This window comes from Ranitomeya imitator, chromosome 8 (genome assembly GCF_032444005.1).
Source record: "Ranitomeya imitator isolate aRanImi1 chromosome 8, aRanImi1.pri, whole genome shotgun sequence".
NCBI classification, from domain to species: domain Eukaryota; kingdom Metazoa; phylum Chordata; class Amphibia; order Anura; family Dendrobatidae; genus Ranitomeya; species Ranitomeya imitator.
The window spans coordinates 145412328-145556506 of NC_091289.1; the positions used below are offsets into that span (position 1 = coordinate 145412328).

General features: G+C 43.9%; 2 protein-coding genes across 4 annotated transcripts in view; one reads left to right on the forward strand and one right to left on the reverse strand.

The window, feature by feature from the left end:
* Positions 1-23858: 23858 nt before the first annotated feature.
* On the forward strand, positions 23859-88462 carry SH3GLB1 (SH3 domain containing GRB2 like, endophilin B1). 3 transcript variants are annotated; one of them, XM_069737515.1, is made up of 11 exons: positions 23859-24017; positions 37650-37791; positions 42619-42747; positions 57218-57351; positions 60793-60885; positions 64106-64195; positions 69497-69520; positions 74069-74158; positions 74937-75037; positions 82147-82372; positions 84795-88462. In XM_069737515.1, the coding sequence occupies exons 1-11, from the start codon at positions 23955-23957 to the stop codon at positions 84900-84902; spliced, it is 1200 nt and encodes a 399-aa protein (XP_069593616.1). In that variant the 5' UTR covers positions 23859-23954; the 3' UTR covers positions 84903-88462. The 3 variants fall into 3 exon arrangements, with proteins under 3 accessions (XP_069593616.1, XP_069593617.1, XP_069593618.1); XM_069737516.1 differs by having other exon boundaries at positions 64106-64147; XM_069737517.1 differs by lacking the exons at positions 64106-64195; positions 69497-69520 and having other exon boundaries at positions 23861-24017.
* A 40626-nt stretch (positions 88463-129088) lies between these two features.
* Positions 129089-144179, reverse strand: part of SELENOF (selenoprotein F) — a 27800-nt gene continuing 12709 nt past the window's right edge. The window contains exons 3-5 of the mRNA XM_069737519.1: positions 134629-134692; positions 131500-131549; positions 129089-131229 (exon numbers count right to left, since the gene is read on the reverse strand). Coding sequence (XP_069593620.1) covers positions 131098-131229; positions 131500-131549; positions 134629-134692 — 246 coding nt within the window. The 3' untranslated portion in view covers positions 129089-131097. The remainder of the gene's footprint in view (positions 131230-131499; positions 131550-134628; positions 134693-144179) is intronic.

Here is a 144179-nt window from a genome sequence, read left to right on the forward strand (position 1 = left end):
TAGAGCAGGAAGATAAGACTCTGCCTACAGTCCCACCATGGAGCACGGGCATCTCATTAGCTGAAATCTTCTACCACTGATTACACAAGAACCACAAGACGGATTTGTTCACCTCAGGTATCAGTTTAATCAGTGTAACAGTGCCAACCTAACAGTGTCTGTAGTTCACTTAGCAAAATCTTGTGGACAGGTTCGCTTTAATAGCTGTCTACAAATAACTGAAGTGATGTTACAGTGTAGAGGGATCATCTCATTTGAGACCTAGAGGGATTGTTCTCATTTGCACATGGAAACACGAGAAGCAATGGAATGAAACTGAAAGGGAGAAGATACAGATTAGATATTACAACAAAAATTTGACAGTGAAGGTGATCAATGAGTGCAACAGGCTGCCACAAGAGGTGGTGAGTTCTCCTTCAATGGAGGTCTTCAAATAGAGGCTGGACAGACATCTGTCTGAGGTGGTTTAGTGAATCCTGCATTGGCTTGCCACTACGAACTGGTTGAACTCCCAAATATTTGTAATTTTCAACCTGCTCCACTTCCGGACCAGCAATAGTGACAGGTAGACCTTCTATATTTCTTCTGCTACAGTTCACCACCAGCTCTATAGGTTTCTTTATGGTTAGTTGTATATAGTTAGACTGACACCGATCCACAAAATCCGACACCACCCTCCTACATTCCTCATTACCCCGGCCGCCCTAACGCACCCAACTACCATGGAGTCATCCAAGAATTATTAGAAGTGGCAAAAATCAGATATATAGTGAAAATCTGCTGTATAAAATGTGAAAAGGGTGACAGCAACGCTCCCAGGTCACCCACTCAGCTCCGCCCACTTCCGCATGCGGCCTGCGTACCTATCTTTAACATTAGGTACGCAGGTCGTGCGGATGTATGCGGATGCCTTCACATGCGTCGTTTTGACGCTGCAGAGAAAAAAAATAAATTTCAACCAGCTTCGTTTTACGCGGGTCGTTGCATCGTCAAAACGACGCATGCAGAGGCATCCGCATACATCCGCACCACCTGCGTACCTAAAGTTAGAAATAGGAACCAGGCCGCATGCGGACGTGGGCGGAGCTGAGCGGCCATGGGCGGGGCTTCACAGAGGAAGTCCGCAGCCCTCCGCAGCTCAGCAAAACGCTAGTGTGAAACTAGCCTAAAACAGACATAACGGCATCGGCCATCCCCAATCTATGCTGGTAAGAAAACTGTAGGGGGTCAACAAAAATCCTCACCCCCGGACTCAAATAAGCAAGAACTAAGCATTAAAAGAGCTTCATAGAATAAGGCCAAAGGATGATAGTCGCTTAGGGATGCTGGGAAAGTAGCCTTCAGAACCGGAACCAGGCAGGAAGTCTTCCATAGTACTGGTACCCTCTGTGATTGTAGGCTCCAGTTAAAGAGGTACTGACAGGCAGCACACAGCTGGTGGACACATGGACTCAGACCGTCTGGCCTGCTGCATTACCTAGGCTTAGTTTCATAAACTGTCTCCTCAAATCACTTTGGGAGACTCTGAAATCAGTCAGTTCAATATATATATATACATATATATATATATATATATATATATATATATATAGTGAAAAAATTGGAACAGCATCAAATTACTACCTTACAAGGCATGCAGAGCTCTTCCGACCAGCAATCCAATGGTCAAAAAGTATTAAAATCAAAAAAAGGAAATGCAGCACAAAATAATTGAAAAAAAGTGGACTTTGAATGCCTGAACGGCGTGGCAATGTTTCGGATGCGTTATCCTTTGTCCTTTATTTTGTGCTGCTTTTCCTTTTTTTGTTTATATATATATATATATATATATATATATATATATATATATACACTGCTCAAAAAATAAAGGGAACACTAAAATCTCACATCCTAGATATCTCTGAATGAAATATTTCAGTTCTAAATCTTTATTCATTACATAGTGGAATGTGTTGAGAACAATAAAACCTAAACATGATCAGCATAAAGCACAACTAATATCCCACAGAGGTCTGGAGTTGGAATGATGCTCAAAATGAAAGTGGAAAATGAAGTTACAGGCTGATCCAACTTTAGTGGAAAAGCCTCAAGACAAGGAAATGATGCTCAGTAGTGTGTGTGGCCTCCACGTGCCTGTATGACTTCCCTACGACTGGGCATGCTCCTGATGAGGCGGCGGATTGTCTCCTGAGGGATCTCCTCCCAGACCTGGATTAAAGCATCCGCCAACTCCTGGACAGTCTGTGGTGCAACGTGACGTTTGTGGATGGAGCGAGACATGATGTCCCAGATGCGCTCAATCAGATTCAGGTCTGGGGAATGGGCGGGCCAGTCCATAGCTTCAATGCCTTCATCTTGCAGGAACTGCTGACACACTCCAGCCACATGAGGTCTGGCATTGCCCTGCATTAGGAGGAATCCAGGGCCAACCGCACCAGCATATGGTCTCACAAGGGGTCTGAGGATCTCATCTCGGTACCTAATGGCAGTCAGGCTACTTCTGGCGAGCACATGGAGGGCTGTGCGGCCAAAAGTTAGTTTACTGAGTCGATTTTTGTGCCTGCGCAGGTAACTATGTGTTTACTTATATAGCAGCTATTGCTGATGGTGTACTTTGGCTAAAAAACTTTTTCTCTTCATCTGAGATTAGTATTCCTGCCATGGCGATTTTTAGGATTCCTTCTTTGGAACCTAGTCATTATTTAGCTCTATTTTGTATGGTCCACATGCCTGTACCCCTGGCTGTTTCATGTTGGCCTTCTTTGAATACCCTGTTTTATGTGTATCTAATAAAGTATTATATTTTTATTATACAGCGCTTGGGTGTTTGATCGTTTGTTTTCTATGGTTGTGTATGAGTAGTTGATGTGGTAGGCTTGTCTGAAGAGATGGGTTTTTAAAGCACGCTTGAATAGGTCAGGGCTAGGTATCAGTCTGATCGTCTGGAGAAGTGTATTCCATTACAGACCCACTGCCAGACTGGTCATGCTGAAGGATGTTGCAGGAAGCAGATCGCTCTCCACGGCGTCTCCAGACTCTGTCACGTCTGTCACATGTGCTCCGTGTGAACCTGCTTTCATCTGTGAAGAGCACAGGGCGCCAGTGGCAAATTTGCCAATCCTGGTGTTCTGTGGCAAATGCCTAGCGTCCTGCACGGTGTTGGGCTGTGAGCACAACCCCCATCTGTGGACGTCGGGCACTCAGACCATCCTCATGGAGTCGGTTTCTAACCGTTTGTGCAGACACATGCACATTTGTGGCCTGCTGGAGGTAATTTTGCAGGGCTCTGGCAGTGCTCCTCTTGGTCCTCCTTGCACAAAGGAGGAAGTAGCGGTCCTGCTGCTGGGTTGTTGCCTTCCTACGGCCCCCTCCACATCTCCTGGTGTACTGGCCTGTCTCCTGGTAGCGCCTCCAGCATCTGGACAATAAGCTGACAGACACAGCAAAGCTTCTTGCCACAGCTCGCATTGATGTGCCATCCTGGATGAGCTGCACTACCTGAGCCACTTGTGTGGGTTGTAGAGTCTGTCTCATGCTACCACCAGTGTGAAAGCAAAACCAACATTCAAAAGTGACCAAAATGTCAGCCAAAAAGCATTGGTACTGAGATGTGGTCTGTGGTCCCCACCTGTAGAACCACTCCTTTATTGACGGTGTCTTGATAATTGCCAAAAATTTCCATCTGTTGTGTGTTTCATTTGCACAACAACATGTGAAATTGATTGTCAAACAGTGTTGCTTCCTAAGTGGATAGCTTGATTTCACAGAAGCTTTATTTACTTGGAGTTATAGTCTGCTGTTTGTGTTCCCTTTTATTTTTTTGAGCAGTGTACATATATATACTGTGTGTGTATATATATATATATATATATATATATATATATATATATATATACAAATTCAAAAAAGAAGGTAGCACTCCATATCCTTGGTGAAAAAACGTTTTGGCTCTGGATGAGCCTTCCTCAGGCCAGGCCTGAGAGCCGAAACATCACCCAGTCATGTGGGTTGAATGAATCCTGCAAGTTTTTCATCAAGGATATGGAGTGCTGCCTTCCTTTTTGAATTTGTATGCATTTGGGACAATTATTTGGACAGGTTGCCTGTGGGCCTTGCACCCGAAGATAAGTAGTTGTGCTGGTCCTATTTTTTACTATATATACAGTTAGGTCCATATATATTTGGACAGAGACAATATTTTTCTAATTTTGGTTATAGAAAATACCACAATGAATTTTAAACAAAACAATTCAGATGCAGTTGAAGTTCAGACTTTCAGCTTTCATTTGAGGGTATCCACAATAAAATTGGATGAAGGGTTTAGGAGTTTCAGCTCCTTAACATGTGCCACCCTGTTTTTAAAGGGACCAAAAGTAATTGGACAGAATCAATAATTTTAAATAAAATGTTAATTTTTAGTACTTGGTTGAAAACCCTTTGTTGGCAATGACTGCCTGAAGTCTTGAACTCATGGACATCACCAGACAATGTGTTTCCTCCTTTTTGATGCTCGGCCAGGCCTTCACTGCGGTGGTTTTCAGTTGCTGTTTGTTTGTGGGCCTTTCTGTCTGAAGTTTAGTCTTTAACAAGTGAAATGCATGCTCAATTGGGTTGAGATGAGATGACTGACTTGGCCATTCAAGAATTTTCCACTTCTTTGCTTTAATAAACTCCTGAGTTGCTTTGGCTTTATGTTTTGGGTCATTGTCCATCTGTAGTATGAAATGACGACCAATCAGTTTGGCTGCATTTGGCTTGGATCTGAGCACACAGTATGGCTCTGAATACCTCAGAATTCATTCGGCTGCTTCGGTCCTGTGTCACATCATCAATAAACACTAGTGACCCAGTGCCACTAGCAGCCAGGCATGCCCAAGCCATCACACTGCCTCCGCCGTGTTTACAGATGATGTGGTATGCTTTGGATCATGAGCTGTACTGCGCCTTCGCCATACTTTTCTCTTTCCATCATTCTGGTAGAGGTTGATCTTGGTTTCATCTGTCCAAAGAATGTTCTTCCAGAACTGTGCTGGCTTTTTTAGATGTTTTTTTTAAGCAAAGTCCAGTCTAGCTTTTTTATTCTTGATGCTTATGAGTGGCTTGCACCATGCAGTGAACCCTCTGGATTTACTTTCACGCAGTCTTCTCTGTATGGTAGATTTCGATATTGATACGCCTACCTCCTGGAGAGTGTTGGTCACTTGGTTGGCTGTTGTGAAGGGGTTTCTCTTCACCATGGAGATTATTCTGCGATCATCCACCACTGTTGTCTTCCGTGGGCTCCCAGGTTTTTTTGCATTGATGAGTTCACCAGTGCTTTCTTTCTTTCTCAGGATGTACCAAACTGTAGATTTTGCCACTCCTAATATTGTCGCAATTTCTCGGATTGGTTTTTTTCTGTTTTCGCAGCTTAAGGATGGCTTGCTTCACCTGCATGGAGAGCTCCTTTGACCGCATGTTTACTTCACAGCAAAACCTTCCAAATGCAAGCACCACACCTCAAATCAACTCCAGGCCTTTTATCTGCTTAATTGAGAATGACATAACGAAGGGATTGCCCACACCTGTCTATGAAATAGCTTTAGAGTCAATTGTCCAATTACTTTTGGTCACTTTAAAAACAATGTGGCACATGCTAAGGAGCTGAAACTCCTAAACCCTTCATCCAATTTTAATGTGGATACCCTCAAATGAAGGCTGAAAGTCTGAACTTCAACTGCATCTGAATTGTTTTGTTTGAAATTCATTGTGGTAATGTCTATAACCAAAATTAGAAAAATGTTGTCTCTGTCCAAATATATATGGACCTAACTGTATATATATATATATATATATATATATATATATATATATATATATATATATATATATATATATATATATATATACTATAAGACTCATGCTGGTGTGGTAGTTGGAGGCAGGTATATCTCGCCCAGGTGTTTGTCCTATGTGAATTAGGCCACTCAGTATCTTCAGGGTGCTAATGGGTTAATGATTGCAGGAATAAAAGATGACCAGCTGGGGGTTTCCAGCGTCTGCCTGGGGCACACAGATTGCCTGCCTGTGTGAGACAAACGTGAGTGAAGAGCTGTGCTCAAGATCTGTGTGATGTTAGCTGGGTGGGAGAAGCCCCCCAGTTGTTGAGATAGCAACGTATTTGTTTAGTTAGTGCCGGACAGGCTAGGATTTATTTTTATGTTTTGTTTTGTTCATGTTGCTTTCACGTTAATAAATCTGACCTGAGGTCAGCCTGCTCAGAAACCTGCTGTACGCCTCAGATTCAATGCACAAACCACGTGACCTTTGACCCCAGCAAAGGCGATCCCAGAGTGTTTTGTCACAATACATATATATATATATATATACTGTATATATATATCTATAATTGTCTAAAGGGTACTTCCGTCTGTTGCGGGAATCCCGGGTCGCTGATGTGTCGCGGTCGGCTGGCCGCGACCAATCAGCGACAGGCACAGTCCGGCCGCGAATTGGCCCCTCCCTACTCCCCTCCAGTCAGTGCCCCCTCCATACTACCACCCAGTCAGCGGCCACATAGCGTTTTAGCAGTCCATTAAACGGACTGCGTTACACCGTGGCATAACGCAGTTCGTTAACCCTGTGTGACCAAGTTTTTACTATTGATGCTGCCTATGCAGCATCAATAGTAAAAACATGTTAAAAATAATTAAAAAAAAAATCATTATATTCTCACCTTCCGGTGTCCACGACAGCCTGTCCCGCTCCTCGCGATGCTCCGGTCCCAAGAGTGCATTGCGGCTATGACCGGAGATGACGTAGCGGTCTCGCGAGACCGCTACATCATCACGGGTTATTGCCGCAAGGCATTACTGGGAACGGAGCATCGCTAAAGGTCTAGGCTGGATCCGGGGCTGCCGGAAGGTGAGTATATAACTTATTTTTGTTTTAATTGTTTTTTTTAACAGGGATATGGTGCCCACATTGCTATATACTGCGTGGGCTGTTATATACTGCGTGGGTTGTTATATAGTACTTGGGCTGTGCTATATAGTACATGGGCTGTGCAATATACTACGTGGCTGTTATATACTACATGGGCGGTGCTATATACTACGTGGGCTGTGTTATATACTGCGTGGGCTGTCTTATATATTGAGTGGGCTGTGCTATATACTATGTGGGCTGTGTTATACAGTACGTGGCTGTGCAATATACTACATGGCTGTTATATACTACATGGGTGGTTATATACTATGTGGACTGTGCTATATACTGCGTGGGCTCTTATATACTGCGTGGACTGTGCTATATACATTGGCTGTGCTATAAACTACGTGGGCTGTGCAATATACTACGTGGCTGTTATATACTACGTGGGTGGTGCTATACACTACGTGGGCTGTTATATACTGCGTGCCCACGCAGTATATAACAGCCCACATAGTGTATAGCACTGTTATATAGCGCTGTTATATACAATGTGGGCTGTTATATACTGCGTGGGCTGTTTTATATACTACGTGGGCTGTGCTATATACTACGTGGGCTGTGCTATATATAAGTGGCTGTGCAATATACTACGTGGCTGTGGTATATACTACGTGGCTGTGCAATATACTACGTGGCTGTGCTATATACTACGTGGCTGTGCTATATACTACGTGACTGTGCAATATACTACGTAGCTGCGCAATATACTACGAGGGCTGTTATATACTACGTGGCTGTGCTATATACGTGGGCTGTGCAATATACTACGTGGGTGGGCAATATACTATGTGGCTGTGCTATATACTACGTGGGCTATAATATACTGCGTGGGCTGTCTTACAGTATATACTACGTGGGCTGTGCTATATACGTGGCTGAGCAATATACTACGTGGCTGTGCAATATACTACGTGGGCTGTGCTATATATAAGTGGCTGTGCAATATACTACGTGGCTGTGCAATATACTACGTGGCTGGGCAATATACTACGTGGCAGCGAAATATACTACGTGGGCTGTTATATACTACATGGCTGTGCTATATACGTGGGCTGTGCAATATACTACGTGGCTGTGCTATATACTACGTGGCTGGGCAATATACTATGTGGCTGTGCTATATACTGCGTGGCTGTTATATACTACGCAGCTGTGCTATATACTACGTGTAAATCTTCATAAATAAACTACATACATATTCTAGAATACCCGATGCGTTAGAATCGGGCCACCATCTAGTATGTATATGTGTATATATATATATATATATACTATACTAATATATACATATAAAGGGGTTGGACAAAATAATGGAAACACCTAGAAACATCAACAAAAGTTAGTTTAATCTGGTGTAGGTCCACCTTCTGCAGCGATTACAGCCTCAGTACTCCGAGGTATGGATTCATACAAGGTGTGAATTGTTTTCAAAGGAATTTTAGCCCATTCTGCAGTTAAAACACCCTCCAGTTCTTTGAGCGACGATGACGGCGGAAATCAACGTCTAACTTGAATCTGTAAAATCAACCATAAATGCTCAATAATGTTGAGGTCTGGGGATTGTGGGGGCCAGATGAGATGCTCAACTTCATTAGAATGTTCCTCCTGCCATGCTTTAACGAGTCTAGCTGTATGAATTGGTGCACTGTCCTGAAAGATGACGTTCCCCTCCGGGAACAGTGCTTGAACCATTGGATGCACTTGGTCACCCAAAATGCCTAAATCATCTTGGCTGTTAATTCTTCCATGAAGGTATATCAATGGCCCGGTGGATCTCCACGAAATAGCTCCCCAGATCATCACAGAACCTCCGCCATGTTTTACGGTTGGGAGAAGGCAGTCTGGATGGAATGCTTCTTTCTGCCGTCTCCAAACATACACTTGGCCGGACATAGGGTAAACGATGATTCGTCTTAGAATATCACGTTTCCACTGCTCGAGGGACCAATTCTGAAGGTTTCTACACCACTCTAAATGCTTGGAAACATTTGTCATTGAGAGCAGCGGTTTTCTAATTGCAGCTCTTCCGTGGAATCCAAATTTGTGCAGCTCCCGACGAACAGTTTTCGTGGAAACTGGGTTCTGTAGGTGTTCATTGAGCTCCGCAGTGATTTTCGGAGCCGTGGTCTTGCGATCCTCTTTCACAATTCGCTTTAGAGTCCGATGGTCTCAGTCAACTCTGACTTTCGGCCGGACCTGGGCTTTGCTTTGGACGTTTTTCCTTCTCTTTCAAACGCAGTCATTACTTTGGAGACAGTACCTCTTGACACGCCAAGCATTCGGGCACTTTCTGTTACACTAGCGCCTGCCATACGAGCACCAACAATTTGGCCTCTTTGAAAATCTGAGAGGTCTGCCATTGGTATCAGGTTCTCATGAATGTTCTTACAATTATGCAAAACAGTTAAAGGGAACCTGTCACCCCGTTTTTTCAGATTGAGATAAAAATACTGTTAAATAGGGCCTGTGCTGTGCGTTACAATAGTGTATGTAGTGTACCCTGATTCCCCACCTATGCTGCGAAATACATTACCAAAGTCGCCGTTTTCGCCTGTCAATCAGGCTGGTCAGGTCGGGTAGGCGTGGTGACATCGCTGTTTCTTCCCCAGCTTTCCGTTGGTGGCGTAGTGGTGTGCGCATGTCCAAGTGCCGAATCCACTGCGCGCACGTGAAGAAACAGCGCGCGATCTGCGCTATTACCCTTGTCATCGGTGGGGGCGGCCATCTTCCTGGGGCCGCGCATGCGCAGATAGAGTGCTCTGCTGCACGGGGCTTCAGGAAAATGGCCGCGGGATGCCGCGCGTGCGCAGATGGAGATCGCGGCGGCCATTTTCCTGAAGCCGAGATGCAAACTGGGGAAGAAAAGAGCGATGTCACCACACCCACCTGACCTGACCAGCCTGATTGACAGGCGAAAACGGCGACTTTGGTAATGTATTTCGCAGCATAGGTGGGGAATCAGGGTACACTACATACACTATTGTAACGCACAGCGCAGGCCCTATTTAACAGTATTTTTATCTCAATCTGAAAAAACGGGGTGACAGGTTCCCTTTAATTTATATACACAACACAAATAATCAACTACAAAACATTACCATATGTCATGATTTGCATGTTTATCACATGTTCGAAGATTATGATGCCAAAACGTTAGGCGTTTCAATAATTTTGTCCAACCCCTGTATGTATGTATGTATGTATGTGTATATATATATATATATATATATATATATATATATACTAGCTGAAGAGCCCGGCGTTGCCTGGGCATAGTAAATATCTGTGGTTAGTTATAGCACCTCACTTCTCTTATTTTCCCATCACGCCTCTCATTTTCCCCCTCACATCTCTCATTTTCTCCCTCACTCCTCTCATTCCCCCCTAACACTTGTCATTTCAACCTCACATCTGTCATTTTCTGATCACTCCACTATTTTTCCTCACTCCTCTCATTTTGCACTCACACCTTTTTATTTTCACCTCACACCTCTCATTTTCACCTCATTACCTCAGTATATACATGTTTGTCATCTCCCTTATATATAGTATACATCTGTATGTCATCTCCTGTATATAGTATATACCTGTATGTCATCTCCCCTGTATATAGTATATACCTGCTGTGTGTCATCTCCCCTATATATAGTATATACCTGTGTGTCATCTCCCCTATATATAGTATATACCTGAATGTCATCTCCTTCTATATATCGTATATACCTGTATGTCATCTCCTCCTGTATATAGTATATATGTGTGTCATCTCCTCCTGTATATAGTATATACCTGCATGTCATCTTCTATATATAGCATATACCTGTATGTCATCTCCTGCTGTATATAGTATATACCTGTATGTCATCTCCTCCTGTATATATATGTACCTGTATGTCATCTCCTCCTATATATAGTATATACCTGTTTGTCATCTCCCCTGTATATAGTATATATGTGTGTCATCTCCTCCAGTATATAGTATATACCTGCATGTCATCTTCTATATATAGCATATACCTGTATGTCATCTCCTGCTGTATATAGTATATACCTGTATGTCATCTCCTCCTGTATATATATGTACCTGTGTCATCTCCTCCTATATATAGGAACACATGGGCTACTTGCACAGTGAACAAGTCTGTATGATCATGTTCACACACCACCAAGAAACCTGAAGACACAAAAGAGAACAGCAAAACCAAAAACACTCAGTTTGAAAAAATGTTGCAGCAATCCGCAAGTGCTAGTAAAAGATGTAAAATACAGGGTATTTGGTTGATACGTTTTTTGCAAAAAATGTATACCAAGCTGCTCTACCAATCTTCACGGTATACCCTTATCAGAGCAGTCCTAACTAATGTATGCAATCCCTATCTGATGTATTTAAAAACCTGATCATCTGTATATAACCTGTGTGAACAGGGTTCAGAGAGGAAAAATCCATGTGTGCATACAGGGTAGAACAGCTTTTGTGCAGATAGCCCAAGAGGAGTGGTGGAACTCCCCAGTCTTGTAGACACAAGAGAACAATTATGGAAACAGGAACACATGGGCTACTTGCACAGTGAACAAGTCTGTATGATCATGTTCACACACCACCAAGAAACCTGAAGACACAAAAGAGAACAGCAAAACCAAAAACACTCAGTTTGAAAAAATGTTGCAGCAATCCGCAAGTGCTAGTAAAAGATGTAAAATACAGGGTATTTGGTTGATACGTTTTTTGCAAAAAATGTATACCAAGCTGCTCTACCAATCTTCACGGTATACCCTTATCAGAGCAGTCCTAACTAATGTATGCAATCCCTATCTGATGTATTTAAAAACCTGATCATCTGTATATAACCTGTGTGAACAGGGTTCAGAGAGGAAAAATCCATGTGTGCATACAGGGTAGAACAGCTTTTGTGCAGATAGCCCAAGAGGAGTGGTGGAACTCCCCAGTCTTGTAGACACAAGAGAACAATTATGGAAACAGGAACACATGGGCTACTTGCACAGTGAACAAGTCTGTATGATCATGTTCACACACCACCAAGAAACCTGAAGACACAAAAGAGAACAGCAAAACCAAAAACACTCAGTTTGAAAAAATGTTGCAGCAATCCGCAAGTGCTAGTAAAAGATGTAAAATACAGGGTATTTGGTTGATACGTTTTTTGCAAAAAATGTATACCAAGCTGCTCTACCAATCTTCACGGTATACCCTTATCAGAGCAGTCCTAACTAATGTATGCAATCCCTATCTGATGTATTTAAAAACCTGATCATCTGTATATAACCTGTGTGAACAGGGTTCAGAGAGGAAAAATCCATGTGTGCATACAGGGTAGAACAGCTTTTGTGCAGATAGCCCAAGAGGAGTGGTGGAACTCCCCAGTCTTGTAGACACAAGAGAACAATTATGGAAACAGGAACACATGGGCTACTTGCACAGTGAACAAGTCTGTATGATCATGTTCACACACCACCAAGAAACCTGAAGACACAAAAGAGAACAGCAAAACCAAAAACACTCAGTTTGAAAAAATGTTGCAGCAATCCGCAAGTGCTAGTAAAAGATGTAAAATACAGGGTATTTGGTTGATACGTTTTTTGCAAAAAATGTATACCAAGCTGCTCTACCAATCTTCACGGTATACCCTTATCAGAGCAGTCCTAACTAATGTATGCAATCCCTATCTGATGTATTTAAAAACCTGATCATCTGTATATAACCTGTGTGAACAGGGTTCAGAGAGGAAAAATCCATGTGTGCATACAGGGTAGAACAGCTTTTGTGCAGATAGCCCAAGAGGAGTGGTGGAACTCCCCAGTCTTGTAGACACAAGAGAACAATTATGGAAACAGGAACACATGGGCTACTTGCACAGTGAACAAGTCTGTATGATCATGTTCACACACCACCAAGAAACCTGAAGACACAAAAGAGAACAGCAAAACCAAAAACACTCAGTTTGAAAAAATGTTGCAGCAATCCGCAAGTGCTAGTAAAAGATGTAAAATACAGGGTATTTGGTTGATACGTTTTTTGCAAAAAATGTATACCAAGCTGCTCTACCAATCTTCACGGTATACCCTTATCAGAGCAGTCCTAACTAATGTATGCAATCCCTATCTGATGTATTTAAAAACCTGATCATCTGTATATAACCTGTGTGAACAGGGTTCAGAGAGGAAAAATCCATGTGTGCATACAGGGTAGAACAGCTTTTGTGCAGATAGCCCAAGAGGAGTGGTGGAACTCCCCAGTCTTGTAGACACAAGAGAACAATTATGGAAACAGGAACACATGGGCTACTTGCACAGTGAACAAGTCTGTATGATCATGTTCACACACCACCAAGAAACCTGAAGACACAAAAGAGAACAGCAAAACCAAAAACACTCAGTTTGAAAAAATGTTGCAGCAATCCGCAAGTGCTAGTAAAAGATGTAAAATACAGGGTATTTTGTTGATACGTTTTTTGCAAAAAATGTATACCAAGCTGCTCTACCAATCTTCACGGTATACCCTTATCAGAGCAGTCCTAACTAATGTATGCAATCCCTATCTGATGTATTTAAAAACCTGATCATCTGTATATAACCTGTGTGAACAGGGTTCAGAGAGGAAAAATCCATGTGTGCATACAGGGTAGAACAGCTTTTGTGCAGATAGCCCAAGAGGAGTGGTGGAACTCCCCAGTCTTGTAGACACAAGAGAACAATTATGGAAACAGGAACACATGGGCTACTTGCACAGTGAACAAGTCTGTATGATCATGTTCACACACCACCAAGAAACCTGAAGACACAAAAGAGAACAGCAAAACCAAAAACACTCAGTTTGAAAAAATGTTGCAGCAATCCGCAAGTGCTAGTAAAAGATGTAAAATACAGGGTATTTGGTTGATACGTTTTTTGCAAAAAATGTATACCAAGCTGCTCTACCAATCTTCACGGTATACCCTTATCAGAGCAGTCCTAACTAATGTATGCAATCCCTATCTGATGTATTTAAAAACCTGATCATCTGTATATAACCTGTGTGAACAGGGTTCAGAGAGGAAAAATCCATGTGTGCATACAGGGTAGAACAGCTTTTGTGCAGATAGCCCAAGAGGGTAGAGCAGCTTGGTATACATTTTTTGCAAAAAACGTATCAACCAAATACCCTGTATTTTACATCTTTTACTAGCACTTGCGGATTGCTGCAACATTTTTTCAAACTGAGTGTTTTTGGTTTTGCTGTTCTCTTTTGTGTTTTCCTCCTATATATAGTATATACCTGTGTGTCATCTCTCCTGTATATAGTATATATCTGTGTGTCATCTCCCCTGTATATAGTATATACCTGTGTGTCATCTCCTCCTGTATTAGACCTCGTTCACACGTTATTTGCTCAGTATTTTTACCTCAGTATTTGTAAGCTAAATTGGCAGCCTGAAAAATCCCCAGCCAACAGGAAGCCCTCCCCCTGGCAGTATATATTAGCTCACACATACACATAATAGACAGGTCATGTGACTGACAGCTGCCGTATTTCCTATATGGTACATTTGTTGTAGTTTGTCTGCTTATTAATCAGATTTTTATTTTTGAAGGATAATACCAGACTTGTGTGTGTTTTAGGGCGAGTTTCGTTTGTCAAGTTGTGTGTGTTGAGTTGCATGTGGCGACATGCATGTAGCGACTTTTGTGAGATGAGTTTTGTGTGGCAACATGCGTGAAGCAACTTTTTGTGTGTCGAGTTGCATGTGACAGGTTAGTGTAGCAAGTTGTGTGCAGCAAGTTTTGCGCATGGCGAGTTTTGCGCGTGGAGAGTTTTATGTGTGGTGCCTTTTGAGTATGTGCAAGTTTTGTGTGAGGCAACTTTTGCATGTGTTGCAACTTTTGTGCATGTGGCAATTTTTCCGCATGTGCAAGTTTTGCGTGTGGCGAGTTTTCCATGAGGTGAGTTTTGCACTTGTGGCGAGTTTTGCAAGAGCCTAGTTTTTGCATGTGGCGAGTTCTACGCGTGGCGAGTTTTGAGTGGCGACTTTTGTGTTTCAACTTTTATGTTGCGAGGTTGGTGTATTTGTGGTGAAATGTGTGCTGAGGGTAATATGTGTTCAAGCATATGGTAGTGTGTGGCGCATTTTGTGTGTGTTCATATCCCCGTGTGTGGTGAGTATCCCATGTCGGGGACCCACCTTAGCAACTGTACGGTATATACTCTTTGGTGCCATCGCTCTCATTCTTTAAGTCCCCCTTGTTCACATCTGGCAGCTGTCAATTTGCCTCCTACACTTTTCCTTTCATTTTTTCCCATTATGTAGATAGGGGCAAAATTGTTTGGTGAATTGGAAAGCGCGGGGTTAAAATTTCACCTCACAACATAGCCTATGACGCTCTCGGGGTCCAGACGTGTGACTGTGCAAAATCTTGTGGCTGTAGCTGCGACGCCTCCAACATTTTTCCTTTCACTTTTTTCCCCATTATATAGATAGGGGCAAAATTGTTTGGTGAATTGGAACGCGCGGGGTTAAAATTTCGCCTTACAACATAGCCTATGACGCTCTCGGGGTCCAGACGTGTGACTGTGCAAAATTTTGTGGCTGTAGCTGCGACGCCTCCAACATTTTTCCTTTTACTTTTTTCCCCATTATGTAGATAGGGGCAAAATTGTTTGGTGAATTGGAACGCGCGGGGTTAAAATTTCGCCTTACAATATAGCCTATGACACTCTCGGGGTCCAGACGTGTGACTGTGCAAAATTTTGTGGCTGTAGCTGCGACGCCTCCAACATTTTTCCTTTCACTTTTTTCCCCATTATGTAGATAGGGGCAAAATTGTTTGGTGAATTGGAACGCGCGGGGTTAAAATTTCGCCTTACAATATAGCCTATGACGCTCTCAGGGTCCAGACGTGTGACTGTGCAAAATTTTGTGGCTGTAGCTGCGACAGTTCAGATGCCAATCCCGGACATACACACATACAGCCTTATATATTAGACTAGCTGAAGAGCCCGGCGTTGCCTGGGCATAGTAAATATCTGTGGTTAGTTATAGCACCTCACTTCTCTTATTTTCCCATTACGCCTCTCATTTTCCCAATCACATCTTTCATTTTCCCCCTCACATCTCTCATTTTCTCCCTCACACCTCTCATTTTCTCCCTCACTCCTCTCATTCCCCCCTAACACTTGTCATTTCGACCTCACATCTGTCATTTTCCGATCACTCCACTATTTTCCCTCACTCCTCTCATTTTGCACTCACACCTTTTCATTTTCACCGCACACCTCTCATTTTCACCTCAGTATATACGTTTGTCATCTCCTTTATATATAGTATACACCTGTATGTCATTTCCTGTATATAGTATATACCTGTATGTCATCTCCCCTGTATATAGTATATACCTGCTGTGTGTCATCTCCCCTGTATATCGTATATACCTGTATGTCATCTCCTCCTCTATATAGTATATACCTGTATGTCATCTCCTTCTATATATAGTATATACCTATATGTCATCTCCTCCTGTATATAGTATATACCTGTGTGTCATCTCCCCTGTATATAGTATATATCTGTGTGTCATCTCCTCCTGTATATAGTATATACCTGTATGTTATCTCCTCTTGTATATAGTATATACCTGTAGGTCATCTGCTCCTGTATATAGTATATACCTGTGTGTCATCTCCTCCTGTATATAGTATATACCTGTATGTCATCTCCTCCTGTATATAGTATGTAACTGTATGTCATCTCCTCCTCTATATAGTATATACCTGTGTGTCATCTCTGCTGTATATAGTATATATCTGTGTGTCATCTCCCCTGTATATAGTATATACCTGTGTGTCATCTCCTCCTGTATTAGACCTCGTTCACACGTTATTTGCTCAGTATTCTTACCTCAGCATTTGTAAGCTAAATTGGCAGCCTGATAAATCCCCAGCCAACAGGAAGCCCTCCCCCTGGCAGTATATATTAGCTCACACATACACATAATAGACAGGTCATGTGACTGACAGCTGCCGTATTTCCTATATGGTACATTTGTTGCTCTTGTAGTTTGTCTGCTTATTAATCAGATTTTTATTTTTGAAGGATAATACCAGACTTGTGTGTGTTTTAGGGCGAGTTTAATGTGTCAAGTTGTGTGTGTTGAGTTGCGTGTGGCGACATGCGTGTAGCGACTTTTGTGAGATGAGTTTTGTGTGGCAACATGCGTGTAGCAACTTTTTGTGTGTCGAGTTGCATGTGACAGGTTAGTGTAGCAAGTTGTGTGCAGCAAGTTTTGCGCATGGCGAGTTCTGCGCGTGGCGGGTTTTATGTGTGGTGCCTTTTGAGTATGTGCAAGTTTTGTGTGAGGCAACTTTTGAATGTGTTGCAACTTTTGTGCATGTGGCAATTTTTCCGCGTGTGCAAGTTTTGCGTGTGGCGAGTTTTCCATGAGGTGAGTTTTGCACTTGTGGCGAGTTTTGCGTGAGCCTAGTTTTTGCATGTGGCGAGTTTTGCGCGTGGCGAGTTTTGCGCGTGGCGAGTTTTGAGCGGCGACTTTTGTCTTTCGACTTTTATGTGGCGAGGTTGCTGTATGTGTGGTGAAATGTGTGCTGAGGGTAATATGTGTTCAAGCACGTGGTAGTGTGTGGCGCATTTTGTCTGTGTGTTCATATCTCCGTGTGTGGTGAGTATCCCATGTTGTGGCCCCACCTTAGCAATTGTACGGTATATACTCTTTGGCGCCATCGCTCTCATTCTTTAAGTCCCCCTTGTTCACATCTGGCAGCTGTCAATTTGCCTCCTACACTTGTCCTTTCATTTTTTCCCATTATGTAGATAGGGGCAAAATTGTTTGGTGAATTGGAACGCGCGGGGTTAAAATTTCGCCTCACAACATAGCCTATGACGCTCTCGGGGTCCAGACGTGTGACTGTGCAAAATTTTGTGGCTGTAGCTGTGACAGTGCAGATGCCAATCCCGGACGGACACACACGGACACGCACGCACGCACACACACCTTTATATATTAGATGTATATATATACTGTCCTGTAGAGTTTTATCCACTAGAGGGCAACATTACTGTATTTTTCACACTGGCACAGTATGAGGCATGTTGGAACCAAGTAGCAAAGAAAACATTTGTAATTAACCCCTTCCCGACCTTTGACGCCACGTAGGCGTCATGAAAGTCGGTGCCATTCCGACCCATGACGCCGATGCGGCGTCATGGAAAGATCGCGTCCCTGCAGATCGGGTGAAAGGGTTAACTCCCATTTCACCCGATCTGCAGGGACAGGGGGAGTGGTAGTTTAGCCCAGGGGGGGTGGCTTCACCCCCTCGTGGCTACGATCGCTCTGATTGGCTGTTGAAAGTGAAACTGCCAATCAGAGCGATTTGTAATATTTCACCCATTATAACGGGTGAAATATTACAATCCAGCCATGGCCGATGCTGAAATATCATCGGCCATGGCTGGAAATACTAGTGTGCCCCCACCCCACCCCTCCGATCGCCCCCCCAGCCCTCCGATCTGGCCGGTACACTGCTCCGGCTCCCCTCCGTCCAGTGCTCCGCTCCCCCCCGTGCTCTTGTCCGCTCCCCCCGTGCTCCAATCACCCCCCCGTGCTCCAATCACCCCCCCTGCACTCCGATCCACCCCCCCCCGGTGCTCCGTTCCACCCCCCCGTGCTCCATTCCAGCCCCCCCGTGCTCCGTTCCACGCCCCCCGTGCTCCGTTCCACCCCTCCTGCACTCCGATTCCCCCCCCCGTGCTCCGATCCCCCCCCCCGTGGTCCCCCCCCACCCCATCATACTTACCGATCCAGCCGGGGTCCCGTCCGTCTACTCCCTGGGCGCCGCCATCTTCCAAAATGGCGGGCGCATGCGCAGTGCGCCCGCCGAATCTGCCGGCCGGCAGATTCGTTCCAAAGTGCATTTTGATCACTGAGATATAATCTATCTCAGTGATCAAAATAAAAAAAATAATAAATGACCCCCCCCCTTTGTCACCCCCATAGGTAGGGACAATAAAAAAATAAAGAAATTTTTTTTTTTCCACTAATGTTAGAATAGGGTTAGGGTTAGGGGTAGGGTTAGGGTTAGGGTTAGGGGTAGGGTTAGGGTTAGGGCTAGGGTTAGGGGTAGGGTTAGGGCTAGGGGTAGGGTTAGGGTTAGGGCTAGGGTTAGGGTTTCGGTATGTGCACACGTATTCTGGTCCTCTGCGGATTTTTCCGCTGCGGATTTGATAAATCCGCAGTGCTAAACCGCTGCGGATTTATGGCGGATTTACCGCGGTTTTTCTGCGCATTTCACTGCGGTTTTACAACTGCGATTTTCTATTTGAGCAGTTGTAAAACCGCTGCGGAATCCGCACAAAGAAGTGACATGCTGCGGAATGTAAACCGCTGCGTTTCCGTGCAGTTTTTCCACAGCATGGGCACAGCGATTTTTGTTTCCCGTAGGTTTACATTGAACTGTAAACTCATGGGAAACTGCTGCGGATCCGCAGCGTTTTCCGCAGCGTGTGCACATACCTTTAGAATTAGGCTATGTGCACACGGTGCGGATTTGGCTGCGGATTCGCAGCAGTGTTCCATCAGGTTTACAGTACCATGTAAACATATGGAAACCAAATCCGCTGTGCCCATGGTGCAGCAGAAAATACCACGCGGAAACGCTGCGTTGTATTTTCCGCAGCATGTCAATTCTTTGTGCGGATTCCGCAGCGTTTTACACCTGTTCCTCAATAGGAATCCGCAGGTGAAATCCGCACAAAAAACACTGGAAATCCGCGGAAAATCCGCAGGTAAAACGCAGTGCCTTTTACCCGCGGATTTTTCAAAAATGGTGCGAAAATATCTCACACGAATCCGCAACATGGGCACATAGCCTTAGGGTTAGGGTTGGAATTAGGGTTGTGGTTATGGTTAGTGGTGTGTTGGGGTTAGGGTTGTGTTTAGGATTATGGCTACAGTTGGGATTAGGGTTAGGGGTGTGTTGGGGTTAGTGTTGGAGGTAGAATTGAGGGGTTACCACTGTTTAGGCACATCAGGGGTCTCCAAACGCAACATGGCGCCACCATTGATTCCAGCCAATCTCGTATTCAAAAAGTCAAATGGTGCTCCCTCACTTCCGAGCCCTGACGTGTGCCCAAACAGTGGTTTACCCCCACATATGGGGTACCAGCATACTCAGGACAAACTGCGCAACAATTACTGGGGTCCAATTTCTCCTGTTACCCTTGTGAATCAAAAAAAATGCTTGCTAAAACATAATTTTTGAGGAAAGAAAAATGATTTTTTATTTTCACGGCTCTGCGTTGTAAACGTCTGTGAAGCACTTGGGGGTTCAAAGTGCTCACCACATATCTAGATAAGTTCCTTGGGGGGTCTAATTTCTAAAATGGGGTCACTTGTGGGGGTTTCTACTGTTTAGGCACACCAGAGGCTCTGCAAACGCAACGTGACACCCGCAGACCATTCCATCAAAGTCTGCATTTCAAAAGTCACTACTTCCCTTCTGAGCCCCGACGTGTGCCCAAACAGTGGTTTACCCCCACTCATGGGGTATCAGCGTACTCAGGAGAAACTGGACAACAACTTTTGGGGTCCAATTTCTCCTGTAACCCTTGGGAAAATAAAAAATTCTGGGCTAAATAATTATTTTTGAGGAAAGAAAACGTATTTATTATTTTCACGGCTCTGCATTATAAACTTCTATGAAGCACTTGGGGGTTCAAAGTGCTCACCACACATCTAGATAAGTTCCTTTCGGGGTCTAGTTTCCAAAATGGGGTCACTTGTGGGGGGTTTCTACTGTTTAGGCACATCAGGGGCTCTGCAAACGCAACGTGACGCCCGCAGAGCATTCCATCAAAGTCTGCATTTCAAAACGTCACTACTTCAATTCCAAGCCCCGGCATGTGCCCAAACAGTAGTTTACCCCCACATATGGGGTATCACCATACTCAGGAGAAACTGGACAACAAATATTGGGGTCAAATTTCTCCTGTTACCCTTGGGAAAATTAAAAAATTCTGGGCTAAATAATTATTTTTGAGGAAAGAAAACGTATTTATTATTTTCACGGCTCTGCATTATAAACTTCTATGAAGCACTTGGGGGTTCAAAGTGCTCACCACACATCTGGATAAGTTCCTTTGGGGGTCTAGTTTCCAAAATGGGGTCACTTGTGGGGGGTTTCTACTGTTAAGCCACATCAGGGGCTCTGCAAACGCAACGTGACGCCCACAGAGCATTCCATCAAAGTCTGCATTTCAAAACGTCACTACTTCACTTCCGAGCCCCGGCATGTGCCCAAACAGTGATTTACCCCCACATATGGGGTATCAGCGTACTCAGGAGAAACTGGACAACAACTTTTGGGGTCAAATTTCTCCTGTTACCCTTGGGAAAATAAAAAATTGCAGGCTAAAAGATCATTTTTGAGAAAATAATTTTTTTTTTTTTTTTCATGGCTCTGCGTTATAAACTTCTGTGAAGCACTTGGGGGTTCAAAGTCCTCACCACACATCTAGATTAGTTCCTTTGGGGGTCTAGTTTCCAAAATGGTGTCATTTCTGGGGGATCTCCAATGTTTAGGCACACAGGGGCTCTCCAAACGTGACATGGTGTCCGCTAATGATTGGAGCTAATTTTCCATTTAAAAAGCCAAATGGCGTGCCATCCCTTCCGAGCCCTGCCGTGCGCCCAAACAGTGGTTTACCCCCACATATTGGGTATCTGCGTACTCAGGACAAACAGGACAACAATATTTGGGGTCCAATTTCTCCTATTATCCTTGGCAAAATAGGAAATTCCAGGCTAAAAAATCATTTTTGAGGAAAGAAAAATTATTTTTTATTTTCATGGCTCTGCGTTATAAACTTCTGTGAAGCACCTGGGGGTTTAAAGTGCTCAATATGCATCTAGATAAGTTCCTTGGGGGGTCTAGTTTCCAAAATGGGGTCACTTGTGGGGGAGCTCCAATGTTTAGGCACACAGGGGCTCTCCAAACGCGACATGGTGTCCGCTAACAATTGGAGCTAATTTTCCATTCAAAAAGTCAAATGGCGCGCCTTCCCTTCCGAGCCCTGCCGAGTGCCCAAACAGTGGTTTACCCCCACATATGAGGTATCGACGTACTCGGGAGAAATTGATCAACAAATTTTATGATCCATTTTACCCTACTGCCCATGTGAAAATGAAAAAATTGAGGCGAAAAGAATTTTTTTGTGAAAAAAAAGTACTTTTTCATTTTTACAGATCAATTTGTGAAGCACCTGAGGGTTTAAAGTGCTCACTAGGCATCTAAATAAGTTCCTTGGGGGGTCTAGTTTCCAAAATGGGGTCACTTGTGGGGGAGCGCCAATGTTTAGGCACACAGGAGCTCTCCAAACGCGACATGGTGTCCGCTAACGATGGAAATAATTTTTCATTCAAAAAGTCAAATGGCGCTCCTTCCCTTCCGAGCCTTACCATGTGCCCAAACAGTGGTTTACCCCCACATGTGAGGTATTGGTGTACTCAGGAGAAATTGCCCAACACATTTTAGGATCCATTTTATCCTGTTGCCCATGTGAAAATGAAAAAATTGAGGCTAAAAGAATTTTTTTGTGAAAAAAAAGTACTTTTTCATTTTTACGGATTAATTTGTGAAGCACCTGGGGGTTCAAAGTGCTCACTATGCATCTAGATAAGTTCCTTGGGGCGTCTAGTTTCCAAAATGGGGTCACTTGTGGGGGAGCTCCAATTTTTAGGCACACGGGGGCTCTCCAAACGTGACATGGTGTCCGCTAAAGAGTGGAGCCAATTTTTGATTCAAAAAGTCAAATGGCGCTCCTTCCCTTCCAAGCCCTGCCGTGCGCCCAAACAGTGGTTTACCCCCACATATGAGGTATCAGCGTACTCAGGACAAATTGGACAACAACTTTCGTGGTTCAGTTTCTCCTTTTACCATTGGGAAAATAAAAAAATTGTTGCTAAAAGATAATTTTTGTGACTAAAAAGTTAAATGTTCATTTTTTCCTTCCATGTTGCTTCTGCTGCTGTGAAGCACCTGAAGGGTTAATAAACTTCTTGAATGTGGTTTTGAGTACCTTGAGGGGTGCAGTTTTTAGAATGGTGTCACTTTTGGGTATTTTCAGCCATATAGACCCCTCAAACTGACTTCAAATGTGAGGTGGTCCCTAAAAAAAATGGTTTTGTAAATTTCGTTGTAAAAATGACAAATCGCTGGTCAAATTTTAACCCTTATAACTTCCTAACAAAAAAAAATGTTGTTTCCAAAATTGTGCTGATGTAAAGTAGACGTGTGGGAAATGTTATTTATTAACTATTTTGTGTCACATAACTCTCTGGTTTAACAGAATAAAAATTCAAAATGTGAAAATTGCGAAATTTTAAAAATTTTCGCCAAATTTCCGTTTTTATCACAAATAAACGCAGAATTTATTGACCTAAATTTACCACTAACATGAAGCCCAATATGTCACGAAAAAACAATCTCAGAACCGCTAGGATCCGTTGAAGCGTTCCTGAGTTATTACCTCATAAAGGGACACTGGTCAGAATTGCAAAAAACGGCAAGGTCTTTAAGGTCAAAATAGGCTGGGTCATGAAGGGGTTAAAGTCCTTTCCGAATTATTTTGGGCGGCCGAGCTCCTGCAGGTCGGGTACACACACTGCACGGATACACACATGACGGCACAGGATAATGCAGGGACGTCAGGGAGAACCTGGGGTGGAACCGCTCAGCACCTCGGACAAACAGCATCCGGGTAACACTGACTCACAACATAAAAGCGGTGGGGGGGCCGCGCCTGCGCATTCACACACGGTACGCCCGGCATCTCTATGGTATGGCGCACCGCGTTCACTTCCGGTCACGTGCTGTGTGTGGCTGCTGGAGCCGCCCAGAGTGTGACAGCCCCGAGCTGCGGGCGGAGCCTCCTCCCTTATCTGTTCTGCCTGCAACATCAGTCCCCGGTGCCAACTTCAACATGGACTTCAACGTGAAGAAGCTCGCGGCCGATGCCGGCACCTTCCTGAGCCGGGCGGTGCAGGTACGGGAGCCGGGCATGGGGGAGGCCCGGGGGCAGTGAGCGCTGTGTGGCTGAGCAGGAGGTGGGGGTTACATGGTGATACCTGCCTGGCAGTTGGGTGTCACCTGCACGGCCGGTAGGATGGGCATACAGGACCATGGGAGCCCACAGGACACATTATGGGGGGCCCCAATGATGTCACTCTGGGCACGGCTGTATCTCTGCTGCACGGTGGGTGGTAGGACCCTGCCCTCAGGGATATCTGGGCCTCTCCTTCTGTCACACTGGGCACGGCTGTATCTCTGCTGCCCCTGTACCTTGGGTGGTAGGACCCTGCCCTCAGGGATATCTGGGCCCCAATGATGTCACTCTGGGCACGGCTGTATCTCTGCTGCCCCTGCACGGTGGGTGGTAGGACCCTGCCCTCAGGGATATCTGGGCCCCAATGATGTCACTCTGGGCATGGCTGTATCTCTGCTGCCCCTGCACGGTGGGTGGTAGGACCCTGCCCTCAGGGTTATCTGGGCCCCTCTTTCCTTCTGTCACTCTGGGCACAGCTGTATCTCTGCTGCCCCTGCACGGTGGGTGGTAGGACCCTGCCCTCAGGGTTATCTGGGCCCCTCTTTCCTTCTGTCACTCTGGGCACAGCTGTATCTCTGCTGCCCCTGCACGGTGGGTGGTAGGACCCTGCCCTCAGGGTTATCTGGGCCCCTCTTTCCTTCTGTCACTCTGGGCACAGCTGTATCTCTGCTGCCCCTGCACGGTGGGTGGTAGGACCCTGCCCTCAGGGTTATCTGGGCCCCTCTTTCCTTCTGTCACTCTGGGCACGGCTGTATCTCTGCTGCCCCTGCACGGTGGGTGGTAGGACACTGCCCTCAGGGTTATTTGGGCCTCTTTCCTTCTGTCACTCTGGGCATGGCTGTATCTCTGCTGCCCCTGCACGGTGGGTGGTAGGACACTGCCCTCAGGGTTATTTGGGCCTCTTTCCTTCTGTCACTCTGGGCATGGCTGTATCTCTGCTGCCCCTGCACGGTGGGTGGTAGGACCCTGCCCTCAGGGTTATTTGGGCCCCTCTTTTGATTTTTCGTCCTCGTCTTTCTAGACCTTCACCGTCTTTATTCTTCCTTCTGCAGCGTTGTATGGGGACTGCTTCTTATCGTCACCTTTTCGGGGTCCGTACAACTTTCTGATCTTTTTATTCTGTCGTTTTTGGAGAGGTGACACAGATTCTGCCAGATTTACAATCTCCAACTCAGCCTCCACAGTATGGGATAAATATAACGATATTTTATTAGCGCTGTACACTTGTACTGGACATTGATCTCTTCCTGTGCACATCTTTAGTATTCGTTTTATTTACGTCTTGGTAAAGCAGGGCGATGCTACCTTGTGTATTGATCCCTTTAGGGAGCCTGAACCTGCCATCACTTGTATATTCCACCAATGTAAAATGAACAACTCCAATGATCCCAGCATAGAAACCCGTATACATGCATGGCGGACACTGGCCTACTGTAGACCTCTCCATCTGCTGTCACATTGTCCTCAGCACCCCACAGTTATGGTGTGATGGGTGGGGTGTGGAGGTTGGAAGGTACGGCCTCACTTTCTCCTAGGCTTGACAACATCATCTAAGAGCCAAACAGTGGCATTTAAGAGGTTAAGCTGCATTAGTCAGAGCATATAACACAGCTGCAATCCACAGTGTGGAGCAAGCTCCACTCCCAGGCCGCCTTCATGCATACTATGCACATATCCACCCTATGTGGATGTTGCAACTTGAAACGAGGACTGAGTGGGCCGTCCAAGCCCTGGCACCTGTGGGGTCCCAAACCCAGTACTGCCTGTACCCCATTGTGTAGCAATGTGACAAGATGTTTGCCCCAGTAACCATGGTCACGTGTACCAGAAGTTAACGCTTGGTGATGTCACCCAAGTTTTAAGAAAACTAAGTGTTCTGTTTGTCTTCACTTCGTCTTGCAGATGACCCCATCCTTTTGAGTTGACTCTAAGTATTCAGACCAAATATAATGATGTCCTCAGTGGTTGATGTCTTCTAATGGCTAACTGAAAAGATGGTAACAGCGTTTTTTGAGACTTCCTTGGTCTCGTCATCTGGCTTAGTGTAACACAAAATCTGAAGAGTCACATGAGACTTGAAGAAAGAAACGTTAAGCAGAACTATCAATGTGGGTCAATGTGACAATAGCTGTTGGTGCGATCATAGATAAGGAGAGTGAGGTCTGGTCCAGAATTGTGATTCCCTCAAAAGGTCTGAGGAGAACATCCATTAACTCATAGATTGTAAGCTTGCAAGCAGGGCCCTCATTCCTCCTGGTATCTGTTTTGATCTATGTGTTTATTGTTATGCTGTAGGGTCTATTGTCTGTACAAGTCCCCTCTATAATGCAAAGTACTGCAGATTACGCTGGCGCTATATAAATAAAAATTGATTATAATTAACATAAGAATACAGACTCTTCTCTTTGATGTGAAGTTACCCTTCAATACCAGCAAGTTAACGTCCATGACGCTGTAATCAGGGCCTCAAAATACGTTTGGCCACAGGTAGATCCCCCCCCCCCTTTTTTTTTTTTTTTTTTTTTTCCCGTGTGACATTGAGGATTCATCCTTGTTTTAAGTTTTTGTTCCCCTTCCAATATTGATAGTTTTGCTTCACGTCACTTCTTATTTCCTGCAGTATTTTATGTCCCATTGTGTATAAATGAGACTCTTCACATTTGTTTACTCTATGCCTGATGAAGAGACCGGAGTAGTCTGGAAAGCTTGCAATTTGTTACCATCTTTTCAGTTGGCCATTAAAAGGTATCAACCACTGAGGACTCTCAAGTGTTTATCTTTTTCTATCTATTGGCTAACATGGCGCAAAGATATATTTTTCCTATAGTGATATCATAACCCTACAACATGGCAGCCCCTCTGATCAGGTGTTGCTGGTATAATTATAGAATGAAACTGTCAAAGGGATTTGTCAGAGCATCCCTAGGACTATAACATGTGATAATTTGTGATCTTCATATAGGTAATATCAGATTGGTGGGGGTCCGACAACTGGCATCACTAATCATTTGATTGAAGGGCTAATGGCACATCAGTCTTGGCACATGACTGAGCATTATATTGTGGCCTTGAATGATGCTGCAGCCTTCTCCAGGGCTTCGTGGGAGTCAGATCACAGCTGACCTGAAAGATAAATAGGTCAGAAATATTCAAGTACCAGAAATCACACTTTAAAAAGTTTGTCCAAATCTGAAATAAGTCTTCTCATCCTACTGATCCCCCTCTGCACCTTTTCCAATGCTTTCCGGTGGTCTACATACTTGATTTCCGGCTATGCAGGGCGTGTGACCTTTGTGGTGGTGACCAACAAATGGCAGTCTGACACTGTATTGCAAATTGCACGTCGCGTCAAACACTCCCAGTGTATGCTGTAAAAGAATAGTGCTCCATTCATCTACGTCCATGGGTGGGATATGCATCGGTTGGGTATATAAAGTGATATGTTAAGTCTCTCCTCACTTATTCCCCCTTCACTGATTACACATCCTTGGATGTTAATATCCCTGTAAGGCCACGTTCAGTATTTCGTCAGTATTTTACATCAGCATTTGTAGCCAAAATCAGGAGTGGAACAATCAGTGGAAAAGTATAATAGAAACATATGCACCACTTCTGTATTTATCACCCACTCCTGGTTTTGGAGTAAGATGCTGAACGTATAAACGTGGCCTTAAACTGTGCATTTATTATATTTTCGGATATGTGGAATATACGCAATGGATTTTTTGTGCCTCTCAGTTTTCCGGATAGGCTGCATATTACAATACAAAAATTTGGATGTGATTTTACAAAGCCTCATCTAGACACTACTGAGAAGTGTACCTTGAGCGAGGCTGTAGATCTGTATGACCGAACTGCAGTGGAAGTCACATTGCATACATTATTGTGGTGTTGGAGGGTTGGCGATTCCTGCTCTGTTCACCTGAGTATTGTGGTTTCAGTTACCGTAGTTATCGATAAATTGATGTTGTATTGGAAAGATGGATGGCAATGACTTGTAATTCAGTCATAATGATCGCTGCTGCTCTTGACCAGGGTGTAGTACTACCTGTGATTACACCATCTACAAGGAGAGAGATCATGGGCCATACTGCTTGTCTGTCATTTACAAAGAGAGGTAGTAGGCAGCACTATATGTGCCTTAATCATTTGCAGGGAGAGACACAGTACTATCTGTGCCTGCTTGTGTTTTTTTTTTTTTCCTTCGTAAGAAAGTTGCACTGAAACCAAAGCAGCGATGGTGTCGCCTAGGAATTGCTATGCATAATCTTGTAAAAGAAAGTCGGGCAGACTTAGTGACACTCAGGAACAAGAGGACTGTCGGACTTATTGTAGAGGAAAAAAATATACAGCGTTGTTGTTTTGGATGGAGGTGAGATCAGTGGGTTAAAGGGATTTGTCCAGGCAAAGTAAAAGTGAAAGCAGAAATCAAGCAAAACAATCCTAATAACATGGTGCCTGCAGGCAGACATCGAATTGTAGTGCCGATGCCATGGAATGGTGGTCCTGACAGCGGATCTACTGTTACTAGTCGTGTCCAGCTCAGGGATTTCTCTGCGGAACCCATAAGGTTCAGGGTAATATTTGGTACAATGGATCTTGCTGAACAACCGTGTGTCCTGAGAGTCTTATAATATTGACTGTCAGCAGCTATCTTTTAGTAGCTCCTTGGCGTGTAAGCGGAGCGTGTCATCCTTTTTCCATTGTGTAGTGTTTGTAGCACTAGGATGTAATAATGACATGTGCAGCTAATAAACCTAGTACTGTGGGGATGAGCTCTCCGATGTACATGTAACATAGTAACATAGTTAGTAAGGCCGAAAAAAGACATTTGTCCATCCAGTTCAGCCTATATTCCATCATAATAAATACCCAGATCTACGTCCTTCTACAGAACCTAATAATTGTATGATACAATATTGTTCTGCTCCAGGAAGACATCCAGGCCTCTCTTGAACCCCTCGACTGAGTTCGCCATCACCACCTCCTCAGGCAAGCAATTCCAGATTCTCACTGCCCTAACAGTAAAGAATCCTCTTCTATGTTGGTGGAAAAACCTTCTCTCCTCCAGACGCAAAGAATGCCCCCTTGTGCCCGTCACCTTCCTTGGTATAAACAGATCCTCAGCGAGATATTTGTATTGTCCCCTTATATACTTATACATGGTTATTAGATCGCCCCTCAGTCGTCTTTTTTCTAGACTAAATAATCCTAATTTCGCTAATCTATCTGGGTATTGTAGTTCTCCCATCCCCTTTATTAATTTTGTTGCCCTCCTTTGTACTCTCTCTAGTTCCATTATATCCTTCCTGAGCACCGGTGCCCAAAACTGGACACAGTACTCCATGTGCGGTCTAACTAGGGATTTGTACAGAGGCAGTATAATGCTCTCATCATGTGTATCCAGACCTCTTTTAATGCACCCCATGATCCTGTTTGCCTTGGCAGCTGCTGCCTGGCACTGGCTGCTCCAGGTAAGTTTATCATTAACTAGGATCCCCAAGTCCTTCTCCCTGTCAGATTTACCCAGTGGTTTCCCGTTCAGTGTGTAATGGTGACATTGATTCCTTCTTCCCATGTGTATAACCTTACATTTATCATTGTTAAACCTCATCTGCCACCTTTCAGCCCAAGTTTCCAACTTATCCAGATCCATCTGTAGCAGAATACTATCTTCTCTTGTATTAACTGCTTTACATAGTTTTGTATCATCTGCAAATATCGATATTTTACTGTGTAAACCTTCTACCAGATCATTAATGAATATGTTGAAGAGAACAGGTCCCAATACTGACCCCTGCGGTACCCCACTGGTCACAGCGACCCAGTTAGAGACTATACCATTTATAACCACCCTCTGCTTTCTATCACTAAGCCAGTTACTAACCCATTTACACACATTTTCCCCCAGACCAAGCATTCTCATTTTGTGTACCAACCTCTTGTGCGGCACGGTATCAAACGCTTTGGAAAAATCGAGATATACCACGTCCAATGACTCACCGTGGTCCAGTCTATAGCTTACCTCTTCATAAAAACTGATTAGATTGGTTTGACAGGAGCGATTTCTCATAAACCCATGCTGATATGGAGTTAAACAGTTATTCTCATTGAGATAATCCAGAATAACATCCCTCAGAAACCCTTCAAATATTTTACCAACAATAGAGGTTAGACTTACTGGCCTATAATTTCCAGGTTCACTTTTAGAGCCCTTTTTGAATATTGGCACCACATTTGCTATGCGCCAGTCCTGCGGAACAGACCCTGTCGCTATAGAGTCACTAAAAATAAGAAATAATGGTTTATCTATTACATTACTTAGTTCCCTTAGTACTCGTGGGTGTATGCCATCCGGACCCGGAGATTTATCTATTTTAATCTTATTTAGCCGGTTTCGCACCTCTTCTTGGGTTAGATTGGTGACCCTTAATATAGGGTTTTCATTGTTTCTTGGGATTTCACCTAGCATTTCATTTTCCACCGTGAATACCGTGGAGAAGAAGGTGTTTAATATGTTTGCTTTTTCCTCGTCATCTACAACCATTCTTTCCTCACTATTTTTTAAGGGGCCTACATTTTCAGTTTTTATTCTTTTACTATTGATATAGTTGAAGAACAGTTTGGGATTAGTTTTACTCTCCTTAGCAATGTGCTTCTCTGTTTCCTTTTTGGCAGCTTTAGTTAGTTTTTTAGATAAAGTATTTTTCTCCCTATAGTTTTTTAGAGCTTCAATGGTGCCATCCTGCTTTAGTAGTGCAAATGCTTTCTTTTTACTGTTAATTGCCTGTCTTACTTCTTTGTTTAGCCACATTGGGTTTTTCCTATTTCTAGTCCTTTTATTCCCACAAGGTATAAACCGCTTACACTGCCTATTTAGGATGTTCTTAAACATTTCCCATTTATTATCTGTATTCTTATTTCTGAGGATATTGTCCCAGTCTACCAGATTAAGGGCATCTCTAAGCTGGTCAAACTTTGCCTTCCTAAAGTTCAGTGTTTTTGTGACTCCCTGACAAGTCCCCCTAGTGAAAGACAGGTGAAACTGCACAATATTGTGGTCGCTATTTCCTAAATGCCCGACCACCTGCAGATTTGTTATTCTGTCAGGTCTATTAGATAGTATTAGGTCTAAAAGTGCTGCTCCTCTGGTTGGATTCTGCACCAATTGTGAAAGATAATTTTTCTTGGTTATTAGCAGAAACCTGTTGCCTTTATGGGTTTCACAGGTTTCTGTTTCCCAGTTAATATCCGGGTAGTTAAAGTCCCCCATAACCAGGACCTCATTATGGGTTGCAGCTTCATCTATCTGCTTTAGAAGTAGACTTTCCATGCTTTCTGTTATATTTGGGGGTTTGTAACAGACCCCAATGAGAATTTTGTTACCATTTTTCCCTCCATGAATTTCAACCCATATGGACTCGACATCCTCATTCCCTTCGCTAATATCCTCCCTTAAAGTGGACTTTAGACAAGACTTTACATAGAGACAAACCCCTCCTCCTCTCCGATTTTTACGATCCTTTCTAAACAGACTGTAACCCTGTAAGTTAACTGCCCAGTCATAGCTTTCATCTAACCATGTCTCGGTTATTCCCACTATGTCAAAGTTACCTGTAGATATTTCTGCTTCTAGTTCTTCCATCTTGTTTGTCAGGCTTCTGGCGTTTGCGAGCATGCAGTTTAGAGGATTTTGTTTTGTTCCAATCTCCTCACTGTGGATTGTTTTAGAAATGTTCTTACCTCCCTTCTGAGTATGTTTTCCTGGGTCATCTTTGTTCGAGTCTAATGTTTTTCTTCCCGTCCCCTCTTCTTCTAGTTTAACGCCCTCCTGATGAGTGTAGCGAGTCTTCTGGCGAATGTGTGTTTCCCAGGTTTGTTGAGGTGTAGTCCGTCTCTGGCGAGGAGTCCATCATACCAGTAATTCACACCGTGGTCCAGGAATCCAAATCCTTGTTGTCTGCACCATCGTCTTAGCCAGTTGTTTGCATCAAGGATCCTGTTCCATCTCCTGGTGCCATGCCCGTCTACTGGAAGGATAGAAGAAAAAACTACCTGTGCATCCAGTTCCTTTACTTTCTTCCCCCATGTGTTTTGTCATATGATCGTGTCCTGTGCTCCCAATGGGAAATGGATGAGGACAAGCACGGCTATTCATAATGCCAGATTTCATACATAATGTCAGATATTACGGGTCTTGTGTCTGTTTTCTCTTGAAATAAACTTCAAATCTGGTTCTTAATATGAAGCTTCAGCTTTACTGAAGACAGATCTGGCAAAGATCGAAGAGTAAATCCACGCAGCGCAGAAAGGTTTGCGCAGGTAAAGTACATGGCATCCATAGTTGGGTCCAGAAATATTTGGACAGTGGCACAAGTTTTGGCATTTTGGCTCTTAACCTAAACCCATTCAAACCCTTAGTGACCCAGCCAATTCTAACCATAATGACTCGGCCAAATTTTTGAAAACGGGACAGTGTCCCTTTGTGGTAATTCTGGAACGCTTCAACCAATCCGTGATTTAGAGATTTTTTTTTTTTTTTTTGGTGACATGGTGTCCTTCATAATAATGGTAAGGTTTGTTTGATCTGACTTGCATTTATTTGTTAAAATTTTCAGAGTTTTCATTCTTAAACCCTTTAATCAGAGCGATGTTACCCAAAAAAGTTAATAAATAACATTTTCCACATGTCTACTTTTAAATCTGCATCATTTTTAAAATGTTTTTGAATTTTTTTTTTATTTGTTCAGAAGCGTTAAAATCTGAGCAGCAATTTCTAGTGTTTTTTTTTTTTTTCTACTCAATTTACAAAACCAATTTTTAGAGATCACATTTGAGTGACATTTGAGGGGTCTATATGGCAGAAAATACCCAAAGGTGACACCATTGTTTAAAAAAAAAAAAAAAAACTGCACCCGTCATAGTCCTCAAACCAACATTGAAGAAGTTTTTTTTTTTTTTAACCTTTCTGGTGCTCCACATGAACTGGTGCTCCACATGAACTAATGCAATGTGGAAGAAAAAAATGAACATTTTACTTTTATTCACAGAAATTTTACTTTAGCTCCAACTTTATTTTTCACAAGGGTAACAGGAGAAATGGACCCTAAAGTGTTTACAGCAGACACCTACAGGAATCGCCTCCGCCGGGCAGTGCTATTCCCTTATTCTCCATCGCCATTTTATACGGCAATGAGGGCATAAGTACCCTTAACTGCTGTTTTAAGGCTTATCGGTGGTCACTAAGGGGTTAAAGAGAACCTTTTGGAATAAGGTCCAGGTGTGGCATTTGGAAGCTGTTGCTGTGAACCTACAACATGCAGTCAAAGGCGCTCTCTGGAAGAGAAACTGACCATCATTGCGCTGAGAAAAAATCCCATCATTGCAGAAATGTTAGGAGTGGCCAAATCAATGGCTTGGTACATTCTGCAATAAAAGAGCACACTGAGCTTGGATCTCAAAAATGCCGGATGTTCACGGAAGATAGGTTGTGGATGACTGCAGAACCTTTCCATTGTGAAGAAAAACTTAAGGCAGAAAGACCCACAAACAAGCAACAACTGAATTCGGCAGCAGTAAAGGCGGCAAAGCATCACATCCAGTGTTTTGTGATGCCCATGGCTTCCAGACTTGAGGAAGTCATTCCCTGCAAAGGATTCTCTACAAAGTATTAAAAATGACATTATGGTAAAATTACGGTAATTTGTCCAATTTACTTTTGAGACCCTGAAATGAGTAGGCTTTGTAGAAAAAGTGGTTGCAATTCCTAAACGTTTCACAAGGTATTTTTGTTCAACCCCTGTTATTAAACACGAAAGGCTACACTTCAGTTGCATCTCGCTTGTTTCTTTTTAAATCATGGCATGAAGAGCTGTAATCATGGAGATGTGGTCCATGTCGAAATATCCCTGTCCCGGTGTCATCCGTATGATGCAGTGTGGCTGTTCCTGGGTTCTGCAGATCCGTTCCTATGCTCTTCAATATGGCAACTACCAGTAAATGGAGAGGCGCACTATCTGCTCTGTACTAGAGTTGTGAATTTGTTCGGATTCGGTTCCGAATATGATCGGCAGCGAATATTGTTTTTGCAATATTTGTTGAACACAGCCGAACGTCATTAGTCAATTGGAGTAGAAATGACTGAATAACATCGGAACCGATCATCAAACATACATTCGGCATGAATATGGTAAATTCAGATTCGACAACCAAATTCACTCAACACTACCCTATGTGGTTTACATATGACCCCTGGTGGGGAATAGGTCATCAATGTAAGACTGGGGGTCAATTTGCTTTAAAGGCTATTGACAACTCTTGTCGTGGGGGAATATTTTACATATGATTTTTTTTATTTTTTTTACTCAAATGTTTATTTAGGATCACATGACAATTAACTTGTTAACTCTATTGAAATATGAGAATGTTTCACCCCAAAACAGACCCCCCCCCCCATTCCCAACTTAATCCACCCCCTCCCAAACAGACAGCCCACCTCTTTTAATAACTTAACCATCAGGATTATAGTTACTGTCATCTCATGTAGATCTACATGCCTCATATTATACACCCTTCTTTTATAGTGAACCTATCCCATGGCGAGCCACGAAGACCACAATTTGTCGAAGGTTTCTATTTTCCCTCTCTTCTTATAAATCCCTTTATCTAATATCAGGCCATGTTTTACATACTGAAGGAATTCTCTTCTTGTAGGCGGCTCATCCTTAATCCAATTTCGTGCTATTACCTTTTGAGCCATATACAGTAATCTGGCAATGGCGGTCTTCAGATTGTTATCCACTCCAATCTCATCCACGCATCCCAACAAGCACACTATCGGGTCTCATGGCACCATACATTTGTACCCACCTTCCACTCGACTCAAAACCACCAACCAAAAAGCTGCCAGTCTCGGACATGTCCACATCATATGAAATATGTCAGCATCTGCAGACCTACATCTCAGGCATTCAGTCATCACGCAAACCTGCCTTGGACAATACTTCTGGGGATCTATAGACTCTGTATCACATAGAGTTGTGAAAGCCTATACAGTTCGGTCAGTGACAGCCTTGGTACCCATTCCAGCACTGACTCCCAAGTTTTATTCTCCATTGGGCCCACATCTCTCCCACCTAGCTCTTGCCGTGATTGGATACCCCAGAAGGTAAGTATGCAGCAAGTCTTTATAAAGAGTAGAAATAACCCCCTAGTAGTCTCCTAACCACACACATACTCCAGCACTATATCCCTTTGAATACTGGCATTTCCGTCCCTATTCTGAGCTCCAAATGCGTGCCTCATCCGCAAATACTGATATTCTCCCTTAGGCCCGAGACCAAACTCTGCCTGCAATCGAGAAAAGGATTTTAACTCCCTCTGCTCAATTACCTGATAAATTGAATTCCCACTGTCTGCCATTCTGGTAATACCCCCAGTGCCACAAATTCTGGTAAGTTATTATGCCATATCGGGGAGAACCTGGTCAGACCCTTAAGCCCACGTATGTGTTTGTCTACCCCACAACTTGCATATCAAAAATTATAGTGGGATACGACTTCCCCAGGGCCCCCAGAGACCCATCCTCTAGACACTGCACTACCGGTCTTCTGTTTGTCACTTTTTCCATCAATTGTTGTGCCACGCTGGACGATCCTTATACGCCCAGCCCTTCAAGTGCTGACTCTGGGCTGCCAGAAAATATACTTCACGGTTAGGCAATGCCAAGCCCCCCTATCCTCGGGCCGCTAAAGCGTCTTCAGCCTGATCCGTGGGGGACGTCTCCCCCATACCAAATTTCTAAACAGGGAGTTAATCTGCCTACGTTTTCCCCACGGTATCCAAACTGGCGTGTTATGAAGAACATATAGGATTTTCGGCATCCGAATCATTCTGATGAGATTCACCCTGCCTACTACAGATAAATGCAACTTAATCCAATCATCCACTTTTGCCTTAAGAATACTTAAGATCGGAGTCAGATTCTTATGTATGTAGTCCGCCACAGACATCGAGATCCATATCCCAAGGTATTTAACGTGACTAACCACCCTCAATCGCCCCTCCTCCAGCGGCTCACTCCCCTCATCTTCCACATCATCTACCTTGAACAAAATAGACTTATGGATATTTTACATATGTAAGTGGTTACCGTTTAGATTATTGCATTAAGTCTAGGATCTTTATTCCTTAATTCATTTTCAGACTCCCTGACTTGTGGTTTGCAGCCTGATCCAGGGTTAGATTTTCCTCTGGCAGTGCTAATAGGTGATGTGAGCTCTGTGTATTTCGGGGGCTGCTGTCTTCATTAGCTCATGTGCTTTCCTCTAATTCTATAGCCCGTTTTCTTTGCCCTTCTTGAGACTGCAGATCGTTTCGCCCTTCTTGACGCTTGTAAAGCCTTGTAAAGTATGACTGGAATGTGCTGCTCATGTTCCCCTACTCCTGATGGAAGGGTGCAAACAGTTGCCATAAGCCTCAGCATGCTGCTGTAGTATCTGCTCACAATTTACAGCATGACATGTAGAGCTATTGCATAATGCCATGTAAAGTCCCGATGCCTAAAAATGGGATTTACTGATGACATAGTTATGGATTGCTGGTGGCTGTTACTTGTTTTGCTCAGACTTTCCACTTTGAATTGGGTGTTGATTGCACTCCAATATTCACATAAGCTCAAAATACTCTACACTTCTTCATTACTTCAATGGGTTATACCTCATCCATTGCATAGGGAATAACTTGCTGGCAGTCTGAACTATTGGACTGCCAGCGATCTCGAGATCAGGGCTCTGCAACCCGTCCTTAATGGGGCAGAGGTGCGCACGCTAGACCTTTGCTAAATTCATTGTCTATAGGACTGCAAGGTATAGCATCCGGTACCTGGGGATGACTTTTTACTTCTCTGGGACTGCTGAAGGTGGCTGAGTGCAGCACTGACACCTGCGGCCTTCCCATAGAGCGGTGTTCTGCTCTTCCTTCCACTGTTTTTGGATGGGGCATTTCAGAGCCCGTTTTTTTTTTTTTTTTTTGGAATCGGGTGGTAGTTGGGTCGCTAGCAACCAATAAGATAGCATGGGGAGTGACCCATATAATTGGTACCTGTTTAGATACTGTTCTAAGTGTTTTGCGTGTCACTTTTCTTTAGTTTTGTATCGGACTATGAATTTCCATCATCACAAGCTGTTCTGGGGAGTTCATGGCTTGCAGGAGTCTTCCCTTCATTCGCATCAGGCTGTGGTTACGTGACCTCTTATATGTAAAAGCTTGTAGGATATTACTTTGACTGTCCAGGTCTTTCCCAAGTCACCGGATCTGTACACGGGGGTCTGCCTTCTCCCCCCACCCACCCCCGACAGAAGATATCAGGGTAGCATGGAAGGATTGGGCAGGGGTAACCTGATAACCTCATGTGACTATATGTGCAGTAGGCAAATAATGCAATATCTGTAACTGCTTGTTATGATGGAAGGGACGCTCCAGTGATGACTTGTACTGCATGAATCACCCGATATTATGGCTGGTATTTCTGTAGACACTTGCTCTTCCTCACCTTCTTCTGTTCTCCCACAGTTTACTGAAGAGAAGTTCGGCCAGGCAGAGAAGACTGAGTTGGATGCTCACCTCGAGAACCTTCTAGGCAAAGCTGAATCTACCAAACAATGGACTGAGAAAATAATGAAGCAAACGGAAGTGTTATTACAGCCAAACCCAAGTAAGACCTCCACCATCACTAGTGCACTTGCAGTGGAACGCCTGTGAGATACATTTGTTCAGATAAGAATATTGAGATGTTCAAGCTGCTCTCCTTCAAATCAAATAACTTTTTTTTGCCTAAGAAACTTCATAAAGGATATGTATGTATATATTACATAAGGTCTCATTCTTCAAATCAGTGTTTTTATGTTGGAGTCATGGAGCTTACACACTTTCTCAGATTTAAAGAGTAAGTATGCTGACAGCCTCCTCCATATACATTATCAGAGTCCCCAATGTACTGTGAGCCCCCACATGGCCTCACTATATGTATACACACATTTACACATAAATACAAAATGTAAAAACCCCTCTCCTTGCTCCCAGCTCTGTGCTCCGGTGTTTGCTGTGTGCACGGACGCTCCACAGGATATAATGTAGTGACGCCATCATGTCTGCTGTGTCGCACACACTGAATGATGGAAGAGGGAGTTGTGGCTCTGTCTACCACCATTATATTCACCGCTATTTACATCCTGAGGATGCCGATGGTGGTCAAATTAGTACACCTGACGGGGTGGTGCAGACCTTCATCTTTCAGTCCTGCAGGCCACACTTTGCCTAGTTGTGGTGTAAGGTGTAGGCAGAAGCTACGGACTAGTCAACCAAGTTAAATGGCCTCTGCCAGCTTAAAAAAAAAAAACAAAGCAAAAAAAACAACATTTTGTTGAGACCCTGACTGTTTCATAGTAAAGCATATACGGTGGCTAAGTCTGATTCATGCTGCCCATGGTTCACTCCCCATGAATCTCCTGCTGACTCCCTTTAGGCGTCCCAGGCACATACAATAGTTATTGGCCACATGCTCTCTGACTAAACCTATTCCTCCTGTTTTCTTCCACCTACGATGTACAATTGTTCAATATATTTTGAATGGAAAGAGTAAAAGGGCCACATTCAGAGACCACTGATGGCGGCTGGGGCTACAAGGAATCGGGCATGTGGAGTCAGTATGCCTAACCCTTCTGCCTCTCCAGATTTACCATTGGGGTCTCTCCTACATAGTGGATGGTTGTTGGGTTCAGCCTTTCTACTTATGTTGTCTAGGAGTCCTCCAACTTTCCTGTCCCTTGTTGTTGAGAATCTTTTTCTGCATATTGGCATGTGCTCGCGTTCTTCCATTAAACCTGAGTGGTGCTGGTCCCTTTAGTGTAAGTCATAGTTTCCTGAGCCATTTTTGGATAACTCAGCTAATCAGTGATCGGCTCCATTTTACACCTCTTTGGCCTAAGTCTCACGTCTTCCATATTTTAGGACAGATGTGTTGGCCTGCTGTAGTTGGTGGAGATGGCAGGGCCATCATTCTGGTGACCTTGTGTGTGCTGATCTCCAGTACATCCTTCTGTGAGCCGCAGGCTTCACTGTACATGTCGTCCACACAATTTCTTAGAAATCCCTGCTCTTGGAGTTCTAGTATCTGGACAGTTGTTGTTTGGCTCTTTTTGCTGGTGATTTCCTCTGACATTTTTGCCTTTGTGTTTGTATTTTTTTTTTTTTTTTTAAACTCCTCAGACTTCTTTATATACAAGGACATTAGGAACCGGCCGCGTGTTTATCTGATAATGGCCGTCTTCCTGTGACCAAATCCCCCTTTTCCTTCCTCTCTCAACTCTACTGGGATTTTAATCTAATATCTTGGAAAGACTGCAACTATTCCTATTGAGAAGCAGTCTCCACATTCATGTGTTTACAGCAATAGATGGGAAGTTATGTAGCCATGTCTGCTAGTATAGGGGAGAGCGGAGCAGTCCTGTGCCGTCAGGGAAAACTCCTAGCACCCCATGCACTGTAAGCCTCGGTTTACTATTAGCAAATTTCCCGTGGGGGAATGTTTTTTTTTTTTTTTTTTTTTTTCTCTCATTGGCAGATCCATAGCCGAAATCTAAAGCTAAAACTCCCATTTTCTGCCATTGTACCATTGCTCGTATTATCCCCTGATGTTAGCTTGTATCTTACTTCAGTGTGGAATCCATGTCAGGTGTGAACAGGCTGCCGATCACTCCATTCATTCTCTATGGGGCTGCTGGAAAAAGCAGTGCTCAGCAGCCCCACAAGGAATGAATGGAACGGCGTTCACACAAGTGCTTCTGCGCCTCCATTCTAACGAGGATAAAAGTGCCTCATTCTCACGATCGGTGCAGGTATGAACCATTGGATAAAAGAACCTGATCATCTATACTGTGGCTACATGATAACTTTTCACCAGAAAACCCCTTTGAATCCTGAAAGGATTCCTGAAAGTGGTAACATGACCTGAACACTTAGAATATATTAAATAATAGATACGTGTACACGAAAGCTGCATTTACAGGTATTCCGTGATCTCGATCTTCAATCCCTGATGTAGGAAATGTCAGACATGCTGACGGCATCCTTTGAGAGGCTTCCTAGCAGCTGGTTCATGGAAGTGCATTTACTGTCGCGGGGGTAATGTGTTGGTAAATGGTTATCAATTCTGATGTAGTTTAAAGTACAAGTTAAGAATGAAGGAAACTACTATACAATTTGGATTGTACATGGCATCACGAACATTGGTGGAAAACTTTAGTGAACTTGTCATAGAACTTGAGATGCCACATAGTGACTAGGAACACAGATGCAGAAATCCAAAAAGAGAAAAACCGCATCCTATGTCCATACAGCTTCCATTCACATATTGGCGCAAGTCAATGCCAAGGGGTCCAGCCCGGCTGCAAGTCCATATCCCAGAATAGAAGAAAGACAGCGCCACAACGGTCAGTGATGAAGACCTTACGTGTTTAATCTGCCTCCAGCCGCAGGAGGCAGATTAAACAGCTAAGGTCTTCATCACTGACCGTTGTGGCGCTGTCTTTCTTCTATTCTGGGATAGGAACACAGATGCGTCCTCACCCCCTTAAGAAGAAAACTTTATCGCGTTGCTAATTCATAGATGGTGTAATACTGTGGTGTCCTGTGTAAACTGACTTTTGACTGTACTGAAATACAAAATGTTGTAATATATTTACGGAGATTGCCGTGAACTCCACAATTTACAGACATGGGTTCCTTGAAAAAGCTGTTTGACTATGGGCAGCTCTGACTGATGTAGTGTAATGGCATATCCTTTTAAAGTGTTTTTCCAACCTTTTAAAATTGATGGCAATTTCTTAGGATAATCAAATCTCCCCTGATTTAATGGCCTATTGGCACACTTTCCAACAGCACTGTGAAGTTTGTAAGTCAAAGCTCCGACTCCTCCTCAATTTCCCAGGCTCTGGCCCCACAGCATTGGTCACTACTGAGCATGTGCATAAAGTGCAGCACAGATTCATCTCCACTTCGGCCCCACAGCATTGGTCACTACTGAGCATGTGCATAAAGTGCAGCACAGATTCATCTCCACTTCGGCCCCACAGCATTGGTCACTACTGAGCATGTGCATAAAGTACAGCACAGATTCATCTCCACTCCGACCCCACAGCATTGGTCACTACTGAGCATGTGCATAAAGTGCAGCACAGATTAATCTCCACTAAAAGCCGAGATCCTTAAATCAAGAACACATTTATAGGACACTTCATAACTTTCCAAAATTATGGAAATATTTACCACACATCCTGCATTGTACTACTGTACCCAATTTATTTATTTTAGGAGTCTGTCCATTTTATACAGACTCCACAACCCTGCTTTCCAACAAGCTTTATGAAGGGGCTGCAAGGGATCATCCCTCTGAACTGTGGATGCAGACCCCGGAGCCTCTTCAATGCTTACCTTGGATGCAGGCGATATGGAATTGCCTGTGCTGTATTTTCTTCAGAGGACTTTCCAGTTGTTTTAACATTGCCACTCATATAATTGGAACAACGTTGCAATATCTTAAAAGATATGAACAGAAACCTACCAGTAACCCACGTACATATTAAAGAGGCTGTGGTGACTGCAATAGTGCTGTAGCCTCTTCAAGCACCTGATCAGGTTGGCTGTCGATAGTTGGACCTACACTGACTTAATGCTTATCCTAAGAATGAGCAATCAGTTTTTGTTTTGTTTTTTTTCCAAGCTGGGGTAACCTGTTTAAAATGGGTCATGGATATCAAGTTAGTTGGGGCTTGGCTCCATGTACCCTAGGTAATCAGCTGATTGAAGGGACTGCGGTGAGTGCCGTGTGCTCGGTTTTACCAATTTTGTGTCCTGTGCGGTTTTGAGGTGCCATGTCTGGTATTGCAGGACTCATAACACTAGTCACAGCCATCCCATCGTACTGGTCTTATCAGGAAACCCCTGCCCTCAACAGAAGATGCTTACAGATGACATTGCATGCCATAAACCAGTGGTCTGACCCTCACTGAAGGATGGATATTCCCAGAGTAGATGTGGCTTTGCATGCCGGTCAGATTTCATTCTCTGGATTGACCGTGGCCCTTGTGTTTAAACCCCACTGATCTCCTTCTGGTGACACATCAAGTTGTTGCGCTGTGGTATAAAATAATCCACTTAATTTTCAGATTTTGGATCACTACTGCATTCTTAAATGTGTCCGTCTACCCAGTAACTGGCTGAAGATGGCCTATCCTCCGATCTGAGTCTGGCACCCTCAAAGAGCTGGTGGTACCAGGTCCAACCACAATCAGATGTTGGCATTGAGCAGACCGCACCATGTGTAGCTTGGGATAGGTCATCAATATTATATGCCCAGAGAACATATTTAATTGTATGTGTCTAAGGCTTTTCATTTCTCATTAATGTCTGTTCCAGAATGTCTCTAGGTGTCCATATTGTGACCCTTTCCTTACTGGCTGTTCTTGCTTCTTAATTTTCTAAGATGCCAGGATAGAAGAGTTTGTCTACGAGAAACTTGACCGAAAAGCACCCAGCCGCTTGAATAATCAGGAGCAGCTGTCCCAGTATATGATTGATGCGGGGAGTGAATTTGGTCCAGGAACAGCATACGGTGAGTGTCTGCGATGGCTGAAGGCTGCACAGCTGGAACCATGAGCCGAGTCCAACACAACATATGTTAACTACTGTCATTAGTAAACTCCTTATTGTTCACTTTATGCCAACTTTTTTTTTGTTGCACTTCTCGTTTTGATCCATTTGAGGAAGATGTTCTCTAGACAATTACTGCAACGAGAAAGTTAGGCTCACATCACACTGTTCTCAGGTATTGAAGAATCTGGAATCAAATTCCTGACCCATTTCCCTTTTTAAAAGCACTTTCTCAGAATATTTAAAGCGGTTATCCACCAAAAAAACAAAACTAGCACCCCAGCTTTCTTTAAAGAAATAAAAGCATGTTCACCACAACCCTGCCAGTCTTTCCACGACTGCCTCATTTCTTCATCTATCGCTAACTTCTTGTTCTGGATGGACAAGGCTGTGACTGCTGCAGCCAATCACAGGATGTTTGGCCGCAGTGGTCACAAGGTTTTTATTTATTTTCTGGCGAGCAGGAAGTTCAGAGACTCTCTGTACATTCTGATCCGGGATGGCATTTGTAATGTTATACACTATACTAGCAACTTTCTAATGAGCCTTACAGCAAGAGGTTAAAGGGAACCTGTCACCTACTTTTTGGTATATAAGCTGCGTCCACCGCCATCAGGGGCTTATCTACAGCATTCTATAATGCTGTAGATAAGCCCCCCCCCCCCCCCCCCCCCCGATGTATCCTGAAAGATAAGAAAAACAAGTTAGATTATACTCACCCAGGGGCGGTCCGGGTCCGGCGCCTCCCATCTTCATGCAATGACGTCCTCGTCCTTCCTGTCGCGGCTCCTGCGCAGGCGCACTTTATCTACCCTGTTGAGGCAGAGTAAAGTACTGCAGTGCGCAGGCGCTGGGATTCTCGGACCTTTCCTGGGGCCTGGAAAGGTTACGTAAGGGCTTATCTACAGAATGCTGTAGATAAGCCCCTAATGGCAGTGGCCGCAGCGTATATACGAAAAGGTAGGTGACAGATTCCCTTTAAACAGTATCTGTATAGCGTCATGGGAGCATTACCATCCTCTCCTGGAGTCATGCAGTCCTGGAATTGCAAGATACCATCATAGAACAAACTTGACTGCGCCAGATGCAGCTGGAGCTGCCTAATTAAGGGATTGCCGTACATGTCTCTGGAGGAAACAGGGTGGCCCTTGTCACTCATTATAGGTAATGCACAATACACTAAAGGGTTCTTCTCAATCCTAACTTCAGGAGCGCACCGCTTCCCAGCCTCCTGGAATGCTGGAGGGGCCGGGATGCTCCTGAATGATTGTTGGGGGGGCCACCGGCATTATTCTGCTATTGGCCTGAACTGTGCTTTGTCCCATACAGCAGGAGGCAAGCTACCTATGCTCGCGGCATCAGAGGAGCACTTTTGCCCTGAAGCTGACTGGGATTGAGGGCGAATAGTGCATTCCAGCGATATGAGCCAGCTTTAAGGCAGCGCTTACAAGCTCTATTGGAACAGGCTTGTAAGCGTTGTTCATGTTTGACTGCAGAGGTGGCTGGTAACCTAGCAACGTCCTGTAAAAAATACAAGGCTGTGGAGACGGTAAACCAAACATCCTACTCCTTGATTTCCACGACTCCACAGCCCTGGCAAAAAAAAATCCCTTTCTTTCTTGAACAGAACTTATGATAAATATAGAGAGATAAATAAATATTAATTTAACAACCAAGGTTCTTGCATTTACCATCACTTTGCAATGTTATCCATTTTAGATAAGAAAAATAAAAATTTACACCTAGAAGTAGTTGGAGTGAAGTAAGACTACAGAATGAAATTAGTGTCTCTAGTTTGTTCATACGGGTGCCTATATGTTTGCATAAACATCTCCCCTTTTTTATATATATTTTTTTTTATTTAAAAAAAGTATCCTTCACATATAATCGGTATGTAATAAAAACATTTATAAAAAAAAAAAAAAAAGCAAACCCTCCTTTTGAAGCCCTTTTTTCTCTGATCGCCCATGACGGCACCACGGAGAGAGGGGATCCGCCCACCAAGGACAGGAAACCTACGGATAAAAAGGCGGTACCACTCTCCTGCATCAGTTGGTTTCCTGTCCTTGATGGGAGACCTACGGACTTACCAGTCGTCGTTGGAATTCCGGGGCCAACCAGTCCGATTCAGGCAGCTGGGGTCCCTCTGCCTCGGCTAGGGTGGTGACCCGAAGCGCCACCGCTGGGAGCCAGTGGGCCGACAGGGTGTGCGGGGGAGGTGACAAGGAGTTCGCGGTCACCTCCCCAGGTAAGATGCAGCAGCGGCAACATCCAGGGGGGTCCCTCTGTGGTTGCGGGAGGTGCGGCGTGGCCCTCCCCTAGCACGCGTCAGCCTGCACACTGCACGCCATCGGGTATGCAGAGCCACGCAGTAGGGTCTGCATAGGACCGGGGGTGCCGGTCAGCAGCGCCATATCTGCACTCCGGGCGGCCATCCTGTGAGTACGGCGCATGCCAGGAGTTGCGCTGGTCTCGCGAGACGCTGGGCTGGATCTGCGCAGGCGTCGGCGTTCGGCGCTCCTCGCCGTCGGCTGAGCGCTACTGCGCAGGCGTCGCCAAAAGATAGGTCGCTTGGGCGTTCCAAAGGCGCCGCAGAAGCGTCTGCGCAGGCGTCGCCAAAGGATAGGTCGCTTGGGCGTTCCAAAGGCGCCGCAGAAGCGTCTGCGCAGGCGCTCCTCGCCGTCGGTTAAGCGCTACTGCGCAGGCGCCGGGGAAAGCGGCGGGAGCTTTAAAAATGGGGGATTTACTTCCTCTCAGCGGCTCTGCAGTTTATCAGCAAGAGCCTTAGGAGCTACTAAGCGTCGCAGCATCAGGCGCAGCCAGCGTTATTAGCAGCAGACCAGCAGCAGTATGAGCGACCCGGCGTCTCCCCTGCCTGGATCACCTCCACCTACAGCATCGCCTCAGCAGCAGCAAAAAAGGCGACAGCAGAAAAGTTACCAGGACACCGGCAAAGAACGCCAAAGGTCTCAACACAGCAAGGAGTCCAGCACGGCGTCGGGGAAAAAGCCAGAGGCTGAGAATCCCCAACCGGTATTTATGGGTCCTGGAGGTGGTAAGTTGATCTTCGTGAAAGTTAGAGACAGTAAGATTATTATTTGTCTCTTTTAGGGGAGGAAAAGCGTAGGCAAAACAAAGCACAAAGCCTGTGCCATCTGTAAAGAGGATCTTCCACCCGCATGGGAAAAGCAGCTATGCAATTCCTGCATACAGCAAACAGTATCTGAAAGCCTGCCTGGGTTTGCAACAGATCTTAAAAACCTGATTAAAGAACAGGTGGAAGACACCTTTAGATCCCTTAAAAGGGGAAAAAAACGGAGAAGGACCAGACACAGGTCCCCGTCCCCAGTCTCTAAATCTGACAGCGATAGTGCGAGTTCAGCATCCTCCGACTCCTCCTCCTTATCCTCATCATCCACTTCTTCCTCAGGAGGTCACAATTGTTTCCCGCTAGAGGACACTGATGGCCTCATAAAGGCAGTGAGGAGTACTATGGGAATAGTAGACCCCCACCCCAAAAAGTCAGCACAAGACATCATGTTTGGGGGATTAGAACAAAAAAAGAGGAGAGCTTTTCCGCTTAACGAAGCAATTGCAGCGTTAATTAAAAAGGAATGGAAAAAACCCATGAAAAAGACTCTCCTAACCCCGAAAAGGAAATACCCCTTCGAGGATGAATCCTGTTCCTTCTGGGAAAAAGCTCCCAAATTAGATGTAGCAATAGCCAAAGCATCAAAGAAATTCGCTCTCCCGTTTGAGGACATGGGGGTCCTAAAAGACCCTATGGACAAGAAGGCGGACGCCTTCCTCAAGGGCTCTTGGGAGTCAGCGGGAGGAGGCCTGAAACCAGCAGTGGCAGCAGCTTGCACATCCCGCTCCCTAATGATCTGGTTAAATCAACTAGAGGGTCAATTAAAAGGGAAAACCTCCCGAGACTCGATGCTGAAAACATTACCTGTAATAAGGGGAGCGGCGGCTTTTCTGGCTGACGCCTCAGCAGACTCTATCAGGTTAGCCGCCAGGTCAGCAGTGTTCGCCAATGCGGCCAGGCGTGCCCTCTGGCTTAAAAATTGGCCTGGCGATCTGCAAACAAAAACAAAACTATGTACTATCCCCTGCGAAGGGGAGTTTTTGTTCGGTTCCACATTAGATGACATCCTGGAAAAAGCCGGGGACAAGAAAAAGTCTTTTCCCTCCCTTGGTCTCCCCTCTTACCGGAAGCCCTTTCGGAACAAGAGGTTTTTCCGCAAGAACCCTGGGAGAGGCCAGGGAAAGTGGGAGGATAAGAGGAACAAAAACAAGGGGTTCATCTTTAACAAAAACCCCACTGATAACAAGAAACCTTCTCAATGAAGGTTCGCCCCAGGTGGGAGGGAGGTTATCTCTCTTTCTTCCAGCCTGGAAAAAGATTACCTCCAGTCAATGGATTCTGAACATTATAGAATCAGGCCTGAGGCTGACATTCAAAAGATGCCCCCGTCCCTCTTTTATGATGACATCCATAAGATCTTCGGCAGAAGAACAGCTGGCTCTGGAAAACGAGGTCATCGAGTTAGTAAAAAAGGGTGTACTCCTGGAGGTTCCCCCACAAGAAAGAGGGCAAGGGTACTATTCCCCTCTATTCCTGAGGAAGAAACCAGACGGTTCCTTCAGGACTATTATAAATCTAAAGAAACTAAACGATTACCTGGAGATTCAAGCATTCAAAATGGAAACGATAAAGTCATCTATCAAGATGTTGTTTCCCCAATGCTTCATGGTGGTCCTGGACTTAAAGGACGCATATTATCACGTCCCAATACACAAAGATCACCAGAGATTCCTCAGGATGGCAGTTCACATCAGGGGAGTCCTAAAACACTTCCAGTTTTCAGCTCTACCATTTGGTCTTGCCATAGCTCCGAGGATTTTCACAAAGCTGATAGCGGAGGTAATGGCTCACCTCAGAGAAGAAAATACCCTAATCGTTCCATATCTGGACGATTTCTTGGTGATAGGCTCCTCCCCGCAACATTGCGAGGATCAACTGGCAATAGTGATGCATTCTTTGAAGGAATTGGGCTGGCTAATAAACATGGGAAAGTCCAGACTAATGCCTTCTCAGGTCCAGGAGTACCTGGGTCTCACTCTAGACTCCAAAAAGATGGAATGTCGTCTCCCGGAGTACAAGATACAAAAACTAAAAAGTTTAGTATCGAGAACCCAATCTCTCCCCTCCATAACACTCCGTCAGGCCATGTCCCTCTTAGGCTCTATGACCTCTTGCATCCCTGCAGTCCAGTGGGCCCAATTACATTCAAGAGAACTTCAATGGCAGATATTATCGGAGCAAATCCATCTAGGAGGGCATTTAGACGGGCAGTTGACTTTATCTCCTCGCACCAATCACTCTCTAACATGGTGGAAATCGCAGGAAAATCTTTCCCAGGGAGTCCCGTGGGTAATTCAGATCTCGAAAGTCCTGACTACGGATGCAAGCCCTTCAGGGTGGGGGGCTCATCTGGGCGACCTAGTAACCCAGGGCACTTGGTCTCCATCCACAGTCAACAAATCCTCCAACATGAAGGAGCTCCTTGCAGTAAAATTTGCCCTTCAGGAATTCTTGGGGGTCCTTCACTCTCACCATGTAAGAGTAATGTCGGACAATCGGGTGGTAGTATCTTACCTAAATCACCAGGGGGGCACCCGTTCCAAAAATCTAATGGAGGTGACCAATTCAATCCTGCAAATAGCCGAGAGCAACCTCTTATCCCTAACAAGCTTACACATAAGGGGAGTGGACAACTACAAAGCAGACTTCCTCAGCCGGTCCAGTCTAAAACAGGGGGAATGGGAACTAAATCAGGCGATATTCACCCAGATCACAGAAAGATGGGGCGTTCCCAAAATAGATCTCTTTGCGAGTCATCTAAACAAAAAAGTAACCTCTTTTTGCTCCCTATCTCCCCTGGGGAACCCAGTAGCTGTGGACGCCTTCCTGATATCTTGGGGTCACCATCTGGTATATGCCTTCCCTCCTCTTATTCTGATTCCAGCAGTGCTGAGGAAGATTCGGGAGGACGGGGCGCTGGTCATCTTAATTGCCCCGTTCTGGCCGAAGAGGCCTTGGTTCTCATGGATGAGGAAGTTATCAATATCAGTCCCTTGGGTATTACCAGACCTCCAAGATCTGTTGTCACAGGGCCCAGTCTGTCATCCGCAGGTCAAGAACTTGCACTTGACAGCTTGGCTCTTGAAAGGAAATTACTAGAAAGCAGGGGGTTCTCTCCGGGCTTGATCTCAACTCTGTTACAAAGTAGGAAGCCTGTTACAACAAGACAGTATGGCAAGATATGGAAAAAGTTTCTGTCATCATCAGGTGCAAAAATAGGGAAAGAAATTCCCCTTAATTCCATATTAGAGTTCCTACAAAACGGGTTGGAGATGGGTTTAGCCACTAACACCCTAAAAGTTCACGTGGCAGCTTTGGGAGCCCTATTCAACTTTGATTTAGCCTCAAATAGGTGGGTCGCTAGATTCATCAGGGCGGCAGGAAGATCAAGGCCTCTTCCAGTAAAAGTTGTTCCTCAATGGGACTTAAACTTGGTCCTTAAAGCCCTGACTAATTCTCCATTTGAGCCATTACACGAATCTACAATAAAAAATCTATCCCTCAAAACAGCTCTATTAGTCGCCCTCACTTCGGCCCGCAGGGTTAGCGATTTACAGGCTCTCTCAGCTAACCCTCCCTACACACAATTCCTAGAGGATAGGGTCATTTTAAAAACAGACCCAGCATATCTCCCAAAAGTGGCTTCAAAATTTCACAGGTCTCAAGAGATATCTCTCCCCTCCTTCTGTCCCAATCCTAAAAATAAGGAGGAACAAACATTACATACACTAGATGTAAGAAGATGTCTCTTACACTACCTAGAAGTCACTAGAGAGAGTAGGGAGGATTCCTCTCTGTTTGTGTGTTTCCAGGGTCCCCGGAAGGGGAAAAAAGCATCTAAAGCCACCATAGCAAGATGGATCACGGACGCCATCAGTCTATCATACTCAGCAAGTGGGATGTCTGTTCCCGGGGAGATTAAGGCTCACTCAACAAGAGCAGTAGCGACTTCCTGGGCGGAGAAGGCCGGAGCTTCCATAGACCAGATATGTAGAGCTGCTACCTGGTCCTCACCATCCACATTCTATAGGCACTATAGATTGGACCTAATCTCCTCTTCAGACCTTACTTTTGGTAAAAGGGTTCTGGAGGCGGTTGTCCCTCCCTGAATGTACTATCTATGCAATTCTCTCCGTGGTGCCGTCATGGGCGATCAGAGAAAAATATAGTTCTTACCGATAACGGTATTTCTCTGAGCCCATGACGGCACCCGTACATTCCCTCCCTTCACTTATGGGTGCACACATCAAATTAGTGCCATAGTCTATTTATAGTCTTTAAACACGCGGTATCTCGTTATGATAAACAGTTAAAATTTAACAAATGTTTAGTAGTCTCCCATCGTTCTCTATGTAAAACAACTGATGCAGGAGAGTGGTACCGCCTTTTTATCCGTAGGTTTCCTGTCCTTGGTGGGCGGATCCCCTCTCTCCGTGGTGCCGTCATGGGCTCAGAGAAATACCGTTATCGGTAAGAACTATATTTTTTGTTTTGCTCTTTCCTTAATACTCTACAGCACTGGAGAAGGGCACTGAAGTGCGCTGTATCCGGTGGTCTGGGGGTCTTCACAGCAGCGCTTCCCAGCCTAGGAAACTGGCAGCTGCTGATACTCCATTGATGTGGCTGGTAACCTTGGCAACAAGCTGTACACTGTAGAATTAACCATTGCTGCATTCTTGAACAGAGGATTTTTAATAACAGGCTAATTGCTTGTTTTACAACCACTTTACAATTTTTACCTATTTATGATAAGGTTCAGTTCAGAAAGGGACAGATCTAGAAAAAGAAAAGAATTCCGTATAACACTAGAGCGGTTCTTCTGCAGTGATTAATTTGATGTGTTTTAAAGTCTACAATGAGATACTTAAAGTCCGCATGCACAGCGTGTATATATATATATATATATATACACACACACACACACACACACACACACACACACACACACACACACACACACACACACACACCACCACTCTGGGAATTTTTGGTTATTTAAAAGATTAAAATAAAATGTCGGAAGAATTCATAAACAAAAAATGACACCAAAAATCTGTTTGAAGGAGAGAGAAAAAAAAAAAATTGTAGCTTCTTTTTAAAGCAGCAAAGATTGTGTCTGAGCCCGAAAAGCGATTTAGCTGCTGATGCTCAACAAGCGTGAAGATCTTGGCAGAAGGGGTTACACATTATGGTCAGAAGGCATCTGCGGCCGCCCTTCCATGATCCCAGCTGCACAAACTGTCCGTAATCTTCAGTATAAATGATGGGCGTTATCACATCAGCATTCGCTTCTCTAATGACACAAATTCAACCTCAGAAACGAAACCGTTTGATTCCAGGAAAACTTGCGGCCATTTGTTTGTACACGAGTGCTGCAGGAAAACCTTTGAATGAATCACATGTTGGACAAGCTTGTCAATACCTGCGACCAGTGAAGAAATCTGCACAACCTAAAAAAAAAAAGGTTTACATTTAGGGCTTGTTTTCACTTGCGAGAAACACGTCCGTGTCTCGCATGTGGAAACGAAGCTCTGGCGCCGGCACTGTGGAGCGGAGCGTGCGGCTGCATAGCAACACATGGAGCCGCACGCTACGCTCCGCTCCGGAGTGCCGGCACCAGAGCTTCGTTTCCACATGCGAGACACGGACGTGTTTCTCGCAAATGGAAACAAGCCCTAAGATGAAGGTTTTTTTTTTTTTTAAGTCTTTGTTCTTATTTGCATTTTCACCTTAACATCAGGAGTGTTTTTAAAGCAAAAATGTAGCTCGGCAGCTCCAGGCCTGAAATACCAGAACCCTGCCTCCATTTTAGTAGGGGATTACTGGTATTAACGGTGGCAGTGACTAATGTGAGCAAAGCCGGAATCTGTTAGTCTGTGACATGTAGGCAAGGAACTCCTGGAATTGCTCAGTCTGGTTTCAGCCATCCTGAGGATTTCTATTGTGAATTTTCTGGCTCATTGTATGTAAGGGGTACAAGTCTGAAGCTTGTTGGCACAGATCTTGTATCCACTACCTGGTGAGAGCAGAGCATAGACGATCAGAGGAAAACCGCGCTCAGTCTGTCATTGATCCCAGGCCAACATCCTGTAAAAAGTATTCTGAAAAGTAGCTGCTCCTTGCATAAGGCAACGCATGGAGGGCTTCCCTAGTGTTCTATATTGGCAAACGGCGGTCAGACCCCTGATCACATCTTCCCCTGACTGCAAACAGTATGCATGATGGCATAGAAAGTTTTTTTTTTTTTTTTTTAAGCATTTATTCATGTACAAGACCATTTACAGTTTCCTATGTTACAGAAGTATCTATAAACAGATGCTATACTATGGTTGTGTATGGCATAGGAATTTTTGGACTTTTAATTTGTTTTGACAAATGGAGATGGGCGAACCCAAGCAGTAAAGTTCGCCCGTCTGTACTGAACACCTACTGTTCGTGCACGGGCTTCACCAGGAAGTCTGTGTTACTGTTGGGGATCGGCTGCCTGAACACCGGGTGTTTGTTGTGCTGTCATGTGCATGGCAGTGTGGCAAACACCGCTTCTGATCGGTGGTGAAATCATCCCCCGCCGGTCAGAGCCGCAGTTCCCACGCTGTTACGACAATATGAGCGCTTAGCTGTGATCGGAGGTATAACGTTTACCGCTGGTCACTGACATCAGCTGATGGGACTACAGCTCCCATCATCCGGCACCTTCTGCTGCTAATAACCGCGAGAGCCGGAGCGGCTGATGGGTGAATTCAATAACTGACTTCTGCACAATAAATAATTTAAATTTAAAAAAAATGCTGTGGGTTCCCCTGTATTTTTGATAACCAGCCAGGCTGCAACTGAAACGCTCGCCAGGGACATGGAGTACCGGATCCAGTACTTAAAGGGATGTCACGGTGGCGGTGACCTGGTCCGTGGCCCTGGGTGCCCATGTTAAAGGGATGGTCTTTAAAGGGGTTAGTTGAATAATAAAGGTTTGTGATGCCACCTGTGGTATTCAGTCAGGGGTGACCGACACTGCTTAAAGGGGTCCATTGGGGGGGTGATATAGCAGCAGGGGTGGTATGAAGCTGGGTCCCCCCAGGGCTCCCGATGTAGTAGGGACAGATGGTAGGTGGTGTAGAAAGGACACAGGGTTGCAGTCTCTTTACCTCTTTACTGTATGACTCAGGCAGCCACAGTCCAGGGTACCGGATCACAGGTGCTGGTGGTGGGCAGGTGGGCCGGCCGGCCTGGAAGCGAGTTCAGAGTCCAGCTTTACCAGGTGGAGATAAAAGCCTTCCTCTTAGCGCTATGTTGTTATAGTCCCTTACTGCCTATGGCTTCTTAGGTCCTCTCAGTTATCTCTGTCCTTTAGTGAAGTAGGACACAAACCCATATGGCAGGTGACTGGAGCCTTTTTACAGGGTCTCTATGATGACCTGTGCTCTATGTGCCACTGTGTCTCCTGGGTATTAGGGTGGACAGGTTGTGTAATCTAGCTGTCCTACCGATTTTTTTTTTTTTTTTTTTTTTTTTTTTTTTTTTTTTTTTTTCTCCCTAGCTTTCTTTTCCCCAGGGGAATTAAGGGCGGAAGGGTACAGTAGGGCATCATACCTTGTATGTGGAGGAATTCACTGGGGAGGAAGGGGGGGCGTCATACTTTTTGGGCACTCTTTGTCCGCGTACTTTCTGTATTCTTGAAGGTTTTTCTTTTTATCCTGTATTAAATATTTAAATTTGGCCATATGCTTTTTACTGCTTTCATAAGATTATATTATTCCAATATTTTATTCTAAGATTTATTAATGTGCTTTGTTCTTGAGACAAGCTTTTTAAGTTTTCTCCATATGAAAGTTCTGTATTTGATAAAGAAAAAACGTCCTCAACTGCAGTGTTTTTTTTTTTTTTTTTTATATATATATATATATATATATATATATATATATATATATATATATATATATATATATATATATATATATATATATATATATATATATATATGTATATATGTATATATGTTAAAAACCGATGGACCTCAGAAGATGCACTGGAGTCAGACTTTGTATTCCAGCTTTCCATCAGTCTTGGACAAATTGCATAAACTCTAAAGTCCTATTAGCTAAACAGATGAGAATAGGACACTGACTTTCATAGACTAGATAGATATAGGTGTGTGTGTGTGTATATATTTGATGGTGGCCCGATTCTAACGCATCATGTATTCTAGAGTATGTATAGCAGCCACGTAACAGACAACCACATAGTATATAGCACTGACCACGCAGTATATAACATTGTGGGCACAATATCCCTGTAAAAAAAAAAAAAAAAAAAAATAGTATTCTCACCCTCCGATGTCCAGCAAAGCTGTCCCTATGCGCGCGATGCGGCCGCCAGCTTCCGTTCCCAGCGATGCATTGCGAAATTACCCAGATGACTTGGCGGTCTCGCGAGACCGCTACATCATCTCACGAGACCGCAATGCAAGGCCCAGAGCATCGCGATAAGCAGGAAAGGCGCCGGAAGGTGAGTATATCATGATTTTTATTTATTTTTAACATTAGATCTTTTTACTATTGATTCTGCATAGGCAGCATCAATAGTAAAAAGTGGGTCACAAAGGGTTAATGGCAGCGTTAACGGACTGCGTTACACCGCGGTGTAAGGCTTCTTTCACACTAGCGTCGGAATCTCCCCGTCGCAATGCGTCGGGGAGAGATTCCGACGCTAGCGTTTAACGCATTGCACAATGGGTGCAGCGGATGCATTTCTCCGGCGCATCCGCTGCCCCATTGTAAGGTGCGGGGAGGTGGGGGCGGAGTTCCGGCCGCGCATGCGCGGTTGGAAAAAGCGGTCCGTCAGGAGCAAAAAACGTTACATATAGCGTTTTTTGCTCCCGACGGTCCGTAGAAGCACGACGCATCCGTCGCTCGACGGATGCGACGTGTGGCAATCCGTCGCAAATGCGTCGTTAATACAAGTCTATGGGGAAAAAACGCATCCTGCAAGCACTTTTGCAGGATGCGTTTTTTCTGCAAAACGACGCATTGTGACGGATTGCAGAAAACGCTAGTGTGAAAGTAGCCTAAGGCAGCCATTAACCCTGTCTGAGCACTGACTGGAGGAGGCACTGATAGAGTAGGAAGGGGCGAATTCACGGCCAGACTGTGCCCGTCGCTGATTGGCTGCGGCCACCAGGCTACGACCAATCAGCGACGCGGGATTTCTGTGACAGACGGAAGTTCCCCTTAGACGATTGCATAGTAGATATACAGGTCCTTCTCAAAAAATTAACATATAGTGTTAAATTTCATTATTTACCATAATGTAATGATTACAATTAAACTTTCATATATTATAGATTCATTATCCACCAACTGAAATTTGTCAGGTCTTTTATTGTTTTAATACTGATGATTTTGGCATACAACTCCTGATAACCCAAAAAACCTGTCTCAATAAATTAGCATATTTCACCCATCCAATCAAATAAAAGTGTTTTTTAATAACAAACAAAAAAACCATCAAATAATAATGTTCAGTTATGCACTCAATACTTGGTCGGGAATCCTTTGGCAGAAATGACTGCTTCAATGCGGCGTGGCATGGAGGCAATCAGCCTGTGACACTGCTGAGATGTTATGGAGGCCCAGGATGCTTCAATAGCGGCCTTAAGCTCATCCAGAGTGTTGGGTCTTGCGTCTCTCAACTTTCTCTTCACAATATCCCACAGATTCTCTATGGGGTTCAGGTCAGGAGAGTTGGCAGGCCAATTGAGCACAGTAATACCATGGTCAGTAAACCATTTACCAGTGGTTTTGGCACTGTGAGCAGGTGCCAGGTCGTGCTGAAAAATGAAATCTTCATCTCCATAAAGCATTTCAGCCGATGGAAGCATGAAGTGCTCCAAAATCTCCTGATAGCTAGCTGCATTGACCCTGCCCTTGATGAAACACAGTGGACCAACACCAGCAGCTGACATGGCACCCCACACCATCACTGACTGTGGGTACTTGACACTGGACTTCAGGCATTTTGGCATTTCCTTCTCCCCAGTCTTCCTCCAGACTCTGGCACCTTGATTTCCGAATGACATGCAAAATTTGCTTTCATCAGAAAAAAGTACTTGGGACCACTTAGCAACAGTCCAGTGCTGCTTCTCTGTAGCCCAGGTCAGGCGCCTCTGCCGCTGTTTATGGTTCAAAAGTGGCTTTACCTGGGGAATGCGGCACCTGTAGCCCATTTCCTGCACACGCCTGTGCACGGTGGCTCTGGATGTTTCCACACCAGACTCAGTCCACTGCTTCCTCAGGTTCCCCAAGGTCTGGAATCGGTCCTTCTCCACAATCTTCCTCAGGGTCCGGTCTCCTCTTCTCGTTGTACAGCGTTTTCTGCCACATTGTTTCCTTCCAACAGACTTACCATTGAGGTGCCTTGATACAGCACTCTGGGAACAGCCTATTTGTTGAGAAATTTCTTTCTGGGTCTTACCCTCTTGCTTGAGGGTGTCAATGATGGCCTTCTTGACATCTGTCAGGTCGCTAGTCTTACCCATGATGGGGGTTTTGAGTAATGAACCAGGCAGGGAGTTTATAAAAGCCTCAGGTATCTTTTGCATGTGTTTAGAGTTAATTAGTTGATTCAGAAGATTAGGGTAATAGGTCGTTTAGCGAACCTTTTCTTGATATGCTAATTTATTGAGACAGGTTTTTTGGTTTATCAGGAGTTGTATGCCAAAATCATCAGTATTAAAACAATAAAAGACCTGACAAATTTCAGTTGGTGGATAATGAATCTATAATATATGAAAGTTTAATTGTAATCATTACATTATGGTAAATAATGAAATTTAACACTATATGCTAATTTTTTGAGAAGGACCTGTATGTATGTATGTATGTATGTATGTATGTTTTACAAAAAAAAAAAACACGTATCATTAGAAACCCTCTGAAAAAAAACAATATGTATGGTGCAGTCACATCTGAGGAACATCCTGGTGCTGTTTGTGGAAAGCACACTGACCTTCAATGTTTCATAGATTGAAGGTCAGTGTGCTTTCCACAAACAGCACCAGGATGTTCCTCAGATGTGACTGCACCATACATATTGTTTTTTTTCAGAGGGTTTCTAATGATACGTGGTTGTATAATGTGCAGCATGCCCCAGAATGTCAGTGGTTCTTCCACAAGGTGGTCTTGTACGTGCTTGTCGTTAGGGGTCCTCGTACACTTGGACTTTCATTTTGGATTAGTCTCTTGTACTTCTTACTCTCTGTGGGTAACACGGTCTCTTTGTATTTCAGGAAATGCTCTCATTAAATGTGGGGAAACACAGAAGCGAATAGGAGGAGCTCACCGGGAACTTGTGCAGACAGGAGCCATTAACTTTCTCACTCCCTTAAGGAATTTTATAGAAGGAGACTATAAAACCATTTCTGTAAGTATGGCGTAGGGCAGACCTCGATCATGTCACCGTCGTATTCTCTACAGCCTTCACTCAGTGACTCATGTCGCCGTCATGTTCCTGTTCAGCAAGTTCTTTAAAGGAAAAAAAAGTCATGTGTTTCTATTGAAAAATTAAATGACTTTAGCCGGTGACTGTAATGACAGTTTTGCTGTTTTTCTCACTGAGTATTTTGGATGCGTTTTGTTCCATTTGACACTTTAAACTCTGATCTTCGTGCCTGTTTGGGATAATTTTCTTTCCTCTAAAAGGTTTCTGTGCCATTAATATTTGCGATCGGTTCTTTACCAGCTATAACCCCTGCGGCTCCAGCTGATGTCCTATCTTTAGGTCATCTGAATGAGGTTTGTGATCAGCTGCAGCGGTTATGTTGATTCAAAAATGATTGGAGACGCCGCTCAGAAGAGCCCTTTTCTAGTCTGGCCAATTAAAGGCCTCAGTACTCAGGTTATTTCAGTAACGGACGCGATCATTTCCTGTACTGATAGACACCTTGGGCCGCCTAGCTAGTGTCACGGGCTGGTGCCGGTGAGTGCACCTCATTTTATTTTGTAACCTCCTCTGTTTAAGAAGGAAAAAATGGAAATTTGTAACATTAAACAAGGTTGTCCGACATTTTGTTCTTTATATCTAAACATGAGAGAAAGCTGGTCAGATCATAAATGGTGATGGGCGAACCCCTGGATGGTTGAGTCCACATAAATAGTGGGGCCTGAATATCCATTCTTTGCCAAACACTGGCTCTGATAATTACCTCCAGTCAGAGCGGTGCGTTGGAGCTGTTACCAGAGGTAAAAGGTTTACCTCCAGTCACAGATGTCTGCTGATGGGACTACTACTCCCATCAACCTACACCTGCTGTCGCTGATAACAGCGAAAGCAGATGTGGGCTGATAGGAGTATTCATCAGTCTGCACTATAAAGTAGAAAAAAGTGTGGATTTCCCTGTATTTTTGATAACCATCAGGGCAAAACTGACACCTGGGGGCTGGTAGGGGGCCATGGATATTGGGCTCAACCCCCACACCAGCCTAAAAATGGCACCCCGAAGCTGCCCCGGAAAAGGCACATCTATTAGATGTGCCAATTCTGGTGCTTTGTTGTATTGTAAATAAACACACACCCAGAATAAAGTCCTTTTTATTTTGCATAAAAGTGTGTGTTTTTTTTTTTTTTTTGTTTGTTTTTTTTATTAATTTAAAAATAACAAACCGTTCGGGGATTATAACTTATTGCATTGAAGCCCTGGTCTCCTGTTTTAAAAACAAAAAAAAAAACTTTCGCCTGCCTGCCATTCTGTCCCACGCAGTAATCCATGTCTGCGATAAATGGTTTTCAACCTGGACAATGGCGAGATGCGTCCATACAGCCTGAAAACCACAGGAGAGTTAGCTGCGAGCATCATGAGGCTACTGCTGGCCACTGAGGCTGCATTTCCAGCCAGCAAAATGAACTGCGGTGACCTCAGGGAGATCAGTACCCAAGAACAGCCATTGCAGTCAGTGGAGCTGTGGTGTTCAGCTTTGTTTGCTGTTCATACTACAGTTGGCTGATCGTTTGGGTTGCTGGGTTTTGTCACATGGGTCATCAATTTAATAATCTTGGAAAACCCATTTTGGGCTACGTGCACACGTTGAGGTTTTGACCGCGGAACCGCAGCGATTTTGATGCTGCTGGTCCGCAGCAGTTTCCATTGCGTGTACAGTAAACATGTAAACCAATGGGAAACCGCAAGCCGCTGTGCACATGCTGCGGGAAAAAACGCGCTAAAACACAGCGGTTTACAACCCGCAGCATGTCACTACTTTGTGCAGAATCGCAGCGATTCCGCACACATAAAAATGCATTGATCCGCTTACTTCCCGCATGGGGCTGTGCCCACCATGCGGGAAGTAAGCGGATAATGTGCGGTTGCTACCCGGGGTGGAGGAGAGGAGACTCTCCTCCAGGCCCCGGGAACCATATTTGTGGTAAAAAAAAAAAAAAAGAATTAAAATAAAAAATGATATACTCACCTCTCAGCGCTGCACGCGGCCGTCTGGTCTCAGGTTTGCTATGCGAGCAGGACCTGCAGTGAAGTCACGGTCACATGACCGTGACGTCACGAAGGTCCTTTTCGCACATCATCTTTGGAACCGGGCCGCCGCCTGCAGCACCGAGGAGATCAGGACGTCAGAGGGTGAGTATAACCCTTTTTTTTTTTTTAACATTACTATTGATGCTGCATATGCAGCATCAACAGTAAAACAAGTGCAGGAGTAACCCGCAGCGGAAACCGCAAGACAAACCGTGATAAATCTGCAGGGATAACCGCAGCGGTTTTGCCCTGCAGATTTATCAAATCCGCTGCGGGAGAACCCGCAGGGACCCGAACCTACGTGTGCACATAGCCTCAAATTTTTTTATATAGGGCCAGAAATGGTATCCTGCCAAGGTCCTTCTCTGGTATCACACAATCAAACAATCAACAGAGCAAGAGAGGAGTGAACTATCCCAAGACCTTTATTTTGGCAAAAATACGTAGGGTCCATATACAATCCACGACACAAAGGATAAAATGGTCCAGAACTCGAATGCCGTTCAGTAACGGGATAAAAGTCCAACAATCCAGCAGACAGAGGATAGTATAGTCCATATACTCATCTTTCTCTCTGAGATGCTGTGAACACATCATCATTTCATACAGGACTGATCTCACCTCCCTGATATTTTAAGTCTCCCTCCTCATTCACAGGTCAGGAGGGGGAATGTGTTTCAACAAGCTAGGTCAACATGTCATTAGCATATTAGCAAACAGTACAGTACTGTGGGGGCTGATATCAGATGGCAGCAACAGCCATTCATCAATTAGCAAATAACTCCTTCTACAAGAGAACACCATGAAAATAAGTAAAATAGAAATATACACAAAAATGATACCCACATAGCATATCACACCATCACCCTTGCAATTGACTCTCAGCTGTAGGGAGGAGACTAGCTGATGGGGGAGGGGAAGACGTGGTTATAAGTGGAGAAACCGTCATATATTGTCAAGTTTCTATATGCAGACTCTGTATACCTGCTTCTGTTTACCCAGTCAGGACCAATCTTTATTTTGGCATTTTTCGGTCACATATAACACCCAGCATGCCTTGGCAACTTCTACCACTGTTCATTAGATGTGAAAGGCAGGGTTGGTTTATTAGAGACATTGCGTTAGTGTGGTCTGGTATACGCAGAGAAAAATCAGCCTCCGGGCCGCCCGCTCTGCTTTATACATAGGATAAACCGCTGTGCTGCGCACTGAAACGACGCTTGCCTTGAACTGTCATCACATTTTCCACGTTACTCAGATTTTATTTCTTATTATTTTTTTGAGCCTTTATGCAGCAGATTTAGTGATGTTGCTCCCTCAATTTTCTCCTTCCTCAGAGAGAACGGAAACTGTTGCAGAATAAAAGGTTGGATTTGGATGCTGCAAAGACCCGATTGAAAAAAGCCAAAGTTGCAGAAGCCAGAGCCTCAGTAAGTAGATGCTATGATAAATGAGTGGGAAAAAAATGTCCCCCCTGTTCCCTGTGGTTACAAGATGGAAAGCTGACCTGGCAGCATGTGCTCATTGTGGCCAAACAATGGGAACGTCCCGGATTCCTGTTGTGTAGACGCAACAATGGCGGTCACTCTCCCAGATCGGTCTCTGTATGGTCTACGGCCCAGTATCCTCCTTGTAACATGGCACACATGTCTTGTCCCTTAATGGGGGCTCTCAGGGCTCCTGGCCAGGGGGCATTGACCACTGTTGTGGCTGATGGACCCAGTTTGAGTAAATATATTCACACCAGCTCTACAATCCATAAGTGTATGGGAGTTGGTGATATGACAGAATATGATTTTGCGTTCCTCTTCTCCCCTCTGATCACATTATAGGGCCAACTCCTCTAACAATAGATTAGGTTCTAACTGCTCAGGACATGTTGTCACATGCACAAAAGCAAAGGTTTTCTTCCTGCATGTTTTCCACAAGTTTCTGTACCAAAATTTGCAAGACTATTTTGGTGTGCATTATTTTTTATTTTTTTGTTTAATACTGTACCTTTGTAGTTCTGCATTTTAAAACCACAATTACAATGTTACCTGGTGTATTTCTTCCTCTGTTTATTCAATTTTGTTGGCAACCGGGAAAGAAAACAAGGACTCGGTTTTGTAGCATCTTTAACCGCAAGATGGACATGTTTTTATGAAATCAAATCCACTTTGCTTGAACTGTGAGGGTATGTTCACAAGATGCACTTGGACCCCAGTTTTGTTTTTCTCTTGTCAAAGTTGGGGGGGGGGGGGGGGGGCAAATGGGGGCAACATTCTTCTATATTTTTTTTTTTTTTTTTTTAAATAAATAATTTAAACTGTGTGGGGAACCCTCTATTCTTCATAACCAGCCTTGCTAAAGCTGACGGTTGCAGACTGCAGCTGTCGGTGTTGCCTGGCTGGTTATCAAAAATACAAGGGAACCCACGCTAGTTTATGTATAGCACAGGCAGCGGCTAATGAATAGTCCCATCATCCAGGGCCTGCTCTTAAGGTACCTTCACACATAACGATATTGTTAACGATATCGTTGCTATTTGTGACGTAGCAACGATATCGTTAATGAAATCGTTATGTGTGACAGCGACCAACGATCAGGCCCCTGCTGGGAGATCGTTGGTCGCTGAATAAAGTCCAGAACTTTATTTCGTCGCTGGACTCCCTGGAGACATCGCTGGATCGGCGTGTGTGACTCCGATCCAGCGATGTCTTCACTGGTAACCAGGGTAAACATCGGGTAACTAAGCGCAGGGCCGCGCTTAGTAACCCGATGTTTACCCTGGTTACCATGCTAAAAGTAAAAAAAAACAAACACTAGATACTTACCTACCGCTGTCTGTCCTCCAGCGCTGCGCTCTGCACTCCTCCTGTACTGGCTGTGAGCCGGAAAGCAGAGCGGTGACGTCACCGCTCTGCTTTCCGGCTCCCAGACAGTACAGGAGGAGAGCAGAGAAGCAGAGCGCAGCGCTGGAGGACAGACGGCTGTAGGTAAGTATCTAGTGTTTGTTTTTTTTTTTACTTTTAGCATGGTAACCAGGGTAAACATTGGGTTACTAAGCGCGGCCCTGCACTTAGTTACCCGATGTTTACCCTGGTTACCGGCATCGTTGGTCGCTGGAGAGCGGTCTGTGTGACAGCTCTCCAGCGACCAAACAGCGACGCTGCAGCGATTCGGATCGTTGTCGGTATCGCTGCAACGTCGCTAAATGTGAAGGGGCCTTAACTGGTATCAGTTGAACTCTCAGCATTCTTCCCTGCTCGCTCTGATCCCTGCACATTCAGGGGAGAATGATGAGCGCTGTACTGCTGCTTCCCAGGGGCCGGTACGTGTCACACTGATCACGCACAGAGGTAATCGATGCGCACTTGTGTGGGACGTTCTGTGGCCCGTGCTGCTGTTAAAAAAAATACAAAAAAAAAAAACACACACTGTGCATGGAAACGCGCCGACGTGCCCAGACCCATTCACTTGAATGCGTCTATGTGTAAGTGTCTGTTACTTGTGAAAACTGTCACCACATGTATTGGACATACTGATGTGTGAAGGAGGCCTTAGGCTAAGTGTACTGTGCAGCAGCCACATAGGCCTGAAACCGCGCCATCATGCAGTGGCCAATAGACCAAATATTTTTAGATGCTGATATCCGTTTTATCTTTTAAAACCATGTAGTTATTGGCCCCTACGTGAGCGGGTCTGCAGTGTGTGGCTACATGTCTGGTATTGGCATTTATACGTCAGTGTATCAGTAACACACCGTGTACTTGTGCAATCAGCACATAACGAGGGCCACATACTCCTCTCCTAGACGTAAATATTCAATGATTTGTAAAAAAAAAGTCATACCTTTTCATGCGGGTCTTATGGCGTGAAGTTTTTCTTTGCCCTCTTATTCCGGCCCTACCGTTCTGTGCACTGTGTATTATGCAGTGAGGCGTGCGCACATTCGGGAAATGGCAGTGTGAGCGATCAGGCTTACCGGGTAGGTTCTGTCCTGCTCTGCAGTGTAAATGTCCCCTACAGGTCTTCTGCACACCTGACAGGTATGGACATGTGTACATCAGCAAGCACCCATTCCCTCCGGCCGCAGAGGTGGGAGATGCCGGAAAACCCCTGTTATGTCAACAGTAAAGGCAAAGGCCTTTTTTAGCCTAGGGTTACATTATTTTATCACACGACTGTACAACCTAAAACCTTTATGTAATTATACTGTTCTCCACCCGACACAACCAGAATGGCAGCAAGCCTCCTTACTTTATTAAGCCCCCCCACTCTGGTTCTCCCCCGGAATCATTACCGTCACATGCATGACATTTATGGTGGATAGTAAGAAAAAGCCCCATGCACTACAATAGGAACCCTCCCACAGCACCCAAATAAACTTCTATAGGATGTGTATACGAGGGCCACCAGATGGTTTAATGCTGTGGATTCAGGACTTGCGGTTTTCTCCAGCATTTAATGTGCAGAAATGAATAACTTCTGATTTATTTTTTTCATGATCCGGCAGTGATAAGTGCAGTATTGCAATGTATGTAAGGTAATGAGCGCCGCGCTCCCAGTGTGCCGCCTGTAATGACTTTCTCTGCTGCTCGTGCAATGACCAGATCTTTGCCTTACTGTCAATCTTTCTTTCTTCCTTTTTGTACATGTGCACTTAAGCAATTACACACATCTGAGCCTGAGCGGGACGCCAGCTTTATGGTAAATGTGTCTTACATGCTCGGCGTGTTGCATGTAAAGTGGCTGCAGGTTTGTTGGCCTCTCGTCACCACTTCATTCCATGTATTGTGCCTTCTCTTGCATTGTATTGCAGTCGGACGGGTCCTGTGTCCTGGAAAATGTAACTGTTCAAGATACTCAGTAAAATCTATACGTAATGGATTATGGGGGTTGTGCATTACTATCCTTAGGATTAATTACCAATATTAGATTGGCGGAGGTGTGACATGCGGGACCCCCACCGATCCGCTGTTTTTTGCTTCTGCGGCAGTTGACTGTGTGGAGCCAGGACTGCACAGCTCCATTCACTTTAATAGGAGCTGACTTGCTTTACAGGCAATGGCCATTATCCTCTGTGGACCGGTGCTGTTCTGGCTCATTACACCTCTCGACAGCTGGCCTCTTCGGGAGCTGAGAACAGCCGATGTCTGTCTGACCCCGCTGGTCTGATAGTGATGACCCATCCTGTGTAAAGGTCGTTAATAACCCCATTACTATACGAGTCACCGAAGACAATTGACTTATATAAATGACACATACCCTATTTATTTTTTTGTAATGGGCTGTTATATTCAGCGAATACTCCCCGTCGTCTCTGCACTGCAAGAGAAGCCGCATTCATCCGTGGTCCTATAGATAATCCATTTCTTCTAGATTCTAGCCTTGCTGTACAGTCAGTCTGTATTCTGTGGGCAACCCGTCTGTTCCATAGATCAACCCTCATGTCTGCTGGACAGTTTGTCCCTCTCACTTAATCATTCAGCTTTTAGGACTCTCCAGCTCCCAGGATGCTGGGAGTTGTAGTGTCACATCTGCTGAAGAGCGCTGTGGTGTGCTAAGCTGTTCACAATGTGTGTATCTCTCTCTTCTCACTGCCCTATAAAATGACTCCTGCAAGCGGCCAAGCTGCAGCACCCCTCCATGCCTCTATAGGACGCCGCCGCCGCGCTGCACGAGGGACCCGGTGACCGAGACAAGTACTGTTCTATGAGCGTCTCCCCTCCTGGATCAGCTGTGGATCATCGCTTTCCTCTTACTGCTGCCAAAATGCTACAAAGTTTGTTGTGTTGGTAAAAATCGTGCAGTTTGGGTTTTGCTGCGATCCCGTTTCATGACCAAAATGGCCAGAATGAATATACAAGTGATTAACTCCACATAGCTGCGGGAGTGGAGCGAAACCTGACTGCAGGATCAGACAGAAGGGCTTCATTGTAGTCTGTTAACATGGAAGGAAACCCATAGGTCTGGATAGGGGCTTCTTTTTTTTATTTTTTTTTTTTATTTTAATCAGATCATTTAAAATAAAAATACTAAAGTTTTTACAAAGATCAGTAGATTTTCAATGTTCTGCGGTATACATACATACATACATACATACATACATACATAGCATCAAAACTATGAATTAACACATGTGGAATTATATGCTTAAAGTGTGAAACTGAAAATATGTCTTATATTTATTCTAGGTTCTTCAAAGTAGCCACCTTTTGCTTTGACTGCTTTGCACACTCTTGGCATTCTCTTGATGAGCTTCAAGAGGTAGTCACTGGGAATGGTTTTCACTTCACAGGTGTGCCCTGTCAGGTTTAATAAGTGGGATTTCTTGCCTTATAAATGGGGCTGGGACTATCTGTTGTATTGGGCATAAGTCTGCTGGAAACACAGCTGATAGTCCTACTGAATAGACTGTTAGCTGCTTTTTTCTTGCCATAATACATATTCTAAGTAAAGAAAAAGGAGTGGCCATCATTAATTTAAGAAAAGGTCAGTCCGAAAAATTGGGCAAACTTTGAAAGTGTCCCCAAGTGCAGTGGCAAAAACCATCAAGCGCTACAAAGAAACTGGCTCACATGAGGACCGCCCCAGGAAAGGAAGACCAAGAGTCACCTCTGCTTCTGAGGATAAGTTTTTCCGTGTCACCAGCCTCAGAAATCACAGGTTAAAAGCAGCTCAGATTAGAGACCAGGTCAATGCCACACACAGTTCTAGCAGCAGACACATCTCTACAACAACTGTTAAGAGGAGACTTTGTGCAGCAGGCCTTCATGGTAAAATAGCTGCTAGGAAACCACTGCTAAGGACAGGCAACAAGCAGAAGAGACTTGTTTGGGCTAAAGAACACAAGGAATGGGCATTAGACCAGTGGAAATCTGTGCTTTGGTCTGATGAGTCCAAATTTGAGATCTTTGGTTTCAACCACCGTGTCTTTGTGCGACGCAGAAAAGGTGAACGGATGGACTCTACATGCCTGGTTCCCACCGTGAAGCATGGAGGAGGAGGTGTGATGGTGTGGGGGTGCTTTGCTGGTGACACTGTTGGGGATTTATTCAAAATTGAAGGCATACTGAACCAGCATGGCCACCACAGCATCTTGCAGCGGCATGCTATTCCATCCGGTTTGCGTTTAGTTGGACCAGTGGTCCCCAACTCCAGGCCTCAAGGGCCGCCAACAGTGCAGGTTTTCAGGATTTCCTTAGTATTGCACAGGGGTTTGGAATAATCACCTGTGCAGATGATCACATTACCACCGATGCAATACTAAAGAAATCCTGAAAACCTACACTGTTGGCGGCCCTCGAGGCCTGGAGTTGGGGACCCCTGAGTTGGACTATCATTTATTTTTCAACAGGACAATGACCCCAAACACACCTCCAGGCTGTGTAAAGGCTATTTGACCAAAAAGGAGAGATGGGGTGCTACACCAGATGACCTGGCCTCCAGTCACCAGACCTGAACCCAATCGAGATGGTTTGGGGTGAGCTGGACTGCAGAGTGAAGGCAAAAGGGCCAACGAGTGGCAAACATCTCTGGGAACTCCTTCAAGATTGTTGGAAGACCATTCCTGGTGACTACCTCTTGAAGCTCATCAAGAGAATGCTAAGAGTGTGCAAAGCAGTCATTAAAGCAAAAGGTGGCTACTTTGAAGAACCTAGAATATAAGATATAATTTCAGTTTTTTCACACTTTTTTAAGTGTATATAATTCCACGTGTTCATAGTTTTGATGCCTTCAGTGTGAATACAAAAAATACAATGCGGTTGTCCTTCTTCCAAGGATTTGTTTATGTATTTTTCTCCATTCAAGCAAACACCACTCTCTCCCCCAGTAAACACTTTATAGTGCCATAAGTGTTTCCAAAAGCTAATTCTGCATACACGATCTGTGCATTTTAAGAAAACTCCCTTTTTAAGTGTTTTTTTTTTTTTTTCCACTGATCAGTAGGATCAACTCTCCTAAACTGTCTATATGGGCATGTAGGTCATGAGAAGGTGAATAAAATGATACCATGATATGTGATTCGATGTCTTCTAGAGAAATCCACATGTAAATGAGCTGTTCAGATCTATGGGCCAGACATGGATCTCCCTGAGAATTTGCCTCCAGAGATTATATTAACTGAAAGTGGGCATTACCAGTGTGAGACATGTAATGACTGACAGTCTGTGCTCCTGAGCTACATGTCTCACACTGGTAATGTCCACCGTTCATTTATAATAATCTGTGCAGGCACATTCTGTGAGATCTGTGCATGGAGACCATAGATCTTAATAGCTTATTTACATATAAGAACTTTTTTTCTTGTCGTCTGGTATCTTGTCACAAGCAGTGACTATTTTTTAAAGCCGTTCACTAGCTTGCTGCATATTCTTTGAAGGGTCGCACATGGGTATGAAAGTGGTCTCTAAAATTTTATTCCAAACGAAAGTGTATTCTAAAGACCTGTATCTTGCTGTGTAAAGAGTTATATAGCCTGTATTAAAAAAAAAAAAAATATCCCTGATGTCCCCTGATTCTATTTTTTTTTTTTTTTTTTTTCTTTGTGCTGTTCCATTGCAGAGCTAAAGAAATGTAAGTCTTCTGTAGCACATTATGTGAAATCTCTTTTGCAATCCAACTGGGGGTTCCTTTAGTCTTCACTGGGGACGTGTACTTTTGCCCCCTTCAAGATGCTTTCAGTCACAGATCTGCATCTGATCTTCCAGTTTAGCAGGCCCCGAGGTTCTCGGCCTGTGATTGTCAGCATCTGTGAAGGAGGGAAGACTGAAGAAACTCCCTGTTGGCTGCATAGAAATTTCACATAGTGCACTCCAGAAGAAACATGTGAATATCCCTATAATGAAGTGATGCAGTGGAAAGAATTAGAAAGAAGTCTTTCTCCACTTAGCCACTCCGTGTCTCTTGTACTGATCACTATCTGAATTGCAGAATAAAATCCATACACAGAAGTTTGCAGCTTGTACGGTGTTCATCTAGTATATCTATCCTACCCCAGTCCTGGATTCACAGATGCCCTGCTCACTCACCCCCCCACCCCACAAATTTATATGTGCATTTTTGAAAGACCAGTCCAGCAATATAGTTACATGGCCAATTAGTTTCTCCCTTTACTGATGCATCGGTTTGGATTGATGCAAATGAAGCTTAAGAGCTATTTGTAGATCTGAAACCTGTCACTCAAGCTCCATACCCTGCCCAGTACTACATCCTCCTCCTTGACTGCTCCTTGGTTGAAGTCATAGGCTCAGTCAAGCAAGAGAAGCGTATAAAGTTTAGGGGGTGAAATCCTGCTGACAGATTGAGCAGTGTAGCTGTGAATCCAGGACTCTGCTAGGATACACCTAAGGGCTTGTTTCCATTTGCGAGAAACACGTCTGTGTCTCGCATGTGGAAACGAAGCTCTGGTGCCGGCACTCCGGAGCGAAGCATGCGGCTGCATGTCTTCCTATGCGGCCGCACGCTCCGCTCCACAGTGCCGGCGCCAGAGCTTCGTTTCCACATGCGAGACACGGACGTATATCTCGCAAGTGGAAGCAAGCCCTAAGAGAGGAACTTGTACAAGCTGCATACTTCTGTGTGGATTTCATTTTGTAAATCGTGATCACTGCAAGAGACAGGGGTGGGAGAACTGGCTGAGTGGAGAAATGGCTATTTCTTTATAATTTTGCTTCTGCAGTTTTATTTCTGCAGTGATCTCCTGTGCTCCTTTTAGTGGCATTTGCAGGCAAAAGATAAATGGCTTTTTATACCAGTGGCTTTGGAGCTTTGTGGCAAAGATAAAGCTTTCCCTGTTTATAATATTGAAATTGATAGGAATGTAGCACATGACATCTGTCTTAGAGTTTATACTTGGGATGTGATCGTTTTATAATTTGCTGCATCCTGGAATATGTTATACTGCTTTTTGAATCCATTTTAATCCAACTATTTTTTTTATTTTTTATTCTTTGATTTCCCTATAGCCCAACACCTCTAGAATCGTAGTGTAGGAAGGCAGAATGCGTTTTTATGACGTAGTAAATTTTGTTTCTATATTTCAATGCTGGTCAGATGTGGACTGATGAAGTGACGAGGGTGAGTATACACCGCGCTGCTTGTTGGGCCATGGATTTTGGGGATTCTCTAGCCCATCAGCGACCCTTTATCTTTATGTAGGACCGCGATTTATCTTCTGGAGGGGGAAGAGGGTCTTTCTTGGGACTCTGCAAATATCCACAGAACAGTCCCTCCAAATATCCGCATTATGGAGTCTGATGCTATTGAGAAATCTATCGCCCACTGTGGTTCCAGATAGATTTCCATTCGCTGGCAAAGTGATTTTTGCCGCACTTTATGATGTAAATAACCTTGTTGTTGCCCATTACCCGCCAATCACATTCAGTTATCCAAAAAACTTCTAGGTGCTTTTCACACTGCGTCCTTACCTCTTCAGCATAAGGGTAATACCAGTTTCCTCTCTCCTATGCAGAGGGGTTCTTCTGGTTTATTGTACTTTTTGTATTGGAAGTTTGCCATTATTATGACTAAAGAAAGCATAAACTTTTACTTCAGGCTGTCGCCAATGAAATATTGTCAGGTTGTGCAGTTAGTTGGTCTCATGATTTCTGTAGACACCTAACGGGTGGATTAATGAGCTTCCATGAACATATGGAAAACCATCCCAGTATTTCTCATTTACCGTATGTAGGACCTTTATCATACTGGACACTAATGTAAACCAAGTGTGTCCTCTGTAGTACAGTTTTCGTTAAAGGGAACCTGTCACCCCGGTTTTTCAGTATGAGATAAAAATATTGTTAAATAGAGCCTGAACTGTGCGTTACTATAGTGTATTTTGTGTACCCTGATTCCCCACCTATGCTGCCGAAAACTTACCAAAGTCGCCGTTTTCGCCTGTCAATCAGGCTGGTCTGGTCAGATGGGCGTGGTGACATCGCTGTTTCTTCCCCCAGATCTTGCATACATTTCCTTTGGTGGCATAGTGGTTTGCGCATGCCCAACTTCTGAATCCACTGCGCAGGTGAAGAAAAAACGCGCGATCGGCGCTCTTTCCCTGGTAATCGGTGGGGGCAGCCATCTTCCTGAGGCCGCGCGTGTGCATATGGAGTCCTCTGCTGCCCGGGGCTTCAGGAAAATGGCCACGGGATGCCGCGCGTGCGGATATGGAGATCGCGGCGGACATTTTCCTGAAGCCCCGGGCAGCAGAGGACTCCATATGCGCACGCGCGGCCTCAGGAAGATGGCTGCCCCCGCCGATCACGTTTTTTTTTGTTTTTTTTTCTTCGCCTGCGCAGATTCAAAAGATGGGCATGCGCAAACCACTACGCCACCAACGGAAATGTATGCAATATCTGGGGGAAGAAACAGCGATGTCACCACGTCCATCTGACCAGACCAGCCTGATTGACAGGCGAAAACTGCGACTTTGGTAAGTTATTTTGGCAGCATAGGTGGGGAATCGGGGTACACAAAATACACTATAGTAACGCACAGCGCAGGCCCTATTTAACAGTATTTTTATCTCGTACTGAAAAAACGGGGTGACAGGTTCCCTTTAAACCTAGTAGTGATGGGTTTTTATTGTTGCAGATCAGTGGTGTAGTCTGAGTGTGAACGGCGTTCATGCCAACATTGACAATCGCACAGCTCGGACATAAGGCTTAGTTTAATACTCCTCGCCCAGCCTTGGTGAAGACCTAATGGATGGACCACTGGTATATGGTGGAGTCTGCTCAGTGATCTACAGAGCCCTTGATATACAGGTCCTTCTCAAAAAATTAGCATATAGTGTTAAATTTCATTATTTACCATAATGTAATGATTACAATTAAACTTTCATATATTATAGATTCATTATCCACCAACTGAAATTTGTCAGGTCTTTTATTGTTTTAATACTGATGATTTTGGCATACAACTCCTGATAACCCAAAAAACCTGTCTCAATAAATTAGCATATTTCACCCATCCAATCAAATAAAAGTGTTTTTTAATAACAAACAAAAAAACCAACAAATAATAATGTTCAGTTATGCACTCAATACTTGGTCGGGAATCCTTTGGCAGAAATGACTGCTTCAATGCGGCGTGGCATGGAGGCATTCAGCCTGTGACACTGCTGAGATGTTATGGAGGCCCAGGATGCTTCAATAGCGGCCTTAAGCTCATCCAGAGTGTTGGGTCTTGCGTCTCTCAACTTTCTCTTCACAATATCCCACAGATTCTCTATGGGGTTCAGGTCAGGAGAGTTGGCAGGCCAATTGAGCACAGTAATACCATGGTCAGTAAACCATTTACCAGTGGTTTTGGCACTGTGAGCAGGTGCCAGGTCGTGCTGAAAAATGAAATCTTCATCTCCATAAAGCATTTCAGCCGATGGAAGCATGAAGTGCTCCAAAATCTCCTGATAGCTAGCTGCATTGACCCTGCCCTTGATGAAACACAGTGGACCAACACCAGCAGCTGACATGGCACCCCACACCATCACTGACTGTGGGTACTTGACACTGGACTTCAGGCATTTTGGCATTTCCTTCTCCCCAGTCTTCCTCCAGACTCTGGCACCTTGATTTCCGAATGACATGCAAAATTTGCTTTCATCAGAAAAAAGTACTTGGGACCACTTGGCAACAGTCCAGTGCTGCTTCTCTGTAGCCCAGGTCAGGCGCCTCTGCCGCTGTTTATGGTTCAAAAGTGGCTTTACCTGGGGAATGCGGCACCTGTAGCCCATTTTCTGCACACGCCTGTGCACGGTGGCTCTGGATGTTTCCACACCAGACTCAGTCCACTGCTTCCTCAGGTTCCCCAAGGTCTGGAATCGGTCCTTCTCCACAATCTTCCTCAGGGTCCGGTCTCCTCTTCTCGTTGTACAGCGTTTTCTGCCACATTGTTTCCTTCCAACAGACTTACCATTAAGGTGCCTTGATACAGCACTCTGGGAACAGCCTATTTGTTGAGAAATTTCTTTCTGGGTCTTACCCTCTTGCTTGAGGGTGTCAATGATGGCCTTCTTGACATCTGTCAGGTCGCTAGTCTTAAGGCCCCTTCACATTTAGCGACGCTGCAGCGATACCGACAACGATCCGGATCGCTGCAGCGTCGCTGTTTGGTCGCTGGAGAGCTGTCACACAGACCGCTCTCCAGCGACCAACGATGCCGGTAACCAGGGTAAACATCGGGTAACTAAGCGCAGGGCCGCGCTTAGTAACCCGATGTTTACCCTGGTTACCATGCTAAAAGTAAAAAAAAACAAACACTACATACTTACCTACCGCTGTCTGTCCTCCAGCGCTGCGCTCTGCTTCTCTGCTCTCCTCCTGTACTGGCTGGGAGCCGGAAAGCAGAGCGGTGACGTCATCGCTCTGCTTTCCGGCTCACAGCCAGTACAGGAGGAGTGCAGAGCACAGCGCTGGAGGACAGACAGCGTTAGGTAAGTATGTAGTGTTTGTTTTTTTTTACTTTTAGCATGGTAACCAGGCTAAACATCGGGTTACTAAGCGCGGCCCTGCGCTTAGTTACCCAATGTTTACCCTGGTTACCAGTGAAGACATCGCTGGATCGGTATCACACACGCACATCCAGCGATGTCAGCAGGAGTCCAGCGACCAAATAAAGTTCTGGACTTTATTCAGCGACCAACGATCTCCCAGCAGGGGCCTGATCGTTGGTCGCTGTCACACATAACGATTTCATTAACGATATCGTTGCTACTTCACAAATAGCAACGATATCGTTAACAATATCGTTATGTGTGAAGGTACCTTTACCCATGATGGGGGTTTTGAGTAATGAACCAGGCAGGGAGTTTATAAAAGCCTCAGGTATCTTTTGCATGTGTTTAGAGTTAATTAGTTGATTCAGAAGATTAGGGTAATAGGTCGTTTAGAGAACCTTTTCTTGATATGCTAATTTATTGAGACAGGTTTTTTGGGTTATCAGGAGTTGTATGCCAAAATCATCAGTATTAAAACAATAAAAGACCTGACAAATTTCAGTTGGTGGATAATGAATCTATAATATATGAAAGTTTAATTGTAATCATTACATTATGGTAAATAATGAAATTTAACACTATATGCTAATTTTTTGAGAAGGACCTGTACATGGTCCGTCAGGATGAGCTACAGTATGGGTGTCTGGCTTGGCTGACAACACTAATCATGTTTACGTTAATGCCTTGGTGTAGGTGGTGGTAGATTTGGCTGGATCCACATGACCTGCTGCATTGGTCAGGATGTATTACATAACTTCCAGAGACATGTGCTGTTGCTCAATGCTCTGCAGCGACGGTTACTTGAGGGTTTTTTTTTTCAGATTTGTAATTTAGTAACTGTGGTCAGCTCTGTTTATACTGTTGGAGAAGCCACTGGAAATAAAACTTTAGTCAACTATATGTAAAAGGGGGAAAAAAATGTCAGGGAAGCTCCTATGTTTATTGTTCCATTAGAGAAGCCCTGGATGTAAGTCATGTCTGTTGTATTGGGCTATGGTTGGTGGGAGCAGGACGCGGGTCATTGCACCCCATTGGGTTAACCTGCGCAAGATGTAACGTGTCTAGAATACCGTGAGTGTCCGACCTCTGGAAAAATACACGTTTGGTAATTTTCTGTTTTCTTTCTCAAGGCTGAACAGGAACTCAGAATGACACAAAGTGAATTTGACCGTCAAGCCGAGATTACACGTCTGCTGCTAGAAGGCATAAGCAGTACACATGTAAGTATTCCCTGCCACTGAGGCACAGATTAGTTGTCCACTTCTCTAGCATTGACCTATCTGTAGGATAGGTTATCAGTGTGGTGGTAGTGCCAGGGGTTGGACCCTGACCAGTCAATCAGCTGGAAATGTTCAGTTGCAGAGCTGGTCGTCTTCTAATAGTGACCGCAGTGATTTATTTGGTGTGTAAACTTGGGAGTTCAGAAAAGAGTCTTAATATGGTTACCTCCAGCCACAAGGACCATCTTGTCAAATAGGACGTGCCAATGACGTGTCCGCATTACCTGCCACCAGATCTACTAGTGGAGAAGATTGGCACAACAGAGTAGATCCCTTATGGTCCCTTTTGTCAACTGTCCGGTCATGGCCCAGCAATCTCGGCACTCAATCATTAGAGATTTTGCTTTACTGGTTTTCACCCTACTAAACCCACAGCAACCCCTAACCATTCCCCCACCATGTCTTTTAGTCTCCGACCGTACTTTGCCTTCTACAAGGACAGGCATTTGTACACCGCAGCCAGTCACTGGAGTACACTGGTCTTTATTGGAATGATCCTTTTTTAAATGGGTTTTCCACACTTAAGCCCCCCAGCATGCTGTGAAATTAGAAAATGAACCTACTCGCCGATCCTGTCCTTCTGATGCTGCCAGGTCATGTCTGCACAACCAGGGCAGCACATATGAACCCAGTCACTGTATGACCTGTCTAGTGTCTGATGCCTTCTTGCCTAGGTTTCTGCACCTTAAGAGTATAATGTCTTGGTATTCCCTTGCAGGCACATCATTTGCGCTGTCTGAATGACTTTGTGGAGGCCCAGATGACCTATTTTGCTCAGTGTTATCAGTATATGCTGGATCTTCAGAAGCAGCTTGGCAGGTAAATACGAGTGGTTTGTGTGTCTTTATATGTGGCTCAATGACCATTTCCAGCTACGAAAACTACAAGTACGATCACACCTCCAATCGATTACATCCAAAAGTTCTGTCAATGTAAGCAAAAAATCCATAAGATCCACTTATTCAAGTACAGGTGTAGTTAATACTTTGGTCAAATGAGATTAATAATTATAATTTGCAATATTTTAACATTGCCATGGAAGCAATTTTTACCTTTTAGTTTTTGTCTGGGATTTCATGATGTACATCTCTTCAGTGGGGCTATATGAGCTCATGGTCACCAGCCCTTTATCCTTGGCCTCGCTCACACGTCCATGTTGCATGTATGTGTTGTATCCATGGGGAATAAAAAAACCGGATGCAACACCTACCCATTGTAATCTATAGGGCAGTTGACAGGTCCATGTTTTTTTTTTTTTTTTGCCGCACGGATGAAAAGGGCCAATAAGTCTGAGTCCGCGAAAAACACGTACAGCACAGGGATGATATCAGTGGACTGGCCATTTTTAACGCTACAAACTATAGGAGAAACTTTGCCATTCATTTTTTTTTTTTTTTTTTTTTAAATCCATCTGTGAAAAACATTGACACACTGATGATAAAAACTGATAGACAGATGTCATGATTTTTTTTTTCTTTTTTTAACATACGTGTTTAGATGTCTTTAACCCCTCTGTGACCTTAGACGTACTATCCCGTCGAGGTGCCCTGGGCTTATCTGACCCTGGACGGGATAGTACATCATAGCCGATCGGCCGCGCTCACGGGGGGAGCGCGGCCGATCGCGGCCGGGTGTCAGCTGCTTATCGCAGCTGACATCCGGCACTATGTGCCAGGAGCGGTCACGGACCGCCCCCGGCACATTAACCCCTGGCACACCGCGATCAAAGATGATCGCGATGTGCCGGCGGTGCAGGGAAGCACCGCGCAGGGAGGGGGCTCCCTGCGGGCTTCCCTGAGCCCCCCTCAGCAACGCGATGTGATCGCGTTGCTGCGAGGGTCTCCTCACCTCCCTCCCTGCTCGAGCCCCGGATCCAAGATGGCCACGGATCCGGGTCCTGCAGGGAGGGAGGTGGCTTCACAGAGCCTGCTCAGAGCAGGCACTGTGAAGCAGCCTGCACTCCTATCAGATCAGTGATCTGACAGAGTGCTGTGCAAACTGTCAGATCACTGATCTGTGATGTCCCCCCCTGGGACAAAGTAAAAAAGTAAAAAAAAAATTTTCCAAATGTGTAAAAAAAATAAAAAAAATATTCCAAAATAATGAAAAAAAAAAAAAAAATATTATTCCCATAAATACATTTCTTCATCTAAATAAAAAAAAAAAACCCAATAAAAGTACACATATTTAGTATCGCCGCGTCCGTAACTGCCCGACCTATAAAACTGGCCCACTAGTTAACCCCTTCAGTAAACACCGTAAGAAAAAAAAAAAACGAGGCAAAAAACAACGCTTTATTATCATACCGCCGAACAAAAAGTGGAATAACACGCGATCAAAAGGACAGATATAAATAACCATGGTACCGCTGAAAGCGTCATATTGTCCCGCAAAAAAAGAGCCGCCATACAGCATCATCAGCAAAAAAATAAAAAAGTTATAGTCCTGAGAATAAAGCGATGCAAAAATAATTATTTTTTCTGTAAAATAGTTTTTATCGTATAAAAGCACCAAACCATAAAAAAATGATATAAATGAGGTATCGCTGTAATCGTACTGACCCGAAGAATAAAACTGATTTATCAATTTTACCAAACGCGGAACGGTATAAACGCCTCCCCCAATAGAAATTCATGAATAGCTGGCTTTTGGTCATTCTTCCTCACAAAAATCGGAATAAAAAGCGATAAAAAAATGTCACGTGCCCAAAAATGTTTTCAATAAAAACGTCAACTCGTCCCGCAAAAAACAAGACCTCACATGACTCTGTGGACCAAAATATGGAAAAATTATAGCTCTCAAAATGTGGTATTGCAAAAAATATTTTTTGCAATAAAAAGGGTCTTTCAGTGTGTGACGGCTGCCTATCATAAAAATCCGCTAAAAAACTCGCTATAAAAGTAAATCAAACCCCCCTTCATCACCCCCTTAGTTAGGGAAAAATAAAAAAAAAATGTATTTATTTCCATTTTCCCATTAGGGCTAGGGTTAGGGCTAGGGTTAGGGCTAGGGTTAGGGCTAGGGCTAGGGTTAGGGTTAGGGTTAGGGTTAGGGCTAGGGTTAGGGCTAGGGTTAGGGCTAGGGTTAGGGCTAGGGTTAGGGCTAGGGTTAGGGCTAGGGTTAGGGCTAGGGTTGGGGCTACAGTTAGGGTTGGGGCTACAGTTAGGGTTGGGGCTACAGTTAGGGTTGGGGCTACAGTTAGGGTTGGGGCTAAAGTTAGGGTTAGGGTTTAGATTACATTTACAGTTGGGAATAGGGTTGGGATTAGGGTTAGGGGTGTGTCAGGGTTAGAGGTGTGGTTAGGGTTACCGTTGGAATTAGGGTTAGGGGTGTGTTTAGATTAGGGTTTCAGTTATAATTGGGGGGTTTCCACTGTTTCGGCACATCAGGGGCTCTCCAAACACGACATGGCGTCCGATCTCAATTCCAGCCAATTCTGCGTTGAAAAAGTAAAACAGTGCTCCTTCCCTTCCGAGCTCTCCTGTGTGCCCAAACAGGGGTTTACCCCAACATATGGGGTATGAGCGTACTCAGGACAAATTGGACAACAACTTTTGGGGTCCAATTTCTCCTGTTACCCTTGGGAAAATACAAAACTGGGGGCTAAAAAATAATTTTTGTGGGAAAACAAAAAGATTTTTTATTTTCACGGCTCTGCGTTATAAACTGTAGTGAAACACTTGGGGGTTCAAAGTTCTCACAACACATCTAGATAAGTTCATTGAGGGGTCTAGTTTCCAATATGGGGTCACTTGTGGGGGGTTTCTACTGTTTAGGTACATTAGGGGCTCTGCAAACGCAATGTGACGCCTGCAGACCAATCCATCTAAGTCTGCATTCCAAATGATGCTCCTTCCCTTCCGAGCCCTCCCATGCGCCCAAACGGTGGTTCCCCCCCACATATCGGGTATCAGCGTACTCAGGACAAATTGGACAACAACATTTAGGGTCCAATTTCTCCTGCTAACCTTGGAAAAATACAAAACTGGGGGCTAAAATATAATTTTTGTGGAAAAAAAAATATTTTTTATTTTTATGGCTCTGCATTATAAACTTCTGTGAAGCCCTTGGTGGGTCAAAGTGCTCACCACACATCCAGATAAGTTCCTTAGGGGGTCTACTTTCCAAAATGGTGTCACTTGTGGGGGGTTTCAATGTTTAGGCACATCAGTGGCTCTCCAAACGCAACATGGCGTCCCATCTCAATTCCTGTCAATTTTGCATTGAAAAGTCAAACGGCGCTCCTTCCCTTCCGAGCTCTCCCATGCGCCCAAACAGTGGTTTACTGCCACATATGGGGTATCAGCGTACTCGGGACAAATTGGACAACAACTTTTGAGGTCCAATTTCTTCTCTTACCCTTGGAAAAATAAAAAATTGGGGGCAAAAATATAATTTTTGTGAAAAAATATGATTTTTTATTTTTACGGTTCTGCATTATAAACTTCTGTGAAGCACTTGGTGGGTCAAAGTGCTCACCACACATCCAGATAAGTTCCTTAGGGGGTCTACTTTCCAAAATGGTGTCACTTGTGGGGGGTTTCAATGTTTAGGCACATCAGTGGCTCTCCAAACGCAACATGGCGTCCCATCTCAATTCCTGTCAATTTTGCATTGAAAAGTCAAATAGCGCTCCTTCCCTTCCGAGCTCTCCCATGCGCCCAAACAGTGGTTTACTGCCACATATGGGGTATCAGCGTACTCAGGACAAATTGGACAACAACTTTTTGGGTCCAATTTCTCCTGTTACCCTTGGTAAAATAAAACAAATTGGAGCTGAAGTAAATTTTTTGTGTAAAAAAGTTAAATGTTCATTTTTATTTAAACATTCCAAAAATTCCTATTAAACACCTGAAGGGTTAATAAACTTCTTGAATGTGGTTTTGAGCACCTTGAGGGGTGCAGTTTTTAGAATGGTGTCACACTTGGGCATTTTCTATCATATAGACCCCTCAAAATGACTTCAAATGAGACGTGGTCCCTAAAAAAAAATGGTGTTGTAAAAATGAGAAATTGCTGGTCAACTTTTAACCCTTATAACTCCCTAACAAAAAAAAAAATTGGTTCCAAAATTATGCTGATGTAAAGGAGACATGTGGGAAATGTTACTTATTAAGTATTTTGTGTGACATATCTCTGTGATTTAATTGCATAAAAATTCAAAGTTTGAAAATTGCGAAATTTTCAAAATTTTCGCCAAATTTCCGTTTTTTTCACAAATAAACGCAGGTACTATCAAAGAAATTTTACCACTATCATGAAGTACAATATGTCACGAGAAAACAATGTCAGAATCACCAGGATCCGTTGAAGCGTTTCGGAGTTATAACCTCATAAAGGGACAGTGGTCAGAATTGTAAAAATTGGCCTGGTCATTAACGTGCAAACCACCCTTGGGGGTAAAGGGGTTAAGGGGAACCTGTCACCCCCAAAATGGAAGGTGAGCTAAGCCCACCGGCATCAGGGGCTTATCTACAGCATTCTGTAGATATCATTTCCACTCCTGAGTCTGACCCATTTATTTCAATTGCTGACCCTGACGTGATTCAGCCATTTTGTACCAATAGCAATGGAATATCTGAAGGGAAATTGTGCCCATTTGTGAAAGTCACCTTGTTGTACCGCGTCGTACGCTGCCGCTGGTGTCTGCATAATTGTGACTTGTAAGAAAGGCCTGTAATAATTCAGTCATGGGGAAATAAGTAAATGTAAGGAGTAGCTAGGAGTTCCCCATAATACAGAATGAGAAGGCAATCTGTGAGAAGCTAAATTCATCGTGTTACCGGTTTAGTCCGTCAAGACCTCTGTACACTTTAGACTACAATCTGGCTACCCTGCCAATATTGCATTAGCCAAAAATCTAACGTGTATGGGGGTCTCCCGGCTCCCAGACATAAGGGCAGGGTGGTTGGCATTCCATCAGCCGATCCTTTTATGAGCGGAGAAGTCTGGTATCTGCCCTCTCGTAGAGAAGACGGGTGAGCTGAGCTTTCCTGCCTGTGGCTGACTACATGGCTGATGGCCTAATGACTATTGGACTGATAGAATGTAATATGAATGGAGTTAAAAGGAAATACGAGCTCCCATGAAGTTTGTTAGGGGCAAAAAAAGTCTCCATTTGTATGTACTGTAGTGTTAATATAATCACCTGTCGCCATCTTTTCTGGTTTCCTGCACAGTTCCCCTTTTCAGGGTGACGTCACCACTCTTCAGACTCCAGAGGTTACAGTGTAATCCTACAGAACCTCGTTCTGACACTCCATGTGCTTGCGTGCCACTTCCGGGACCATGAAGAAAGAAAGGGGGGACGCAAAGAGTGGTGACGTCACGCCAGAGAGGAACAGAATGGCACTGGATGCTGGAGAAGACTGCGGATGGGGAGAATACTCACACACTCGGGGTACCCAGCTCCGACCATAGCTGCATCAGCATGCCACGGCCTTACAGGGCTGTTCTCTGTACAGTGTGTGTGTGGGAAGAGGGAAGACCACCTATGGTAGCAGTGGTTAATATCTGCAGTTATTAGATTTATTTATTTACCGTTATTTATTTATTTTTTTTTAGCCAATAAGTGATTTGGTCCCATCAGGAGTTTTAGTATCACTAAACTAATTACATTACTGTGTAGCGTAATAAAATACAAGTTCACTTATTTCTTCCTGGCTGCAAATGGATATTCCATCTCTTGAAGCCTCATCTCCATAAAAGCTTGGAGGAATTATTTCCCATGCACGGAGGGCCGGCCGATCCCCCAGCTAGTGCATCCATCCTGTTACTCCCTGCCTAGCGCCACCGATGGGATTGATTGATATTTCTTCTATGCTGCAGGAGGCGCGTGGGCCGAGCCCAAGGGGTGTCGCTAGGTGGAGAATGACGCACTTCTAGCCTCACTTACATAAAGATTCAAAGATGTTATATCGATATGTGGCTATGATGATCTGTTAAAACTTGTCTTTTACTACCTTCCCCAGCAGTGTTATTAGTTCCAACAGGTTCCCTTTTAATGTCTGTCAAAAGAAAAAGCATCTGAATCTCCAAAACAAAATGAGCATGTACCCTATAGTAAGTACATAACTTATATAATAATAGTACATGTAAATAACATGGGCTATTTGGGTAACACTGTTTCAATAGATATCTATATATCTATATATATATATATATATATATCTCTATCTATTAAAACAGTGTTACCCAAATAGCCCATGTTGTGTATGTATGTATGTGTATATATATATATATATATATATATATATATATATCTCTGTATCATCCCACCGCAACAAGGTGCAGTGAGTCGGGATGGCGCTATCCTGGCTGTAGTATTAATACCTTACCATGTGTCAGCCGACCTCAGTGTATCTAAGCAGGACGGGGCCTGACTGTTCAGCCACAGGTGACATGCCTGTACAAACAGGAGTGTGGCCGCCGTTCCTGAACCAGTGTACAATAAACCACAGCAAAACCAAAGAAATGCTCCTAGAAACTGCACATGTGCCAAGTTCTGCTCCGGCTCGCTTCTTTGGCTTAGTCTTGCTGCACAATCCAGGCTCTCACTAGTGCAGACCAGAACACATGCTCTGATATGGGTATACCTTGACGTTTGGTAGAGCGGCTTAATATACATTTTTTGCAAAAAACGTATCAACCAAATACCCTGTTTTTTCCATCTTTTTACTAGCACTTGCTGTCCACTGTGATTTTTTTGCAACAGTGTGTTTTTGGTTTTACTGTGCTTTTTTGTGTTTTCATCTCACTAGTGCAGGTATTGTAGGGGAATGTTGGTGACAAGTCTCGGTTTGGTGGGAATGTCAAAGCTTGTCAAGTAGTGAAACAATGGAATGTATTCCTGCAGTAAAATGTAGATTATTGGTGCAGCGGTTCAGTCATTACTTCTTCTGTGTTTTTTTTTTTTTTTTTCTTCTTAGCTTTCCAACGACTTTTGCATCAAACAATAATCAGTCGGCCCAAACGACTATGCAAAGTGTTTCTCTCCCGTCAGTCTCTCCCTCCGCTCCATTACCTGCTGCAAGCAATTCCGTTGTTACATCAGGCTTCAGTGAGCTGAAAGCTGCCAGCGGCAACAGAAAGGCCAGAGTTCTGTATGATTATGATGCCGCAAACAGCACCGAGCTATCACTTCTTGCAGATGAGGTAATTATGTCTTTGAGCAGACGGGTCACGCTGACTCCTATATAATCAATCATTACCCGAACTCCTCGCTTGCAATAATCGAAATGGAGAAAGCTGACGTTCTTCCATGGATTTCCTGGTCCCTTCCAGGATCTTGTGGGGCAGACAGTAAGCCACCAGACCCTTATAGTGGGGGGGTGGCAATGTGATTAGACTACGTAAAAATTCACTAGAGGGGATTTAAGAAAAAAAAAAAAAAACCTTTGGCAGTTTTGCACATAAGGCATGCACCAAAACATGCATGGTTCCTCCGGTTTGTTGTTTTGCCACTTTTCTAAATAAAATGGCTGGGGTTTGGAGGCATCGTGCCTTCTAGCGGTGAAGCTGACTTACATTTCAGCTGAGATGCCGCACATTTCTTAAGCATGAGAGGACTTTAGTTTAGGTTTAATCTGTGAAACGCTGCTCTTAGTAAATTACATGTACAAGCAACAAGAGGAAGATCAGCCCACCGTCCTGTTACATTTTGGTGGTCATTCGATAGTCAGTCTGGTCCACAGGTCCGTGAGTGGGGTTCCACCACCCACAATAGAAACAAAAACAGGTAATGGAAGATCCAGCTCCAGAGGTTAAAAAAATAAGAGAGAATTGCACTTTACTTAATCTTTTATAAATTCATATGGTGAATCTAAATGCTTTTGAAAAGAGAGGGAAATGCATAGCCTACGCGTTTCGAAACCCTATGGGTTCTTAATCATACCAAAGCAGGATACATAATGTTACACTTGTGTATGATCCACCACACTGCACGGAAAGCCGATCAGACAGAAGTCTTTCTAAACACTTATCAGTTATCATGGGATGTGAGAAATGGCATGACTAAAGACGGCAAATAACACGATTACTCTTACTGTATGATTAAGAACCCATTGAGTTTAAAACGCACAGGCCATGTGATTCCATGTATTTTCAATATTTTTTTATTTCACCATGTGATCTTATCAAGGATTACGGTAAATTAAGTGTAATTGCATCCTATTATGTAACTTGTGGAGCTGGATCTTCAATTACCTGCTTTTGCTTCAGTAAATTAGCCCCAATGTGTTTAAGTCTTGGACAAAATTCATGCAAAGAAACTGAGGGGTGAAAGAAAAAAAAAATACAATGGAGTTGTAAGCTTTTGGACAGATTTGAACCCAGAACACACCATGTTATGGTTGGTGAATAAAGCGTAAATGTATACCACTGATTTCCTTACCAATAACATAAGGGGATATTCTCAAGCTCTCTGAGCACTTCCCAATCTGCAGTCTCCTTACAATCTCCTCACTTTCTGGCAGGGCGACCTCTCCTCCTTTTTAGTGCCCTTTCTGGTGTGTAGCAGAGCTGTAGTATTAGAACGATAAAGCTCAGCACAAGTTCTGCTGTAACACATTCTGCCATCAGTGGTTTGTCTTGAAGTGTGCGCGGTTACCACTTTACACATCGTGCTAAAGGGGCATTTCAACAAGCACATGGCTCGGGAAAGTGAGACATGCTGTGTGCGTCATCGGGAGGTGAGCAGCTAACTGCTGGATAGAAATCACTGGGCTGGAGTGGGATTAAAGGGACTCTGTCACCTGAATTTGGCGGGCCCTATGTCCGGTCTGATGGGCGGTGTTTTCTCTTTTCATTCACCCCTTCCTTTCCCACTGGCCGCAATATTTTCTTGAATTTCAGTAGGTTTCATCCATAGTACACGCATGTGGAATGCAATCTTGTCTTGTGCACGCACAGTATGCTTTGCCCAACTGCGGTCAAAGCTGAAAAGCATTAGTGCGCATGCGCCGCCGCACTATGTCCTGGAACACAGCAAAATACTTTGGGGACATAGTGCGCCGGCGCATGCGCGCTAATGCTTTTCGGCTTTGCCTGCAGTTGGGCAAAGCATACTGCGCATGCGCAAGGCAAGATTGCATTGCGCACGCGTGTACTACGGAGGAAACCTACTGAAATTCAAAAAAATATTGCGGCCAGCGGGAAATGAAGGGGTGAATGAAAAGGAAAACACTGCCCATCGGACCGGACACAGAGCCCGCCAAATTCAGGTGACAGAGTCCCTTTAAAGCCTAATCTAACTACAGCGCACACCCAGCCAGGCTGTCGTGGTCAAGCTCCATGGATACTAGCTGTACACTATGTAAGAGAAAAACCCTCATGTCAGGAAAATGGCAGCAGGTGGAAAAAGAGTACGGTAAATTGAAAACTTTATCTTCCTGTTTAACTAAAACTTTAATAACTTGAAAATACTACTGATATCCGACTGAAAATGTGTTACTCTGCTAGTGGTCTAATAAATGATTAGGGGCTGCAAGTGTTGTAGACCAGATGTAGTAGTGACTTCCAGTCTATTTTGGGTTTTAAGTCACGTGCTTCCTGTAATTAATATTCCTCTTAATTTCAGGTCATCACTGTATACAGCATTCCAGGAATGGATTCTGATTGGCTGATGGGGGAGAGAGGCAATCAGAAGGGCAAAGTGCCAATTACCTACCTAGAGCTCCTTAACTAATTGACTTTTTTCTTCTTGTTCTCTCCTTAAGTGCCGAATTTCAGTAAATAAAAAAAATATTTATATGCAATTAACTTGATATTTTATTTTTAAATGTAAGGGTCTTCCATGTGAAAAACAGTGTCTTCTGTGAACGTCTGTCATGTCAAACTGGCCTTCACTGTACTGCCACCTCTTGCATGATAACACTCCCTGGTCTTGTTGCATTTAGTTGTGGGCCTTAATGTCCAATATAAAGAAACTTCTGCCATGAATTGGAAAGTGTTTATATAATGGGTGACACTTTTTTTTATGCTTCTGTAAAATAAATGTAAATGTGTGCCAAATGCTTTGTTTCCTTCTATACAATGACATTCCCTTGGTGGACTAAAATGTTGATTTATTCTGTTTTAATCAGAAGTTTTGTAATTTGGGAATGTCTGTCTTGTAATTTTTTTTATAACTTTGAAGAGAAATGGCCATTTGGTGTGTGATTTGCCATCAGACCACAGATATCTACTGCTCTCCTGACATCTTCTGGTTTGAGCACAATCCCTCTCTTCTCTCAGGAAGTTCTTAGAACATCTATGCGCCGCCTCATCCTCTATTCTAATATAATCCCGCTGTAGGGGTCAAGGCCTAGGGTCCACCACTTCAAGAAAACAGCCTGAAGTTCCTACAACAATCAATCCAGAAAGGCTTTCTTGTGGGGTTGAATAATGGGAGCCAGTAGGTTCCTCATTGGTTTAGCTGTCTCTGTAGGTCTTTCATGGAGTATGAGGTCAAAACTTTTTTTTTTTTCCCCCTTCGTTTTACAAAACAATTCCGTTTCTCACAGACCACTTTGATTCTTTGTTAGTTCACTGGCCAACGAAGACCCTCTCCAACGGCCAGATTCCACTAGAGAACTCCACAGACTTCAGGTTCTTATACAACTTTTGAATATGACCTTATTTATATTGGTTATTTCAGAAGGACAAATTATTCATTTTAAGGGGTTGTCTGTTTATGAGACAACCCCTTTAAAAATGGGGGAAGTCTTCCCGAAACAAAGTACATTTTTAATTAATAGATCTTGGAATAAGAGGTTCCAGAATTGGATGTATTTAAAAGAAAAAAAAAAATCCTGTGCTGAGAATCTTATAACTGGCTTTTTGCTACATGCTGTGTAATGGCTGTCTGACCATGCAGAGCTCCTCCAGTTACTGGCCAGCACATACCACAGCTCCTTTCCCTGGGAGGCGGAGGAAGCAGAAGTCACTTATGATAAGTGAGTATACAGATTAATCAAGGGATTGGAGGTGCTGCTTTCTTGGGTAACACATTCCCTGCATGTTTTATTACAGGAGCGTGTTTTTCTACCACATCGTCAGTACTGTGAGTTCATCATAAATAAAGTCTGTGATGTGGGCTCAGCGGACTCTGGAACTCTGACATCACTGACTTGATGCATCAAAAACTCGCTCCTGTGATAAAACAAGCAGGAACATGTACTTCCTAAGAAAGAAGCAGCTGTGAGCCCCTTCTATTTCATCTTTATACTTGTAGATTGTAATCTTAATACTCACAGCCAGGAGCTGTTATATGCAGACCATGAACTGGAGCAGCTGTGTGTGGTTGGACACTTAGAAAAAATTACTCTCACACTCTCACACTCCTTGGAACTTAATGAGATTGTCCCACAAGTACCATTTTAAAGGTTCTTAAGATTCATACTGTAGGTGGTTAATGGAAAATGCTCAGATCTTTGGCTTGGTTCATGGTTTAACCTTGTGTACACTGTGTGCAGAATTATTAGGCAAGTTCTATTTTAGAGGATTATTTTTATTATTGATCAACAACTCAACTCAATCAACCCAAAAGACTCATAAATATCAAAGCTTAATATTTTTGGAAGTTGGAGAGGGTTTTTTTTAATTTGTCTGTCTTGGGAGGATATCTGTTTGTGCAGGTAACTATTACTGGGCAAATTAATAAAAACCAAGTATATTCCCATCGCACTTGTTTGTTTTCACCAGGCAAACCAATATAACTGCACATAATTTAGACATAAACATTTCTGACATGTAAAAACAAAACCCCCAAAAATTAGTAACCAATATAGCCACCTTTCTTTATGATGACACGCAACAGCCTTCCATCCATAGATTGTCAGTTGCTTGATCTGTTTACTATCAGCATTGCGTGCAGCAGCCACCACAGCCTCCCAGACACTGTTCCGAGAGGTGGACTGTTTTCCCTCCCTGTAGATCTCACATTTTGAGGGACCACAGGTTCTCTTTGGGGTTCAGATCAGGTGAACAAGGGGAGGGCCATGTCATTTTTTTCTTGAGACCTTTACTGGCCAGCCACGCTATGGAGCATTGTCCTGCATGAAAATCATGTTTTTCTTGAATGATACCGACTTCTTCCTGTACCACTGCTTGAAGAAGTTGTTTTCCATAAGCTGGCAGTAGGTCTGGGAGTTGATCTTCACTCCATCCTCAACCCGAAAAGGTCCCACAAGTTCATCTTTGATACCAGTACCCCACCTCCACCTTGCTGGCGTCTGAGTCGCAGTGGAGCTCTCTGCCCTTTACTGATCCAGCCTCTGGCCCATCAAGAGTCACTCATTTCATCAGTCCATAAAACCTTTGAAAAGTCAGTCTTAAGATATTTCTTGGCCCAGTCTTGACGTTTTATCTTATGTTTCTTGTTCAAAGGTGGTCATTTTTCAGCCTTCCTTACCTTGGCCATGTCCCTGAGTATCGCACACCTTGTGCTTTTTGTTACTCCAGTAACGTTGCAGCTCTCAAATATGGCAAAACTGGTGGCAAATGGCATCTTGGCAGCTTCACGCTTGATTTTGCTCAATTCATGGGCAGTTATTTTGTGCCTTTTTTTGCCCAACACGCTTCTTGCGACCCTGTTGGCTATTTGCCATGAAACGCTTGATTGTTCCGTGATCACGCTTCAAAAGTTTGGCAATTTTAGGACTGCTCATCCCTCTGCAAGACATTCACAATTTTGGACTTTTCAGAGCCCGTCAAATCTCTCTTCTGACCTATTTTTGCTAAAGGAAAGGAAGTTGCTTAATAATTAAGCACACCTTATATAGGGGTTTTGATGTCATTAGACAACACCAATCCTCATTACAGAGATGCACATCACCTGATTTACTTAATTGGTAGTTGGCTCTCAAGCCTGAACAGCTTGGAGTAGGACATGTATAAAGAGTATCATGTGATCAAAATACAGCTTGCCTAATAATTCTGCACACAGTGTATATGTCCTGATTTCAGACTTTCTGTTCATTTATTTTCCTTTCATTCCTGAACAAGGTCAAGGTTTGGTTTAAGATTGGGACATTGGAAGTCTGCTAATTAACCCAATGTTAGTGTACTTTTTATGTAGTGAATGTATGTGGGGCAAAACTCTACACTCCACTTTATTTTGTATTGTTTTATAAATATATTTAAGTCTTTAGAATAAATGTAAAGGTAGAATATAAGAATGCTTTAAATAGATAAGCACAAGGCAAACTAGCACAATTGGAACTTGTATAAATTGGACTGTACAATAAAAAAAAACTTTTTGCCGTCTTCAGACTTTTTATTTTCTGTATATTGAACTCAATCCTTGACAGAATGCATCTATTCAAGTGAATGGATCAGTGAGAAAATGGTCAGGTTTTCCACCATAAAGGCTCAGGAAATATCCATTTAATTTTTAAACTCTGATGCGTGAATAAGGCCTTAGACCTGCGCACCACCCTTTCAGGGCAGCTGTGCCACCTGGCATGCAGAATCTCTTCATGCCTGATGTCAGAGAGGGGAACTGCCATCATTAAAAGTTAAAAACTTAACAGTGCTCATGTCCGCAAACTTTTTTTTTTGTCCATATGTGCAATTATAGAGAAACTGTAGCCAATGCACTCGTTTGCTCATATGGTGATACTCCACACTGACCACAGTTCTGCATGGAAAATAAATTGCAGCATGTGCAAGACTGGTCAAGTGTATGGACCAGACTTAATGCATGGAAATGGCAGGCAGCTATTGCACCCCTCTGCTATGGGGCTGGACTGACAGTCTCACGTCTACAATTTGTTCATCTGAACTTGGCCTAAAGCCCAGTATTAATTCATTCAGAAGGGACCGTACCTGCATCATGTGAAATGCTCACGCATCTCTGCTTTTATCTGTTTGTAATGCACTGGTGTCAATCATCTGCAGATGTGGAACTGAGGGACTCCAGAATAACACTTTTCCAGGATGTCCCTCCTGACAGCACCATGGAGGTCGTCATCCTCTTCCTCCTCCTTACAGGGACAGGAAACACATGAGAAGTTAAAAAGCCCCTCCCTATCCACCTCCCACAGTGTTTTTCCTGTCCATGCATGGAGGGATGCACGACAGAAGCGCAGGAGCTTACCAGAGGGCTCAGGGGGATTGTGCGGCGCAGCCAATCCTCCCTGTCAAGAAGGCCCAAGGCTGACACTCCGGTTGAGCAGACGTGCTCTTGGGTAGAGCCGATTCCTCCCATGAGGGGCTCCTGGCCCCGACACCAGCCGGCAAGGCGCTGCAACTTAAGGAAGTTGCGTGGTGGAGAGGACCGTCACACTTCAGTGATGTCAGGGGAGGCGCCGGGTCACTAGGTTGGCGTGAGTTACAGGGTGGATCTCATAAGTAACGCGAGACAGGTAATAATACTGTTACCTGGATCTCGCAGGGCATGCTCGGACCGCCAGCGAGGAATCGGGCAAAGGACCAGAACTGTGGGGTAATTGCACTGTATACAGTCCTATCGGCGGTGATACAGCCTGTGTGACTATCCCGCTTCTCACAGGAGACTCGGCTCGCCGTATGCCCTGCTCCAGGACACATGATTTATTTAACAAGCGGAAAACAATATAAAACGGATTATCCTATTAACCCTAACCGCTACACCGGACTACATTTACCCGGTCTGTTTATCAGACCCACGGCACTGGTAACTTTCCTTGTGTTAAGACGCGTGATTCCCTAATCAAACAGCATACAGTTTCTGATGGTCTATACCCAGACCGAAAACGTTTAATTGATCACTGTGAAAAATAAATTGGAACCCTTTTTTTTTTTTTCCAACAGGATACATTTTGAGTGCTGAGGTTTTTTTTTTTTTTTCTTATATTGATTTTGGGATGGATACCCTACTTGAGCACCTATTCCAATGACTGAGTGCTGTCATCCATTGCAGTTCTCCATCTTAAAAAACCATCCGGAGAATCAAAGCACTGTAATACATCTGAAACCCTTAAACCTTTGGGTAAAGTACAAAAGGTTCAGGATGGAGTCGATTAAAATCTGATTCCCCTTCTAGACATGGAAGCCTTGATGTGCACCCTGGATCTAAAAAGTGCATATTACCAGGTCCCGATTCACCTGACATCCCAAAAGTTCTTGAGTTTTGCCGTAAAGAGAATCGTACCTGCCACTTTCAGTTCCAGTGCCTTCCACTTGGCCTAGCATCGGCTCCCCAGGTGTTTACTAAATTGGTATCAGAGATGGTAGCCTATTTAAGGAACAATCATAGTACCATACTTAGACAATTTCTTCCTAGTGGCAAATTCAGTGGAAGAACTCCGACTTCACAGGGAGAAGACCATATCTACAATAGAGTATCTGGGATGGATCCTCCACCGGCAGAAGTCGGACCTGGTGCCGGAGAGCAGAAAGATTTTCCTGGGCGTACTATTGGATTCCAGATGCAGAGCTTCCTTCTTACTGGAGAAGCAGGAAACTGTGCCGAACAAAATCTGAGAGTTCCTGAGAAGTCGGGCTTCAATCAGGTCGGCAATGAAGATCCTAGCCCTCCTGACGGCTTGCATCCCCTGAGTCCGCTGGGCCCAGTTCCACTCGAGAGCCTTGCAGAAGGAAGTCCTGTCTGTGTGGAACCAATGCCAGTCATCACTCGATGGAGGAATGTTCTTATTCCCGGCAGTTAGAAGATCACTACTTTGGTGGACTCTGCAAAAAAATCTACAGGCATTCCCTGGATCTCCTCACCGTGCATGGTGATCACTATGGACGCCAGCAAATGGGGTTGGGGAGCACACTTGGAAGGAAGGTTTCTTCAGTGCAGATGGCCATCAGAGATCCAGTCCAGGTCGTCGAACTACAGGGAAATCTACGCCACATGGGAAGCCCTAAGGCGAAATCTGTCATCTGAAGGGGCGACATGTAAAGACATTGTCTGATAGGATAACAACGGTATCTTTCTTGTAGCACCAAGTGGGCCTCAGACACCGGGCACTCCAGGACTTGGCATTCAGAATCTTCTCGCAGGCAGAGGAATCGGTCCTTTCAGTGGTGGCGGTCAATCTCGTGGGATCCCAGACAATCCAGAGGCAGTCAACGTGTTGAGGTGGGACAGGTCCCTGTCTTATGCCTTTCCCCCGATGGTGCTTAGTGAGTACATAGACAGGAACGCACAGGATCACAGCTGATGCAATGTTTGGCATTTCTGAAGCGATGAAAGCCTGCCTAATTTACGACTGCATGTCTCCAGAAGCATGAGTTGTTCATAATGTACTGGTGACTGCAACGTACTGGTCACTACAATGGCAGTTTGCAGTTTTCATTCCTCAACGTTCATTGCTGCTTGTTTCTGGAAAATACCCATGGAGTAAAAATCTTCACTACACCTGTAGATAAATTCCGAAAGGGGTATGATTTAAAAAAAAAAAAAAAATTAGGTCACTTGAGGGGGGATTCTGCTCTTCTTGAACTTTGAGGATCTGTATATGGAGCCCGCAAACTATTCTAGGAAAATCTGCGCTCCAGGGGGCAAATAGCGCCCCATCCCTCCAGAGTCTCTTCGTATGGTTAAGCAGTACTGTACAGCCATATGTGGGGTATTGCCACGTTCAGTAGAAATTGTGCGGCAAATTATGGTGCCGTTTTTACCCACTTGTGTTAAAATGTAAAATCTGGGACTAAACCTTTTCTTCGTAAAATGTAATTATTTTTTCTTCACTACCCAATGGTATAAAGTTCTGTGACACAGCCGTGGTGTCAATATGATCACTGCACCCCTGGATGAATTCATTGAGAGGTGTAGCTTGTAAAATGGGGTCACTTATAGGGGTTTCTGCTGGTCTCCCAGTGGGTAATGGCACCTGCAAACCATAACAGTAAAATCTTGCGATTCTTGCCTTCTGAGCTTTGCCTTAACAATATTTCTCGATTTACATGTAAGGTATTGTCCTTAGAAACATTAAAAACTTGGGGCTAAAACAACATTTTAATGGTAAAACTAATTCTTTCTTTGCTACTCAATGGTATATAATTATGTGAGGCACATGTGGTTTCAATACCCCTAGATGAATTCATTGGGGAGTGTAATTTGTAAAATGAGTTCACATATGGAGGACTTCTGTTGTTCTGACACCTCAGGGGTCTCCCAATGTGAGATGGAACCCTCAAACCATTCTAGCAAAAGCTGAACTCCAATATGACGCTTCTTCCCTTCTGAGCCTTGCCGTGCGCCCAAACAGTAATTTTCTCCCACATCTGAGGTATCTGTGTACTCAAGCGAAATTGCACAACAAATTGTATAGTGCAGTTTCTCTTACCCTTACGAAAATGCAAAATTTGGGGCTAAAAAAAAATACATTTGTGCGGAAAATGTAATTTTTTTTTTTTTTAAATTTTCACGGCTCAATGTTATAAACTTCTATGAAGTACCTGGGGGTTCAATCTGCACATCACACATCTAAATACATTCCTTGAGGGGTCTAGTTTCGAAAATGAGGTCACTACTGGGGGATTTCTACTGTTTAGGCACATCAGGGGCTCTCTAAACGGGACATGGCGTCCGCTAATGATTCCAGCAAACTTTACATTCAAAAAGTCAAATGATGCTCCTTGCCTTCCGTGCCCTGCACCCAAAAAGTAGTTTTTTCCCTCCTATGGGGCATCTGCGTACTCAGGAGAAATTGCACTACAAATTGGTGCAATTTCTCTGGTTACCCTTATGAAAATGCAAAATTTGTGGCTAAAATACATTTTTGTAGGAAAAATGTATTTTTTTTATTGTCACGTCTCAACATTGTAAACTTCTGTGAAGCACCTTGGGGGGTTCAATGTGCTCACTACACATCTAGATAAGTTCCTTATTTAGGCACATTAAGGGCTCTCCAAATGCGACATGGTGTATGCTAATTGTTCCAGTAAATTTTGCATTCATGAAGTTAAATGGCGCTCCTTCCCTTCGGACCCTTGTCATGCGCCAAAACAGTGGTTTTCCCCCCACATATGGGGTATCGGCATACTCAGAAAAAATTGCGCAAGAAATTTTGGGGTCCATTTTTTTCTAATTACACTTGTGAAAATAAAAAAAAAAATTGGGCTCTAAAGTAAATTTTTGTTGGAAAAAAAAAAAGTTAAATGTTCATTTTTTTTTTCCACATTCCAAAAATTCCTGTGAAAGCACTGAAGGGTTAATAAACCTTTTGAATGTTGTTTTGAGCACCTTAAGGGGTGCAGTTTTTAGAATAGTACACTTTTAAGAAAATACACTTTTGGGTATCTTCTATCATAGAGACTCCTCAAAGTCACTTCACTTAAAATGTGAGGTGGTCCCCCAAAAAAATGGTTTTGTAAATTTTGTTGGAAAAATGAGAAATTGCTGGTCAACGTTTTAATCCTTATAACTTAACAAAAAAGGTTTTGTTTCAAAATTGTGCTAATGTAAAGTAGACATGTGGGAAATGTTATTTATTAACTTTTTTGTGTGACATATTTCTCTGATTTAGCCCCTTCACGCCGCAGCCCATTTTCATTTTTTTATTTGTTTTTTACTCCTCTTCTTCCCAGAGCCATAACTTTTTTTTATTTTTCTGTCCATATGACCTTGTGAGGGCTTGTTTTTTGCAGGACGAGATGTACTTTTGAATGACATGAATAATTATTCCATATCATGTACTGGAAATTGGGAACAAAATTCCAAGTGTGGTGAAATTGCAAAAAAAAAGTGCAATTCCACAATTGTTTTTTGTTTTGTGGCTTTTTTTTTTTTTTTACCATGTTCACCAAATGCGAAAACTGACCTGCCATTATGATTCTTTAGGTCATTATGAATTTCTAGATACCAATCATGTCTAGTTTTTCTTTTATTTAAGTGGGGAAAAAAAAATCGTGTCTTTTTCCGAGATCCATAGCGCCTCCATTTTTCGGGATCTCGGGTTGGGTCAGGGCTTATTTTTTGTGCGCCAAGCTGATGTTTTTATTGATACCATTTTGGGGTAGATACGATGTTTTGATCACCCGTCATTGCATTTTAATATAATATTGGGGCAACCCCCAAAAAAACGTAATTCTGGCTTTTGGACTTTTTCTTGTTATGCCATTAACAATCAGATTAATTCTTTTTTTATGTTGATAGATCTGGCGATTCTGAACATGGCGATACCAAATATGTGGGGGGGGGGTTTTGGGTTTATTTTGAATGGGGGGTGATTTGAACTTTTTATATATTTAAAAAAAAAATGTTTTACATTTTTTACTTCACACTGGCTTCGATAGTATCCATGGGAGATTAGAAACTGCGATCATCCAGTCGCTTGTGTTACATACAGCAGGGCTTCAGCCCTGCTCTATGTAGCAGAAATGCACCCTTGCTGTGAGCGCCGAGTGCTCCTAGCAATCCGGCAGTGACAACCACAGGGGATTGCTGCAGACCCCGGGTTGTCATGCCAACCCATCGGCGACCTGCGTTCATGTGAAACAGGCGCTGATGGGCGGGATTAGTGACGCACTTCTGGTTAACAGCTGTGGCCATTAGGGGCACATGTCAGCTGTTCAAATCGGCTGACACGTGTCAGAAAAGATGTGGGCTCATGGCCGGAGCCCACATCAAAGGGGGTAGACGCGACATGCGCCGTACATGTACGGAGCATGTCATGAAGGGGTATAAGAATTCAAAGTAGGAAAATTGCAAATTTTTCTAAATTTTTTTTTTCCAAATTTCAATCTTTTTTTTCACAAAATATAAACGCAAGTTGTATCGAAGAAATGTTACCACTGTCATGAAGTATAATATGTCACACACAAAAAAAAAAAATCTCTAAATCAGTGAGATCCATTGAAAAGTTCCAGAGCTATAACCTCATAAAGTGACAGTGGTCAGAATTGTAAAAATTGGCTCGGTCATTATCGGGCAACAACCTTGGATGGGTAAAGGGGTTAAGAACCGTGAATGCTTTTTTTGTGTGTGTCCTCTGCCTGGCATTATCCTCTGTGAGCCCGAATGGAGAACCAATCAATTATTACAAGGATAACTGGAGTATGGATGCTCAGTGGAGCATGGGTAGATAATCTGGCCTTACACCTACTGAAGCTGACATTTTATCTACTACAAAGATGGGGCAAACGCATTCGAAGTCTCACTAACTTTCCGATGACTTTCTGTGGTCATTAAAAGGAGATTTTTATTTTATTTTTGTCTGATGTAATTATTGTTTGGGTCGTGCGCGCTTTCAGGCTTGTCATCTTTAGACAGGATAACAGATTACTACCTGCAGACTGTCTTACAGGTCATTTCACTAAATAAATCTAGGGCAGCCACTCTCAATCACTTGTACAGAAAGAACATTTCTGATTCCATTAAGGAAGCAACAAAGTTCAAGTTGTTTTAACCTTTTTCTATTCGGTCGTCATTTTGACATAACTCAGCTAAACAGAAGCTGCAGAAAAATGTATTTCATGAAATTAACCTTGGGCCTCTAAAGACGAGTACACTGTGAAGCATGACATGATATAGTTTAGTGGAACGTGCAATGAAGGCTTCACTGCGCAAGGGCTTCATGCAAAATACTGAGAACGAGCCGGGGTCAGAGGATTACATGGTCCTGATACCATTGTCCTCTGCATGTATACAAGTCTGCTCCCTGAAATTTATGTGGGGGGCTGAAGGCAATTTTGTCTGCATGGCTGTTATTTATTTATATTCAGTGTTGCACAATGTCTAGGGGTTTTTTTTTTTGCTTTGTTTTTTGTTATACACCTTGAGGGCTCACACTTATCTGCATTTAAAACATTGCTCCTATGTTGATCCTGAAAATTAGGTTATGCGAGTACAATGCGATTTTTCACATAATATCCCTATGACGACTGTATGTAATGCGTTTTTTTTCTCTGCAACTATTATTCTACAATCACCGGACCATTAAGGCTATGTGCACACTTTCAGGATTTCTTGCAGAAATTTCGTGAGCAAAACCGGACATTTTCTGCAAGAAATCCACATGAGTTTTTCTCCCGTTTTTCTTGCGTTTTTGGTGCGTTTTTTTTTTTTGCAGATTTTTCCGGAGGTTCCCAATGCAATAATATAGTGGGAAATCCGCAAAATTAATGAACATGCTGCGTTTTGTACCGTGATGCATTTTTTTTTCGCAAAAAAAAATGCATCATGTGCACAAAAATTACGGAATGCATTCTAAGGCTACGTTCACATTAGCGTTGCGCCGCCGTGCGTCGGTGACGCGACGCGCGCAAACGCGCGCAAAAACGCGCGCGTTTTGCGACGAAAATCGGACGCACAGAAAATGCTACATGTAGCGTTTTCTTGCGTCCGACGCTAGCGTCGGAAACGACGCACGTGGCGAAAAACGCCACCAAAACGACGCACGCGTCCCCTATGTTAAACATAGGGGCGCGTCGCCGCTGCGTCGCCGGCGCAACAGCGACGCACATTGGCGGAACGCCAATGTGAACGTAGCCTAAATGATGGGATGCATAATGTATGCATTTTTTTTTTACATTTTTATTGCGAAAAAAATGCAAAAAATCTGCAACGTATGCACACAGCCTTACAGTGTTCTGTGCTACAGAATGGTAATGTATCCTTAAAAAATCGTACGGAAAACTGATGGCCCTTGTGCCGTCTGTTTAATTTTTTCTCACCTATTGACTTCTACTGGTGAGTCTTGTCCGACATAAGCGGCCACTCACAGCATGCTGCAATTTTATTTATTTTTATTATTATATCTGATTGCACTCGTCCGATTTATACGCAGATGAGTATGAGCCCTTAAAGGGAACCTGCCACCCCCCCAGGCATTTGAAACTAAAAGAGCCACCTTGTGCAGCAGTAATGCTGCATTCTGACAAGGTGGCTCTTTTAGTTATTGGTGCTGTAACTGCAGAAATAATCAGTTTTGTAATTTGTCCTAAATACCTGTCTTCAGTCCTGGAGGCAGGCCTTTCCCCCCTGCTGCAGACGCCTCACAGCCATCACTCAACTCATCTTGGCACCGGGCGCCGCCTCCTCAGCGCTGTTTTGAAATCAGCCGGCCCCTGCGCTCTTTTGTCATGCCTTGGGTAGGCGCAGTGAGCGCTGCCCGTCCTCTGTCCTCATATGCAGTCTCGCTGACTGCGCCTGTGCGGCCGCCCTGCCTGTGAATCCCAGGCCCGCAGTGTCTTCTGATTTATTCACACAGGCAGGGCGGCCGCACAGGCGCAGTCAGCTAGACTGCACATGAGGACAGAGGACGGGCAGCGCTCACTGCGCCTACCCAAGGCATGACAAAAGAGCGCAGGCGCCGGCTGATTTCAAAACAGCGCTGAGGAGAGATGCTTCTCTTAATACATCCTAGAACTGTGTTTGCCTTGTGTGCAGTCTGTGATCTATTAGTATACTCACGTCTTTTTCACACGTGCTGTTGCTTAGTTCTATTCCTCCCATTCTGTAGATGTAATTTTTGTTTTCTTGCCCAAATGTAGAATCTTGCATTTCTCCCTATTAAATACCTTTCTATTAGTCAGTGCTCATTGTTGAAGCTTATCTACTTCACACAGGCTCAATCTCTGCTTGCTGTCATCTGCGGCTTATCATCCTGCAACATTTACTTTAATGGTACAATCTCTTGTAGCCAAGCCCAGTGCCTTTGATCATGTAACCTCCCCTGGGGTGTTGGCCAATTGCTAATTTATCCCAAATCAGCTCCCACAATCCCTCTCACCTGATCCTCCACTTAGTCCTATAAATTTAGTAGCACTGTAGGGGGGCACGCATGCAGGTCAGGCACGCGTCTCCTGGCAGCAAAGTATCACGGCTGCTAAGTATCGTGAAGTGCAGTTATTTCAATGGCAGTTAGTCACGGCAGGAGTCAGGACCCCACTTTATGTATCTGTCTCTTTTGTGTATGTCTGCTGAATAAGCACTTCTTATTACTTGGATCTAGCTTTTGTATTAACCCATCTTACTCCTTCACCATGTTTACATATGCACTTACAGTGTTTGCTCCACTAATCCTCTCTCTCCTTTGCTATCCACAAACCCCAGAACCCTCTAACCAAATAATCATCTCCCCTTCCCTCTTACCTACCTACCTGTCCTCCTGTGCTGACCTGCTCCTCAACCTCAAATCTGTCCTAATAAAACACAAAATAAGCCGGTCACTCTCCTTTTCCCACCTGCTCTCCCTTTCTCTGCTTCTCACTGCTGGAGACATATCTCCCAACCCGCGACTCCACAGCTCTTACCTCCCATTACTACCCCCTCCTACAGCTCCCTATCTAATATGAACTACCGCAATCTTTCTAACATAAAACCCATGCCCTGATGCCCACCTCCTTGCTCCCTCTCTCTGGAGAACTCTGGAATGCCCGCTCAATCTGCAATAAGCTTCATGCGATTCATGACTGTTCTCTCTCGCAATCTTGCCTTCCTCGGCCTCACAGAAACATGGCTAACACCCTCTGACACCGCCTTCCCTGCTGCGCTGTGTTACGGTGGCCTTCACTTCACCCACATCCCTCGCCCCGGCAACAAACATGGTGGAGGAGTGGGTCTTCTCCTTTCTTCTAACTGCACCTTTAACCCAATCCCACCTCTACCCTCCCTTATCCTCCCCTTTTTTTAAGTCCACTCTGTCCGCATCTACTCTTCCTCCAAGTGACCGTCATATCTTTTTACACCCCCCTTCCTGGCCCTAAAAAGAATCAAGCAAAAGTGCAGTTGGCTTGCCACTAATGAGTGGACTCGAGCAAAGCGAATCTCCAAAATTGGTAACAAATTTGATTAATTTATACTACCCACTAGTGCCTATTGTCAAATGTCTACCATTGGAGACCCTTTGACTAGACAGATTACAGCTTCTGCTTTTGCTCTCCTGAAAGGTAAGCGATTGAGTAATAGCAGGAGTTGCTACTAGTGATGAGCGAATATACTTGTTACTCGAGATTTCCCGGGCATGCTCGGGTGTCCTCCGAGTATTTTTTAGTGCTCGAAGATTTAGTTTTTCTTGCCGCAGCTGAATGATTTACATCTGTTAGCCAGCATAAGTACATGTGGGGGTTGCCTGGTTGCTAGGGAATCCCCACATGTAATCAAGCTGGCTAAGAGATGTAAATCATTCAACTGAGGTGAAGAAAACTAAATCTCCGAGCACTAAAAAATACTCTGAGGTCACCCGAGCGTGCTCTGGAAATCTCGAGTAACGAGTATATTCGCTCATCACTAGTCGCTACATATGTTGGGAAGTGAGGGAAAGCAAGTTCCAACTCCTACAGTGCTGGCAGAATCCCAATAAACAGAAATTGTGCATTTAAAAATAGAGGATCGGGATTGTTCATTCACCAACAGTTTTTATAAATATTTTTTACATTGCTTATGTGCACTCCATTGTTTAAAGGTAGTCTGTCACCCAAATGTACACTTTGAAATAACCACATAGCTTTGTAGAAGCTAGAAATCATTAAAATAATTATTTTTGCTTTTAAATCTGTTCCTTCATTACCCCAAGAAAGAACATTATTGTATTATGCAAATTAAGGTGCTCCGTGTACCCTTTGGCATGGTAAATGCTTTGATGCACCATTCCACACACTTATTTAGATTACTGACTCTACTTTTATCTTGATTGACAGTATTTCCTTGCTGTGTGAAAATGAACCTCAGCTATGTCCTGGAGAGAGCACACAGATCACTCTCTTCACGCTTCTGCCATTGCTCTTCTCCTCCGCTATTACTTCAGTGCAGGAGATAGCACACAGATCACTCTCTTCACGCTTCTGCCATTGCTCATCTCCTCCCCTATTACTTCAGTGCAGGAGATAGCACACAGATCACTCTCTTCACGCTTCTGACATTGCTCATCTCTTCCCCTATTACTTCAGTGCAGGAGATAGCACACAGATCACTCTCTTCACGCTTCTGACATTGCTCATCTCCTCCCCTATTACTTCAGTGCAGGAGATAGCACACAGAGCACTCTCTTCACGCTTCTGACATTGCTCATCTCCTCTGCTATTACTTCAGTGCAGGAGAGAACACACAGATCACTCTCTTCACGCTTCTGCCATTGCTCATCTCCTCCGCTATTACTTCAGTGCAGGAGAGAACACACAGATCACTCTCTTCACGCTTCTGACATTGCTCATCTCTTCCCCTATTACTTCAGTGCAGGAGATAGCACACAGATCACTCTCTTCACGCTTCTGCCATTGCTCATCTCTTCCCCTATTACTTCAGTGCAGGAGATAGCACACAGATCACTCTCTTCACGCTTCTGACATTGCTCATCTCCTCTGCTATTACTTCAGTGCAGGAGAGAACACACAGATCACTCTCTTCACGCTTCTGCCATTGCTCATCTCCGCTATTCAGTGCAGGAGAGAGCACACAGATCACTCTCTTCACGCTTCTGCCATTGCTCATCTCCTCTGCTATTACTTCAGTGCAGGAGAGAGCACACAGATCACTCTCCTCACACTTCTGACATTGCTCATCTCCTCCCCTATTCAGTGCAGGAGAAAGCACACAGATCACTCTCTTCACGCTTCTGCCATTGCTCATCTCCTCTGCTATTACTTCAGTGCAGGAGAGAGCACACAGATCACTCTCCTCACACTTCTGACATTGCTCATCTCCTCCCCTATTCAGTGCAGGAGAAAGCACACAGATCACTCTCTTCACGCTTCTGCCATTGCTCATCTCCTCTGCTATTACTTCAGTGCAGGAGAAAGCACACAGATCACTCTCTTCACGCTTCTGCCATTGCTCATCTCCTCTGCTATTACTTCAGTGCAGGAGAAAGCACACAGATCACTCTCTTCACGCTTCTGCCATTGCTCATCTCCTCCCCTATTACTTCAGTGCAGGAGAGAACACACAGATCACTCTCTTCACGCTTCTGCCATTGCTCATCTCCTCTGCTATTACTTCAGTGCAGGAGAGAACACACAGATCACTCTCTTCACACTTCTGCCATTGCTCATCTCCTCTGTTATTACTTCAGTGCAGGAGATAGCTCACAGATCACTCTCTCCACGCTGTTGACATCGCTCAGATCTATATACCTGTGTAGTGATGTGATCTAGAAGGAGAGAGTGATGTGTCTTCTTGCTCCTGCACAGGGATAATGATCTCATAGCTGAAGTTAACCTTCAAACCGTGCAGGCTCTGGGCAAACCAGCACTTTAAGCCAACATAGGAGTTACTGTAATCTAAAGATGTGGGTGGAACGTGCACGAAGACATTTTGAAGTGTGCCCTGAGCATTTTCATTTGCATAGAACAGTAAAGTTTTTTTTTTGCAGCAATGGAGGAACAGATTTTTAAAAAATGAATTACCGGTAATATTATTGTTAATTTAATTTAGAACAAAGCAATGTGTATGGAGTTAGAAAGAAAAATGTGCGAGGCCAATAATGCTTAAATAGCTACTACATTTCTTCATGAAAAATAAACTTCAGAGAAAGGTTTGGCCTTTATAATGCTGCAGTAGAGAACTGACGTGTGCGGTATGTATTCAGTAGTGCGCACCAATTTGATGTAACTTGCGCATATTAATCCTCATTCTCCCTCTGTAAAGTGTTGTCCCTACAAATGAATGTGCCCATATTTAGCACCACGCCGTATCTGTCGGCTAATTTTTCCACATCTTCCTTATGATTAATGCTTCTCTTCTCTGCCTATAATTCCCCTGCACATTTGTGCATTGTTGATCAGATTACAGGCCCAGCATGAATTCGCCGAGATAAATCACAATTTTGAGGAAAAGAGAAGCCCCCATAAAACCCTTCATGCTGCACTTAGGATAATGGTTGGCAAATCAGCTTTTATAACATTGAGCGGCTCCGCGGCGCAGAGCGGCAGGTAGGAGACATGATGCCGTACGCCACGGTCTTAATCTCCTTACGTGGACAAATGAAGTTATGTCCCTGTCATTATGGGACGACGAGTCTTCCCGGGATGGCTACAATATTTTATAAGTGAACTTTACCCAGCATAGCGCAATAAACAGTCTATTCATGACTATATTTCTGTCTCTAATGGAGAGGGATGTAAAGAAGAATCATTAGGAAGAAGAACAATGGTAGGGCATAGATAAAGCCGCGCACTCCGGAGATGGCTGTAATCTCAACCTTCTTTTTTCGTTTTCTTTCTATTTGAATTTTAGCTTTCTGCAAAAAAAGTGAAATTGACAAAAAATGATGCGCCAATATCTATAGGCATGTATTGGGAATTTAGGTCAAATAGATGTATCGAAACCGAGCGACAGATTAATTATACAGGAACCTTTGCTTTTTCATAATGCTACAGGTAAATCTGCAGAGCACTGTATATCAAAGGGTTAACCCATAAGGAGAGCTGATGTTCCGATGTCCATTAATGCATAAGTTCATCATAGAAAGGAACTAGATGAATCACGCATATAGCTAAAACATATCAGTGGCTTCTGTTCCTGGTACACTTGGCACAATCATGTATTTATTTTATTTAAATGCCCGCCTGGTAGCTCGACATGTCAGATTGTAGACGTTGCAGGGAAAAGATGCGGCTTTTATCTCCAGGAAATAAAGAAGATGAACCCTGAAGTCGTTTTCTCACCTCCATTCTTCCCCTCTTCTACTGCTTGTTTGCAAAACTACAGGATCAGACTACACAGGATGCAGCATTAACATTGAAGACGATACATATAGTAAAACAAAAATTTTGACAATTTGTAAAATTGGTTTCATTTTATTTTAGATGCACGTGAGTAATAAAAGTGCAATTTTTCACATATTATACAGATAAACATATGCAGCATGGAGGCTCAGTGGTTAGCACTGCAGCGCTGGGATTCTGGGTTCAAATCCCATCAAGGACAACATCTGCAAGGAGTTTGTATGTACTCCCTGTGTTTGGCCGGTTTCACACGTCAGTGGCTTCGGTACATGTGACCGTTTCCTCACGTACCGGAGACACTGACTCACGTAGACACATTGAAATCAATGTGTCTCTGCACATGTCAGTGTGTTTTCACGGACCGTGTGTCCGTGTGCAAAACACGGAGACATGTCAGTGTTCGTGGGAGCGCACGGATTACACGGACCCATTAAAGTCAATGGGTCCGTGTAAAACACATACCACACACGGACGTTGTCCGTGTGCAGTCCGTGTGCCGTGCAGGAGACAGCGCTACAGTAAGCACTGTCCCCCCCCCCCCACATGGTGCTGAAACCGCGATTCATATCTTCTCTGCAGCAGCGTTTGCTGTAGAGAAGATATGAAAATTCCTTTTTTTTTTTTTTTTTTGTTTCTCGTGTTTAAAATAAAGATCCCTGTCCCCAACCCCCTCCCACCCCCTGTGCTCCCGCCCACTGTTATTAAAATACTCACCCGGTTCCCTCGCAGTGTCCTGTCCTGGCCGCAGCTTCTCCTGTATGCGGTCATGTGGGGCCGCCCATTACAGTCATGAATATGCGGCTCCACCTCCCATAGGGGTGGAGCCACATATTCATTTTTGTAATGGGCGGCCCCACGTGACCGCATACAGGAGAAGCTGCGGCCAGGACAGGACACTGCGAGGGAGCCGGGTGAGTATTTTAATAACAGCAGGCGGGCACAAAGGTGGTGGGAGGAGGGTGGGGACAGGGATCTTTATTTTAAACACGAGAAACAAAAAAAAAAGGAATTTTCATATCTTCTCTACATCAAACGCTGCTGCAGAGAAGATATGAATCGCGGCTTCAGCACCAGATGCAGGGGACAGCGCTTATCTCTAGCGCTGTCTCCTGCACGGTGCGTGTGGTATCCAGTCAGCACACGGGCGGCACACGTGTGCCACACTGATATGCCACAGAAACGCACGGGCACGCGGACACGGATAATTCCGGTACCGATTTTTCCGGTACCGGAATTATCTGGACGTGTGGGACTGCCCTTTGTGTGGGTTTCGTCCTCCTACACTTCAAAGACATACTGACAGGGAATTTAGATTGTGAGCCCCAATGGGGACAGCGATGGTGTCTGTAAAATGCTGCGGAATTAATGGCGCTATATAAATGAGCATAATATATAATTGTTGTTTTCGTTTGTACCCCATAATATTTGATATATAATTTAATGACTTCCGACGATACTTTGTTTTAGCACATTGTGATGTGTGGGTATTTTCTGCAGATTGTGAGCAAGTAGCAAAAAAATGTATTTAATTACTGTCTGTTTTCTATTAGCCTACCAATGTCAAGGTAAAAATATGTCTTTATACTCCTTTGTACTTTATGTATTCTTATGCTGTGAAACAATAAGTTTTTCCCCTTCGCTTGCTAATGCATATGTAATTGTAGTTAAGATGGCTGCCAGTATTCACCTTTGCTCCAGATTCACTCTGCTGAAGAAGCAAGTTACACATTCCAGAAGGACAAGTATCATTTCTCTTGAAATGATACTTAAAGCGATGTGGACAAGATGTCGACAAAGGAAGATTCATCAGATGATGTCAGAGCCAACCAGAAGGACTGAATACTAGATACATTGCTTAACCCCTGCCTATCCCCGCCCTCTGCACACCTTCCCCCAATAGATCATGTAATGTTGTGTATCAGGAAATAAAGTTCAGTTGTTGCTGTGACGTTACACACGAGCATGCAATGAGTTTGAACCAGCATTGTGTCTGACTCATTCTTATCCGGTACCAACATGCTTTTAATCTGATTTGGAATGACTGGTGGATGAAGGGTATTGTCGTGACGACCCCGACAATTTGGCGCCCAACGTGGGGCGTGGCCGGCGATCCAAGACCCCCTGGACCCATGCCTGGACGTCCGTGGACGACACCCGTAGTGGCTGACCTCGAGGACTGATCACCCTCCAAACACGGTAAGTGGAGATCACATACTATGTATGTGTCACACTTGCTAGTGTTTCAGCCATTATTGGTTAGTCTGTGGTCTCCTTGGGTCTGGGGAGTGACCGGTCGAGTGGTGAGACCGAGCGCGATCTCGTGCCACGCTTCGAACCAGCAACTGAGAGACGTCGCACTCTGCGCATCCTCGTGTACACCACACCTCCTCCACCGGTCATTGTACTCCATTCAACCACCCTACCCATGACTATTGCCTAGTAGTGATAGAGTGAAAGATTGAGGAAGTTTGTGGATTGGGGGCGACTTTGAGAAAGGGACAGGAGACGCAGCCTCTGTGATATTGTACCAACTAGGTAATTAAGACGTCCCGAGAGGGGACCACCTGTTTTTCTGTGGAGGGCTCTCACTAGGAGACCGCCTCCCGACTGGTTAGAATATCATGACAGGGTAGACTGTTAATCACTGGTGTTCAGGGGTTAGGGACAGCACGTCGAACGAGAGGCTCCGTGTTTTTTTCTATGGGAAACCAGTGTTGTTACCGCTGTCAGCGATCCTGAGCTGCAGCAGGGCGTAGTATTCTGTGAGTCATGTTGCGTTTCTTGAAGCAGAAGAAGTCCATGGCCCACGAGTTAAGTGAGGATGCTGTGGAAGTCAAGACAATAGTAGAGTCACGGGAGGGCAAGAAGGCAGTCAAGAATGTCGAGAGGATGTACGAACTAGTAGGATTGCCCTCGACAGGGAGATTGCAGCCGTCTACATGGCACCATCTCATAGAGAACAAAAAGGGCATATTGAAAGATAAAGGACAGTTAGAACAAGCGCAAGCTCATCTGCGAGTTGCACAAGGTTTAAAGAATGAGGGATGGAAAGAGGTTGATGGAGAGGGAGGATGAGAGGATGCAGAGCCCGTGTTTGGCTATAAAATACCTCAATCATTGGTTTTTCTAAGGTGTTTTGGTATATGAATTGTGTGAAGGTTTTGTAGAAATTAATTGAGTCTGAGAACTGCTGTAATCCGTTACTCTGTGTAGATCTGTGAAAACACCCGATGGGAGGGGGGAGTCAAATAGCTGCGTTGTTGTTTTTCTTCTTTTGTGTTGAGGAATGCTGTAAATTCTTATCTCTGTGTTTATAGCCGATGGGAGGGGTGAACCCCTGCGTGAATTGTTTTTTTGATTTTTCCTCTTTGTGCTGCGGGCCAGAGAAAGGGGGGCCAAAGTTTTCAGAAGAACTTAACACATTCTGTATCAGCAGCTGCAGCGATCTTTACTCGCTCTCTAGTCCCCATCCCCCCCGCCACAGCTGCAAGGACACAGCTCGCAGCTCGGTTCCTTATCAGTGGCCCAAGCAGAAGACTTCAGCTCCAGCTCCCCCTCCCCTACACAAATCCAGTCTCATATTCCAATATTCATTTTAACCCTGTGTCTGGAAATCTCCCTCGCCATGTTAATTCTCAGACCAAGACAAGACAGGTGGACTTGTAAATATTGCGGTCAGACAAACCCAGACTGGAGAAATACTTGTATAATCTGTGCTGCAACCCAACCTAAGTGAATTACACTGATTCCTGACCAGATAAGATCACATGTAGTGACATAAGAAGCTGACACAGGATTGTGGTTAGTGGGGACATTAACTTTTGGGAGTAGGCTGACAGTAATCCTTTTGGGAAGGAGCTGTAGACCAGCATGTCATGTCACCCCCAACCGGTCATCTAGTCACCCCCACCACCTGAGAACCAACCACATCAGGTAGTGTAAGACAGATACAGGAGTATTATCCCTGGAAGCCCTCTGACTAGCTAGCTACGCTAAAATAATTGGCTGACCCTGAGAACAAACCTTTCCCATTTTACAAAGATAATATGATGGACGTATAAGTGCACCTGAGCAGACCTAGAGAGTTGGTGAGCCAAGTTGATAGTGAGATGGTATTTATGTTATATAACCCCTATGTAGATGAGTATAATGAGATGTGTATCTTACATGTCCTTTCCCAATCAGTTTGAAAAAAAAAAAAAAATAGGGGGGATAGTGTTGTTAACCCTGTCAGTTAGAATATCCCTATGTCACGCTGCTTCAGTATGTGGGTAATTTTTTGTTTTTTGTTGTGTGCACAGACAGAGCAGGAAGCCATTGTTGCCACTGTTAGTTTTCGCAAGTATCTGGCAGATCTGAACTGTCGGGTTTCGGCCTCGAAACTTCGGTTCTGCCTTGGTCAAGTGATATTTTTGGGTCACTGTCTCCTTCAGGGTGCCAGACACCTCACAGAAGAAAGGAAAATAGCCGCCAGCTACAAAGGATGAGACTGAGCTCCAGCGTTTCCTTGGACTATGTACTTATTGTTGTCAGTGGATACCGTACGCATCCCGCATAATGCTACCTCTCTACAATGCCCTGAAAGACTGTTCAAGATGTGATGATTTTGGCAGATTTCACACCGGATACGCTGTTACTATGGAAGACACTGTAGTGCACGCAGCTGCACTCACTCCCTCCCATCCTGTCAGGACAAGAAGCAGAATTTCAGGATCTGTCTACTGCATGTGTTCTGGCCAAAGACAGGCGGGCTGATATATACACGGACTCACAGTATGCATTTGGTATTGCTCATGATTTCGGAGCCCTATGAGCCAATCGAGGATTTGTTACTACTGCCGGGACTCAGTGAAGAATGCTGAAGCTGTTAAAACCCTCATGGACTCAATCAAATTACCTACTCAGGTGACCATTAACAAAGTTAAGGAGCATGGTACTATGGAACAGTCCACAGACTGTTGGTAACGCCTCTGCGGATATGCAATCAAAAGCTGCTGCTCTCCTACCTGGTGACCACACACTCTCAGCGTAAACAGTTACAAGAAACACTGACTCTACAGGAACCTGATGATCCATGCCAGACTGAGGTTTTCTGCCGGACCCCACGAGACCGCTTAATGACGATGCAGAGAATGTCCCCAAAGGAAGAAGTGAAGCAGTGGAAAGCTGATGGAGCACGTATGGACAATGGTCGCTGGAAAAAGGACCAACTTGTGTGTCTCCCTAAGCGGATGTACCCTGCTATTGCCACGTGGGAGCATGGGCCCACACATCGAGGTATCTGTCAGACCTGCAAACCCGGTCAACTTCAACGTGTACCCCAGAAGCATCTTGCTAAGCCCGATTATCCTTTCCAAAAGCTCCAGGTGGACGACAGGACCACATCACGTTGCCTAAGTCTGGAAGGTATGAATATTGTCTGGTGGTTGTCGACATGTTCTCCAGTTGGCCAGAAGTATTCCCCGTTACCAACGTGACTGCAAAGACCACAGCAAAGAAACTGATGATGGAAGTTATATGCAGATATGGTTTCCAGAAGTTGTCGAAAGTGACCAAGGCCCGGACTTTTCTTCTCATGTGTATCAGGAGGTTCTGACAATGCTTGGATCCACTGTAGCCCTCCGTACCATCCACAATCCAGTGGGAAAGTTAAGAGGCTGAACGGCACACTGAAGGGACAATTGACCAAAATGATGCAGGAGACTATGGCTCCATGGCCAGGGCTCTTACACATTCGTACTTCCCCTATTGCAAAACATGGCCTGTCCCCATAGGAGATATTGTTTGGTGCTAGGTTCTCAGTTGTAAATTTTCAGTCTCAGTAGTTGTCAGAAGAAATTGACTGTGCTGTTCAATATGTTATTCAGTTTAGTAAAAAAAAAATGTTGCTAACACCCATGTTTTAGTTTCTTCTTCCCTTCCAGATTCAGCAGAAACCGATATTTGTCACAACTTGAAGTCTGGTGGTCTTATGGTCGTGAAAAGCTATGTCAGTAAAACTTGAAGGAAAGAGCACCTGGATCTACGCTTCACACTGCAAAAGAGACCGAACCAGCGCTTAGTCACAGTGGTGATCGAAGGAAAATGTTGCTGTTGTTTTTGGTCCTGAGGCTGGGGGCCATCCTCGCCCCTACCTCCCCGGCCCCTATTGTAAATAAGAATTCCGGTGCCACTATTCTCTGGGTAAATCTAACGGCCCCGGTAAATATCTGGTGATTTGATTTCTGCAATGTAGTCAAGTGCCCCGAGACTCAACGGGTGGTAGAGGGAATCATCCAGTATTATATATGTGTTAGAAGTTTTCTCCATAGAAACACAAACAGCCCCAAGGAAAAATTTATGGTTAGAATGGGTAAGATACAATGTACGAGTCCAGAATATCTCTGTAGGATGTATTGCTTGTGCTGCAGCGAATACACATCTATACACATATGCATTGTTTTTTCCTGATGACAATACCACTGCCTGTGTTATGAATCTGTTGAAGGGTCTAAAGTCCACTGATTGCTCAGATTATGTCCCACTAATTCATGAAGCACCTAAACTAAAGGTCCCAGGAGGGATAACTGTATTAGCTGATAATTATATCTGCTATAATTCCCACGACACTACAGGTACACCAGTAGGGGTCTTCGAGACAGGTTTCTGCAAAGAGAACAGTTCTCTAGATACTGATTTGCTAGCTAATCATACACAGTACATGTACGACATTTATTGGTTATGTGGAGATGGTAAGCTCCATCCTAGGTTGCCTAATGCCTGGATAGGTCAATGTACCCTTGTTAAACTAGCTATGCAGTTCAAGATTTTACCTTGGGATCCAGAGACACCTGATGAATATACCAGAAAGAGGAGAAGTCTCGATCAGCTCCACATGAGTTATGAAGAAAATCCATTGGTATATGTCGATGGCATTGGAGTGCCAAGGGGGGTGCCTGACCAATTTAAAGTCCAGAACCAGATCTATGCTAGCTTTGTTTCTTTAATCCACAAGTGCAGATTAATAAAAATGTTGATTGGATCAATTACATATATTACAGTGAACAAAGGTTTGTCAATTTTATCTGTGATGCTTTCCAGGGTATAGTTGAGGAGTTAGGCCCTAACACTAGAATGACCCTCCAAAACTGACTAGCCCTTGATATGATCTTAGCTGAGAAAGGAGGAGTCTGTGGGATGGTGGGAGAGGAATGTTGTACCTATATCCCTCAGAACTCTGGGGTAAATGGAAAGACCATGATAGCCCTTAAAAAGATAAATGGGTTAGCAGCAGAATTAAAATCTAATGCTGGAGTAGACACATCTTTCTTTTCCGGTTGGTTGGGTGGGCTCAAAGGATTCCTTCAACAAGCTTGTCTGGTATTGATTGCTCTCCTTGTAGTTGGATCGATAATCCTCTGTTGTGTTATTCCCCTGTATAAAAAGGTTAACACTGAGGCAACTCCGACTGGCACCTTCCTCAACCAAGAAGTAGACCCACCAGAGTACGATGGCACTGATCCAGGGGAAATCCCTAAGTATGTCCCCCTCAAGATGTTAGACAAAACCCCTTATTCTCAGATGATGCTAAAAGATTTAGTTTAGGGACAGTAGGAGAACTCCATGTGAAGCTAGTGAAGGGTTCAGCTGCCTGGAGGCCTCTCACAAGGGGAGAGCTTCTGAGGTGTCTGGATGAAGAAATCCACCTCCCCTTTCCCCATCACATGGACAGTCTCAAAGGAACTTTCTTTTTAGGGAAAAACTTAGTGTTTAGGGGGGATTGTCAAGGTAAAAATATATGTCTTTATACTCTTTTGTACTTTATGTATTCTTATGCTGTGAAACAATAAGTTTTTCCCCTTCGCTTGCTAATGCATATGTAATTGTAGTTAAGATGGCTGCCAGTATTCACCTTTGCTCCAGATTCACTCTGCTGAAGAAGCAAGTTACACATTCCAGAAGGACAAGTATCATTTCTCTTGAAATGATACTTAAAGCGATGTGGACAAGATGTGGACAAAGGAAGATTCATCAGATGATGTCAGAGCCAACCAGAAGGACTGAATACTAGATACATTGCTTAACCCCTGCCTATCCCCGCCCTCTGCACACCTTCCCCCAATAGATCATGTAATGTTGTGTATCAGGAAATAAAGTTCAGTTGTTGCTGTGACGTTACACACGAGCATGCAATGAGTTTGAACCAGCATTGTGTCTGACTCATTCTTATCCGGTACCAACATGCTTTTAATCTGATTTGGAATGACTGGTGGATGAAGGGTATTGTCGTGACGACCCTGACACCAAAAACATTAATAAAACTTTAACAATTTATTATACTGTAGGTATTTCAGCATTGTGCAAAGCAAACATACCACTTATCCTGCAACAGACTAGCCCTTAATGCATGTGGTAAAAAAAAAAGTTAGATATTACAAAAATATATATACTGTATATATGAATATATGCTTCTCTTTGATGAGTATAATCAAACCAGCAATTGCCCAGTACATGGGTCAGCAGGTGAGCACTTCCTCCATTAATTCTCTGTGGCACTGTTGAAAATAGCAGAGTATTGCGCTCGCCAATTTCCAGCCGTTCCATAGAGAATGAATGTAGTTGAAGAGCACAAGAGCAGACATAGCATATGGAGCACAGGTGGGAGACATGTATGAGGAAACAGTATGAGAGGGGGATGGGTGCGGACAAAGTATGGGGAGCAAGGTTGGAGGGAAAAATTTGAGGGCACAGTATGGAGAACAAGGGAGGGGATGGGTACAGACACAGTATGGGAAGCGAGGAGGGAGTAATTTGAGGACACAGTATGGTGAGCGAGGGAGGGGATGGATGCAGACACAGTATGGGGAGGACGAAATTTCAAGACACAGTATGTAGACGCGAGGGAGGGTATGGGTGAAGAAACAGTATGGGGAGCGAGAGGGGATGGGTGCTGACACAGTATGGGTAGGGAGGGGAGCAGTTAGGACTGCTCTGATAAGGGTATACCATGAAGATTGGTAGAGCAGCTTAGTATACATTTTTTGCAAAAAACGTATCAACCAAATACCCTGTTTTTTACATCTTTTACTAGTACTTGCGGATTACTGCAACATTTTTTCAAACTGAGTGTTTTTGGTTTTACTATTCTCTTTTGTGTCTTCAGGTTTCTTGGTGGTGTGTGAACATGATCATACAGACTTGTTCACTGTGCAAGTAGCCCATGTGTTCCTGTTTCCATAATTGTTCTCTTGTGTCTACAAGACTGGGGAGTTCCACCACTCCTCTTGGGCTATCTGCACAAAAGCTGTTCTACCCTGTATGCACACATGGAGTTTTCCTCTCTGAACCCTGTTCACACAGGTTATATACAGATGATCAGGTTTTTAATACATCAGATAGGGATTGCATACATTAGTTAGGACTGCTCTGATAAGGGTATACCGTGAAGATTGGTAGAGCAGCTTAGTATACATTTTTTGCAAAAAACGTATCAACCAAATACCCTGTTTTTTACATCTTTTACTAGCACTTGCGGATTACTGCAACATTTTTTCAAACTGAGTGTTTTTGGTTTTACTATTCTCTTTTGTGTCTTCAGGTTTCTTGGTGGTGTGTGAACATGATCATACAGACTTGTTCACTGTGCAAGTAGCCCATGTGTTCCTGTTTCCATAATTGTTCTCTTGTGTCTACAAGACTGGGGAGTTCCACCACTCCTCTTGGGCTATCTGCACAAAAGCTGTTCTACCCTGTATGCACACATGGATTTTTCCTCTCTGAACCCTGTTCACACAGGTTATATACAGATGATCAGGTTTTTAATACATCAGATAGGGATTGCATACATTAGTTAGGACTGCTCTGATAAGGGTATACCGTGAAGATTGGTAGAGCAGCTTAGTATACATTTTTTGCAAAAAACGTATCAACCAAATACCCTGTTTTTTACATCTTTTACTAGCACTTGCGGATTACTGCAACATTTTTTCAAACTGAGTGTTTTTGGTTTTACTATTCTCTTTTGTGTCTTCAGGTTTCTTGGTGGTGTGTGAACATGATCATACAGACTTGTTCACTGTGCAAGTAGCCCATGTGTTCCTGTTTCCAAAAATATATATACTGTATATATGAATATACAGTTAGGGCCAGAAATATTTGGACAGTGACACAATTTTCGCGAGTTGGGCTCTGCATGCCACCACATTGGATTTGAAATGAAACCTCTACAACAGAATTCAAGTGCAGATTGTAACGTTTAATTTGAAGGGTTGAACAAAAATATCTGATAGAAAATGTAGGAATTGTACACATTTCTTTACAAACACTCCACATTTTAGGAGGTCAAAAGTAATTGGACAAATAAACATAACCCAAACAAAATATTTTTATTTTCAATATTTTGTTGCAAATCCTTTGGAGGCAATCACTGCCTTAAGTCTGGAACCCATGGACATCACCAAACGCTGGGTTTCCTCCTTCTTAATGCTTTGCCAGGCCTTTACAGCTACAGCCTTCAGGTCTTGCTTGTTTGTGGGTCTTTCCGTCTTAAGTCTGGATTTGAGCAAGTGAAATGCATGCTCAATTGGGTTTAGATCTGGAGATTGACTTGGCCATTGCAGAATGTTCCACTTTTTGGCACTCATGAACTCCTGGGTAGCTTTGGCTGTATGCTTGGGGTCATTGTCCATCTGTACTATGAAGCGCCGTCCAATCAACTTTGCAGCATTTGGCTGAATCTGGGCTGAAAGTATATCCCGGTACACTTCAGAATTCATCCGGCTACTCTTTTCTGCTCTTATGTCATCAATAAACACAAGTAACCCAGTGCCATTGAAAGCCATGCATGCCCATGCCATCACGTTGCCTCCACCATGTTTTACAGAGGATGTGGTGTGCCTTGGATCATGTGCCGTTCCCTTTCTTCTCCAAACTTTTTTCTTCCCATCATTCTGGTACAGGTTGATCTTTGTCTCATCTGTCCATAGAATACTTTTCCAGAACTGAGCTGGCTTCTTGAGGTGTTTTTCTGCAAATTTAACTCTGGCCTGTCTATTTTTGGTATTGATGAATGGTTTGCATCTAGATGTGAAACCTTTGTATTTACTGTCATGGAGTCTTCTCTTTACTGTTGACTTAGAGACAGATACACCTACTTCACTGAGAGTGTTCTGGACTTCAGTTGATGTTGTGAACGGGTTCTTCTTCACCAAATTAAGTATGCGGCGATCATCCACCACTGTTGTCATCCGTGGACGCCCAGGCCTTTTTGAGTTCCCAAGCTCACCAGTCAATTCCTTTTTTCTCAGAATGTACCCAACTGTTGATTTTGCTACTCCAAGCATGTCTGCTATCTCTCTGATGGATTTTTTCTTTTTTTTCAGCCTCAGGATGTTCTGCTTCACCTCAATTGAGAGTTCCTTTGACCGCATGTTGTCTGCTCACAGCAACAGCTTCCAAATGCAAAACCACACACCTGGAATCCACCCCTGACCTTTTAACTACTTCATTGATTACAGGTTAACGAGGGAGACGCCTTCAGAGTTAATTGCAGCCCTTAGAGTCCATTGTCCAATTACTTTTGGTCCCTTGAAAAAGAGGACGCTATGCATTACAGAGCTATGATTCCTAAACCCTTTCTCCGATTTGGATGTGGAAACTATCATATTGCAGCTGGGAGTGTGTACTTTCAGCCCATATTATATATATAATTGTATTTCTGAACATGTTTTTGTAAACAGCTAAAATAACAAAACTTGTGTCATTGTCCAAATATTTCTGGCCCTAACTGTATGCTTCTCTTTGATGAGTATAATCAAACCAGCAATTGCCCAGTACATGGGTCAGCAGGTGAGCACTTCCTCCATTAATTCTCTGTGGCACTGTTGAAAATAGCAGAGTATTGCGCTCGCCAATTTCCAGCCGTTCCATAGAGAATGAATGTAGTTGAAGAGCACAAGAGCAGACATAGCATATGGAGCACAGGTGGGAGACATGTATGAGGAAACAGTATGAGAGGGGGATGGGTGCGGACAAAGTATGGGGAGCAAGGTTGGAGGGAAAAATTTGAGGGCACAGTATGGAGAACAAGGGAGGGGATGGGTACGGACACAGTATGGGAAGCGAGGAGGGAGTAATTTGAGGACACAGTATGGTGAGCGAGGGAGGGGATGGATGCAGACACAGTATGGGGAGGACGAAATTTCAAGACACAGTATGTGACGCGAGGGAGGGTATGGGTGAAGAAACAGTATGGGGAGCGAGAGGGGATGGGTGCTGACACAGTATGGGTAAGAAGGGGAATGTATTCGGGCACAGTATGAGGAGGGAGGGTGATGGGTGCACACACCGTATGAAGATGGAGGGGATGGGTGCGGACACAGTATAAGGAGGGGTAGTGATGAGCAAACCTGAAAAGTAAAGTTTGGGGTCTGTACCCAACACCTACTGTTTGGGAACAGAACACTGACATGGACTTCTCCGGGAAGTCGGGTGATATTGTCCAGGTTTGGCACCCCAAACATCTGGTATTTCCCATGCTGTCATTTGCATGACAGAGTAACAAACACTGGTGGCTCTGATTGGTGGTAAGCTTATCAGAGCACTGATAACAGCGTGAGCAGGCGCCGCTGATGGGAGTATTCATCAGCTGACACCTGTGCTATAAATAAATAGACAATGAAAAACATGCAGTGGAGTCTGTTCTGTTTTTGGTAAGCAGTGCAGGCAAAACTGACAGCTGTGGGCTGCAACCCTTATCTGTCAACTCCATCATGGCTGGTTACCAAGAAAAGAGAGGACTCCTCACACTGTTTTTAAAAAAAAATATTTAAATAAATTATTTTAAAAAATGGCGTGGGGTCCTCACCATTTTTGACAACCAGCCAAGCTAAAGCAGACAGCTGGGGGCTGATATTCTCAGGCTGGTAAGGGGCCATGGATATTGTTTATCAGCCACAGCAGGCGTAGGCTGATGGGAGTAGTACTCACATCAGCCTACACCATTGTGAATGGTGGTAAACTGCAGCTCTCTGAATGGCAGTAATAACCTTACCGCAGATCAGAGGCAGTGTTTGCCGTGCTGTTGTGCAAATGACAGTGTGGCAAACAACGGATGTTCGGGCCCCCCATTCATCTGAATGGGTTCAGGTTCGGATACTATTCTGGTACCCAAACTGAACTTAAATGTTCGGCCGAACCTGAACATCCAGGGGTTGGCCGATCACTAGCTGGCAGGATGTGTGAGGAGACAGTATGGAGAGCAACGGGGTAAATAGGTGAGGAGACAGTATGGTTAGCAGGGAGATGTGAGAGGAGACAGTATGGGGGTAGGGTGAAATGTGTGAGCAGACTACTGAGGGGAATAGTGTGAGGAGACAGTATGGGGAAAAGTGTTAGTGGGCACAGAATAAAGACTGGGTAGTGTGGGAAGTCGATATAGAGAGGGGGCAGCATGGGGGGACAGTATGCTGCGAACGGGGAGTGTGATGAGGGGACATATAGAGACTGGGCAGTATAGGGAGGACACAGTGTGAGAGCCCAGTGTGGAAAGGAGAGGGCAGTGTGTAGGGCATTTACTATTAGAGGGTGTGTGGGTCATATTTTGTGCAGGAATATATTGAGGGGTAATTATTCAAGGGCTCAGCATAAGGAATATTTTTATTAAGGAACATTATAATCACGTTGCTATTTTTAATGGGATCGTGTGGTGATGTGCTGCAGAAGACTGGAGAAGAGCGAAGACTGCGGAGACGAGCTGTGGATGAGAAAAGTCATCATGGGGTCTGGACAAGATGAAGAGAACTCCAATCAGAGATGCCATCTATAAAGTACCTGGATATAAATGTTTATTTGTGATACTGACTAAGGCTGGGTTCCCATTGCGTTATGGGACCGCGTTAAACGGACAGCGTTGCACGGCGAAATTAAAGCCGTGCAACGCGGCCGTTAACGCGCCCATTCACGCTAATGGGAACGCGCTACACTAGCGCGTGCCATGTTCGGCACGCGCTAGCGACGCGCCGGAGATTCTTGGCGCGCCCGCGGTCCGTTCCCCGCTCTCGCAGATCGGGGATCTGCGAGAGCGGGGACATTACTGCGACCCCGAACGCGGCCCCATAAAAAACATTGCGTTAGCGCAATCCGCTAGCGCTAGCGCTAAACGGATTGCACTAACGCAATGTGACCCTAGCCTTATTCTCATCAGCACTGTGGTTCCTGTATGGTCTACAGTCTGGTAATGACTAATAACAACTTCCATCGTATTCTTATCATTGTTAAGGACATACCTGAAGTTGTAGATTCATGTGTTACAAATGTTTATGGGCCTGATCGGACATTACAATTGATGTACCATGTACGGTTGATGGACCTGGTGCTGAATTCATGTACTGATGCTGGTTCAGGTGATGTACTCATGTACTGATGGTAATGTATTTCTGTACTGCTGGTGGTTCTGGTGATGTGTTTCTGTACTAATGATGGTTCTGGTAATGTTTCTATACTGCTGAGGATTCAAGTTGATAATTTAGTAGGGCTCCCAAACTAAGTTATAAATATCCAAATAGACTTTGGCAGAAATAAGGTTATTTACCCATGGTCTAGTACAAGCTGCTTTAGTGATCTCAGGTAGCAGGACAGGAAATAATGATGTCCATTCTTTGGTCACCTGACTACTAAGACCAAAGGTGACTAGAACAAAACATCATCAGATGTCCATATCAAGAAATCAAAAGGCAAGAAAACAGACGCACTATCAGCTCACACCACCAGCTGTAATCCCTCAGACCAGTCAGCGTTCTTTTAAGCCACTACAGAATGCGGTGCTCGTAGAAAACAGGTGAAAGTTCTGCAGAAACAAAATATGAAAGAATATGAGCACTCACCATTCATGCAAAAAGTGTCCATCCTTTATTGAGGCTTCATAGTAAAAAGCAGGACATAGCAGGGAGAACCTGTGGTTCACAACGACGACGGCCGTTTCGCTCTCCTGAGCTTCTACGGGTCTACCCGGGTAGACCCGTAGAAGCTCAGGAGAGCGAAACGGCCGTCGTCGTTGGGAACCACAGGTTCTCCCTGCTATGTCCTGCTTTTTTACTATGAAGCCTCAATAAAGGATGGACACTTTTTGCATGATTGGTGAGTGCTCGTATTCTTTCATATTTTGAATCATCAGATGTCCATCTGCTAATGCCCTGTTACAGACCTGAGTAGTCAAGTGGCCAAAGAACGAGATATTATTGCTCCCTGTCTAGCCGGAGACCACCAGAATGACGTCCGAAATCTCCCACAAAATGGGATCTGGATGCATGCGCTGACTGTAATCGTGATGGCAGAACAAACGTGAGCTCTGCCGTGCACTTTTTTTTCGGGAGTGTACACCTGAGACACAGTCACCATTAGAGACTATGGCCCAGTCGGAGTATGCGTTCAGACACCGTTTTGTTGGGGATTTCGGACTTATGCTCCAACGGGGACACAGAACACAATGTGAAAGCACCCTAACGCAATGCTTTCTGAAGACTGCCTATGACTTTGCAGAGAAGCATGCCAAATGCAAACTTTTTTGTATCATTGAAAGTTCTGTTATTATGTTTCTCTTTTAAGACAAAAAAAAAAAGATGTTCATTTATGAGTTGGTTTAAAACCTCTAAGACCTCAGTATTCAGGTTAAATTGCCGTGCTGGCAGTTTGCGATAAATAAGTGGGTTTTGGGTTGCAGTTTGGGCGCTCGGCCTGTAGAAGGTTCGCCATCACTGGTCTATACTATTGGTGAGTGATAACTTATATACTTTGTACAATGTCTTAAAGGGGTTAATTCACAATTAGTTTAGGATAAAAAAATTACACTATTGAGATCAGGTCTACATTTTCCAACTATATCAGCAATGGCTGTGAATCTATGTGAGGTCTCTCGGGTGCTGCGTGGACGTATAACAATGTCTACCCATAGTACCAGATCAGTAATGGATGTCTGCGGTGGGTGATGGACCCTGGGACTAAACACCTAATATTCCCGGTGGTGATGGAAGGTAATGATCCACAATGAACCCTTTTGGAATTTACCAAGTAGTTGTGATCCATTGTGCCTAGAGATCAATAAGATGGATCGGAGCTCGGCAAAGTCATTGGAGCATTTAAGTATCTGTGAACGAGCTAATCAATCGCAGGGAAAAGTTGTTGTGATTCACTGTGGTATTGACGTCTCGGTCAGGAGATCTATGTGCTGCATTGCTCATTGGTATTTTCAAAGGTTATCGGGATTATGATGTACGGCCGCTAGTGAGGGCGGAAAACGGGAATGGAGGGATTTCACTTTCAGTTAACTCTTTAGGGTTAGTCTTACAGGAAAGCAATGGAAAGTTTATATCTATAATATATGTCATACACATCTGCATGATCAGACATTGTAGGGGCGGCACAGAGCTCCAACCCATCAGTGATGCGGGCCATCGTTAGCCTAGGGTCTAGGGTCTCATGTAGCACTCGGCGCTAAGCAACATGTGTCCGAGCCGCTGCGGCTACTAACAACCCATTTCATAAAACTCAGTCTACCACTTATTGATAATTTTATGGTCAAAACCATGTGGTCATTACCAATAAGCAAGCGATTTTCATTTAAAAGGAATCTCCCATCCTCATCCCCACCCATAATAATTATTCAACTCCCATGATTGTAACATACACCCCTGCAAAAATAAACTCCCACCGCAGATTATACCGTACCCCGCACAGTACGCCCCTGTTGTATAATTATATACATTTCACTAAAATCAAATCCCAAATGATCACACTTGCACCACTTTACCACATTGAATAAATAAGCAGTTGAGCGCTGCCACCAGTGTGACGCCACCAGATGCACATAATCTAATGGCACCGCACATCTATAATAATAAATAATAATCTTTATTTTTATATAGCGCTAACATATTACGCAGCGCTTTACAGTTTGCACACATTTTCATCCCTGTCCCCGTTGGGGCTCACAATCTAGGTTCCCTATCAGTATGTCTTTGGAATGTGGGAGGAAACCGGAGTACCCGGAGGAAACCCACGCAAACACGGAGAGAACATACAAACTCTTTGCAGATGTTGTCCTTCGTGGGGCTTGAACCCAGGACTCCAGCGCTGCAAGGCTGCTGTGCTAACCACTGCGCCACCGTGCTGCCCGTACGCACCGCACATCTCCACATCCTCAGTACTTCTGTATGAATGATCCATCGAACCTGTTTGTGTCACAGGCAGCCATGCAAGATGGCATCTCCCAGCCCACAAGCGCTACTCGCCAGCGTGTGTCATGAAGAGGGGCTTCTTCAGCAGACGCTGATGTGTTGGCGCGTTGTACAGATTCTGATGATTTACATGTACGATGTCGCTAAAGCACTTGGCGGCCACTGGGCACTTTATTGGTGCTACACTTTGCATTAAATCATCTAAGGTGGCTAAAAGGCCATAGACGGCTACTAGGGAGCCCCCCGGCCCAGCCCACCCATTTTACATTGTAATGTGAAACCTTTGGTGTAACCTAGCTTAACTCCTGATTTTTTAAATGCCGTATTATGGAATTTTAAGTAAGAGAAAGGTCCATTGTTCAGGATACTGGATGCCTATCCATTATTTAGAGCGCAGAATGGGTATAAAAAACGCTTCTGCGGAATCGGATCTGTCAGTGTATCACATGGTCCATGATTGGAAGACGTATAGGAAAAAGGAACATTTACAGCTGAATTCCAGCACATAGAGAATTCAGATCTGGCCGATTCCTCCCGCCCTTCTCGTACACGCAAACCGGACGTCTGGATGAGGAATATACAGTATTCCTGGATATTGTACAGACAGGGAGCACGATATTAGGTTTGTCTTGGATTATTATATATTATTAGCAAATTCCCTAATATTTCTATCCCCCAGTTTACAGATAAAGAGCGGGTCTGGGGGGCAGGGAAAGTTTCCACGACTGTTCTACCTTATGGCCGACTTCTGTGGCCATGCTGATAGCACTGACTGCAATTAGCACAATTCTTCAGTAAATGGAAACCTCTGCCTTCGTGTTTGAAGAAATGATTGGCGCATGAAACAATTCACTTATTTCCATTACCAGAATATACAGGGCGATGTAATATGGCCGCAATGTACAAGTAGTATTAGCTAATTTAATGTGTCTCATACATTTTCCAGAGTTGGAGTCGTTCACCCTTCTGACCAGCAGATGGCAGCATAATACCCCTACATCAGCACACGTAGCGCGGCTGGTAAGTGCGAAGTCCTGACCCAAATGTGTATCGGCTTATTAAAAGACTTTAGTGTTATTAGGCGAGACTTGACATTTGTTTTAACCCCTTCATGTTTTGCGCTTTTCGCTCCCCTCCTTCCCAGAGCCATAACTTTTTTATTCTTCCATCAATATGGCCATGTGAGGGCTTATTTTTTGCGGGACGATTTGTACTTTTGAGCAACACCATTGGTTTTACCATGTTGTGTAATAGAAAATGGGAAAAAAATTCCAAGTGCGGTGAAATTGCAAAAAAAAAAAAAAAAAGTGCAATCCCACACTGGTTCTCTGTTTGGCTTTTTTGCTAGGTTCACTAGATGCTAACACTGACCTGCCATTATGATTCTTCAGGTCATTATGAGTTCATAGACACCAAACATGACTAGGTTATTTTTTATCTAAGTGGTGAAAAAAAAATCCCAAGCTTTGCTAAAAAAAAGAAAAAAATTGCGCCATTTTCCTATACCTGTAGCGTCTTCATATTTCGTGATCTGAGGTTGGGTGAGGGCTTATTTTTTGTGTGCCAAGCTGATGTTTTTAATGATAAATTTTGCTGCAGATTTGATCTTTTGATCGCCCGTTATTGCATTTTAATGCAATGTTGCGGCAACCAAAAAAATGTAATTCTGGTGTTTTGACTTGTTTTCTCGCTACGCCGTTTGGTGATCATGTTAATATTTTTTGTTATATTGATAGATCGGGTGATTCTGAACGCGGCGATACCAAATATGTGTAGGTTTGATTTTTTTTAAATTGTTTTATTTTGAATGGGACAAAACGGATGATTTAATCTTTATTTTTTTCATATTTTTAATAACTTTTTTCTTTTACTTTTGCCATGCTTCAATAGTCTCCATAGCAGACTAGAAGCTGGCACAACTTGATCGGCTCTGCTACATAGAGGCCATGGTCAGATCACCTCTATGTAGATGAATTGCTTTGAGCGCTGACCACATGGTGGCGCTCACAGCAATCCGGCACAGACAGCCATAGAGGTCTCAAGGAGACCTCTGGTTGTCATGCTGACGCACCGATGACCCCCGATCATGTGACGGTGGTCACCGGTGTGCATATTTCTGGCCCAATGGCCGGAAGTGAGATTTAAATGCTGCTGTCAAGAGTTTGACAGCGGCATTTAACTAGTTAATAGTCGAGGGTGGATCGTGATTCCGCCCGCGGCTACTGCAGGCACGTCAGCTGTTCAAAACAGCTGACATGTCCCGGCTTTGAAGTGTGCTCACCGCCGGGCAGCACGGTGGCTCAGTGGTTAGCACTGCAGCGCTGGAGTCCTGGGTTCAAATCCAAGGACAACATCTGCACGGAGTTTGTATGTTCTCCGCGTGTTTGCATTTGTTTCCTCCGGGTTCTCCGGTCTCCTCCCACATTCCAAAGACAATGATAGGGAATATAGATTGTGCCCCATCGGGGACAGTGATGATAATGTATGCAAACTGTAAAGCGCTGCAGAATATGTTGGCGCTATATAAAAATAAAGATTATTATACACCAGAGGAGAAGGCATTCTCCATCGTACTCATACCGAGCCATGAACATTTAATCTCTTAATGTTTAGAAAAAGTCTGGACCGAGGTTCAGGTGGTGGCTTTGCAAGTCTGCTTGATGGAAGCACCAGCCCTTATGGCTCAGGTGACAGATAGGACTATGGTAAAATGAGATTTCACTTTTTCTGGAACAGATGGATCCTAAACCTTTATAGGCCTATTTTTTTTCTAAAGATAACCAGCCTGGTTGAAGCTGACAGCTGTGAGTTTTGCCTGGCTGGTTATCAAAAATACAGGGGAATCCACACAGGTTTTTTTTTAAAATTATTTACAGCGCAGGAGTCAGCTAATGAATACACCCTGCTCTCGCTGTTATTAGCGGCAGCAGGTGTCGGATAATGGAAGGTGTAGTCCCATCCGCTGACACCAGTAACCGGAGGTAAACTGTATACCTCCGATCACAGCTGAGCGTTCATGTTGTTGTCTTTTGTTAGCGTGGGAACTTCGTCTCTCTGACCGGCGGAGGATGATTTCACCGCCGATAAGAGGTTGTGTTTCTGTGCTGTCAGGCACATGACAGCGAGGCAAACACTGGCTGTTCCAACCCCCATTCAAGTGAAGACCCCAACATCCAAGTATCCGCCCACCTCTAGTAAAGTCATGGCTATTATTGTGATACATTTGGTGAATTTGTGGTTCTTCTATACAAATTTTTATTTATTTTTTGTTCCTGGGTCCAAAGTGCTTTTTCCTAACCCGTTATGCCTAAAACACATAGAAAATAGTTGTTGTTCTAATAAAACTTTGCTTCTATGATCAGGGCAATGACATTTTGAAATTTAATTTGTCTGTTTTCAGGAAAATTCTCCATTCGTATTCAATACTGAGTAGACTTCATTGTACTGAACACAGAAGCAAAGTTTTTGTGGAACAACAACTATTTTCTATGTATATCCTACATAAGAAAGGGGAGCTCCCCACCCATATAGCAACTGAGATCTAATAACCACATGTAGAATGAGATCAGATCAAACATAATTTTATTACATCTGGGCGGTTCTTAGAACAGATCCCACCCTAAAACGTATAATTCCGGATCGACCGCTGCCGACGGCTAGGCGAGGTAGAAATCTTAAAGATATACTTGTGAGGAGCCATTATGTGGCTACTCCCCCAAGTATTTTTGGGACATCCAAGCAGAGATGGGGCTGCTATCCTTGTGGATCTTGTTTGGCCTGTCGCAATATTGATCGGGCCACATCCTTTACTTCAGCGGATGGAGGTAGGGACTACCGGATTGTGAATTACATCTCTTGTAGCACCACGTTTGTGGTTTACTACGCTGTGTGCCCCTGTAAGCTCATCTACGTGGGGCTTACCTCACGTGAATTACGGATACGGACGAGGGAACATGTTAGGGACATTCTAGCGGCAAAAACCTGCACTGATCCATCTGACCTTAAAACGATCCCTGGACACTTCAGGCTGCGCCACAACTGTGACCCCACCTGTCTACGGATACGGGGCATTGATAAGGTACACTGTGGTACCCGTGGTGGTAATCCAAAACGAGTTTTGGCGCAGCTTGAGTGTCGATGGATCGTTTCGTTAGGTACTATGTCCCCCCATGGTCTGAATGAACGAAAAGCTCTCTTTCGCCCCATTTCTCTGATCCCTTTCCAATAATGCTCCCTTTCCCTTCTGCTTCCTTTTTGGTTTTTAATATAGTATGTCCTTGTATTGTGTTTTATGTTTTTTATATTTTTTTCACTCACAGTGTCCTGTGTATTTGGCTGTCCTTGTCCTGCTTGTGCAAACCCACTATTACAATTTACAACAGCTTTATGGATGCACTAGGATGCGCTTTTGGGCCGAACCCTATTACATGAGACCGGAACTATATATGGAGGATGTGGGAATAATCGCTGTATGTGTCCCTTCTCCTATGACGTGAAGAAGTGACGCTAACCAAGATCTGCTCCGGAAATTGATATTCGGCACTTCCATTATATACAGATCCTTTGTGCATCAATGTGTTAATCAGGCATTTTTTATTGATTCATGTATGTTCCATTTGTTTTCACGATATGTACATACTGTATTAAGTATACTATACCTTGACATGGGTGCTATCTCCAGCCTTGCAAGTATTTGCTCTTTCTTCCATCTTGTGACTGAGCTCTCCCAGACACGCATGCGCCGTGTGGTCCTAGGCTTGCCTGCGTCTCCGAAGTCATCCTTGTGGCTGCGGTCCGGGCCAGTGACGTCACAGGAAGCTTTTCCTTTGACCCGCACCGCAAGCCGGATGTATGGACGCGTCACATGGCAAGCTCGGTCCCGCCCCACATGCGTTCACACGGGCAGCGCTCAGTGCACATATAAAAAGGCTGGGACATGTCAGGTGTATCCACACGGCCTCCCGAAGAAGCCCGCAACGTGAAACGCGCGTCGGGGCAGTGCGGATACACGGTGACAGTGTCATTACCTCCCCACATGGGTAAGATATGATCCGAACCAATTGCTGCTAATTTTGCACTATTTGCACTTTTTCTTGCACTGGCACTTTTTTTGATTCATATGATATATGTGGTGTATAAGCAGCAGTGGCCTCAGGTCGGCAGGTATCCAGATTTATTATATTTTTCTCCGGCCTGTAACATTAGTTTGACCTCTGCCTCTTGGTTTGGTGTGACAGGTTCTGGGCCAATATACTTAAGTGGCCAAGATTTTTCCTGACCTGTCTTTGTAGGGATGATCTGCATATATTCACCGTGTATTTTGCCCTCTCCTTCCAATCTGCACACTCGTCCAACCGTTATTTTTTGTATATTCAGTGTTTCTGAGTTTTAGGAAAGATGTAATAAAATTATGTTTGATCTGATCTCATTCTACATGTGGTTATTAGATCTCAGTTGCTATATGGGTCGGGAGCTCCCCTTTCTTATGTAGGATATATGTTGTTTTTGGGAGGGACTCTCCTTGCTTAGTGCAAGTTTAAAGATTATATGGATATCCAGTATGTCGGGTTTTGTTAATTATTTTCTATGTGTTTTAGGCATAACTTTTTTTGTTATAAAAAAAAAAAGTTTGTTATAGTGTAATTTCCTTTTTTTTTGACACAAAAAATACAAAATTTTTCTGGCCTGTCGTCATAAAAATCAAAGTTTGTGCTGAATGAAGTCATTTTTCCATAATCTTCAAACATAAGCAGTTGAAATATTACACTTGGAAGCCAGGAACAAATATTGTGTTACATAGTAGAAAACTACAAATGCTGACTAATTAGATTTCGGTGCACAGGGGCCGGACTGTGCACTGGGTCTTCTCCTCCCTGAATGATTCCTCGGCTCCTCTGCTGCCTCCGATCTTTGAATGACAGATCACTGCTGAGATCTCAAACAGAGGAGTCAGGTCATTCAGAGACCGGAGGCAAGCGGAGGGGCCGAGGAATAAGACAGAGTAGAAGACAGTTTACAGTCCGGCCCCTGTACACTGGAATCTAATTAGTGGATTTTTTCACCAAAGGTATCAAGTTAATCAGCATAACAACACTCCAGCTTTAAGGTACCTTCACACATAACGATATTGTTAACGATATTGTTGCTTTTTGTGACGTAGCAACGATATCGTTAATAAAATCGTTATGTGTGACAGCGACCAACGATCAGGCCCCTGCTGGGAGATCGTTGGTCGCTGAAGAAAGTCCAGAACTTTATTTCGTCGCTGGATTCCTGCTTACATCGCTGGATCGGCGTGTGTGACACCGATCCAGCGATGTCTTCACTGGTAACCAGGGTAAACATCGGGTAACTAAGCGCAGGGCCGCGCTTAGTAACCCGATGTTTACCCTGGTTACCATCCTAAAAGTAAAAAAAACAAACAGTACATACTTACCTACCGCTGTCTGTCCCCGGCGCTGTGCTCTGCACTCCTCCTGTACTGGCTGTGAGCGTCGGTCAGCCGGAAAGCAGAGCGGTGACTTCACCGCTCTGCTTTCCGGCCGCTGTGCTCACACAGACAGTACAGGAGGAGTGCAGAGCACAGCGCTGGAGGACAGACAGCGGTAGGTAAGTATGTACTGTTTGTTTTTTTTACTTTTAGGATGGTAACCAGGGTAAACATCGGGTTACTAAGCCCGGCCCTGCGCTTAGTTACCCGATGTTTACCCTGGTTACCGGCATCGTTGGTCGCTGGAGAGCGGTCTGTGTGACAGCTCTCCAGCGACCAAACAGCAACGCTGCAGCGATCCGGATTGTTGTCGGTATCGCTTCAGCGTCGCTTAATGTGAAGCGGCCTTTACAGTACAAATTCATGGTGATAGGATCTCTAAATGCAATTGCAGGCCCACAGAACTGGACAAAAAGATTATCTTTTCTCCAGAAATATGATTTTTTTCAGATAATTTAGGATGATCTAGCGTCCTAGCGTACCTTCAAGGAGTAGAATACTGTTTTTTTTTTTTACCATTTCATGCGTTTTAACAAAAGGAGGGTAGAATAGTTTGAGATATTTGGAAGTCAGATATTACCTTAAAAGGAAGGAAGGGTTCAGATGGGTGACCGAATTGTTTCCTAATACTTTGAAAAAGGTTTCTCCATTGGAGAAACTAATTATCCTAGAAGGTAAAAAGAGTTAAAGAAGCACTCCTCCGATCAACATTTTTATCTTCTTAATATATTGCAGTCATCAAAATTATACAGCACTGTGCACCTATAATTGCTCATTTTGCCTTTCTACCCAGCTAATTCTTCTTTTCCATTAGGTCTATGATATGACTAAAAATGGACTAGCTGAATCCTTCTAAGCACTATGTATAAATAGGAATAAATTTTCCCTGTATGAAGTCAATGGCAGATGGAGGAGTGGAGCAGCTGGGTCAGGAGTTAAAAGGGAAGGTACTGCGTTTGTAGATCATTAATAAATCAATGTAATGTAACATATCATGCTGTTATAACCAAGTTTTGAATGCATTTGAAACATATTTTGTGTGTTATAGGAGCTTTAAGAAGGCACTGGAGGCTGACATATTGCATTCACAGTAGCAGCACGACACTATCAGTGTCATCATACAGCACCCCATAGTCTTAGGAGATAACAGACAACGCCGACCCTATCTATTGTAATAGAACGGTCACTGCTGCGAACTGGGCACACCTCTGAACTGCACAATTCACAGTAGTGGGAGTGTTCTGCTGCCATATTCATGGAGCCCTTGGATCTGCTAACATAACATAAGCAGTACTGCTTCCAGCAGAACAGATCCTAGATTGACAGCTGAGGGGAGTAAAATGCAGCAGAAAAGTATGGGCAGAACAGCAGAGACATCAAGGAGGATCAGTGTACTATTTACATTATCAGAACAGGAGATGTGATTAATCCGTTCCTAAGATAAGGAGGTGCAGGTCTGCAGTGAATGGACAGGCATTGTGGAGGTGGGGGGGGGGGGGGGGGAGAAGAGAGAGACTCTGCTGGTGATAGCAGATAACAGGGAGGTCACACACAAAATGGTGCTGCCCTGTGATGCTACTCTTCATTCTGCCCCAGAGATACTAGACCACCCAAAAGGGAGGGGAATGGTGATGTCAGCAGTTACTGCCCCAATTTTCCAGCTGACAGCAAAGCTGGCAAGTCCCACTATAGCTCCTTGAGGTCTAAAACGGTAAATGCTCCCCCTAGTGGTAAGTATATATTTTACCATTTTAAGCTTAATTTCACCAAAAACAATCTATTTAAGAAAACTGGTGGCACCTTCCCTTTAAAGAGGAATCATTTCTGCTGGGACAAGAGACTTCCTGTTTTTACATAGAGAAAAGCTGGGTAGAAAAGAAAAATTAGCAATTGTAAGTGCACAGTGCTATATATTTATTATTATAGAGCCATTAATTCCATGGCACTTTACACGTGAAACGGGGTATACATGTACATAACAAGTACAATAATCTTAAACAATAGAAGTAAAGACTGGTACAGGAGGAGAGAGGACCCTGCCCATGAGGGCTCAACCTACAAATAAGACGATTGCAATATATTAAGTGAATAAAAACTGATGGGAGGAGGAGTAGTGCTTCTTTACGTCTATTGGGATAAAGAATCAAATGGAGATCGCTTTAGGTAGGACAATATTCAAATCTCATGATGGGACTACTTTGGAAGTGCTTGATAAATTGAGAGGCTGCTGTAAAGAACCTTCTTATCCAACGGTGATCAGCCAGATCTTCATCAAAGTATGAACTTACAGCTGAAATCTGGTCCTTTGCAGTCAGTCTTGTAGAAAATTCAGGATTTTAATGATATCCGGGCAAATAAGATCAAGAGGAATTTCACTATACCAAGAGTTCAAAGTCTTCCATACTTTTTCATGAACATTTGCAACTATTTTTTTTTTTATTATTCTAAATGTGCAGCATTCACATTCAATCATCAGATACACTAGAGCCATCAGGAGCTCCAGACGTCTCACCGGTCATCATATTATGGCGAATACACAGTCGCCATCAGTGATTTACATCCACGTGCACATAAAGGGCAAGACACTTCAGGTTACTTATAGATTCATTTTTTTTATTGAAACATTTCCATCATTAGCATGTCAATCTTTTCTCGACTCCTATTCAAAGCAGCAGGGCTCAACATGAGGGTACAAGACACAGCACATCAGACGGCCACAAGCCTTAAGAAGGTTTTCTGTGTAGTCTTCACAAAAGTGCACGACCCTAATGTGTCACATCTAATGCAGTGAACGGAGCCCTTTCATCATCACTAAACAACATGTCCTTTCAGCATCCGGCAAGATGCTGTAAATAAAAGCTAGGAAAAAAAGATCTGATACAAAATGCATACAAAAAAGGAAAAAAGACAACAACAAAAAAAAAAAAAAAAAAAAAAAAGGGCACTAGAGGTCATGGTGACCTCCATTAAATAGGCTTTAACTTGTGCCAAATAGAAAGATTACAAATTAGCAATTTTTTTTTGCAATAACTCAACCCAATTGTGATGTAATCCCCATGTAATGAAGACCACACCACGCTTATAATGCCCCAATTCATTGCACTTATCATAAATGAAAGCCATTGTTAGAATTCTACTGATTCGGCCTCAGATTGGCCCAATAAAGTCAGCTTTGTGGATAGAATGTAATTATTCGATGTGTGTTCTTTAGCAAAGTTATATCTACGTGTGCAACCGATGTGTCCTTTACACTCATGTTCATTGCTGGGCTAGAGTTGAAAGGGGTTTCCATATGGCTAGGACATACTATAACCGTTTGGACCCCCACGACCTTGAGAATGAAGAGGATGCTGTGCAAAAAAGAGTTACTGTGCATGGCTAACTAGAAGAGGAAGCAGTACTACACCCCTCCATTCTCAGAGTGTAGGACCCCCAATAAAGGAACGGCATGTCCCACCTATAAATGGTAAAACCCCTTTTTGTCTATGAGATCAGAAAACATGGCATCTTTCTTACTTGTCTTTGGATTCTTAAGAATTACAGATCAGCCCCAGTGAAGTGAATGAAGCAGAGCTGTAAAACTCTCTGCAGCTAATGGGCAAGAGTGGCAAAGTTTCTTCAAGAAATCAGCCATGTTTTCTCATGAAAAACTATTCAATCAATGGTCAAAGGAAGTTGTGGTTTGGACTGATACATTAGAAATGCGGAGTTCTCATGAACATCAGAGCAGGAGTAGATTAGTGGGACTACAAGTGACAGAATTACCTTGTCTCCCAATGGATTTATAAGAAATGTATAAAGTCATACTCCAGGTGTAGGTCCCTAGTAGTGATGAGCGAGTATACTCGTTGTTCGGGAGGTCTCTGAGTATTTGTTAGTGTTCAGAGATTTACTTTTTGCTGAGGCAGCTGCATGATTTACAGCTATTAGCCAGCATAAGTACATGTGGGGGTTGCCTGGTTGCGAGGGAATCCCCACATGTAATCAAGCTGGCTATTAGCTGTAAATCATTCAGTTGCAGGCGATGAAAACTAAATCTCCGAACACTAACAAATACTCGGAGATCAACAGAGCGTGCTGGGGAGAACCCAAAAAACGAGTATATTCACTCATCACTAGTCCCTAGAAGTGGAATTTGTGCTTCCTGATGATGTATAGATTCGATGTGCAGAGGGCCACATTCAGACACCGAATGCCAGGCCTGACCAGGGTCCAAATAGTTTCCATACTGGGTTACATAGTCTCCCTTGTACCAATGATGGTAAGAACACAATTGTGCAATCTGTGTATTATGGGTCTGGTAAGACCGGACGTTGATGGGCAGACATCGGTGTTCAGTCTAGTGTTTGCCCCATTAACATTTACAATTCAGTAAGTTGTGGATCTTGTCACTTGCTTCTCAGCAACAAACAAAATTGTAAAGGAAATGCAGTAAAAAAGTCAGACAGACTAAACTCACATCTTAACTTGATGTCAACAAGTCGTTCAAAGGAGAAAATCAGGGGCGATACATGATCGATATGGAAGACACCCAGCAGAATGGGTGATGCTAGGGAAGGATCTACAGTCTGATGGAGCAGGGCTGCGATATGTGTGACAAGTTATAAGCGGTGCAGCTTCTCGCTCAGGAATTCTTCGACGCTGTCCGTGTTCCATTTGGTGATGCTCAGTTCTTCAGAGATGTTCCCGTTGTCATCCAGCAGCTTTAGTATAGGATCAGAGCCACGCACATACTGAAACAGGAGAAGAGAATCGCGGTTTACACATCTCAGGATGAAACAATGGGAACATTCCTGCTTTACCGTGCTTATTTCTGGGGGAAAGGAAAACAGGCAACAGGAGAGATCCGAATTTTATACGTATCTTGCCCTGTCTACTGCAATTTATAGTGGAATCCTTCATAAGAGTTCAGTAACTTCTCTTAAAAGGGAAATTTTAACCCCCCTGGAGAACGGATTTAGAATCCAAACAGTAAAGTTTAGGTGGTCTAGTCTAAGTCATACCTTGATTTGCAGGCCCCTGAAAAGCTTGGGCTTATCACTCCTGACAAAAGCTGAAACACAAGACATAAAAATGTTAGAAAATAGAAGTTAAAACCCCCCACACCTTTAAAAATCAAAAATGAATGAAGAAGTGAATAAGTTAAAACTAATAAAACAAGATTTAGGCCCTGATTCTTCAAAGTGTTTTCACCAGAAAATTGGCATGAAACACTGCAAAGTTGCAAAATTTTGAGTAAGAATTTTGCGACTTGACACCTTCACGTTGCATTGAATCCGCCATGCCAAAATGGGCAGAGCTGTGGAGGCGGCGAAGTGAGAAGGGAGACTATGCCAGCCAAGGAAATTCTGGAAGAGTGGCAGCGCATCTTATGCCAGAAAATACTCCATTCTCCTAATGAATTTGGTGCATCAAACTCCAGCCAGGCCCTGCATAAAGGCCGGCATGCACAACACGTGTTAGTGGATCAGACCCTTACTTTTAGTAGTGTTAAGTAGCACAAGCAGGTCTTTTCAATTTAAAGACTTCTACAAAAGAAAACTGAATGAATTCATAGAAGACTAAATAAAAGATACATGCACATGTTAAGTATTTACTGCATCAAAAATGGGTCTCTGCAGAAAAAAAAGCTGTGCAAAAAAAAAAAAAAGGATGCATTTCCCCCCCATTTGAATGGGTGAAAAACGCTACATAGATGCTGAAAGAATTTACATTCTGTAGATATGCTTCAAATCTGCAAGGAAGAAAACAAGCAATGCGTGCATGTGATGTCAGTAGTCGTGCTCACTTTGCTGGGACAGTAAAATGCTGCAGTTTTTCACCAAAAAGCTGCCATGTGTGGACCTTCTAATTGCTGAACTATATTTCCCCCATTACACCACAGGGTCCTAATTAGGAGCAGTCTGGGTGAAGCCCCCCGCCCCCTCCTGGTCACATCTGTATATGGCTGCTACACTAGAAGTATCATGGTTGGCACATCGGATCCCTGCAGAAAAGATATTTCTATTGGAGGACTAGCACCTATTCAGCCATAGCACCAATTAACTATATATAAAAATGTACAGACAAGTTCTCTTTGAAAGCTCATCTGTCCATGAATGTGTAACATGATAGATGGGACTGAAAGCCCAAACCTGCAATTACTGCCATCAACATGGGGATCGTATCATACCGCCGCCAGTGCAGGCACATCTGCATTATAGAATTGATTCTTACATCAGATCACGGCCAACATCCTTGGAAGCAGCAGCTGAAAATGCGTTAAATTCTCACTTTGCCAATAGGATTGAAGGCGCAGGACACATTGCTCCATGTTACCGCTAGCAATGGAGGCCTTCATGGTTGACCCACCATAATCTAACACAACTACATAATTGATCTTGCTGTGGTCTTTGTGGCAAAATATTGCAGCTTTAAAACTTCCATTGAAATGTTGTATATGTGCATTTTCTACATCAGGGGTAGGGAACGTCTGAGCGGCAGGCAGCTTATGGCCCACAACGACCCTTTCTCCAGACCCCTGGCAGATCCTTTAAATATCTTCTTGCACTGCATGCAGAATTCCCTACTGAATGCTGCGTTGCATGCAATGAATGATTATGTCCTGATGCTGGTCAGTCCCAGCGTCTGGACAAACTTACCAGACAGTTTGAGCGTGATGCGCTCCCGTTCCACAGGGGAAAAGAGCAGCATCTCCTATGTGACGCATATGCTCCAGTCCTGGCATCCGCTATGTGACCCACATGCTCCAGCGTCTCCTATGTGACACATATGCTCCAGTCCCAGCATCTCCTATGTGACGCACATGCTCCAGTCCCAGCATCTCCTATGTGACGCATATGCTCCAGCGTCTCCTATGTGACGCATATGCTCCAGTCCCAGCATCTCCTATGTGACGCATATGCTCCAGTCCCAGCATCCCCTATGTGACGCATATGCTCCAGTCCCAGCATCCCCTATGTGACGCATATGCTCCAGTCCCAGCATCCCCTATGTGACCCACATGCTCCAGCCTCTCCTATGTGATGCATATGCTCCAGCCCTGGTGTCTCCTAAAATCACAAGGCTCACTAAAGAGAGGCAGCCCAATCTGTCACATTAGGGGCCACTTACGGTAATTGTGGGTCTAAATTTAGCAGGATGATTTTCAAGTTGATGATTTTGTATGGCTTATATAATGATGGTATAAATATCAAAATGATCCCTGTCCCCCACACACAAAAAAGGTTCCCTGCCCCTGGCCTACATTTCTATTATGGTTTTATGACCTCCGCTCACAAGCTCTCCAATGTGCTGGCATGGGGACATGTGATGAGAAAAGATGGCATAGACCTAGGGGTAATGATACTCGAGAACCACTCATAGCTTGGTCTCAATACCCACTTAAAACCAGTGCCACTTCCCAGCTCTTTTGGCACAAATTGGGTGAGGGAATTACATTTTTAAAAACTTGGTTTCATGAACCCAGCAATCACGAACAATTTTCTGCCATTACGCGCAGAGACCGCCAAGCGCCCCCTCTCCATAGAGAGCATCGCTCTTTTGTTTCAGGATCCACACGTGCAGCAGAGATTTTTCTTGTGGTTCTGAATGGGATTGATTTAACTGCAAGACGTAAACGTGATGATCTGGAGAACACAAGAACAGCTGAGCCATCCCTTCTGCTTAATGCGAGGAGCAGGGAGAAGAACTCAAAACAGGAGCCGGCAGATGCAATAGTCAGAAGAGGCCGCGCCAAGTCCTCCCAGCACTAGATTACACAGCCTCAAGATTTACAATATGGAAATCAACAAATAATAGATCTCCGCAATTCCGCAAATGACGGGTCCAGTAATTGATAACCGGATGAGAGGGGGCGGGAGGGAGGCTCGCTCGTAAAATTTCGGATGGTCGCTTCCCTGGTAATTCTGCATCTTGATAATCCTTTCCTGCTGCCAGGCAACAAGCAGACAACAGATGAGTTACAGACGGACTAGGCATCGGCAGATTTGTAAAATATTAAGTTTCTCTCCGGCTGCCGAGGATGCTAAATCCTAATGTACCTTATCAGCCAAATATTTACTACCCAATATTAGAAAGTGCAGGAAGCCTGGCCGCAAATATACAAGAGACTGCAGAAGTATCAGACTCACCCTGGACTTGAGGGAACCTCCCCAGTTTTCATCCGCAGACCTCCAGGATGGCCCCTGCGTACATCTGTAGGGACAGGGCAGTAACAGGTTAACGCTGGAAGACATCATCTGTGCTACAATGAGCAGATTACAGCTATGGCCTTACACAAAACCCATCAGTGGCATTTTCAGCTCTACTGAGTGTTCGCCTACAATATTCCCTGAAAAGTCAAGGAAATCAAGCAACTTTGTTGTTTTCTGATACATTTTGAAAGGAATCGTACCAAACAATCTGACCTTTGATGGCCTTTGTAATTTCAAAAAAATCTTTTTGCTGATTAGAATGCCAATGTAGACACTAGCAAAAGTGTAATTTATTTGTGTAAAAGTCAACATCGACCCTTCAACCAGCCTTGTCACATGACTTGGGATAAAAGCCAAACTAGAATCTCAATGTGCAGACATGTTTTATGGTGTTCCCCCTCCTCAGTGCAAAGCGTGACATCCGAGTTGGCAGTATGAGAGACCTCCCACTGTGGTATAAGGGGTAATATCTCTGCCTTGTGAAAAGTGACATGCGAGTGTAAGGAGACTTATAGGCCATGCAATGCTTCTCATACATTTCCCAGAAAAGCATTGCATGGCCTATAAGTCTCCTTACCCTGGCATGTCACTCTCCACAAGGAGAGAGGCTACCACTTAGATCCAAGAAAAACGAAAGCAGCATTTCCAGTGTATTGGACGGCTGGAGAAGGCATACTAATCAATAGGATCACAATGTGAAAGAAAAACACCGGTATGATCTAAATAGGATTGTGCATTTAGATTACAGTTTCATCCACATTAGAGTTCCACTTTAATAGCTAATCAATAATAATAGCCATGATTATAGTAATATATACGGTATGCATTTTTTTTCATTCTATCATATTTCTTCATTATTATCAGCATATTTTGAGCATCTTCTTAGAGACACCCTCACATTGGCAACTTTTTTCTTCTCCTGTAATTTTTTTTTTTATGTGTACCATTGCTACCATGAAGGTATAACAAAAGCCAAGCTCCACTGTGAAGTCAGATTAAGGCTGTGTGCACACGTTCAGGATTTTTCGCGATAAAACTGCAAAAAAACAAACGCATACATTAAGCATCCTATTAGTAGAATGCAATCCACAATTTGTGCACATGTATTTTTTTCCGCCGCAGAATCGCATTCCGGAAAAAAAACACAGCATGTTCATTCTTTGTGCGGAATCGCCGCGATTGCGCACACATAGGAATGCATTGATCCGCTTACTTCCTGCATCTGGCTATGCCCACCATGCGGGAAGTAAGCGGATCATGCGCAGTTGGTACCCAGGTTGGAGGAGAGGAGACTTTCCTCCAGGCCCTGGGAACGATATAATTTTATAAAAAAAAAAAAAAAAAAAAGATTAAAATAAAAAATCGTGATATTCTCACCTTCCGTTGTGCATTGCAGCGTTCCCGCTCCTCGTGATACTTCCGTTTCCAATAATGCATTGCGGCAATGACCTGTGATGACGTGGGTCTCGCGAGACCGCTACATCAGAGGTCATTGCCGTAATGCATTATTGGGACCGGAGCATCACGAGGAGCGGGAACGCTGCGAGGGACGATGGAAGATGAGAATATCACGATTTATTTTTTAAATTATTTTTAACGTTCTATCTTTTTACTATTGATGCTGCATAGGCATAGTAAAAAGTTGGTCACACTTGTCAAACACTATGTTTGACAAGTGTGACCAACCTGTCAATCAGTTTTCCAAGCGATGCTACAGATCGCTTGGAAAACGCTAGTGTTTAGCGGGAAAACGCATGCCAATTCTGCAACGTGTGCACTTAGCCTAAATCTTCCCTTTGGGGAATTACACAATGTAGTCCCCATCTACGTGTACTACAGCAGGAGTGAGTGATGAATGCTGTATGCTGCAGTCTCCGGACAGAGCGAGTATGAGGACCGTAACAATGCAGATTTATTACTAATAGAGCAAATGAACGAGCGCAATGTCAGCAGTTTTACTGGTGAAGCCATTTCCTCAATGGGTTCTTCTTGCGTTACACAGATGCAAACTGTAGCTTCAAGGATTATCCAATACATATTTCCTTGGTTTCTTACTGAAGTGGATTTTGCCAATCAAGCATTGTAATATCGCCCAGATGAGATGCCACAAGCTGAGCTATAGCGGTCCCCACCAGTCAGATCACGAAAACCATCAGGAAGGAATAAAGGACTGAACAGAACATAGTAACATAGTTAGTAAGGCCGAAAAAAGACATTTGTCCATCCAGTTCAGCCTATGTTCCATCATAATAAATCCCCAGATCTACGTCCTTCTACAGAACCTAATAATTGTATGATACAATATTGTTCTGCTCCAGGAAGACATCCAGGCCTCTCTTGAACCCCTCGACTGAGTTCGCCATCACCACCTCCTCAGGCAAGCAATTCCAGATTCTCACTGCCCTAACAGTAAAGAATCCTCTTCTATGTTGGTGGAAAAACCTTCTCTCCTCCAGACGCAAAGAATGCCCCCTTGTGCCCGTCACCTTCCTTGGTATAAACAGATCCTCAGCGAGATATTTGTATTGTCCCCTTATATACTTATACATGGTTATTAGATCGCCCCTCAGTCGTCTTTTTTCTAGACTAAATAATCCTAATTTCGCTAATCTATCTGGGTATTGTAGTTCTCCCATCCCCTTTATTAATTTTGTTGCCCTCCTTTGTACTCTCTCTAGTTCCATTATATCCTTCCTGAGCACCGGTGCCCAAAACTGGAACGTGAAGCAACGTGGAAAACTTGTGCAACCCAGTGTTAAACGGATGCATCAGACATGACAAGAGGCGAGGTCACAGGGCCAGATGCAAGGGTCGCTCTCTAACAAGCTGGCTTTGTGAAGTGTTTCCAGACACTTTGGATGCCCCGAGATCCAGAAGAATCCCATATTCTGCACACGGGATCGGGATGTAGACATAATCAAGTGCACTTGTGCTAACAATAAAGGAGGATATTCATGAAGCCAACAGCTGCGCTCCGCAACATAAAGCCGGGATTCAACTCAATCAAATTCATTTAAAGAGGCGCTCTGCAAAATGAACCGTCGCCGACGAGGCCTGCAGACATTTTTGCTGTGAGTCGATGCTGTATCCTCACACAAAAGACAAAAATAAAATTTGCATTACGAAAAATTAAAAAAAAAAAAAAAAAAAAAATAGGCGCATGTGTCATTCCCGAAATCTCCTAATTATATGCTAATTTAGTCAGCAGTCAGATTGCAGTTTTGCATCAATGGACCCAACTGCCTTTGATGGAAGATGTTTCCTTCGAGCCGGCATCTGATCATCCAGCACAATTCTTTACAAAGAAAAATTCACTTGCAGTAGAAATCCCTGCAAAAACCATGTGGCCGCCCCATTCATCTGTATGGCATCTGCAGAAGTGTATGTCCATGCTGGACGCTGTGTGCGCCAGAGTATAATATGCATGGAATATACCATGGGGGAAAATAGTATTTGATCTCTTGCTGATTTTGTAAGTTTGCCCACTGACAAAGACATGAACAGTCTATAATTTTAAGGGTAGGTTAATTTTAACATTGAGAGATAGAACATCAAGAATAAAATCCAGAAAAATTACATTGCATAAATTATATAAATTTATTTGCATTTTGCAGTGAGAAATAAGTATTTGATCCCCTACCAACCATTAAGAGTCCTAGCTCCTACAGACCAGTTAGACGCCCCTAATCAACATAGTCACCTTTATAAAAGACTCCCGTCCACAGACTCAATTAGTCAGACTAACCTCTACAACATGGGCAAGACCAAAGAGCTGTATAAGGATGTCGGGGACAAGATCCCACAATGCTCCCAGGTGATCGGTCTGCAGCTTCACGGGCTCACACAGCGTCTACTATCCCCAGCCCCCAGTGTGAGCTGGGCTGTCCGATTTCAGGTCACCTGGGCCAGAAGAGGCCTAGTGCAGCGGCGGAAATCAGCGATTAGCAGACTTTTCATTTTAGATCACACAACCTGTTTAAAAATCATTGTAAAATCAACAGCACATCACCCCACGTAAAGCTGCACTCTGAAATGCTATAGTAGGCAAACATTACATATAAGAAATTGGAACTGCGTTACGGATATAGAAAACAGTGTAAAAAAAAAAAAAAAAAAGTGATGATTCTTAGGGTACAAAACTGGCCAAATCAAGAGAGCCCATCAGCTGCGACAAAGCGTACCCCTTTGATGGTATCCTAACCTTATACAGTCATGGCCGAAAAGGTTGACAGCCTTTAAAAATTGTTTGAAAAAAAATTAAGCATTAACATACAGCAGTTTTTTTGTGTGTGAAATTGATAATTTTTGGGGAGCGGCAAAAGAACTGTGGCCAATGTGTGTCAATAAGGCAACATGAAATATACCTTACTTATGAATTTATCGCAAGAGTGAAAAAAATTCTATATGTAATGTTATGTGTTTTTCTCAGATGGGAAAAGCAGCAACAAAATGAAAGATTTGGGAAATCTTATTTTTAAGTTTTTTTTTAATCAATTCTTTTGCTGCCACTTTCCTCTTTAAGGTCAAAGATTTAGAAGGAAAAAAAAAAAAAAAAAAAAGATTAACCCCTTTACCCCCAAGGGTGGTTTGCACGTTAATGACCGGGCCAATTTTTACAATTCTGACCACTGTCCCTTTATGAGGTTATAACTCTGGAACGCTTCAATGGATCCTGGTGATTCTGACATTGTTTTCTCGTGACATATTGTACTTCATGACAATGGTAAAAATTCTTTGATAGTACCTGCGTTTATTTGTGAAAAAAACGGAAATTTGGCGAAAATTATGAAAATTTCGCAATTTTCCAACTTTGAATTTTTATGCAATTAAATCACAGAGATATGTCACACAAAATACTTAATAAGTAACATTTCCCACATGTCTCCTTTACATCAGCATAATTTTGGAACCAAAATTTTTTTTTGTTAGGGAGTTATAAGGGTTAAAAGTTAACCAGCAATTTCTCATTTCTACAACACCATTTTATTTTAGGGACCTCATCTCATTTGAAGTCATTTTGAGGGGTCTATATGATAGAAAATACCCAAGTGTGACACCATTCTAAAAACTACACCCCTCAAGGTGCTCAAAACCATATTCAAGAAGTTTATTAACCCTTCTGGTGCTTCACAGGAATTTTTTGAATGTTTAAATAAAAATGAACATTTAACTTTTTTTCACAAAAAATTTACTTCAGCTCCAATTTGTTTTATTTTACCAAGGGTAACAGGAGAAAATGGACCCCAAACATTGTTGTACAATTTGTCCTGAGTATGCCAATACCCCACATGTGGGGGTAAACCACTGTTTGGGCGCATGGCAGAGCTCGGAAGCGAAGGAGTGCCATTTGACTTTTCAATGCAAAATTGACTGGAATTGAGATGGGATGCCATGTTTCGTTTGGAGAGCCCCTGATGTGGCTAAACATTGAAACCCCCCACAAGTGACACCATTTTGGAAAGTAGACCCCCTAAGGAACTTATCTAGAGGTGTGGTGAGCACTTTGACCCACCAAGTGCTTCACAGAAGTTTATAATGTAGAACCGTAAAAATAAAAAATCATATTTTTTCACAAAAATTATATTTTCGCCCCCAATTTTTTATTTTCCCAAGGGTAAGAGAAGAAATTGGACCCCAAAAGTTGTTGTACAATTTGTCCTGAGTACGCTGATACCCCATATGTGGGAGTAAACCACTGTTTGGGCGGATGGGAGAGCTCGGAAGGGAAGGAGCGCCGTTTGACTTTTCAATGCAAAATTGACAGGAATTGAGATGGGATGCCATGTTTCGTTTGGAGAGCCCCTGATGTGGCTAAACATTGAAACCCCCCACAAGTGACACCATTTTGGAAAGTAGACCCCCTAAGGAACTTATCTAGAGGTGTGGTGAGCACTTTGACCCACCAAGTGCTTCACAGAAGTTAATAATGCAGAGCCGTAAAAATAAAACTATTTTTTTCCCACAAAAATTATTTTTTTAGCCCCCAGTTTTGTATTTTCCGGAGGGTAACAGGAGAAATTGGACCCCAAAATTTGTTGCCCAATTTGTCCTGAGTGCGATGATACACCATATGTGGGGGGAACCACTGTTTGGGCACATGGGAGGGCTCAGAAGGGAAGGAGTGCCATTTGAATGCAGACTTAGATGGAATGGTCTGCAGGTGTCACATTGCGTTTGCAGAGCCCCTAATGTACCTAAACAGTAGAAACCCCCCACAAGTGACACCATTTTGGAAAGTAGACCCCCTTAGGAACTTATCTAGATGTGTGCTGAGCGCTTTGACCCACCAAGGGCTTCACAGAAGTTTATAATGGAGAGCCGTAAAAATAAAACAAAAATTTTTTCCCACAAAAATTATTTTTTAGCCCCCAGTTTTGTATTTTCCCGAGGGTAACAGGAGAAATTCGACCCCACAATTTGTTGTCCAATTTGTCCTGAGTGCGCTGATACCCCATATGTGGGGGGGAACCACTGTTTGGGCGCATGGGAGGGCTCGGAAGGGAAGGAGCTCCATTTGGAATGAGGACTTAGATGGAATGGTCTGCAGGTGTCACATTGCATTTGCAGAGCCCCTAATGTACCTAAACAGTAGAAACCTCCCACAAGTGACACCATTTTGGAAACTAGACCCCCTAAGGAACTCATCTAGATGTGTTGTGATAGCTTTGAACCCCCAAGTGTTTCACTACAGTTTGTAACGCAGAGCCGTGAAAATAAAAAATCTTTTTTTTTTCCACAAAAAATATGTTTTAGCCCCGAGTTTTGTATTTTCCCAAGGGTAACAGGAGAAATTGGACCCCAAAAGTTGTTGTCCTATTTGTCCTGAGTACGCTGATACCCCATATGTTGGGGTAAACCCCTGTTTGGGCGCACGGGAGACCTCGGAAGGGAAGGAGCACTGTTTTACTTTTTCAACGCAGAATTGGCTGGAATTCAGATCGGACGCCATGTCGCGTTTGGAGAGCCCCTGATGTGCCTAAACAGTGGAAACCCCCCCAATTATAACTGAAACCCTAATCCAAACACACCCCTAACCCTAATCCCAACAGTAACCCTAACCACACCTCTAACCCTGACACACCCCTAACCCTAATCCCAACCCTATTCCCAACCGTAAATGTAATCTAAACCCTAACTGTAACTTTAGCCCCAACCCAAACTGTAGCCCTAGCCCTAACCCTAGCCCTAACCCTAACCCTAGCCCTAATGGGAAAATGGAAATAAATACTTTTTTTAATTTTTCCCTAACTAAGGGGGTGATGAAGGGGGGTTTGATTTACTTTTATAGCGGGTTTTTTTAGCGGATTTTTATGATTGGCAGCCGTCACACACTGAAAGACGCTTTTTATTGCAAAAAATATTTTTTTGCGTTACCACATTTTGAGAGCTATAATTTTTCTATATTTTGGTCCAGAGTCATGTGAGATCTTGTTTTTTGCGGGACGAGTTGACGTTTTTATTGGTAACATTTTCGGGCACGTGACATTTTTTGATCGCTTTTTATTCCGATTTTTGTGAGGCAGAATGACCAAAAACTAGCTATTCATGAATTTCTTTTGGGGGAGGCGTTTATACCGTTCCGCGTTTGGTAAAATTGATAAATCAGCTTTATTCTTCGGGTCAGTACGATTACAGCGATACCTCATTTATATCATTTTTTTTATGTTTTGGCGCTTTAATACGATAAAAACTATTTTATAGAAAAAATAATTATTTTGGCATCGCTTTATTCTCAGGACTATAACTTTTTTATGTTTTTGCTGATGATGCTGTATGGCGGCTCTTTTTTGCGGGACAAGATGACGTTTTCAGCGGTACCATGGTTATTTATATCTGTCTTTTTGATCGCGTGTTATTCCACTTTTTGTTCGGCGGTATGATAATAAAGCGTTGTTTTTTGCCTCTTTTTTTTTTTCTTACGGTGTTTACTGAAGGGGTTAACTAGTGGGCCAGTTTTATAGGTCGGGCCGTTACGGACGCGGCGATACTAAATATGTGTACTTTTATTGTTTTGTTTTTTTTTATTTAGATAAAGAAATGTATTTATGGGAATAATATTTTTTTTTTTTTTTCATTATTTTGGAATATTTTTTTTATTTTTTTTTTTTTTTTACACATTTGAAATTTTTTTTTTTTACTTTTTTACTTTGTCCCAGGGGGGGACATCACAGATCAGTGATCTGACAGTTTGCACAGCACTCTGTCAGATCACTGATCTGACATGCAGCGCTGCAGCCTTCACAGTGCCTGCTCTGAGCAGGCTCTGTGAAGCCACCTCCCTCCCTGCAGGACCCGAATCCGCGGCCATCTTGGATCCGGGGCTCGAGCAGGGAGGGAGGGAGGTAAGACCCTCGCAGCAACGCGATCACATCGCGTTGCTGCGGGGGGCTCAGGGAAGCCCGCAGGGAGCCCCCTCCCTGCGCGGTGCTTCCCTGCACCGCCGGCACATCGCGATCATCTTTGATCACGGTGTGCCAGGGGTTAATGTGCCGGGGGCGGTCCGTGACCGCTCCTGGCACATAGTGCCGGATGTCAGCTGCGATCGGCGGCGCTCCCCCCGTGAGCGCCGCCGATCGCGCTGGACGTACTATCCCGTCCATGGTCATAGGGGCCCACCCCACATGGACGGGATAGTACGTCCGATGTCAGAAAGGGTTTAACCCCTTAATCCCATATGACGTACTATCCCGTCCAGGTGACCTGGGACTTAATTCCCATGGACGGGATAGTACGTCATATGCGATCGGCCGCGCTCACGGGGGGAGCGCGGCCGATCGCGGCCGGGTGTCAGCTGCCTATCGCAGCTGACATCCGGCACTATGTGCCAGGAGCGGTCACGGACCGCTCCCGGCACATTAACCCCCGGCACACCGCGATCAAAGATGATCGCGGTGTGCCGGCGGTGCAGGGAAGCATCGCGCAGGGAGGGGGCTCCCTGCGGGCTTCCCTGAGACGATCGGTACACGGTGATGTGCTCACCGTGTACCGAGCGTCTTCTCCCTGCAGTCCCCGGATCCAAAATGGCCGCCGGGCTGCATCCGGGTCCTGCAGGGAGCACTTCCGGGTCAGGATCAGGCTGCAGCTGCAGCTCTAATCCTGCCCGGCTGTATGTCAGATCACCGATCTAACAGAGTGCTGTGCACACTGTCAGATCGGTGATCTGTGATGTCCCCCCCTGGGACAAAGTGAAAAAGTAAAAAAAAAAATTTCCACACTTGTAAAAAAAAATAAAAAAAAAAATCCTAAATAAAGCAGAAAAAAAAAAAATATTATTCCCATAAATACATTTCTTTACATAAAAAAAAAACAAAAAAAACAATAAAAGTACACATATTTAGTATCGCCGCGTCCGTAACGACCCGACCTATAAAACTGGCCCACTAGTTAACCCCTTCAGTGAACACCGTAAGAAAAAAAAAAAAAAAACGAGCCAAAAAACAACGCTTTATTATCATAACGCTGAACAAAAAGTGGAATAACACGCGATC

What these genes read in the sequence shown, in the direction of transcription:
- SH3GLB1 (XM_069737515.1), top strand. Translation starts at nt 23,955, where the DNA reads ATGGACTTCAACGTGAAGAAGCTCGCGGCCGATGCCGGCACCTTCCTG. An exon ending in GAGACTATAAAACCATTTCT is followed by an intron (nt 57,352 to 60,792) that starts GTAAGTATGGCG and finishes CTCCTTCCTCAG; the next exon opens with AGAGAACGGAAACTGTTGCA. An exon ending in CTTCAGAAGCAGCTTGGCAG is followed by an intron (nt 75,038 to 82,146) that starts GTAAATACGAGT and finishes TTTTCTTCTTAG; the next exon opens with CTTTCCAACGACTTTTGCAT.